Consider the following 142,117-nt stretch of genomic DNA (forward strand, 5'->3'; position numbering starts at 1 on the left):
ACCAACCCACCCTTTGTTTTCTTTTGCTTTTATTTCTTTATGATATCAATCGCTTTATTGGACATACCAACTGAAATCCGACGTTCACATTGGCTAGGTCATGGATGAATTTCGTTCCTCCTTTTTTTTCACCCAAAGGAAAACACCCAAACGCTCCTAATGCCGAGACAATAATCATAAATCTTTGAGTTCGCCCCATTAAACCGTTTTTCCCGCATCTGCCCTGCCAACGGCCCTGTTTCGTCTGTTTGTTTACAGACGAAGTGGTTTTGGGTACGTCGGGAATGTGGCGAGAAGCATACAAATTATTTGACCAAGTGTACAAAAGAATACCACTATCGGTGCGAGATTAGAGGTTACATCAAACTCAAGTTTGAGTTCCTGAACGAAGTGAATAAATCGTGCAACGGGGCTAAATATTGTAACTTTGCTTCCCGTTCGTTTATTTTTTTATTACGCGCCAAAACGTTCGGGAAAAACTTACCCAAAATTACACTTTATTGACTTTAGATTGCAAGTGGCGCGCGCTTTTTACCTAATCCCCCCACGGGGGTGGGGTAAAAATAAATCGGTAGAAACTTCGTTTTGAAATTTATTGCCAACCCGTTGGCCCTCGCCAGGTTATCGGGCGTGGGTAAATAACTTCGCTCCGAATGGAATGCCACTAGCCAACAGTAATGGCATTCAAGGATTAGTGCACGAAATCTACTCCCGGGAGTATCTTATCTGCTCGCCAGCCCGACGATCTCACTCGGGCTGACCGCATTCGAGCCGTCACAGGACAGTTCAAAAATATTTTTAATAGTAATGGCAATAGAAAGCAAGATATGTGTAGCTAAACCTGTCGCCCCGGACGTGCCGATTGCTCAAAATCGGATTCTCGACGGTTGGACAGATTTTCTTATGTGATTTTCGCGTTTTTCCTGCCGCCCCCCAAAACCACCGACGATGTGGCGCGACGGCTTTTTTCTTCCTCCCGAAAGCTTCCATATCATATTATATTCCGCGAAAAAAAACAAGCACACACACTAACAGATTGTCTGGCATGCTAAACGGTGCTTCCTCCTTTAGTGTCGTTAAAAGTGGATCTTGGTCTCGGTCTTTTCGTTTGCCATAAACCAAAACCTCAAAAAAAAAAAGATACCCATCACCAGGTGATCGGCTTGCCCGAGAGCACGTGGAGCTACGTTGAGGTCAAAACAATGTCCTAATAAACGTAAAAGAATTATTGCCCTTCGACTGCGCCTCCGGCCGGGCGTTGGAAATGGACGCCTCGGGATGCCGATTGACGTACGAATTTGCGGCGGTCAATGGCGCCATTTAATGGCTTCGAAAGATGTTGCGGGTCCACTTGGCAAAAACCCGCGGCCCTCCAAAAGCCAAAGTCCAATCTAATATTAACGCCGGTACGTACCGCCCCGCTCGGTGGAAGGAGGACCGTTTTAGAAGAAAGTGTTATCATAAATAACGCCCAGAAGAAATGATATGGTTCAGTTTTACGTGATTTTAAAATAAAAAAGAGAACCGCAACTACAAAAAAGCACGGTTGACAACATAACGATTTAGTTTACGACCTCGACGATAGCGCCGACACTTATGTAGTCATAATTCAACGATAGTTTTCTTTTTTACAACGATATACCTTAATGCTTTAGAACAGCGTTACATGATGAAATAATTTAAATTATTTTCGTACAGTTTGCATCACAAGAACAAAGGATGACATTCTATGATTAAGGATTTCTCGTTATTATTTTTACTATCGCCTCGATTAAATACCCTGTCATGACATCTTTCCTGGTTTTACACAATAACTGTTGTTTCTCAGTAACGACCCTTGCTTTACAAAGAAAATGGAATCTATGACTCAAAGATTAAACAACCTCCACTCCAGTTGCTTTACGGTGACGGACACAACAGCTAAATACTACACAGTTATTTATTACAACCAGAAAGAACAATTCATAAATGCAGTTCAGTGAAAAGAAAACGAAAAACGGCTTGGTCCCGCAACCACATGCAAGCCGCCGTTGCGATGCGTTGCCGAACCCGCGATCGACATTTAAACACACGCGAATGCGAACGCGGGATCGCGAGAGAAAATCAACACACAGACGATCGAAAACGTTGGTTGCTCTCGCGTCAGCCGCGAGTTCGGATGAAAAACGAAGTATCTTGAAATGCTACGAGAAGATACGTACGGGCTGCAGTGCTGGGTTTTCTTGGTGCGATGTTCCGATTCCTTTTCCTTTTTCCCGTCCACCAAATTTTCTCCTTTCCCCGTTTCACACCATTCGCCGGAAGTGTGACGGCATTAGTTTCGCGTTCATTCATTCAAGTTCATCATTAACAACAACAGAGCGCACAATGGTACAACATCTTGCACCAAAAGTACCAAATCTTTAATTTATAAACACATCTAGTGAAATGGTTGCAAAAATTCTCATAATTGAAAACAAAACAAGTAATCTTTTGCCCGAGTTGATGTGAATTAAAAACTAAGATAGTACATGATTGCAAAATTCATCGATTGGATATTATATTTATAGGTAATCTGGCAACCTAGATAATATGATAACCTAGGTAATATGAATATGGTAATTATAGTTACCATCGAATGATGGTTATTTAAGTTGCACTGAGCTTAAAGTTTCTTACCACTTTTCTGACTAATAGCACGCAAATTTCTTAAGAATAGCAACGTTCTCATCATCCTTAATTTAGCTTCAATTGAACTCACATACACTGTAAACATAATCTGATATGTCAAACTAATTTTAATAAAATGCAAAACAACAACAAAACAATTCATTGTTACGAGAATTAAAAATTTATTAAATCGCATGGATTTCTTTGTAGAATTGGCAAAAAGAAAAGTGGCAGAGCAACGATATAATTAACCAACTCTTCTGGATGTTAAACGCTAAGGAGAGTTGTGCTAATGGAACATTTCACGTTGCCATAGAAATGGTATTTGCAAGTGTTAAAAATATTATAAGAATAAAAATAATTTCACAACGTTATGGCAAGAGACCACTGTGTGCTGTGACAGGCGCGTAGTCCTGCTTCGCGTCCTCGTCAGTGTGTGCGTCCACGTAAGGTGGCCAAACGCCGCGGCTCAGCTGCTGCTGCACATTGCTCGCTCGGCCACGGCCAGTTTGTGTTCGTCCGTTCAACAGTGCGGTTGTGTTTTCCCTGCCTGGCATCAAACCCCAGCAGGTTTAACTTTGCGCTTCGGAAGCTGCGACTTTCGAACGAACAACCAATCGGGCAGATATCGTCCGAGCGTTTGACGGTACAATTTCAATTTTATTTTCTCGTTCGTTTTCCTTAAATATCCAATTTGTGTAACGGAAGCAGCAATTTGTGATTTTTGGTGTGGTGATACAAACAAAATAATTGTGGTGCGTGCGTTCGATAATTGGCCATTGATGAGCATCGGTGATAATGAGCATCGGCGATTGGATCAATTTTGTAGATGCTTGTGTGTGGAAAAAAACTGTTTAACGAAATTATTCCCTAGAATTAATTACAAGACGAGCAATTGAAAGTGTGAGCTAGGGAAACAAAATGAAGTGAAATTGATTGAAATTGCAAAACCTACAGCTTTGCTGAAAAAAAGGAATTCGAAACACAGCCATTAGGCCTCGAAACCAAATCCACATCTACCACGAAGGTTGCAGTGGTGCGTTGATTCATCCTCGTTTGTTCCGTTTGTCTTTCGACGTGTGCCTCGGGTATGTTATTATGTGACCCAGTTTGAGAAAACAATTCCCGAAAATCGTTATCACAGACAAGGATGTTTCTGTTGTACCCACAACTCGTTTCGTGCATCGAAAAAGTTCAAACACGCCATAAATTGTGCATTTCAGTGTAGTCGCGGGCGAGAACTTTCTCGCGCATTCCGTGAACCGGCCAAAAACATAAATTACGCACTAATCTGTGCATCGTTAAGTCGTGTTTAACTCTGCATCGTTATGCGGCCACAATGTGCACGCACCCAGCACAATTAGTGTCTCGTTTTTGCTACGTACTCTCCCGAACAGTTCAAAAGTGCGTCAATTTCTTTCATGATCTTATTTTCAATATCTTTCACGATCAGCGGCGGACGGCCGAGGACAGAAAATAAAAGAGGTTCTGTACGCACCAAAGGGAAGAGCAACTGTTGCTTGCTTGTTGCTGTTGGTAGTCGGTTCATCAGCAGTGTGTTCCGTTTATTTTCGCAACCATTGTGTACGCGCAGCCCACGTGTTTTGCAACGCATTTTGACAGTTGTTGTCCCGTTTCATGTTCGATACTGTGTCGAGTGGCAGGAAACAATCCTGGTACATTATTGTGGTTTTTTTCTTCCTTTTTACCTCTCCCTCTTCTCATCATTTCCTACACATTTCTTTTTATACCCCCCCGGGGGAGCCATCTTGGCGCAAAAAGCTTTTCGCAAGTGGTTTTTGCATAAAATATTGCTGCTTTTCTCCTAGCTGCTAATACAGCCATTAGGTCGTAAAGCGCGCCTATCAAAACCCGTCTGAAAATTGGCCCCAGCAATAAAAAAAAACGAAGAATTAAAAACACACACACTGCGCCAGCGTACAACTCATTTTGCGACAATCAATTTGGCAAAAGTTTGAGCGGATCTAATTTACAAAATAAAAGAAACTACCTACACGACGGTTAAAAGGTAAAGACTAAACGTTGAGTTTTGCTTTTGGCGTTACTTCCTACGCAACAACTTCGATACGATTTAAAAGGAATGAACGAATGACTGTGTAAAACAATACAATTTAAAACCATAAAAAAAACAAAAAGTACACAAAACTACCAAAGAGGATCTTGTAGGAAAAGAAAACATTTGGATTGGTGGCTTTGGAGCTTTTTTCTTCCTTTTTGCTACATTGCACAACATTTTGCATACATGCGTCTTGATATGGAAAGATTTAATTAATCTTAATGAAAGCAATATTTGCCTAATTTACCATTTAACATTCGTACCGGCGGGTCGTTTATTGCACAACCAAGATCGGCTCACGCAGTAAAGGTTATCTTTACCACCTTCTGCTGGACTGTACTGCAAAGGGGGGACCTATAAATAATCTGATCGAACATTCGATAGCCCAGTACCCCCGAAAACCGCGCGCATGGTAACGAAGTAGCCGCTCATCTGCCTTCGAAAATCCATAGATAAACTACCCCCTCCGCCCCTCGCCCCAAGCGCCAAACAGGGAGTCGAAATGTGGAAAACATATTAGCAACTCAAAACAAACAGCAAAATGAATCCATATGCCTTCCCGAACGGTTTCTCGGTGGATCTTTACTGTCAATCTTAGGCCGCGTCGAGGGCCAACCTTCCGGATCGGCCAAGGGGGGGTGGCCAAGCCAATTGCTCGCTATCTTACCTCCGCAACGGGCGATAATCTATTACCGACCGGGGCAGGCCGGCGCAAAACTAGTTTGTTGGAATATTTTCCCAAAACCCGAACACATTCCAACATACCGCGCGAGAATCTGCCGGCTATTAACGGCTCTCGGTGGTGTGTATTATTGTTTTTGTTTCTCCGTTCCGTTCTTTTTGTTTTAGTATTTTATGCTGACAGCCTTCGGGGCCGCCGAGGATGCGGCGAATAAAACTTTTCTCATTTGCGTTAAAAGCCTCCAAAAACTAAATCACAACCAAAAGGAAAGAACACGACGCGAAATACGTTCTCTCGCGATGGGTGCCAGGTTTAGTGACAGGGTTAGTCGTCAAATTAACATATTGGATTCGTTTATTTTCTTCTTTTTTTTTATTTCTTCACCGGACTGCAGTCCACGGGTCGAAGCGGTTTAGCGCTTGGTTTTATTTTTCCTCCTTTTGCTCCTCCAACTAAAATCAAGAATCACTCGCTCAAGCTCAACCTCCACAAGGAGGTTGTTTGTAACATGAGCCCCACCAGGCCGAATGCAATTCCTGTTTTCGCGTGAGCTACGTGCAAAAATGTCGCAACTGACCCTCTCAAGGTTGTGTGGTGGGGAAAAAAAATCTAAAAAAAATCAACCTGTGGGTGTATGAATGCAAAACGCATGCCATTTTTCGTTCAAACGAATTTGCTTGAAGCCGGATCGATGCTGATACTTTGATCGCTCATTAGCTCCGAGTTCGGGTTAAGGCAGTGGATTCCCACCTACGGTCAGGTCAGCACCCGCCAGCTCTAGGGTTGTTAAATGTCCTTTTTTACGATCGTTCACTAAAGATATGACCCATCAGCATTGATTCTTGCAAATGGATAGATGATAAGCAATACGGCTTTTATGCTTCTTCCTTGTGCGTGAATATGTTTGTTCAGGTTTCACTCAACACGTTCCCTCCGTTGTAACCCTTTTTTAAAGGGCTCTTAAGCTGTTTAAATATTTACTTTTGATAGAGAATGTTTTGCACACACATAAACCGCCGCAAACTTACAGCACCTGAAAGTCGTAAAATTTTACAATTTTACATTTTATCACCCAAAATATTAATTCGCCCGTCCGTCAGTCGCAGATGTTCTCCACCGATTCCGTGACTTCCGTAGTCGTACGAGGGGCGGCACGTTATTTGCCAAGATTGTAATCCAAAGTATCGCTTTATGGTTCCTTTTGTTTATTCTCGCCTCCTTCCAACCAACCACCAAGGAATCAGCTGGTCAGCCCAGGTCTAGCAAATCCGATTAGAGGCGGACGCTTCATTCCATAAGCTTCGGTAAAAATCAAGACAAATCACTCATTTCTCTCGCTGGTCACCGACCGCCACCACGCCGTAAAGATCGGATTAATGCCGAAACGAATGTGAATAAAATATTTGGCGCACATATGGACCCAAATAAAAATCGCTTTAAGCAGGAAATCGGGCGTCGTAACACACATTTTTCGACCAACGAAAGCCAGCTGATGGATTAATTTTGGCCCGTTCGAGCGTTCGCCATATTTGTCGGTTTTTGGTAAAAATTTTCATAATTCGTGTTCTTTGTTGTAAACTTTTATTCGATCGTGCTCGATCGGTGGGGTGGCATTTGGAGGGATCGATCCTTTTTTATTTACGATTTTGCGGATTTCGTTTGGGACGCACGTATGAGGAATGAGAAATCGCACATTCCTCCCGTGCGTGTGTGTGTTTTTTTCGGTCGTATTTCAAGTTTATGGCCGTACTCCATAAAAATGTCCCCTCGAAATTCCAACTGACCGCTGCAACGGAGCACGATGCGCCCGGGAAACTGCCATCGGAAGGTGGCGATTATTATTATTTTCAATCCACAAACCCCTCCCGCGGGGACGATCTTTTTCCGTTCGATTGTTCCGCGTCGTGTTCTGCTGCCTTTCGGATGGAATTTAAAGTAATTTGGCACAAGACGAATTGAATTTTATCTGTAAATTATGCAATCAATTTGCCTCGTTCCGTTATTTATGCATGTTTCGTTTGAATGTGTTTTGTTTCTTTTGTTTTTTTGGGGTGAAATCATGTGAACCATTTGCCAATTAAAATGTCAAAGCTGTCGTAACATTAATTCTGGAAGACCAACTCCAACACCGTGTTGGTCTTGCATTGTCTTTGGCAGTTAGTTCTTTGAGTTTTTTGTGAACTATCCGAAAGAGTATCCATCAAGACGCTTCCTCCGACTACAAGGAAGTGGTTGCCCTAGTGCCTTGAACTCTCTCACCTTCGTTAAACCGTTTTATGGCAGGCAAATTAATTAAAGATCCATAAAAGCGCGCCCACCGATGACCGCATCTCAGCTGTCCTAGTCCCATCGGGCACAGTTTGACATCGCTTCTACCAGGCTCGAAGTGCTCGAAGTAGAATGAAATAAAACCATCCCAACAAATGGGCGAACTACCAACTTTTATTGCTCCCAAACAAAACGACACCCAAACGATCACGCCCTTCCCCGTGAGTGCATTGGGAATGGGACGAGAGGGGACCAAAGTTTTGGGAGGATACAAATCCTGTCCGAGGTAGCCCCAGCCTGGTTGGGGTCATAAATCGCAAATCGCGATTGGTATTTTTAAGCGCGCACGAATTTCGCCAGGCAATCGTGTGGCGCCAGCAGAAATGATTCGTTCGGAACGCCACGGATGACGTGAGACCTTCTAAATAAATCCTTATGTTTTCCACCTAGCATAAGCGAGACGCCTTCCATTATAATGCGAATGAATGGAGCTTCTTTTTGGCACAATTGAATTCCCGGCCGTCCGTCCACTCAAATGTGTTCCATTTCTTCACGCCACCCGAATCGTTAATCCGAAAGGGATCGATCCTGGGCGATCGATTAAAATATCGTAAACTCCATCGATTGTTCCAACGTCCAAACATCCGGATATGGCGATGAATACAAATAGGTACCTGATTTTGGACATTTTGGTTAAATTCCAATTTTATTTTTCTTAAATGTCATTCTTCTTCACTTGCACATTGACATCTGTCGAGCAGGCATTTTCCTTCGCTTTAATTACTGCGAAAACCAAGCAAATTGCCTTCGGACAGGTTCGGAATGGTCGATCGACGCCGGACGTGATCTGATAAGATAAACGCTTTTGGGTTTTTGTAATCTTCTTAATGGAGATTTTGGGGTCTTGTTCCCATGTGCTAATGCAGCCCATGTTTGGCAAACATTTGGTAGTTTCACATTAAGCGCCCGGTGGGAAGCGCCCTGGTGCGAGCTTGGAGAGCCTAATTGGAATATTCTTTTATTCGCAAACCACCCGCCGGGAAATCACTCCTACCGATCCCAAGACGGAACGCACGAGATCCAAGACGCCATTCATCTTGGACGCTCCCACCTCTCTATCTCTCTGTTCGATGGTGAAACTAATTGCACACGTCGTCAAAACGGAAAATGCGTAGGGGCATGATCGAATTTCGCCCATATTGTGTGACATCCATATCGCACCTTCGCTGAGGAAGCTGAGGAGTCGATAAAACAAGCGAAATGGGGGCAAGTCCAACTTGTTTTGGAAAGGGAAGGGGGCGTTGAAGCGAACCCACAAACAAGTTCACCGGAGGTGCGTAGATGGCGTGACAAATGGTCGGCCACATTCCGGGCAACCGATACCCGGATCCCTTCCCTCCTTCCTCGCCGCAACAGGGTCAGGTGATTAGATTATTTTGCTATTTGTCATCCGGCCCGAAAGACAACGGCCTTTTCGCGGTGGGGTCACAAAGACCGGTGGAGATCTTCTTTAACACATTCTTCGGCGAGTTAGTGTCTTTCGCTATCAGACCTTTTCGACCACGTCCCTGAGATTTTGGAGTGCTTGGCTCGGTGACCAACGCGTTATAATTAGGTAGGAAGGGAAGGATCCAAAATGGGGGGGAGAAGCAACCGAAACATGTACGCTTTCTGCCAACGAGCCAAAATAAAGGAAAGAAATCCCATGCTGCACATGTAAGACTAAGCGACCGACCGATCATCGATCGCAATTTACATACAGTGGGTGAGCGAGCGACGCTTGTAAACATTATTTATCACCGAATGCGTGCCCGATGATTTGCATACTCGATGACTCCACACCAATCCCACTCCCCTTCAACCCCTTTCCTCAGCCCAGTTAATGGTCCGCACAAGGGCTTACTGTCGGCGTCCCATCATCGGTCATTAGCTGCGGCTGCCGTTGACGTGTTATGGTGGCGGCGTCGGTGTATTCCTTTATTTTACTTCCACCAAAAAAATCCTCTCTTTCCCTAAGGAACCCCAAGTACCCCACACACCCTCGATCCTCGACGTTTGCGAAAAGATCTAAATGAAAAACGCGTTCATTGATTTGTTTTTTGGAAGGCGTTGTTTTCTTTGTTTAATCCGCTGGTACTTTGGTGAGATCCATGTTTGAAAAACAAGTCCCCCATCAGTTTAAAGGGTGGGTGAAAGTAGACCTCAAAATCCGTAGACGACGACATCGGACCACCTTCAGCACCCCCCACGACCAACAAGGAACCGGCAAACTATCTCCAACCGAACATAAATTATAGCGGATGACAATTAACAAAACCACTACCAGCCATCTTTCCAACGGAAGAAAGGGTAGCAACTAAGAACTCGACGTTCCCCTCCAAGGTGCCTAGCAATTTGACAAACGATACACCAGCTCGTTGTGGAAGACAAAACGGAACAAGCTACTCATGTCGGCACGGAGCCGGCCGGAAAGACGAGCAAATGTGAAACGCTGCGCTTGTGAAAGATGGTGCAAATTAGAACCAGACATTTAGATTTGCTTGTTTCCCGTGTTGAAGAGGGAGGGAAAAGTTCTTCCCTCGAAAACAAATAACGCTGTCCTCATCCGTAAACTCCCTGGTAACGGATATATTTCTCTTCCCGTTCCCGGAGCTCGATAGAGGACAACCCATTGGAAGGAAGCACGCACTCGACGTGTGTTTGTGATCAAGAGTGTGTGAAAGTGTTAATCGGGAAGTGAGTGAAAATTTGGAAAGCAGGAAAAGCATCCGCTAAGAGGAAAAAAACTCGCGTGTCGCAATTCGGATCCGGGTCGCTCTGGACATGAACGTCGACACCCGAGGAACGGCGGCCTCTCGCCGCCATTTGTCAAACAAGCCGCGAACGATAATGGCCGCCAGCGTTATGCTGCTGCTGGTGGCGTTGTCCCTGCTGACAGGTAAGTCACAACAGCGAAAACAACATCCTAACAACAAATAAAAACCCCCTCTCCCCACAACAAGTGAAAAGAACTATCAACACGGATGGAGGTAAAAAGACCCGCCGAGACGGAAGACAAATATTGGGATATGTAATGATACGGTCGGATGTTTAGGTAGCGCAGGAACTGATCCGATCTGTCGGCGGGTCCCGAGAACCCCATTTGCAAACCGGGGTCGAGTCAGTTGGTGGCGGAAGAAATACAAGTAGCATGTTTTATGGGATCATTCCACTGACGGCTCCGATGTCTTACGTTACGACTCCTTATTTATTTTCCACTCATCTAATGGCCGGGAGCGAGGGTCGCGAGCCTCTCGTAGGCGTTCTAATGGAAGTAATCGGTTTTTAAGACAGTCGTAAATTAGTATAATTTGATCCGGTCTGCGCACGTGACTGGCGCAAATCGACGCCTTCGGCCTAACAGAAGACACGTTAGGCTTAACCGCTGCCTCCGATGGAAGGTGCTAGCGAAATGGATAGCTTCACTCGGTTCCTCTTTTACAAACATCTTTAGCCAGCACCTGGAGGACGCCGAATGGGCTGACAAATGGCTAACCATTACTCAGTCTGGTTTCCCTAGCGGAACATGCACGGGCCGCCCCAAATACGGGAGAGGTCCAGCTCGCGAAAGTTAAGGTGAAATTGAAATTTAATTGCCTTCTACGCGATCTATGGAACGGGGAGTTACTTGGGAACATACCGACTCGGGGAAGCATTTCTATACGTTGCTACAGAGTTCGGAGTCTCGTGTCAGTTGCATTTCCATCCACGGGACGTGTGCAGATGTAGATCACCCTAACCCCCGAGGACACGGACCATGGATTGGCGCAGGGAGCAGAGTTGGTAATGTGTCCGCACTGATGAACATATTGTTTTGCCGATGACCGCAAATCACTGTCGATCGTCTGGAACTCAGAGGCATTCCGTGGTTCCGTGGGCAGAAACATCCCTTCGAGAGGGTCGAAATGTCCACATCACGAGCTCCATACCCATTTCAAGCTTGATTTACGATCGAGTAATTAACGGAAAATCCACCGTTTCGTTTAACCCAAAGGGTTCCCTAACTAAAAACATAGAAATTCAATAGCTCTTCAGAGGTACTTCATTACATAGTTCAACAGTGTTTAATCTTATAATCGGCGGGCTGTTTGGCTGTCCCTCTTCTCCCTGCAGGCCATTAGAAGGGCCACCTTTTCCACCACTAAAAGCCCACTCGAGAAAGCGCCGGTATTTGTCAACGGAATAATCTATTCATCTCCACTCCTCAACACCTTCTCACTCGGTTGGGTATCGCTGCTAATTGCTCATGCTAATACTTGGCCACTCGGCCAACGGAAGAACGCATTTTAACGAGCCATCGAGCGGTTAGTTCTCCAGCATGCAACCAACGTACCTAACGTTCCGATTCGTTAGCTTAACGGTTTCGATATTTTCCAAATATTTGAACAATTAAAATCGTACGTGTCCAGCGGGTGGTTTTTGTTTTCAAAACCTATGGGAACCCGAAGGGAGGGGCACACACGTGCCGATGGTAATAACTTACATAAATAATGTAACTCCCATTAGGTAGAATCATTTATAATAATTACAGTCGACGCGGGGCGGAAATTAGATTATCATTTCAATGGACCTTTTTCTTCGGTTTTGTTGTTGAATTAAATCGTAATTTTATGCAAACGTTAACTAACGCGCCGGATGGGTTTTATCCCTCTTCTCGGTTCCGATCCGAAAAACAAAACTACAACGCAGCGAAAAGCGGTAACCAGTTCGTTACTTCGTTTGCGGACCGTCCGAGCTCCGAAACGACCTCCGCGACGAGCATTTCGGATTAGATTAAGGTTTTACTATTTCTTCTGCTTCTTCTGCGCCTCCCTCACGCAGGCTAAAGGTAGAAAATTTGAACATCTAGCCGGTGCGTTATCGATTGGAAACCGATGATGATCCTCCCATTTTTTATTGAACCGCACTAGACACCCGCATTTAAATTAGCTGTCAATAGCGGGCCCGGGTCCCATTAGGGGCCGTGTCCGGCCTGATTTCGCACCGTATACACGTAATCCGATCTCCGACCATCAGGACTGGCGCTATATCTCACAAACAGCCATAAATGTTGCCCGGGCGGGCGGCACCGTCTTTGGACCCCCACAAAACCCCCGAAACGACACGTGCACTCGACCGAGGGAACTCGAGTTCCCAAGGTCTTTCGATGACAAGAAACGCCCGATAAACTTGACATAAACTGATTCGGGGATCTCTAAATTCTGTCCCCACAGCCCAGTTCCCAGAAGACAAACAAATTGGGTTAAATAACCACAACGCTTGCACATTTACAACATCAAGCGAATCATCTCAACGCTACCGAACGACCGAACGGAAGACGCAAATAGTTACTCATTGCTTATTTTGGCATTACCAGAGAAACAGAAAGGCTATTTTTAAAATATGTTCCCACTTGAAAATATTTTGCATTCCCAACGCGACGGAAACATTCGCGTATTTTGCTACGGGAAGCACAAAGGTGGGGAAACCCGCAAAAGCCAAATAAACCGGAGTGATTTTACCTTTCAATCACGAGAAAAAGATCATTGATCTTCGCTTGTCAAGCGCGCTGCAGTTTACAGATGTTTTTGCCCGTTAAAGGATTGGTTTGTTTACACGAAATTTTTCTGCTTATTTATTACGTTGAAAAGGGGAAATTAATTGCAGGTTGAAAAATGCACTTGTGCAGATAAATTATTATCGATCAGTCGATCGCTGAAATCTCTATTTGATCATTGAATTACGCGAATTTTTCTGCTGAGCGAAACAAACCGGAGCGATTTTACTTTTCAATCACGAAAAAGATCGTAGATCTTCGCGCTTGCAGATATTTTGTTCCCTTTGAAAAGGGAAATTAATTGCCGGTTAAAAAATGCACTTGCAGAGATAAATTATTATCGATCAGTCGATCTCTATTTGATCATAGAATTGATGAAGTTGGTTGTTTACGCGAATTTTTCTGCTAAATTATCGCAATAAGTACACTTGGTCAAAGTCAGCAGTAAACAAATACACTTGCCAAATGTATCTTCACACCGTGCCATCGATCAGCTTGAATATCAACTTCTTGATCTAGAGCTGTTGGTGTTGCGAGATGTCTCCCATCAGAAATGCCGTAGAAATCGGTCTCCTTGAACGTCACGTCACCCAGTCTGGCGTCGAGGATGCGCTCGCCGTCGACGAAATCCAACCCGCCGTGATGAGGGTGGACAGTTTGGAACATGTCAGCAGGAAAATCATACTCCATTAACCCGGCTGACCCGTTGCGGACCAAACGAACCGGAGACCGGTCGTCTGCGCATCGGTCCTGCAGAGGACGCACACTTTTCCCAACGCCGACGATCATCGGTTTGTCGTCGCTCACATTCAATAAATCACGGGCCCGTTTGGTCTTGCGTTTCGATTCTCAGAGTCGCCCGAAGTAGTGGACCCGGATGCAGTCCGGGGAGACGTCTCATTTTTGTGGAGCCACAAACTGGATCCGATAACGACGGAAGATTGCAGGGAGACTCCCCATCGCGTTAGTTAAAACGGTCCGACGCCTTCGACTAGTTAGTCCCAGGGTGCCCCTCCAAGATGGTTATCTTCCGCTCCGTGTCGGTCAATTAAAATTCAACGTTTGCAACGATTTTATTTATGCCCATGATTGAATCATAATTTCCTCCGTCATTATCGTACCGTACCCTCCCGTTTCCCCCCCGTCCCAGGAGGCCAAATTGAAGCAAACCCGAATGGAATTGGAGATGAGAAAAACGGGCGCGACGGGACTAGAAAACGCAGAGAAGTGCGCGGTTGTTTGTACAATGTTTTGCAAGTGGCGCTTCGATTCGCTCCGAAGACGGCGCGCACGCGACATACGCCGTGAAACACACACACACGTACACGTACACAAAACAAGCTGACCAAGAAACGGGCCGCAGCGCGCGCGTGAAGATATTGCACCGTAATTTAGTAACAAGTGACAGAATGCGGCTTGTTTATGTACCATTGGCTTTGGTTGAGCGATTTTCATCCGGGCTTTGCGGCACCAAGAACCGCCCGGGAGGAATTTTAAGTGGTCGCCAACGGAGACCAAAAGATTATTTGGCTTTCCTCGGGCGAGGAAGGGGGAAGTGATGAGTCACCAAACTCGATAGTGTTGTCATATTACTGGCAATTAAAGCAAAGCCACACGACATAAAACAATCAGCAACGGGCTTTCGTGGGCTTCTTATCTGGAGTACTTTGTAAAGAGAGAACAAGGAATCGAAATAAATGAAAATATTAATAAACATAAAGTTTCATTTACGATTTCATGGGCTTCTTATCTAGAGTACTTTGTAAAGAGAGAACAAGAAATCGAAATGAATTAAAAGTTTAATAAGCCCACAGTTCATTTGTGATTTTTAAAAACCAATTCAAGTGTTCGCCATTTCTTTGATGAAGTTAATCCAACCATAAACATTCATTTTACGTTTTTTACATAGCGAAGATTTTATTACCGTCCGTTCCTACTAAAACAATCTAACTTAAGCTACAATTATTAGAACTGTCAAATGTTTTCTGCTTCATTTGCTTACGACTTAGAAAAATCTCAAACATGATCCTTAGAATACGTAGAAAGATATGAAAATCGCAAAAATGAAATGGTACAACTGGAAGTTGAGAATAATATCAATATCATAAAACACAAAAAACAAACAAAATACATCGAAAAACACAAAACAAATCCATAGTTTTGAAAGACACTACGGTACCAAGAATGCTCTATCATACCACTTAGTATAATTTTAATAAAAACACCCACCTGGTCCATTATTATATCATTTGGTAAGTAGTAGTAGTAGTAGTAGAAACCGTATATTTGGTTGTAATTCAGTATGGTACATAATACAATTTTAGACAGTTTTTTTTTAACGGGTTCGATCACATCTTTCCTCGTTATTTGTAATAACATTTGAGCTAGTCAGTTGGAAATGGTATGCAGCCTGACGGCGTATTGATGAAATTCAGTGGGAAAATTGGTTAGTTTAAAAACCCACATGACGAGCAAAAGAAAAAAAAAAAAATAGTTATTTACTTCAATCTATATCCTAAAACCTTATACTAGTATTTGATTGGATCTTGATCGTGATCTGCCTTAAGTGTATACTTTTGTTTGAGGGAAATTCATAACGGTAATGGATGGATTGGGAGGGGGTGTATAGGATGAGGGAGATATATGAGGAGGGGAGGTATGGTATGGGGTATTGATTTTAACCAGTTGAGTGGTTTGAGTTTATGAGATTTCTGTTACTATAGTTGGATGATAATTTATTAATTTGTTGTTTGATAGTATTTATGTTGCAGTAACTGTGAACTTGAAGAGTTGGGTACCACGGTGGGACATCTAATATTGCCTTTAGATACTTGTTTTGTACGGTTTGAAGTTTTTTCTGGTGCGTTTTGGCACATGTTATCCAGACTTGGGAGGCGTATGTTATAATTGGTCTGATCAAGGAAGTGTAGAGCAGCAATTTGTTTTTAAAATTTAGTTTTGATTTCCTGTTTAGGAAACAGTACAGTACACGAAATAGTTTTTCGCATTTGATAACCGTATTATCTATATGGTATCGAAAAGTCAGCCTTTTGTCCAGAGTCAATCCTAAATATTTGATATTTTCCTTCCATGGGATATATGTATTGTTGATTTGTACCTGGGTGTTTGGAACTTTGTTTGATTTTCTGAAGCGTGTAAAAAATATTGCTTCCGATTTTTCTCCATTTATTTTAATTTTCCACTTTTTGCAATATTTGGAGTATATCTGAAGTGCCGCATTCAATGACTTTATAATGGTTTTGGATTGTTTGCCATTCGAACTGATTGCCACATCATCCGCATATAAATATTGATTACAATTTTTCATTTTTGGTATGTCAGAAATAAAAATGTTGAACAAAATGGGAGATAGTACGCTACCCTGCGGTACACCTGCCAGAGGAGTATAAGTGTCCGAGGTGCTATTAGATATATGAACTATATTTTTCCTGTCTGTTATAAAACTATGTATGATGTGAACTAAATAATTTGGGAATTGTAATTTAATTAATTTGTATATTAAAGCTTTATGCCATATGGTATCAAACGCTTTTTCTGAGTCTAATAATACAAGACCTGTGGATTTTTTAATGCTTCTGTTGGTAATAATGTCTTTTTTAAGTCTATCTAATTGATGCGTTGTTGATAGACCAGGTTGAAATCCAAATTGCGAATTGGGAATGATGTTATTCCTTTGCGTATGGTTTCTTAGCTTCTGTGATATCAGTTTTTCAAAAATTTTTCCGAGGCAGCTTAGCAAGCTAATAGGTCTGTAATTTTGTGTTAAGCTACTATCTTTTCCGGGTTTTGGGATAGCAACAACTTTAGATATTTTCCAGTCACTTGGAAAATATCCTATTTTAAGGCAACTGTTGAATATTATATTTAAATATACCACTACATTTCTCGGGAGCTTTTTGATCGATCTATTGTTTACTTTGTCTAAACCAGTTGATTTTTTTGATTTGAGATTTTTTATTATATTGATGATATCTTTTGGCTTTATCAGTTCTTCGGGGCCAAAGCCTTGGATGGTATTATTTCTAAGAAAATTATTGACAGTGTGATTTACTTTATTATCTTGTGTACTGGAATTATTAACGGTAGCATTGTGTGCGGATAAGAAGTGAGATTTTAAGGATTCGCATTTTTCTCTAGGGGTTAGCAGTATTTTACCGTTTTCCTTTAAAGTCTGAATAATTTTTGGTTGGTTTTTGATAATTTTTACAAATTTCCATACTTTGTTTGGGTTGTTTGGATTGTTCATTGATGTCAGATTTTTCGACCACTCTGCATTTCGAACCAGGTTTAGTTGCGTATTGATAACATTTGTAAGCTGCGTATGAATGGATTTTAAGGTTGCATTGTGTCTTTGCCGTTGTATTTTTTTCCTATACATGTTTCTAATTTTAATAAGGCTAAGGATTGAATCCGGAATAATTATGTTGTATTTTCCCGGTATTATTTTGGGTATGGCAATATCGTGTGCTCTGTTTATTTCTTCTGTTATTTTTCCAAGCATGCTGTCTATTTGTGCTTTGCTATGTATGTTACTGACATTTACATTTTGAATTTGAATTGTATTTCTAAGATAACCTTGGAAAACATTCCAATTTGCATTTGAATAGTCGAATATTTCCATTTCGGGTTTGGAATTGAGGGACAGATTCTCGACGTTAAATCTCACTGGTAGATGGTCTGAGGTAAAGTCAATTGATGTTTGCGGGTCTGATATACTGTGTTTGTTATTTGTAATTATTATATCGATAGTGGAAGGGTTATTAGTTGAATTCACTGGAAAATAAGTAGGTGTGGCTGGATGGAAAACGGAAAATTGTCCTTTTTGCAATTCATCAAAAAGAATTTTTCCTGCACGGTTTGTTGACAAACAATTCCACAATCTATGGCGCGCATTCAAATCGCCGCAGATAAAATAACTCTTTTTTATATTTGTAAGTGCAAGAATATCACTCTTAAACTTTACCATATCCGTATTGGCTCCTGGATGATAGGCTCCGATTATTGTTATAGGGCTGTTGTTTTGGGTTATTTCAACTGCTATGGCCTCAATTATTTTTAAGTTGAAGGCAGGGAGTAGTTTGTGCTCTACACTATTTTTGACCAGTACCATTATACCGCCTTTTGCACCGTGTAATCTATCTATTCTGTAAGAATAGTAATTGGCAATATTAAACGTCTGACCGGGTTTGAGAAAGGTTTCACAAATAGTCATAATATCTATGTTGTTTTTGTGAAGATATTTTATAAGTTCTAGTTTTTTGTTTGAAATGCTATTGGCATTCCAGTACGAAATTTTTAAATCATTTGAAGTCGCCATCACGGGAAACAGAATTTTTGAACGATTTTGAAAACCACCATAATTTGGTCTTCTTTGTTTTTACAGTTTCTCATGCTTGAGAAAGTTTCTTTTACTATTTCAATTAGTTCGTCAGGATTAAATAACTCGTTTGTATTATTTGCTACAACCTTGGCAAATGGGTTAAAATTAGTACGCTGCGTGAAAATGGTGGGGTTTTCGTAAGGAAGGTTTTGTAGGGATGTTTGTTTTGGAGGGAGATGAGGGAAATTACCGTTTGAATGTACATACTGCTTGGATGTTGTTTGCTTCGGTTTTTCCTTTTCGGTAGTTATTTTGTTCACGCGAACTGGGCATCCGAAGTAATTCGCCGTATGGTTCCCGCCGCAGTTTGCACATTTTAGTTTGTGCGTTGGAAGAATTCCGTCCGTAGAGGCTTTTGCCGCCGGACAGTTTGATGACCCGTTTGCCTCGGCGCACTTTATACACACCGGAGGTCGATAGCAGTTTGCAGCTCCGTGGCCGAAACGTTGGCAATTCTTACATTGCATTATCGAACTACTGTTCGAAAAGTAACGCCATTTCACTACATGATGTTCGAGTGCCGTGATGGACCGCAGCAATTTCATGTCAACGGTGCCTTTTTTAAAGTGCAGGAGGTACACGGCTTGATCGTCGTACCGCTTTTGTTTTATCACCAGTTTTTTAACGTTCACTGGTGTGATGTTCTCATCGTTTAAAATACGCGTTATCTCTTCAACGGGCTTGTCCGTCAGTCCTAACAATACCACCTTTGTGGTTTTTTCTTCGTCCAGCTGGTAGGTGTGGAAGTTTGTGTTTGTAGATTTAAGATGTTTTACAATCGCTCGAAAATCACTGCTTGTGGTAGTGCGTACCAGGGTACCGTTATTCGTTACGAGTGTAGTGTATTTAACTACACCGGCAGCAATTATTTTTTTATGTACATCTCCTACGTTGACACTCGCTACCACTATTGGTGGTGGTAATTTGGCTGAAGATCTGGTGGCAGGTGTGACGGTGATCTCTTGGTCATCTATCGTTTGAAGAATTTCAAACGGATTTGTATTCAACTGGCCTTGCCTGCTTGTTTTCGGCGGATTTCCGATATCCACCGAATTTTGAAAAGTACTTAAAGGCATTGAAGCTCGCCTCTTGCCATTTGTACTCTTCCTACGACCCATTTCTGGGCTAGGTACTTTGAAAAATTCACTGTGTAGTTTGCTTGTTTCGATTGTGTGCGTCGTGGTTTGGTACTCCCGAAATACGTCCGATCGCTATCGAGTATAGATCAGTACTGAATCATTTGGTAAAAATCAATCAAAACCCATAAAATGTTGGTGAAAATTAGAGGGATGGGTCTTTTTATAAAAGTTCTAGGTCAACGCTATCAACATTTTATTGATAGAGATACAAAGACGTTGCCACAAAAAGATATGCCTGGATGAAACTTTTGTGACAAGATTGAAATTTGAGAAATGCAAAATTCCACAAAGCTATCTACAGAAACGACAGTTGGTTATCTTTATTGGAACACGTTGTCCTGTCTTCGCCCAAACATGTTTGAAATAAATGTCGGCCTTGTCATCGAACAGACGTTTAACAGAATGTAACACAATGCTGTGCCGCGACAACAAGGTTTCAGTTAAACATATCTATTACTTAGAGTTTCATTCAAACAAATCGCCAGATCGTTAGTGTCACCGTTCGCCAATCGACCCGCGGACGGAACGAGAAATGGAATGCATTTAGCGCTTGTCAACCGTGCACATTCGTACGAACCGATCCGTCAACGGACGGATGAATGATAGGATGTCGTGCAAACCATAGATCACGGCCGTAGACACCGGTAGCGGGAAGAACAATATCAACCGGACGCAAAATGATTTTCCCACTGAAAAACAAACAGGACCTGCTTTAATTATGACGTGGCCGTGCGGAACCGGGTGTGCGGGTCGGGGAAATTAGATTCACTTAAGTGACCGCAATCAATCAACATCAGAAGGGTCGCCGGGAGCTGCACCGTTCCAATGACAATCGGCCGGAGGTCGAATCGGGCTGGTGAACGTCTCTATCGTAGACAGAGACATAACCTATGCAACGGAACGGACAAACGGAATTGAACGCATCGATGCAACGTTCAAACGGAAGACGTCTGGTGGAGAAATTGGAAAACTGAGATAGATGACTTTTTAATGCACCGTCATTAGATCTGGACAGTGTCTCAACCGACTGGTGGCGGAAGATTTGTTTCTAGATCTTACCCGATACCCCGATACGCATGCACTCGAACTCCCAAGTCCCACGCGGCGACGTCGAACGAACCGGCATGTCGTGTCTCGGATCGCTTGTTATTCAATCTTCCACAGCGGCAGCTCCAGCATCCACAGAACCCGGTGTAACCAAATCGGCAAGAAGAAAATGCCAAGCTATCACCAAACCATGATTTCCATTCGATTCTCCCGCATCGTTTGCGTCAATCGTCCCAACAACCGATGTATAGCGTTTAACAGATCATTTGGCCTACGCACGGGGGGAAAGCAAAAGAAAAACACGCTGCATGCAAAACCTCTCCCGGGATGGGAAGAGGAAAAAGACAAACATACTTCATCTAAACCTCCCGGCGGCTCAAGTTAACCAAATAAACTATTCACTTTTCCACCCAACCACCCGCCGAGGGAGGCGGCACGCCAATCAAATTTTCCCTCCCAAACACCGGCGATCTCGTTTGGTTTCGGGGCGCCTTTTTCTGGCTCGCGGCTTCTCTAAACACAAACAAAACCGACGGTTGTTCGTCGTCCTCTGGTCCCGGTGATGTTTATTTAGCGAAATTCTGTCCGGAATTTCTTGAAACACGGGAAAAAAAGATAAAAAGAAAAAGGAAGGAACAAGAGCGCTCCAGCTGCTCGATGATTTGTGCATCCACTTATCCACTTGACGATGGATCACTTAACTTAACACAGTGTTACCATACTGACTGTTTGACTATACTTCGGGTGCTGGTGAAAATGTAATGTAGAATTCGCAACTCACGTGAGCTTCCTATTGAAATGATCGTTTATTTTTGCTCGCGATTTGTGATGATGGAAAAATTACGTGAATCTACTTTTTTATTTCAATTCATCGTACAAATTCTCTAAAATGAATAGTACTGATTTTCATACTATTCCTGCACCTATTTGATTATGATTTATAGACTTCAGTATGCCTTTAAATCTTTTTTTGTTTATTATTAAATTTAGTCATCGTGTGTTAGGTTTTGATTTTAGTTTTTAAATGTTTTATGATTCTTAAGGATTAGATGTATAGATCAATCTTTTTGTTACACTATCGTACTGCTGTTATACGTTGTTGTCTGCTCAAATGGAAGGTTTCCAAGGGTTCTGCGAAAAGAAAGTATGTTAAATTGTTGTACTGCAATTTGTGTCACTGCAGGATGAAGCGGAACGCTTCTGATGAGTAATAGTATCCGGTGACACTATGGTGTCGAATTTATTAAACTCCGATCGGCTCGATCCGCTCGAGTGATCGATCAAACAATTCGACTCGACGCTTCCCCGGCCACAATTCCCAACCGCAACGACGATGAGTTCGGACTGTTTGCATCTGCAGCGGTGACGAACCATTCTGGTGCTGCTATCTGTCAGTTTTGTGGCTTTGGCATGTGGACCGCAATGTGGAGCATTCCAAGGCCGAGCTAAATAAAATCGGCCAAGCGCGTGTTGCAAACTCTTGCAGCGAAATTAATCAAGCGTAGGAGGATCGAAAAATATTAAATAATTTATTGCCACAGAATAAAAACGCTGGGTTACATAAAGAAAAAGTAAACTAAATATTGCACCAATGGCGTTTAATTACCTTTCACTCGTCGATTAAGTAGGATTATTTTTATGCACAAAAATAGCTACCGAAAAACAACTGTATCGCTATTTTCAGATGCGAACCTAAAAATAACTTGGCACAAAAGTTTATTGTCGTTGCGGGCAATGACTCCCCCCATCAGGCACCTCATTCAACCTTTTAAGAAATACGAAGCAACAATTATGACAGACCTATCATGAAAACCCACATTTATCAAACGTCTACACTGAACGGAAAACAATCCTGGCATGGCAGGGACAGAAATTCCGCTGTAAGTTGTCATATTCATCATCCGGACTGTTCGTGGCACGACCACCGAGGTGTAAATAATAGGAGTTTGTTGCAATCGCTCTCCAATGGTAGGTCCTTCCCGGTGGGTTTTTGCAATTTATGAATGATGCTCGACAGTAATAAACCCGAACGTAGCAAAAGGGGAACCGAAAAACGCCCAGGTTAGAGTGATTTACACGTTGAACAACGCATTCAAGGGGGTGGCGAGGGTGTGTGAATGTTTGAATCTGAAAAATTGCAACATTGTCTTCTAGTGGGCCCCTCCCCACAAACGGAAGCCATTACTCGCACTAAGTGGGTACTAATTTAACCTTGAACCTTCCCATAATATTTACGACTTTGCTACCGAAAACCTAGAAAACAGCGATTTTTGCAAAATCGTTTTTTTAACGGTCTAATTTATCATCGTGTCGTGCTTCAGAACGATGTCAAAGCTATCAGACCTACTTCCGTAATGGCTTCCCAGTAAACAGGCAGTAGATTTTCGCATAAAACTTACTCATTTTGCAGTCGACGCGCGTTCGTTCGATATCGCGACATCTTTCTTTCTCACGCCGCCGGACGCCGCCATACGCAAAATGGCGCCACCGTTCGAGGAGCAGGCTAGTGGTGGTGGTGGTGATGTATCCCTACGCCATGCAGAAATGGATTAATCCGTTGCCAGAATTAATGCCAACCGTGTGCAATCCGCGAGCGTTGCGTTGGTTCGCGATTATGTTTTCTTTTTTCAACCTTTTCGGTGGGTTTCGATGGTATCGCTTTTTTCGCCACCGTTCCTAATGACGGACCCGGGACAGGTGGAAAAGGCGCGGTGTGGAGAACGGTCTGTCCGTCGAGGACGGAATAAAAGATTACCGTTTAGCTGATAGCCAAAACAGCCCATCTGTCATGTTTTTAAGTACGGTGGGCGCCATGGTTACCGATGACCGCCTGCATGATTAAGACTTTAAAATAGCGAGAGAGAGATGGACCTTTGTGACAGTTCGGTGTTTCCTTTTAACCTCCTTTCATCACACATTTTGGCCACACAAATTTCCACTTTGCTGACCACCGAATGCGAAACCCCACAAAAGACGAGAGAAGACCACACATCACATTTGGAAGCACCAATTCGTTCCCTTTTACTACCGAAAACTAAAAATACTAATCGGTAATGGACTGGCGAAAGATTAATTTACGAAACGATCATTTCAGATCGCCCACACCCACGGTGGTCGTCATCCGGCAATGGATCCTTTCATGTCCCGGACAGTCCATCAAACAGTTTGGAAGTGGTCCTTTTGAACTCGACCGATACGCATAAACAATCGTAAATTCGCACGTCACCCGAGAGCGCCACACACACACACGATTTGCTTTCCCCCAATTTGTTCTGGTAGGCATAAAAGATACCACGAGCCATGATGACTCGTACTCGGGGGCTTTTAGTTTTCCTGCTTCCAAACGAAAACACCCTCATAAAAGTACGAATTGATCTGAAGATTACAAAACAAATTAAAAACCGCTTTTTTAATGTGCTATAAGAGGTGCGCTGTTGGGAAAAGGTGCCATAAATCTTGCGCCGTGGGGTCGTAAATAAAGACATTTCGGGCTGTGTAGCCAAGCTGTTGGACAAAAGGTATAACAACGATGCAAAAAACCAAAGATTAAAATACCATTTTTAATAAATCGCTCCCAGAAAAGCAAGAAAAATTGGTTTTTAATCCATGGCGAATTTTCTGCACGTTTTGGAGCCAGTGTTTTGATTGCCAATATTAGAGCCCAGGAGATTTATGGGCGGGTTCATAGAAAGAGGACGAATAGTAAGGATTTCTCTTAAATGGCGTCCCATTGCGGTCCGGTATCGAATCTTTGGGCAAGGCAAATAAAGCTAAAGAAACAAAAAACCTATAATCAATGCGGGGCGTCAAAGAGGATTGTTTAAAGATTAACACCGATGGCGCTGTGGTCGTTCGCGAAAAACTAATTCACCTCCCGCTGTGGGACGTTGTTTGTCGAAACGTCGAAACCGTTTTCTGCGCCTGGTAGCGCACCCGGATCGGGTACTGGGACCGCAAAACAAACGTTATGCACAGCAAACGGATAACCACACGAGAGAAACAGCGCATAAATCATCGCAGGCAGTCTTGTTCTTTAAGGAAACTTGTGGATATCGGTGAGAACGAAGGAATAAAGATCAATATTATGACCGGGTGAGCCCAACTCTGACCAAAACCGCCAGGTAATAAAGCATGGCTCAGTAAATTACACACGCGACGGTGTTTGCATCCGACCGACCTGTCAACGGATAGTCATTATCCTAGGCGTCCTGTTTTAATGGGGTGGGAAAGCGCACTTAAACGTACTTCGAGTGCTGACTTGCCTCTTAGTCTCACTTCAGACCTGGCGTGGACATGATCTAGATCTCCTGGCGTGGACATGATCTAGAGTGGCTAACACTGAATGTCGCCGTCCCCAGACGAGTGGTTAGTTCGAGCACGAACTCTCAACCAGTTCAAGTGGCACTTCACCATTCCAACATCTTTCCAACGAACCCTCTCTTACTTGGGATGTGCAGTTGTGAATGGCGGTAACAACTGTCAAGCGACCGCTGTAAAGCCGACCCAATCAGTCCAGGTCACGTACGGTTCAGAACCTCTTCGATTGAACCCGAACACAGCTCAGCCTGCAGTCGGAGCCCACACACGCAACCCAAACAGGGATCCAAGCTGCAGTGTCATTGGCCAGACGTTAATCAGCACCTCTCGCTGCAAATGGCATACGCACAATCATTTTGCCGGACCGAGATTGCAGAATTAACCTAACAAAGGATCCCAATTACCCTCCGATGGGACTCGATCGACCGCGGTCGATCGTTGTAACACGTCGTAACCACTACCATGGGGAGTGCTTGGGATTTGACGAACTGCCAGCGGATGACACGGCAAAATGTTGCACATTTGCGCGCCATCGTTCGAACGCAACACTCTCTGGCCAGCGAGGCGACACACATTAACAACGATATTGTTGGGATGCAGATGCACTATGACGTCTAATGAACGGCTTGGCCGGGTGCCAAAAACAGTTTGACGCTCTAATTGACCGGTAGTTCCCGGGCCTGAAGTCACCACCGCACCTTCTGGCCACTCATTTGGCGTGCTGTCGAAATCTGACGACCGGCTCCGAGCCAGCGTCGCTTCAATCCCTTGACAGCTGGCCCGAGACTAAAACGAGACGGCGTCGTCAGCTACTTGCGCTGAACTTTTGCCGCAACACTAATCAACGGATTCGTCACCAATTAGAGTCTACTAGCACAAGATTATAGAGCGGATCGGTACACACCAAAAAAGCGTTAAGCTAAAGATCGCAAGATCATCTTCTGAAGTGCATCGTTTCGCTTTCACGTCGCAAAACTCACCCAACCTCGCGAATGAGCGAAATCGAAATGAATCGTTACCGTTTGGGAAGGAATTAATTAGTGACGACAGTGAGCAATTTGTTTGGCAAGGGTGTGAACACACAGTTTGCAGCATGCAATCCCTCAAAGTGATAGTGAAATTAAATCATTCCCCCGAGGTTGTTTAATTGGACGAATTGAAGCAATGTCGTCACGTCGTAATGCATGTAACGGTTCAGGAAAGGACATCAAGCACGCCCTAGATTTGCGAATAAAGTTATCTAAGTATAGATTGCAATAAAATCGTCAGCTTGACGAAAGGTTCTATCAATTTATGTAGACGGCGAATGTTTGCTTCCATACGGCTAAAATAAATCACCATTTCCCTAACGCTATCACCATCTAACAGCGTTAGACTAAACATACGCGCGAACTGTACACTTCCAACCGTTCCAACTGTCGAATAGCTTACATTCCGTTTGCCAATAAATATTCCATCCCTTGAAGCTGGAACGGTTTCTGCCTTCTGCTTTGATGGCAAGCAAACTATCGAAACTTGACGTCACAAAGGATCCCATTTGTGCGCCTTGGATGAATGGCGTTAGTCCAGGCGTTTACAATTGGAACATTACAATCAATCGGCCTGTGCTGATTTGTGTAAACACTTTTTGTGTACATCGTAATAAAAGCGATTAATTTTACCCTTTTTGAGCTTTATGTGCGCGAGGCCGCCACCCTTTGGTTTGGCACGAATTTTTGCTGTTTATCCGCATCAGCTATTTTTACGACGGAATTAAAATGTGCCATTCATGTGTGAGGTGTTGCGCACACGCTATATTTATGTGTTTTTATTTGGATTTTCAACAAGTTCCGACGCCAACGAACCATTTTTGTGATGAATAAAAAGCAACTCAAGCCAAAAACAAATCACGAATCTTTCGCGATTCCACAGCCATGGATTAGAAGTGTTTCCTGTATGTTGTTTACTCTTTTCCTTCCCGTTCCAAGCGACAAATCAACAAAACGAGAACTGCAAACGCAATCGCCCACCATCGTGGTTAAAACTCTTTTGAAACCTTTTAAAAGCTCAATTCACATTATCACCTTTCTGCTAAATGGGATATAAAAGATTTTAATGATGGTGAACGAGCCTTTTACGAAACAGAAGCAACGAGGCTTTTATTCTGATGCTCGATTCTCTCTTCTCGATCGAACAGACTAAAATCAATTCGGCTTAATTAAGCCCAGAACCGCGAAATGCATCTGAACACGCGTCACGGTGCATCCGTCCAACGTGGGCTCTACCACGCTTCGAGTCGTTTGGGGTCACCAGCCTGCGTGAAGAACTGTATCTTTACCTTTGCCCGTTAAGGAAAACTCCCCAACTCAAGCCGCGTTAGTTACGGTATGACGGCTCCATTTCGTGCATACATAATTTTTGCGATCGTCACGGGTCGATAATAGTGGTGGTGGTGGTTGGTCCTTTGATTTATCGAGGCGCCTAAGGGAGACGAGAAGAGGGTGGGCATGATTAATGTTGCCAGTAATTATTCAATTTGCTGACAGCTTGCCTAGCCTGATCGCTACCTTATCTGCAAGAAGAATCAAACCATAAAGCCCTCCGGCACTTTATGGTGGTGATATTTACAAGTGTCACCTTTTTCCATTACCACCCGATTACATCAGTCTATTTTAATAAACTCTTTCGAGAGAAGGAAAGACATTATTTATGACCGTGGCGCGTATTAACGGTTATTAAACATTGTAATGTCACACACCCTTGGGTTTTATATTACACAAGAATAAAGAACTAATTGCTAAACCACATTTCACTTATCTCACAAAGGGGGCGCTTAGCATAAATCAAACAAGAATCATCATAAATCGCAATTCCAAAGGTCTTGCGCCCTCCAACAAGCGCCGCTGGTCCGGTTCATAATTTGGCATTACACAAAATTAAGGAAATCCAACACAAACCCCACGAAATGGCAAAGGGAACTAAGAACCCAATTATAAACGACCACCAATGAATCGTGTTTACGATCACACCATGTGCATACCGATTGTGCCACATAACTCACGATTTGTGTCCACTTACAAATGGGCCCGCGAGAGGTCGCAATTATCCACTCAAAAAAAAAACCCCAGACAGAGAAAATTAGCCATCCGGGAGATCATAATTTTGGCGTCTTATTTATCACCAGAACAAGTCCGCAGAACGGATTGACGAGCTTCACCGGGGATCGTAAATAATTAACCAAGTTAAACCGATTGTGCAAAGTTTCACACCACCGTAAGGGGGATTAAGCTGAACTAATGTTCCAGCCCTCTTAGCTCCCCGGATGCAGCTGCGCGAATTGTGTTCGTTAGTTTTTTTTCCTTACTACATTGTTTTTTTTTGTTACATTTCGATACCATTTTAACGTGTCTCTCCGTGTCTTTCTCACCCTTACAGTTGCACCCCTAGCGGCGGGCCACCCGAGAGCATCGAACGGCAATCCGGGCATCAACGACACGGGAGCACCGTTGCCATCTCCTGAATCCGATGGACCAGCGAACAGGTTTGGCTTCCGCGAATAACACCCCTTTCTCTGCTGCCCTCTCCTTCTGCAGCGGAGGGGCTTTTCTGTGTAGCAAAAGAGAAGCAAGGCATGCATGCATGCTCTTATCAAACGCTTTTAATCGAATGTTCGTGATTGCTTTTTGGAGGATGTACTAAACCTAGAAGTCGTTGGGTGAAGACCCTAATGAGAGCGAGAACCATCACGGAAGGAATGCTGCGTCCAAAATATTGCGGTTTTTCTTGTCACGAATGAAGTGCATCTCGTCCTCGGAAATCGAAACGAGCAGAATTCTTATGATTTACGATCGCCTTGTCGCGATCCTCAGGCATGAGATCACGGTGGATGCTAAAGATATCTGAAGCAGGATATTTTTTTACGATGCATTTAGATCCAGTTTCAGCCGGCGAAATAGGGGTGCGCTTCTTGGGTTATCTTCTGCAAATTTTAATGATGTGTCCTGACCATCGGTTTTAGGTGGTAGCAACCGCAAGGTAAAGCACGCTCGCTAATAGACCCCCAAGCAACACGCGGGGCCGGCCGATCGGACGGCCAGTATCAATATGGCACCACATAGCCGCGGGAGGTCCAGGAATGCCTCCGCCACCAGCGAATCAGATAATCATAACTTGAGTGGTTTTTTTTAAAAGGTCGCAAAAAACAAGGTTTCCTATAGGGGACCACACGCTGGATCGGTTGGCGAACCGCTTTAAAGTTCGACTTTGCTCTTTTTTCTTTTTTAATGAACGGCACACAAAAAACCTAACCCCGAAATTGGATTATCTTTCGAAGCCGAGGATTACGAGGTTTCGCATTTTCTGTGCGAATTTTCGCGCGCTATCTCGCCACCGTCCGCGACGTTCGATGGTTGAGTCCTAGAAGGAGGCGAAGCGTACACGGACCAGATTTCTTAATTAGCAAACAAAGCCGATGATAATTCGCCCCATGGTGCAGAAATTGGCAGGACATAAAACACAAGACGCAGAGATGCACAAAAAAAAGGCAGCGAAGCAAACTTCATATTGGTGATGGTGACCTGCTGGGCGCAACAGGACTCGCACGTCGTCACGGAGTGTCAAACCTACTACCACGCGTCATAGCTCCCCATCCAATCGTCTATTCGCATAATAGTGTTGCAATGAAGTAGAAACAAACTACCGCCTAGCGTTGTCGTCTGTTCGCCTTTTGCTAATGATGTTGCTTTAAATGCATTTAGTTACGCTTGCTTCACCCGTGGCCTCTGGTGAGATACCGAACACGATAACCTCCCGGTGGCTCGTGCTCTACTAGATCTTCCAGCTGCCGAAACGGCGGTTCGGTCGAAGAAGAATCAATCGAGCCGGAGACACCGGAGTGAATGATGTCGCATGCCCTATTATTCCATTCGCTACAGGTATCCTGCTTCTAGGCCGAAGTCGATCGCTCCGAAGATGCCCCTAAAACACAACACACATGAATATTAAACGAGCGTGTTAACATGCGGATGCGAAATTCCGCAACTCCCGCGAACTCCGGTGTTAACGGAGTGTGTGAGGAAAACATAAATTAATGGTCGACAGGTTTTTTTTTATATCGTCCAATATGCTGAGAATATTTAAAAGACAATATCTGTCCCCCCGTGCAGCTGGAGAGGCATTAATGGTGTGTGGTTGTAAAAAATACCTTTTATTAGAGCAGAGCTTCGTGAGCCATAAATCCCGCACTAATAGATGGCGATATTTTTTACCGTTTCGTTTTTTTTGCACCGATTAACGTTGTTGGTTTTATGCCGACCAATCTGTCCGCCGGTATGATGCTGGCCATTTCTCATCATCGTTAGAAAGCACGGTCGAATCGTCGTTTATCACAGCGGGGGTGCGTAGTTTACGGGTAGATTATTATCATTGCTATATGAAGTCGTTCTCGCAGTTGAGTATCCTCGGGTGAGCATGGGTTTATCGGGGAGTAATTAAAAGTTGGTACTTTATAGACTGGACCTCCGGATACCGGAGTACACATCGACCCCGAGCAAGTAGCTACAGTCAATTACATTTACTATTGCTCGTTGCTTGGTGCGGCGATAATGGGTGGTAGTAAAAACTAATCAACCCCGACAAACATCCTTCCAACTCGGCGGAAACCCAGCGCACGTCGGGTGGTTGCAGTCCACCAGTCGCTTCTTGCAATCCTCACGGTGGTTTCACTCCCCCTCCCCGTTCGTCCTACGTTAATCTGTTCGAACAGATCAATCTCAAACGATGCCGGAGAAGGCGGGCTTTCAAACATCCTAGAGCCGGGCGCGCAAGTGCATCGAGTATGTAAATTTTCGATTCACTTAACCGAAGCCTCGAAGTGTGTGTGTCTGTAGGCCTACCCATGGTGGCGGGCAAGTCATTTTATCGCCGTTGTTGTGCCGACGTCTCGACGGGTGCTAGCACTTGACTACTAGCAGCCAGACCTGGTTGGATGGAGATAAAAAAATTAATTAATTGACATTACTATTGACCACCGGATTTATCTGGCGTTTATGCAGTACCATTTGTAACTGCCTCTCCGGCTGGGCAAGGCAGGTTTCAGAAAGCAGAGCTTGAGGCGTTTTGCTACCCATTCGCCAGAGCAGCCATCTAACTTCACCACCTTCGGGAAAAGGCTTCGAGGTATAGGAGAAACGAAAGAAAACGACTCAACAAACCACCTTTAGCCTTCCCGCGCGTGGTTCTGGAATGCGTACAGTGAATTATTGGTTCAATCAGTGTACTAATTCGGTACGGAGTTTGTTTTCCAGCTTGTTGTCCCATGCATCACACTTGAGACCCCTTCGCAATGTGTGGTAATACTGCCACGGAATGAAAACGGGAGGCCGACCAGAGGCCATAAACTATGGCATTACTTGACTAGCGAATAAACAAGGCTATAGCCATTTTACGCCCGGGAACATACAATCAAGTAAAACATCTTTATCCGCAACCTATCAGGATTAAAAGCACCCCTTCTTTTTTGCGCTTAAATGGAACCAGTAGCTCAGCAGATACGTTCACATGTTTTTCCCATGAAAATAGTTGCACACAACTGCTCGTAATACACGCGGCATCCTCACGGCATTGACAGACTTATGGAGTTGCCGCAATTGCCCGCAAGATAAATGTATTTTTTAAATTTATTCATCCAGCGAGTGCTAGATCTTTGACGGCGCCAAATGGGGGGATGCCGTCGCGAACACAGGAAACAGCCCGATTAGATTAGTCCCCGATGATATGTCAATTAGCGTATCGACAACTGGCGCTCAAATATGCACCGGAGGAACATCCACCAGTGGGGGCTTTCGGTTTTCGGTTTCTCTATCCTCCCGAAAACAAGTTTCTGGTTAAAATCAGCACCATAACCGATCCATCAAGGTGTCTGCCTTCAGAGGAATGCAACTGCCTTATTAGGGGAGCAACATAACACCTCCTTACGGTGAATCGGAGCAGGGTACAATTTTTCTGCCCATTTTCGCTCCGATAATGCTGACATTTCCCTTTGCGTACTTAACAAATCCATTACAAACAAATCGTCGCCAGCCGATTGCATACCTCAAGACCCCGGGAGCGCAATGCCACGCTGAGCACTAGCGGCTTAGGGTACATTTGCATAGTCATCAGTCATGAGGAATTGATCTCTAAATAAACCAATCTATCCGGACGATGACAAATAATCCACCCACGAGATCTCCGAAGTGGTTACGCGTGGAGGACTCCGTTTCACACAGGTCTCTTTATGATCATATGAAGTTCAAGTAGGCATTACACGTTGATTCCCTTTGCGCCGAACTGCCTTCCTCGCTGGAGCCCAACCCTCCGCCTGCGTCGCAGGTATATACTTTGTGCATGGCGTGCTAATTTCTTCTGTAAACAAACATTTAGTCGTCGCCGAACGCCAATCCGACTGTCAGCTTGCGTACGCAGAATGATTGATGAAGAATTCGTTGGCCAGCCGGCGCAGAATTGGTTCAGCGGGCATGTTTGTTCCAGCTCTCGCCGCCAATTCCCCACACACTTACAGACGGTGTGTATCGGTATCCGAGAGCCAGTTGCATCCGTTGCCTCGCGTACCGAAAGGAGGCCATTTAATTATGGTCCAATTCACGGCAACACTATTACGCGCCGTACTCGATCTCGATGATCCGGCGTTACCGGTCTCTATCTTTGCATGTTGGGACCACCAACGACGACGCATCTAGCACCTTACAGACCACAGGGCTTACGGGTGGCCCCCCTTTTCCCCCCACGTCTCGCCGCGATCCTCGGAGAAAATTCCGCCGGTACTTAGTGACGTTTTATTGCGAATTATTATACGATCAGCTGCACCACCGTAGAAACCCCAACGGCGTGCGCAATTATATTCGGCTTTCGGTTGGTTTTTTTTATTTTTCCGTTCCGCACGGTTTAGTTCTGCCGTTTGCTTCGGACAAGCTTCCGATTCCGCAGTCCGCCCAGTCTCATTCAAACAACGCGAAATCGTGTGTGCGTCTCTGGTGTATAATTACTATCATTTGAAATAAATTATTAGTTCATCCTTCTTACCTGCCTCTCAGAACGCGCAACCGGTCTCTGCCTTTTTCGCCGGGATCGTTTGCCGGTGGCGCCTGCGCTCGATGTAGCAGATAAAGGTTGCTAATCTCATAATTGAAGCCAATCAAGACTGATATTAGTGTCAGTGTGATCATCTTCACGGGAAACGCCGTACGCCTAATAGCCGACGATCGGTATATTATTGTTTCTGTGCTTTGAATCTTGTTTGCGTCTGGTTTGGGTAGCATTCCGTTCTTTGGCGAAGATTTTACGATGTTCGATGCCAATCGGGTTGCTTTCCTTCCATCGTGAGGCCAGCAGCAAACACGCACACTTGGGAGCAATTACCGGCGAGTTCCTGTGGAGCGAATGAAGCAAAAAGATTTTAATTGACGGAGATACTCAGCAAGACTTGCTTGCTTTTTTGTCAATAAAATGTAAATCACCGGTAGCCAATGGTCCATCTGCAGAGATTCAATTAAAAATCTACCATCCGTTTAATTAGGAAACCTGAATGTGTACTCGAAGTCTGGGTGATATTTAACACAATTAATTTTGCAAATTTACCTTTTTACGTAAATTCTTAAAGGCCAATAATGTGACCATGAAACAAGAAAATACACATGAGAAAAGCTTAAGGAATTCGTTTTTGTTTTGATAAATAAATTGATTTATTGATTTTATTTTATTCTCCTTTTTACCTATTTTTATTCAGTAACTCTAAAGAGAAACAACTATAATCATATAAAAATAGTTGAAGCAACATGATTGGACCTGTTTCGGTTATTTTTAAAATAAGGTCAAAACATCAAGAACAGGTCTTTATAATTCGCAAACGTTAACGAGAAAGATAAAATTGCGAAGTGGATTTTTTTGATTATACGGGTTGTCGTATTAAAAGGAAATGACATAAATTCGCATCATTTAGAAAAGGCAATCAACGTCCGCGAGTTAGCCATTAAAAAAAACACCAACTCCCCGCAAGGACATTTAATGACAAGATTTATCGACATTCGATTTAGATAAAATGAGGCAGATAGACAAAAGGTGCCTATTGCCTGTAGCAAATCGCCTTCCGACATGCATCGAATTGTTACTTTCAATACGCGACCCCAGCGGCATAATAATCATCCTCATCGACGCGGCTAGTTAAATGCAGTTAATTTAACTACCGACCGACACCTTCTTAAATTACCTCCCTCGCTATCGACGATCAGGTAGCATGCGATCCGCCTTCTTCTCCCGCCGGTTATGCCAGCGAAGCAGCCGACAATTTAAACCGGGACGGTCCGCGTTCCTCCGAGCGGGGTGGACGAAGAAAACGAACGGTTTCTTCATGCGCCAATCGGTTGAATTATGAACCGCATGAGGCGGACATGATCGACCGATACATAAATACCCGCATAGGCACGAGATTAGATAAGTGAACGCGCGGGACGGACACGGTGGTAACTGGAAACTCATTACTCGGCCAGCAGCTTACGCTCGAAGGGGGAAGCCATAGTGCGGCGCTGGGAGGGAATTTATTTAATTCTATTTTTATGCGACAACCGTTTTACACACTTTCATACGCTGAACTTGCCTTCGGTCAAAACCACAGGGCACGGAGGTTTCGCTACCCTCACTAACGTTGCATCGCGACTCACCACGATAAATTTCCATGCGCTCCCATGACGGTGTCACATCTAGATAGGATGTGTTGACAAGCCTACTTGACTACTTGACCCAACGCGCTCGAATCGAACGATCGAGTGAAACCTTCGCGACCCTAACATCCAGCCTCCGGACGGTAGTCGACAACATTCAACCCTCGCGCTCGCACGAAGCGAGCCAAGACAACTACAACGACAACAAAATTAGAGACCAACATTGCACACTTTGTACAAATATCTTGCTCAATTCCGCTTCCCACCTTCCCAATAGAACTGCCGGTCCTGTGAGTCGCACGATCGCACCGCAAACAAACCTCCGGCCCAGAAAGTTGCCCGTCCAGCGGATCAACGGCAATATGTCACAGATAGTGCCGGGCAACGCGGCGGGGCATCGTCGAAAAATACATCCAGTGCGTGTACACCATCACGGAATCAGGCCCGTTCGTGCCGGGCGCAACACCGTCGGCGATCTCGACGACCGGTCAGCGTACGCTAGAAATTCGCAAAGACACCATACCAAAGCGATCCTTCGGTAAGAAAATGTTCCTGCTGCCCACACACACACAGACAAACACTTCCTTCGAACGTCCTCCCGGATATACATATGATCACAGGTTCGGCGCACATTACCACCGTTTAAATGTAGATCCCAATTTCGATCGATGCACGCAACAGCAGCATCGTGTGTCATTTGAAGTCCCGTTTGAGTACCGACGATCGTTATCGATGTATCGATTTGCATCGGGGTACAAACGAATGCTTATCACGCAATCGCGTCGCGTCCACCAGGCCAACTTCGATCGTCTCCGCACCACCGCTAACTCCCTTTTAATCTGCCTGCCTGTACGTAGTATCCGTGGCTGTTTCAATGTTGTCTAGACTTGCGAATCAGGTGCAGTTTGTTGTATCGCTTACTAATGTTCTGCCTACGATTTGCGGGGGCCTTCTTGTTCTCCTTGGTTCTCTCTGTCTCGCCCATAGAAGTCCATCGGTTAACCCGCAGCAGCAGCAGAATCAGCGTGTGTACGAGAATGTGCAGCGAGGCTCGATCACTCTACCGGCCGGCAGTGATGTGTTTCTGGAGCCTAACGATAATAGAACACTTGCCTTCAGCTCCCAGTCGGATCCGACGGTACGGAACGCGACCTTTGAAACGCGTGGACAAAAGACGGACCTGTTTTCCGTAATGATCTACTTTCAATTCACCAATCGCTTGTGTTGTTGTTTTTTCTTAAAGATTTATCGTCCTCGGACGGTCGGCCAACCTAGAAGAAAGAATGGACAACACCAACAGGGTCACGGCCACCGGGCAAAGGGTGTGATGACTAGCGCGGGTAGGCGCCGTGGTCTCGCCATGCAGCAAAAGTTTACCGTCATCGATGGCCTCTGCATCAGCTGCCCACCGGAGAAGACGGCCGTCGCCCGTGAGGGACTCGATGGAGTACTGATCGAGCCGCCCGTGCTGGCCACCTGCACCGGCCGGCCCATCTCGAAAGATCTGTACGAGCTGGAGACACTGTTCGGACCGAAGTTTAACTTTGTGCTGCCGCACTCGAACGGCGCACCGTACAGCTTTCTGGCGAAGGTCGTTAGCAAGCTGACCGGCAACACGGTGCTGACGTGCGATCTGCGCTACCGGGTGGTCGTGAAGCAGTGCCGCCGGTACAAGCCAAAGAACCGCGACCTGAAGGTTAGCTGCAGCCTGAACAGCATCTGGGGATCGCGCTGTACGTTCCACTGCCGCAGCGGCGGTTACCTGAGCCGACCGAACGCCTTCGTCAAGTGCGGTGCGAACGAAATCTGGGAGGGCGAGGAACCGTACTGCACGTTTAACGGTAAGAAACACACTCTCGTTTGCGGTGGCCCCTCCGGGTAACTCATCTCTTCCTAACTTTTGCAGATGTGTCGGACGACTACGCGGCCGATAGTGCCGACCCGAGCAATGCGTCCACCACCGATTGCCAGCTGGACATTCCGCCCGCATACGGGAGGTTCGCATGTGATCTCAAGGATACCGAGAGTGCCTCAAACGAACTGGCCATCCCGAACGGGACGGCGTGCCAGGTGATGTGCAACGAGGGCCACTACATCCCCACCCATCTGCAGCCCGCTGCCTACTTCGGGTGCATTGACGGTCAGTGGAACAACACGATGCGCCACTTCTGTTACAAAACCACACAGATCGCCAACGGCAACAGCCAACGGCACCGTGGCTACGGCTAACTCTTTCCGTACATCCCTCGCAGTAGGCGATGTAGAAACAAATAGCTCCAAGTAGCCTATTAGATAGACGATTTCGGTTCGTGGCGGGAGCAGAAGCTAGAAGCAAGAAGAAAATTATCCATTAGTACACCCTAACGAAGACGAAGTCCTTCCTCGCGAAAGGATCGTCACACAACCGAACAATAAAGGACGCCTTGGTCGAAGAAGTTGCCATTTTAACCGCGGAGACCCTACTACATCGCTTGCTCTGATCGCATTCGCATCGAATATGTGCTTTGTTGTCGCTGCGCACCCTTCTCCCTGTGCCCCGAAGGAGGCGAGCAAAATGTTTGTCAGTATTTGTAGCCGGATCGTTGCCGATCCTGCTCGTTTTCTCGTGGCACGGAGGGGGCACGTTATTTAACTATTAAAGAAAAGGAACGCCGGAAGCTGGAGGGGTAAAGGGAAAATGAATGAATTAACTGTAAACGTGTAAAAACACGCACACTTAGTTATACCAAAACTAATTGAAAACTTTACCTTGTTCCTTATTAAATTTGCGTTTAATGTCTTATGATTATGTTTGCCTGGCGAATCTAACAATAATTAAAAGATACAATTTAAGACTTTTAAACGGAAGGAAACCGTTTAGCTTAGAAATCTGTACGATGTCGACGCCGACATCGATAGTGTACGCATGATACATATTTTTTAAGGAAAAAAATTAGAGCCCCCCGAACTATTAATCGGTTTTCTTCCTTTTGCATTTCAACCAAAATGTAAATGTTTTCAAGATAATGGAATGAAAATAATGTTTGGCGCTGAAAATTACTTAAGCCGCGTGCGATGCTAAAAAGATTAGGTTTCTACCATTTCTAACCACAAATATCAATGTCGGGCAAAACTCCTTATGATAAATGATTGTTTATCTCGGGCTCAAAAATAACAAAAAAAGTAATAAACTTTGAAAACAACTATCCGTACCGCGAAGCCTCTTTGAAAGAACCTATGAATACACCAAGTGCGCACCCTGGTAAGAACGTAAAAACATTTCCCCGGAAATTTCTGAAACGAAAAAAAAGTAAGACAATGGGTAAACATGTTTACATGGAAAAAGTAGTGCGTTGTTACTATGTTTTTTTTTCTTTCCTAGTTTCAAACATCCATGTCAACAAGTTTTTATTCATTAGTGTACTACTGTTTATTTTTCATTTATTGTGTTTAAATGGTGTAGTATGGTTTTTTGCTTTGTTTTTACTAACAACTAGAGTAAACATCATAAAACTGCCATAGTATATTTTACCCTAACCATTACATAATTGCCGACAATATTATTTCAGGTTCTTATATAGATGCATTGTCCTGTTGTTTGTTTGGTTGTTTGTTTTACGTTTCTTGTTCCTTTTTCTTTTTTTTTTTTTTTGTTTTGGCAATTTGTAAGTGGAGTGATCTACCATTTATGGATGATGTACGAATAACAGTGGATAGTTTGCTTCCTAATACGAAGTAGAATTCTTATAAAAGTGTAAACTTCACCGCTAAGTAGAGCTTACGGTTGGAATTGAGGATTATAAAAAAAAATAAAATAAAGTATAAAAAGCATTGCGCACTCAGGGTAGAAAAATAGGGCCCCTCTTTATCCATTCTGTGGGCACCTTGGCAGACAACTAGCAGGCAGCAAGAGTGGTGGTGGTGGTGGGTGCAATGCGACATTTCCTTTTCTTTTGAGGAAAAAAGCAGGACGGGCTTCCAAAAACTAATATGCTGCATAAGCTTTGCTGCGACGGACTAGTACATCACGAGACGTGCTGACCGTGGAAAGTAACTAATCTTAACTTCTACTTCATTTCCACCAAAGGAGATAAATCGATGCACCAACGCCAAGGTGCATGTGGTTTGCCGCTATTTTGGGGTCGAAGAAGAGACTTCGGAAGGATCTTATGTTGCGGATTTCCTAGAGCACACTCTTCGACGCATCCGTCGATCGATTATCCGGATCTAGACTTCAAACGACTTGTAATTGCTAACCAGTGACGTGACGAAAAACACATCTATTTGAGGCGTTTTCAGAGACAGCGTGAGTGAAGAGAAGTAGTGTTGAAAAAGATTAGACTGATCGTTCCTTTTATTCGATCCGTTTCCAACGATGCTTTCAAAATATCCATTAACAGAATTAGTCACAAACTCACCAGAGCAAACAAACAGAAACAAATGGCCACCACATCGTTCGGGATAACAGCAAAAAACTCGTTGAGTGAGAGCGGGGTTAAAGAATGTAAATACATGTCAATCATGCAATAGGAAGCATTAAAGGATATTACCGCAAATGGGAGTAGAATGCTTGCGTGTTAGAAACAAAACGTGTTACTGACGTGTCTAATCGGTTCCTAACGATCACTCATCAACGTTCGTTTTATAAAGGTTCCTTTTTCTCATAGTGAAAACTTTTTCCACTTGCACATCATGGAATGTTGAGTTTAACTTAATATTTTGCCTGACGGTAAAAGACAGAAAGTAGTGTCTAGTGGGATCTTTCGTTTTGGATATGATTCATTCTATTGCTAAATCCTTTTCAGACGTTCAATTGCCAACTGCGTAGAACGCCATCCCTTTTTTTAATTGATAGTTTTAAAGAAAAAACAAATACAAATACCGAGCTATTTCACTTGGAATGTCACTGAAGGACCATTGGTGGCAGTTTTTGCCATCCGATCCATTTCTATCTTCCTAACATTGGCATCTCTTGTTGCGTCGATAACGAACGTATCCGTTGGCCTATTCTTTGAGATAGTACGGCGTGCAAAAATGCCTTTAACTAGTGTTAATATAATAGTTATCAAAAATAATAACTGATTTTTTAAATAAGCCAATTGAACTAGCCCATTTTAAGCTACAATAGATTGTAGTTGATTCTGTTGTACTTTTGAGTGAAGGATATCATATTGTAAACGACTGTGCCTTGGCTAAGGTGTAGATAGAGAGTTAGAGAGAAAAATCGGTAACGATAGCAAATTTCGTTTTGCTGGTCAGGAGTGTAAATAGTTGCACGGGTCCTATATCACCGATCGTCACCGTTATGTCGGAGGTTTGTATGCGATTAACAAATGGTACGTGGGAGATAGAGTTTACAAAATATTCTCCATTCGATACCCGATCTCCCAAAACAAAAGGAGAATCGAGAAGGTCGATTCGGTTATCATTCCATTGAGTTCTGATTAAGTTAGGAGCGCGGAGGAAAACTTGCAGGGGTCGGATAACGATAACGTTCAACTTCACTCGTCACACACACGATTCAAACTAACATTGATACCTTGGCTCTGCTGCGTCTCCAGCTCGCGAACGATGAAATCCCGCAAGTTTTCGTACGCCTGTTTGAGATTGTTGTTTTGTACCACCACGTCAAAGTTTCCGGCGGTTGTACCTGAAATAACAAGTAGCATAGGACAGTTAACACCGGGTAATGGTTAGGACGAATGCGACCGCTCAACACATACCGTATTCAATTTCAATGCGAGCCGTATTGAGACGCTTCTGCAAGCTTTCCTCGGTTTCCGTTTTACGACCACGCAACCGACGCTCGAGCTCTTCGATGGACGGTGGGTTTACAAACACGAGCAGTGGATTTAATCGGTCCGAGACGCGAATCTGCTTAACACCCTCGATCTCAATGTCCAGCACGCACACCTTGCCTTGGCGCTGAACGTTCTCAACCGCCTTTTTGCTGTCAAAATGCATTTGAACGTTTAAAAGAAGCACGCAACGACATCACATTGGCTCCGAAAAGAATTATTACCTGGTACCGTACATATTGCCACTGAACACGGCCGTTTCGATGAACTCCCCATTCTCGATGGCGGCCTGCATCTCCTCCACGGAAACGAAGTGATAGTGAATGCCGTTTTCCTCCCCGGGTCGAGGCTTACGGGTCGTGTGCGAGACACTAACGGTGAAAGTAATAATTGGATTAATATGAAACGCTTATCGGCAGAGCGCATCGCCTACTCTTACCTGAAACCGAAGGTATCGGGAAATTCTTTAAAGAGCTTCTTCAGCAGCGTACTCTTACCCGAGCCCGATGGGCCACAGATAACGAGTGGGCGGGGGCCTTGCTTAACCATGTTGCTGTTGAGGCTTGAAAATGCTGTGCGAAGAGTAACGTCGTAAAGAATTAGTTCACCCACGGGGTACCGGAAGTGTGATGTAGTACTACCGAAACGTCTGCTCTTTTAACGTACGATGGCGGGCCTCTAATGGGGACGTTCTACTTCAAGCAACACCAAGTACAGAATGACCGGTGAATTCGGATGGCGTATCGGTTACACGAAGGTAGGATCAATAAAGCAAACAGGCAGACATGCACTACACTTAGCGACTAAAGCTAATGATAAATAATGTCTTCTCCACCGGGAACAGAAGGAGTGGCCAGTCGCGCACACTCACATAGACACACAGAGACGTTGAGAATTTTTTTTTTCCAACACGCAATATTCTACACGGTCAAATGCGACCACGACCTAATTTGCCGTCTACTGTCCTGCCCTGAACCCTCGGCCTAGCTTCGCAACAGGATCCTTGTCCGTGCAAAAGAAAGCAAAATGACGAGGATGAGTCACACAATTATTCCAATCCAATCTCACTTCACTAGAATACAGGTCTTCAGTTCTTATTTTTCCTTCTGTACACGTCACCGTGAAAAATATTCTGCACGAATCGGACCCAGAACCCCGGTCAACAACCAAATAAAAAAAATAAAACTGCAGTTTCTTTGCACCAACGGGATTTAATTTCACAATGCACTAGATTTACCCGAGAGTTGAGAAGTAAGGTCGTGCCCGCGATGACCGCGTGTACAGTGTTGCAAATGGCGCAGTTTGTACGGGTTCCGGCTCTCCCGTGATCTTGATCCAGCAGCGTATGGATATGGACTAAGCCCGGATCGGGTCGCGTAAGTGAATATCATCCTCGTCGTTGTTCAGGCGTATCCTGTCATGCGCAAAACGATTCGCCACCGTTCGTGGCGATGCGCGCGCAATCCGAAATCGAGGGGATCGTGCTTTCGTGCGTTTCGGAGCAGAAGATCTACCGTTTCCGTTTTCGGTTGCTATGGCCGGATTGGTGGCCAACACGTTTACACGGATTGTCAATCTATTTTATCTAGCTAAAGAAGGAATGTGAGAGTCAGTTTGAGGTTAGGTTTTCCAATCCGCTACGGAACATTATTAATCACGTGGTTGTGAAATGGCCAACTAGGTCCCACTGTGGCTCGCTGTGACAAGTGTACGGGAAAATATGTTCTTAACATTTTGTTTTAGCATCAATCCACTCCGACGAGTGCTTTGATTGAGTATTTCCAGCAAAAAATTACAGGCCAAAACGTTTGTAGCCTTGTATTACGTTAATGGGCCGCTCGGCCCTGACGCAAACCAATTACAGCATCCTTAAATTTTCGTCACGACTGACTAAAGAGTGCCGTGCAGTGTACAGATTTATTTTCTATCCTTCGTCAGATGGTCAATTAAATCTGTCTGATGCGCTTCTACAAATAACAGCTAACCCATGCTCTTTGGCGCTATTTCTAGTGCAGCGAAACCGGATCGATCCTTGCTGTTTCGCAAACCATTATTATTCCATAGCCTCGCCCGCTTTGATTTGGAATTTGATAAGCATCATTATTCCGCCGATCTGGGGTAGGGTGAATTAAGCGTATCTGTAACGCATGCCACGCGCCTACGGTGCAAAGGTGGGATGAGGCCGCGCGATTGGCAGCGAACGTGTACGCATCTATTAATAGTACGCACAAATGCAGGTTTATTAGCAGCCGATCGTAAGGAAAATAAATACATAAATCCCTTACTCATATTCGCATGTTACCATGGGGCGCAATGATGCCAGCGCATGAAATATGGTTTCATGAAAGGACTAAAGCTATTCCAACCGCTCTCCTACTCTACCCTGCCTTCTTTGTATCTTCGGCATTTCAAGGATTTCGCATTTCGAGACTGATGCGTTTTCTCAGCAGACGATACGAATAAACCGGCTCATTGTGTCTGATGATGCTGTGCTGGGGGGTACTGCTCGTTTGTGACGTTGCAAATGCATTGTTCGCTCAGCGTCATGCAATATTCGTGCCAACTCATATGTACAAAACTAAAGGATGTGTATTGTGTTCCACCGGGTGTTTCGATATGCACAGTGTACTTCTAGTATATTCTACTTCAACCTACTTGGATGGCGCGTAATCTGTAAGAAGCAACAAACGATAAGTTACAAGCGACACTGCGGTGGATACAAGTAAAAGGAATTGGCACTACCAATCTACTGTAAAGCGGTTCTACTTTTCATTGGAAAGGCATGTGCAAGGATTTGTTTTACTCACCCCTCGCAACCAGAACGGTTAGTGTGAGCATAGTGAATGGTTTATATGGTGTGAAATGCCGGCTGGGAAATGTATGTTAGTCACACAATGCTTGCAGCTGAGATTTAGGCAATGTTAATTTGGAAATGAATGCTTTTGTTTGCACAGCCCGATGCAGGTGACTTAAGCGAACACGATGAGTCGTTGATAGGGGGTTGTTTTAGAGTAATTCAGTTAGGATTCGTAGCTGGAAACCGTAGAAAGGCTGTTGCTGTGAGGTAGAACTGTTTGTGAAATATCCTTATGATGCTTTTTTTGGCACAGTTTTCGTCTCGCACGAGAATGTTGTGCAGCGGATGCTGTAACTCGCCGGTTTTGCTTTTTCTTACGGTTTTCCTTCTTCACTGGCAGTATTTCGTGGCCTAATTACCTTTGGCTAGATACCGATGATTAGTGCCCTGCTGGTGCAGATTCCGGGGGAGTGCAGTAAAAGCTTTATTTTGGCAGATTAGTTTCCCACACGAGCCTAATTGTTGCGCTGCAATCCGGCACAGAACGTTGTTGAGTAACATCAGTGGAATTTTCCACGACAGAGAAACCGCACTCCGGAGCCTACCGGTATCGTTGATGTTTTTGCACTAACCGAACGCGAGCCAATTTGCCCGATCGGAGCTGAGAAAAGTCACCAACACACTCGCGAAATACGGTGAAAAGCACGAATTTTTCACAGCGTACGGATTTTCCACTTTCGTTCGCGATCGGGAAATTTATTCTACAAACACGTTTCGCCGAAATGTGATGTTTTGTTCTGAGCTAGTGTCAACATGGAATGACAACTCGGCAGGATGATTTCTTTTGTCATGCCATCAATCCATTTCGTCAATCCACTGTGACACTAGCTTTGAAAAATGCCCTTTAATAATCGTTACGAAAAATTTACGATTTTTCGCTAAAAGTTTATTCCTGTACCGAGTTTCTAAAGAAAAATTCTGCTGTCTATTCACTCTTCACTTAATTAGATGGTATACTGTAGGTAAAATGTTATTTGAACGTTTCTAAACAAAGTAAAGAAGACGAATTGTGTATAGGATTAAGCGTCGCCCGAATCAAAGTAATCTTTGTAGTCACAACGTAGCGTTTGCCGTGACGAAGATGTCGAAATTACTAACACTCCGCCGTCCTACGACAATATCAAAATTAATTCAAGAATTACCAGAACAGGCCGAATCTCGAACACTCGAAAACATTCCACAATGGAGCGATACGCCACCGTTTGGAAAACTTCCCGATCGCCAATGTCCCGTGCACTCAACGAACCTTTCCAGGGGCACTCTCGGACAACCAATTGGACGATTTGCTGGAAGCCACGGATTCGATAGGCAAGATCCCATGCTTCAGATCGCTCGCGTTGATTATCATCTTCTGCACGATAAGCATTTACTGAAATTTTTCACACCTGCTAGGAAGAAGGTACTACAAAGGATATTTTGAAAGGCTGGCGATATTGATATGAAATGTGTTTCCCTCTATTTCTAGAACTTAAAATTTCACGGCCTGATCGGTGATGAAGGAAAAGTAAATTGTTCCATGAAGTTGTTGAACGACCATCGGAAGATTCTTTATTTGCAAATAAGGGACAATTTACAGAAACAGCTCCGGCGGATGGTATGTCTTGATTTGTTAAAATTAGCCTACTCACAGAATTGTGTAAGCATTTCTTTAATTTTCCAGGACAATGAAAGAAAAGATGTGCATCATTGGCATAGAGTCGAAAATTATCTAAATGAAAACGAGGACTACAACGAAAAGTTAATGGTCAGAATTGAACGATCCAAAAACATATTTTTAGATAAACTTAATCGGTAAATTCATTACATTAAAAATAAATACAAGAAGATGATCGCAACATTTCTTCATAGGTGGAAAGATGCTCTGGAAAAATATCATCAACGGACAAAAATTATTACAACTGAACGAAATTGCGAAAAACAACAGCGAATATCTGAAGGGCATCGACGAGATCTGCTGAACAATATACGGCTTCAGGAGTTGTTAGCCAATCGCAGAAGGTATGTGGCTTTGGTTTTAGCGGAGCGTGGCCAAATTAAGTGATCCTTTCCAATTGATTTAGACATCAGCTGATACTAAAGAGGCGGCTCCGTGAACGAGATGATTTGTTGAAACAACGTATCATCACAAACAAACGGCGCAACGCAGAGTTAAGATTAACGAGGGTAAATACATCGAAAAACAGATATTATAGTTCGACTAGACATGATTTACAAGATTGACATGCTTCCAGCGTCAGGAACATTTTCGTGTACATTACATGGCATACATACGTGAACGCAACGAAGCCAGGGAGATGTTAGAACATTGGCTCACCGAAACGGAGATGAAAATTCTTGAACGCAAAGAAATGTATAGACGTCAACATACGAAACTTGAAGAGGAAATGGTTCGTAGAAAGACTGGGAACCTTACTAGAAGATATCAAAGGCGCAGTAAGAAAGCTCTTATGCAAGCTCTCTTGCATGAATACAAGAAGCCAACCTCTGATAGTACAGCTTCCGAGGCGAAACAAACTATCGAACGGGCGATCAATGCAGCATACACCATCCACGCAACCCTAAGCCATACCACCAGCAGCATGATGATCATTGACACAGCAAGGCAATTCATTGCCGATCTACAGGACAATCCTATTGAACCTTTACCACTGGACAAACAAACCGTAAGATATGTAGTCGATCGGCTACATGAGCAGATGGAACTTATACTGCAGGAAACGGTAAAGCAGGCGTTGAAACTGATCGAGCAAGTGGTGAGCAGAAAGTTAGAGCGCATCGACGGGTTGTACCACTTTCGATCTTCACTATCGTACAAATCGTGTGATGAGCAGGAAACCACGTGTTCCAGACGCTTAAGAAAGATTCTCTCGAGAGTGTCACTAGGTCCCGTTTCAATTCTGGAGGAGTATGAAACGGACAGCTTTTCATTCAAGAAATGTAAAAACCGACCTCCAACACCTGTGACATCCGTAACATCCATGGTCAAGTGTACCATGCTTCAGACGGAACAAGAACGATCAAGTACAACCAGACTAGAAATGTCGCCCGAGTCGGCGATTAGCCAGCGCATCCATTCCGAAGATTATCCACTGATTCACATCATGTACAGCCAGCGCCGCTATTTGGAAAACAATTTGCTAAAATACCGCATGATTGTACAACTATTTATAGAGCAGCGCATTTTGACCTGCGTGCCGGATCTAGCGCGGTTTGCGGTTGCTAAGAAAGTACCACCCGGATTCGATAAGGATAAATTGCTGCATCGGACCGCAACCGCGATATTAAAGTTCCCGGAAAGTGCTCAAGATTATGCCAGTGCGCTACTTGCTTCAGTGGAGCATCTTTCAATTGTGGCAATGCAAGAAATATACAAAATTTTGAATGAAACATAAACCAGGCCTCCTCACTGAAAGTAAAATAAACATATGGGTAAATTCAATAAACTGTGTTCAATAAATTTCAAACAGTTTTCCAATAACAAATCGATAATTTATTCAAAAAACGATTTAAAACAGAAAAGTAAAGAAACAATAAAATGCTTTTACACTTTACGTTAGGAAGCTGAGGAGAGAGCAGCTTAAGCGATCATTTTCGCTAACCGACCATCGTCGAACATTTTTTTGATGTCCGTGCCACCACCGACAAAGTTGCCATTTATGAACACACGGGGAACCTAATAGGAAAGATGTTGATAAGCGAATTGCCTTAAAGCGCACAATAAACAACTACTTACGGTCTTGGCTCCGGTCAACTCTCCTAGAACGGATTGAATTTCATCACCATCGTTGCGCTTATCAAGTTCGTAGCATGCGTACTCTTGATTCAGTTTCTTGAAGGGCTGGAATGAGTGTATGTAGGAAGAATTTCACTATGAGTCAACAACACAAAATTAATACTTTGTCAGCCCGCAGACACGTCACATTAGTCATCAATAAAACTATAATACGGTCAACTTGATGAATCTTATCCGTTGTTTGGATCAAACACACTTGCTCTTACCTCCTTTGCCATGGTACAGTAGGGGCAGTAGGTCTTCGAGAAGATTACCACCTTATCCTTGGCGATGGCGCTCTTAACAAATTCTGCTACTGGTCCACTCATGTTTGCTGGTATACTGCGGCCTATTCCCATTCGATGATGCTGCTGCGCCTATCGAGTCTTAACTTTTCTTCTTACACCTTCTGGCGTAATGTGCCTCCCTTTGCTTTCTTCCGGCAAAGGGCGGAAAGATGTGGGAGGAATGTGCGACATTTTTTTCTTCTTCTTGTTGTTTACCCAATATAGGACAATTGACAGCTGTCATCGATTGTTTGGTTGACAACTGTTATTTGTTTCTAATTTAACTTAGCCGAAATTACATTAGATTTTACATTTAATTTCGTAGTAAAACTGAAGGAGGTAACATTAATCGATGCATATACAATAAAGCATATCTTCATGCCCTCAACGTTTCCAATTTCGTTTGAAAAATATCCCTTTATCTGTCAATGTCAGTTTTGACAATTCACCTGCCAATTCACCAATGCCTGCAATTGGATCGTGATGTGCAGTGTGGTGCATGTGAAGCCGCTAAATAATTTGCTAAATTCAAGTGTAAAAAAGGTTTGAAATCGTGCATTGAACTACGTTTTCGATAGACAAAGGTAAGTATCACAAAAATGAAGTAAATGTAGAGGCCCATGATGTGTGAAACGTGTTTAAACTACATGTGAAAGTAATCCATCCCGGTCGACCATCGTCAGCTACAAAAAATCGGCCATTTTTGTTACACCGTCACGGATATGGCGACGTACCGTGACGTACGCGTTCTTATATTTCTTTTTTCTTCCGTCTTGTCCTTTTGCGGGAAGACTCGAAGAAGAAAGTTCTTTTTCGAGCTGTGATACGGCAATCTAAATTAAACATTTCTCTGTTAGTGTTGCCGGATGGTTTCCTTTGTACCCGAAAAACAGTTGTCCCTGAATGCTTTCTTCTTCGAAGGTAATCTCTAGGCCGGGTAACCGACGGACAATATATTTCAGTTCCATTTCCCTCTAGCCGCTATTGCCTTTGCTATGTCAAATGTTATAAATCGTTCATGTATTCGCTTCGTTTTATTATTATGTTACTGTTCTTAAAGACTTCCGGGTTCTCGCCAACCGTCGCCGGGTAATTCGCTGCCGAAACCGTCGCCGCCGTCGTCGTAGTCGTCGCTACGCCCACTGCCCCGTCCGCAGTTGTCGTTTTATAACGTGGTCCGGTTTTGAGGAAAATTTTATTGCGACACGGAGTACACGGGATATACTCGCCAGCTCGCGTAAAGGTATTCACTCACTGTCGTTTTCCAGTGTCCCCACCGTAGTAGGGACCGACAAGACACACGCGATCCATTCGACCTCCCTCGCGCCCTAACCGTCGACCTTTGGGTGGCCTGCGAGCCCCAAGATCCGTTCGTGACTCCCCGGTACAAGAAACACCGTCAAAATAGATCAATCAAGCGATAGCGGCCGCGAACTGCCGGCCGGAACGTTCAAGCTGTTCATCGGCAATGTAGACGAGAAGACGCAGCCGTCCGAGCTGCGACCACTGTTCGAAAAGTACGGCACGGTGGTCGAGTGCGACGTGGTCAAGAATTTTGGCTTCGTGCACATGGAAAATGAAGATCACGGCCGGGAAGCGATCCAGCACCTGAACGGGTACGTGATCAACGGGCAACCGATCAAGGTGGAGGCGGCCAGGAGCCGCCGGGCACCGAACGCCAACACGACGAAGATCTTCGTCGGCAACCTGACGGACAAGACGCGCGCCCCGCAAGTTCGCGAGCTGTTTCAGAAGTTCGGTACCGTCATCGAGTGCGATATCGTGCGCAACTACGGCTTCGTCCACCTGGACCCGACCGGGGACGTGAACGACGCGATCCGGGAACTGAACGGCATGATGGTGGACGGCCAGCCGATGAAGGTGCAGGTGTCCACCAGCCGCGTGCGCCCGAAGCCCGGCATGGGCGATCCGGAGCAGTGCTATCGGTGCGGTCGGGCCGGCCACTGGTCGAAGGAGTGCCCGCGACTGATCTGGGCCGAACGGGGCTTCCGCGAACGCAGCATGTACGCCCGGGATCCGTATCCGCCGCCGCCACCGCCACCCTTCCTTCGCGATCGTATTATGGACGGATTTAGGGTAAAATCGAAACTTTTCACTCACACCTCCTACACCACTCTCTTTCTATCGCGCTTTCTCCATCCTTACGTCCTCAATTTTCCTATCTTTTGTTGTATGCGAAATCGTGCTACCAAATATATGGCACTTTTATTAACAATTTCAAACAATGTGGCAATTGCTTTAATAAAACTATTTTATGTAGATCAAATTATAGTCCGGGCCATACATATCAAAATCAATAGTATTATATTCCAGATAATGAAGTCAACTGAATCAATCAACTGTAAAAGGATCATCTGCGACAGACCTTTGGCAATTAGTGCCCGGACTATAAACAATTTGTGTAATTATCAGTTCACTGTTTATCACTCAAAATTACCGTATTCTTCTACTTGTTTGTGTTTGCTACTACTTGCGAAAAATCGATTTGAAGAACCTTCGGTTTCATTTTCAAGAACTTCCAGTCTTTGACCTTGGCTTTTTTCTTGTTCAAAATGAACACACATAAACTAAGCAGCCTAATTTGTTTTTATTTTCACTCGCGTCTTGATTTCACAGGATACCTTCGACTACTATGATCGGTATGAGGATCCGCGTGATCTGTTCGAGCGTCGTTACGCCATCCGTGGACGTGACTTTCCCCCCATGAGACGCGAACCGATGCCACCGATTCCACCGCTGATGCGACGCAGTGTGGCCGAAAGCAGTCGCAGTAGCAGCAGCTACGAAACGATGTTTAGCCGACGAACGCCACCACCCAGTAGCCGCAACGGTAGCAGCAGCATCAGCCGGTTCGGTGTGTACGAGGACTTTAGCCGCGACTCGTTCGATGACCGACGTGGACTGCGCGGTCCCTCACCGACCCATCGCTACGCACCCTACTGAGACGGGCTGAACTAGGGAGGGGGCGTCTATCTGGGAGAAAGAATCAATGGAAATCACCGAAAAGACTAAATCCGGGCCGCCGCTACCGGCCGATCGATCAAATCAAACTCCCAGTTGTACAGCAAAACTTCCGATAGTAAGACGTAACCTTCCCGAGGCAAGGGTGCTGAGATCACGGAACTGAACTGGATTGCTAGACACCGGAAGAATTGATTCACTAGGGCCCTGAATTATCGCAGGTGCATGGCAGGCATTTGATTTGACAGTGTTTAGACAAAACAAAGGAGGCACAACAACAACCATCACCTTATTTACTCTCATAAGCACACGAGGTTGTTACGGTCGATACTGGCAGTATAGGAGAAGGACGGACGGAGAAACGGTATCCTGCAAGGCATACTAGATCTATCGATACCTGCTCCAATCTTGCATTAGGCTTGCGTGTGCATGTTGAAGGATATGCTCAAGAAGGAGGATCAATACTGATGACGTACTCTGTAAGATAGCTTGCATCTCTATTTCAAGCACGGATGTCGTGCCGGTTCAATGTGTTTTCGGGGTTTTAAGTTAGAAAGTGTACACATACTAAGTAATGTAAACCCGTCATAACGTAAATGTCTTAAGTTCGTATCGTACATATTCAACGATATCATTAAGCTACCGATAGTTTTAACTGTTCATGCGTCAGTAATTTTTATTGCCCTTTACTTCTCTGTATTTCCTCTTGTAAGGAATTGAGACGAACTGAAACTTTATTTTATCCCAGAAAAAGAGTTAATTTTCGAAGTTTTTTTATTATTTTGTCTTTCAATAACACGAAAATGAATTAATCGATGAATAGAAAAAGGACGATAAAAAGAAATGTTTGTCGCTCGTAAAAGGGCTTAAATGAGAACTGGAAAATAGTTGATATAATTGATAAACTTAACTCATAAATAAAAGAGTATTTTAAAAGTCTAAATATGACCATGTTAAAACCATTTGCTTCACTTGGAAAGAATCGTCTTTGTCGACGACTGCACATATTATAATAATTTGCCATGTTAAAAGTGTCTGTAATCCGTATCCTGTGGCCTTTTGGAAGGACTATCATCTGTGTATTCTTAAATAATACTCAAACACTCCTTTAACTACGAATATTCTTTTATTCCGCAAGGTTGGTAACCAATGCGAGGCCGCAAAGCGTCGCTAATCTAATCACAGTGTTGTACAGACTCGAATTTTCTCCCTACTCTCTTCAGCTGCCTGCATGAGACCCAGCCAATCTACAGGTCCTTCCAGCCGTACTTGTTTTTGTCCTTCCCCTTGTCTTTGTCCCTGCTGTAGTCCTTCGGACCCTTGTTGTCGGTGTACTTTGCGTCCGGTTTACCTTCCGGCTTTTCCGGTGGACAATAGCAACACCGTGCTTGCGAGTCCAGGTACGATTTGCAGCCTAGTGTGATTGTCCCGGTGAAGAGCATTTTTGCTGCTGCTTTGCATCCTACGAATGAAGAAGATTTAACGACTCTGTAAGAACCCGTTTTATAGCCGTAAGTAATTCTTTACCTTTAACAACGATATCACCAACGACGTTCTTTTCGTACTCGTCGCAGTATTTGTAGAGGCATCGCTTGAAATCCAAGTCGCAGAGTTCCTTATCGCTGTTGCACGTGTCGTAGCAGATATCGTGGGAATTGCAGCACTGTTCCATCTCAACCGCGGGCAAATATTCGGTACTGATTTTCATCCCCAGCGATCCACAACCGTCCGACTGGGGCACATAGAATTTATTCTTCGTCGGTGTTATATCTGTGGACATGGAAAAAAAAAATGTCAATGCCGCATACCATTCAAGTACCCAAAGCGATTCACATTTTCCTACCTCCAGGACATTTGTACACACAATTTTCTTCTACGGCCGCGTCAAACACTTCGTGGACGACTTTGAACTTCTTCGCCACATGCATCACATTTTTCATCACGTCACCGAAGACGGCTTCGGCAGCGATGATGGCATCACGCAGGTTAGCAATCATGTTCGATCCGTAGCCGGTGTAGGCGTACGTTAGGAATGTGAGCGAATAAATCGCCACCTTCATGTATGGGATTTGCATTGTGTTTCAGATCTAGCTCGTCGTTGTTGCTGGCGGAAAATTCAGTCCAAAAACATACACTCCTTTGTGTAACGTTTGATATCCTTTCACTCAAATGGTAAAACTTATCCACTGCTTGTTTCGTTCGTTTTTTTCACCCTCTATTTAAATGACGTCCAACGTTCTGCGCCCAGGTGTTCCGAAATCAACCCAGGGATGGCTGACGTGGTCGACAGTCCTTCTTTAGCGCTTACCGGATGGTAACGCTCAAGCGGAAACATCAAGCACTTCTGCAAAATTTTGGGTTTATTTTTAGCTGTAATTTTGTCATAAATTAACTAAGGACAATTACGCGCAGCGGCAGCCGCCGGATAGAGCTTGTTTGTTTTGATAGAAAGCGTTTATAAATAAACCGCAGCGGCTGATGCACCAGCTGTGTCAAACTAACGTTTACTATGATCGGTTGATTGCTTCACAAGCCGTCGGAGGATATGAACCGGTTGAACGTATAACGTTTCTGATTCATTTGCAATTTAACTTCAAAGGCTAGAACCTCCTCCATGTAGGAAATTGAAAGTATTGTAATGTTAAAAATATGTCTTAGTGAATATGAGTTCTATTCAATGATAAAAAACAATAAAAAATTTAAAACAAAAATTGAATTCCCCAAACAAAACCGGTACCGCAAAGCGCTCGTAAATAATTGTTTTGACAGCTGCCCTTGAAGCGTATTTACTTGTGTGTTTGCATGGTTTGCAGTTGATTGTGCGTTCTTTTCCTCAACTCCAAGCGTTCTTGGGCCGTGGAAAACAGTTTTTCCCAACTCCAAACCGGATCGTTTTGTGCTTCCTCGTGCCAGGTGCAAAGATGCACACGCGTAGACTATGTATGGTGGTGGTGTAAATCGGCCGTCGTCAAGCGTTCGGCATACAAAGGTGAAACTAGGTTCCGCGTCGACGGCATCATCGGGCGGTTCCGTGGACGATTATGTCCTGCCACCGAATGTGAACGGCCGTTCCCGGGGCACGCTAACCGTCGGATTCGGTGACTTTTCCTCGGACGACACAAACGCACCCACGACGGTGGACACCGGTCTGCGGTGGAACAGCACGAAAGTTTACGTTAGCGTCGACCTGCAGTTGGTTTGGTGGGGACAGCAGAGTACTGCCGCCGCGACTCCGATCGCCAGCCTCCACTGGGAGCAGAGCAGTGGCAAACGAAAGCAAACCGAAACTGACCAGATCCGGTACGAGGTACGCACGAGTGCGGAACTATTCCGGCGGTATCTGAAAAGCTGCGAACCTATCCGTGTGCGGCTCATCTCGAAGCGCACCCAGAGCCTCATCGGGACGGCCAAGGTGCAGATACCGGGGCAGATAATAAATTTCCGTGACACGGTCGAACAAACAACGGCCCAGGCCTGCGGGGAAGTGCTTAGTGTACGCGGGTTCCGGCTGGGAGAACTGTCCCTCGAATTTACCCTAAGCCTTAACGCAAAGGACCGCGTCGCGACAGGCGTGCCGAGCAGTTCGAAGCCTTTGCAACCAAACGACGGAAAAGAAAACAACAAAATGTTGCGTGTCGAACAACGTCCACTTTCTGGTGTTGGTTCTTTCGGTTCTTTTCCAGTGCAGCCGAACGTCTTAAGTGTCGAAGGAAAACCCGCTCCACTTCACGAGACGTCCCAGCGACCCCTAACCGGTGGAACGAATTCCCGCAAAAAATTCAACACTCTCGACGGGGAATCGAAAAAGAAAATTCTCGACTATCTCATCGGCAAACCGCTCGACAACGATGGCCGCTCGGAGCTGTCCGCGCTCAGCGACATCCGGTCGATTTCACCGGCGGAAAGCATGCTCGAGGCGCTCGCCCGCTACGACGTCGCTCCAAAGCCCCAGAAGCAAACCTACCTCCAGGTGGTCGATTGCGTTCGCGTTCTGGTGGAGAATCTCAGACTTACCCGTGCCGGTCAGAAGGAAATCCAGCATCGATCGGGCCGCGAACTGGCCCTGCCTGCGTTCGCGGTGAAAATGAAACTTTCCCGTAATGCCACCACGACGAAGCTCAAGTTTATCTCCAACTCAATCTCGTCCGACGGCGCGGACGTTTCGTTCGAAGCGCACCCTCAAACGGCGCGCCTTTCACTTGTCGGAATGAACGACGCGGACGACGGCGAGGTGGGGTTACACTTTGAGTTCGGGATCCACCTTATGGTGGGATCGTTCCACAAGACACGGTCGTTCTTCCTTGGGTCGGCCATGGTAAGCGTACGGGAGCTGTTGGATGGTCACTTCGCTTGCCACAAGCGTTGTCCGGTTCGGTTGGCATCGGATGATATCCTGCTCGGGTCGCTTACCGTACGGATGGAGCTGGGAAGCCGTGGGCTGCACTTCGGTCCGGAACTGATCGATGCCGTGCTGGTTGACAAGGGAAACGTTACGCTGGAGAGTTCGAGCGATAGTGACAGCTCTTCGGCCACGGTCACACCGCATATCAATTTCTCGACCTATAGGAACCCGGGTTGTACCACGCAGAGACCCCTTTGCAGTGGGTCTCACAGCGAACCGATAGGTTGCCATTATCCCGGGACATTCTTACACGGATTGCGACAATGTATGTCGCACACTGGATGCCACGGGGACAACCGGAGTCCCTCAGCAGCGACGAAGGGAGACGCAAAGGAGGGTGAAGGGAAATCATCGTCCAACCAACAAACGTCCTCCTCGGCCACGAGCGGTGGAACTTCGGGAACGAACGGTGCGGGACAAGAATCAACGAACGGTGGCGACAAACCGAAAGCGATGGAAACGGATCAAACGCCTCCAGATGCGCCGGAACATCCGAAGCTACTCCACGGTTTACTCCACCTCGGGCAGTTACGCTCGAATCACATGGAGATCAGGCCAGGCGAACACTTCCTGGTGTGCCACTCGTTCTGGACGGACGACCCGTCCACGCTTACCTCGGAGCTGTGTCCCGAGGGAGGTGATTTCAACTATCTACGCTCGTTCGCTGTCCTCCCGACCAGGAGTTTCATCGAGCGTGTCCGCAACCAGCACATGCAGGTGGAACTGTGGCAGAAGCCGACGGAGGGAGGCGAAAAGCTGATCGGCGTAACGCGCCTTCCCCTGCACCAGTTCTACATCGCGTTCCGGGACGCGCAGTTGAGCGAGCATTTGTCGCACGCGAAACTTCCCGTCATCTCGATCGACGGCTGGAGCGGTGTCGGTTCCCCACTGGCCTCCGAACCGTGCGGGCAGCTACATGCCGTGCTTGCCATCGGTACCGAGAGTCAGATCGAACACTTCAAACTGTCCCGCAACCTACGGCACACATCCGGTGATGCACCACGTTCGCGGGCGGGGAACGTTCCATCGATGCCGAGTTCTCCGACGAGACGGATCTACCCACGACCCGAACACAAATCGATCCAAACAATGAGCAACTCCAATGGTGGCGGTGGTGGTGGTGGGGGTGTTTGTGGCGGAGTTGGTGGTTGTGCGAAGCCAACGCCAACCCTCGAGGTGGCCAACATGCTGTCGGCGTTTATCGAAAACCTTGCCCAACGGCTGCCAATCTCCTCGGAACGTAGTACGGCTCCGGCGAGCTACGATAATAACAACACCATAGTAGGCCATTCCGCCAACAACCATGGCGGCAGTTCTGATGGCCCGATGGACCCATCGTCCGGTTTCCTACAAGGATCACCACACTCGCAAGCGAATCGACCGCAGCTGCGCAAAACGGCCGATCTGCTTGATAACCTACAAAAGGCACTCGCCCAACGACCTTCCGCGTCCGCCTTCGATGGCATGGGTTTCGGTGGATGTGCCGCTTCACTACTCGGCGTCGCAAGCACTCCGGCCGATCAAACTCCACCGGCGGCGGCCGGTGCTGGTGGGGGCCAATCGCACGACGCTCCTACCCAGGAAGGTGCCCCACTGGCGTCTGCGAGTCAGACACAATCCACCGCACCACCACCCGTTACGATCGCGCCCGTGAAACTTTCCGAATCTACTTCCAGTGGTAAAGAATCGTCACCGGTGGCCACCGAACCGCCGGATGAGTGTAAGGTGTTTCGTGTAGCGATCGAGATCGAGCAGGCGGTCAACCTGCCGAAGCTGACCATCAGCAAGAAGTACGCCAAACGGCACAAGAACCGTAACGTGCCCGACACGCTCGAACTCGAGCCGAGTGCGTACGCCACGTTCGAGGGCTACAACCTGAAGCCGGGCCTTCCGAACACGGTAAAGTCGCACGAGGGTATCGTCTACACGACGCACGTGCTCGAGCGGAACTGTGCCCCCGCCTGGCAGAAGCGTTTCGAGGTGGTGCTGCCCGTCGATCTCATGCTGAACGTAAGTATAATTTTGAGTTGAGGAAGAACTAGAGTTGTGTAATTCAGATTCAAATTCATGAATCTGAATGATTTTTTTATGTTTTAGAGATTCATGAATCTTTAAATGAAAGGTTCATAAATGAAAATTAGCCAAAAATGGGTTGAGGGGCCCCTTTTTTTGGTCGCATGGTCCACGCCATTGAAAGAAACATGGAGATTCGAGAAAGCTCCATGAAAGATTCATGAAGATTCATTAAGGTTTCGAAAGATTCATAAACGTTTGAAGATTCGAATCCCAAAAGATTCATAAATCCATCTGACTGAATCTTAGGTGAAAGATTCATATGAATGAATCTCGCCGAAAGATTCATAAAGCACAACACTATAGAAAGAGCACAATGTAAAGAATCAATTCCATAAAGTATTTTATTAGAAAACTTTTAAAATTATGTAGTTGTAGCTTTTGGTTTTTGATTCCATAAAAATATTATTTACATCCGTTTTCGAAATATTATAAAAGACAATTGAAGCGCTGTTAAATTGACCGCTCTGTGTAGTGTTGAATGAACTTAGGAAAAAATAACTCCAAAAGTAAATCTGTTCATTCTTCTTTTACAATAACTAAAAACATTTACCAATCGCGTGTCTCGTGCAGGACGAAAAGCGGTTCATCCTAAAGGTGTGGCGTAAGGCGGCCCTCAGCGATGCACCAAAGTGTCGGTTGCTACCGGCTCCGATGGAAGACGCCGTCATCGGTTTCTGCGCCATCGATTTGAGCGTGCTACTCTCCGGTATGCCGTACATTCTCGGTTGGTACGCAATCATGGATTTTTCCGGCCGATGCAATGGGCAGATAAAGGTGAGGTCGTGCTTACTGGCGCGAATTGGTGTGGACGTTTTTTTTTTCGTGATGATTTTACTTTCCCCCGTTCACCGTAGGTTAACATCCATCCCCTGGAGGACGTGCAGGTGTACAAGACGCTGGATGAGCAGCTTAACTTCCAGATCCCACTCTCGATCGACGTCGAGTGTGGCGGTTCGGGTGGGCTGGCGGATGCGTCCAATACGTCCCTCAGCCGAGCGCTGAAGCGTAAGTTTACCGAGCTGGAGGAAATCACCGAGCGGCTAAAGGCCCGCCTGTTCGACGTGACCGGCGACGAGTGTCTCGATCTGGACGATCAGTTCGAGCGCGATCTGAACACCGAAGCGGACGAGGCGGAAGACGACGCGGAGTGGCCCGATCCGCACGGCGACATGTCGAACCAGAAGCGCAACAGCCAGTACCCGAACGGGGCCCTCACGCTGACCACCAACACGTCTTCGTACTCGATGTGTGCGTCCGCCGAGCGCCGCTCGACCCAGGAGCGGAGCCTCACCGGGTGCTCTAACCGGGCACAGACGACCAATTCCGGGTCGGGCAGTCGCAGTCAGATGTCCTCGCAGCTACAGCTGGCGGAACTGCTGCAAACGCACGACATAGACACGCTAATTAATCCGGCACTTTTGAAAAACTTACTCAATGCTTCCACCTCCGACTCGACGCCACCGTTGGGTGAGGATGGTGGGGAGGTCGTTGACGATCATGCCACCGACGCCGATATGAGCGAAGAATCGTCACTTTCCTGCAAATCATCGCTACCGGTAGATTCGGCCAATGGAAAGCCAAGGGAAGTGGGCGCAACCGTGGCTTCCGGTGATAGAGTGAAACAGATTGCGAGCGCCCTTCAGCGGACGACTCTTTCCGAATCGAACACCGGAACCGGTCGCCAGGCACCGGAAGGCGAACCGATGGCGGATAGCAACAAATAAGGAGGCGGCACTCGAGAACCGCCGCCCAGAAGCGATTTTAATTGTACAAGAAGCTATGCATTTTCATTTTAAACGTTTACTTAGTAAGTTTTTCGAAGCTAACAAATAATGCGGTTACTTAACAACCTTTTGCATAAACAAATCATAACGCTACAGAACGGCACTGCCGTACCGCAAGAATCTTTATGCAAGCATTCATTCTATTTATCTATTATCAACAACGATTTGTGTCGAGTTTGAATAAATCTTTAGCTATTATACTGTGTCTTAAAAAAAACAACGATTTTTTTTGTCTGTTAATTTAATTCAATCGAGATAAATTTATTTCCCAAACAACGAATGAAATTTTGTTTTCAAACACTAGTTTTACACAGAGAAAATGATTATGGTTTTTACATACCAGTCTCGACACAACCCCATTTTCGGGCCGTGCCAGATAACGATTTAGCAATTAATCCTGATCCATAATTTACAACGAAGGTCCCTCGCGCTTATTCGAACATCGACAGGTAGTTTTCCAGGCGGAATTTTCGCTTCAACTGCTTGTTGCTGATAAACTGTATCGCCGCGTTCGTCTTATCGTGCCGGTGATAGTACGCGCAGTGTCGAACACGCTGCCGGGTGGAAGATATTTAAAACAGATGGTCAATTTCATCGGCTATTTAATGCAAAGGATAGTTTTACCCGTCTAGGGTAAATAGTGGTTCGTAAAATACGATGTTTTCGTATTCTTAATTATTTGTATTTCGGTTCTGTAAATACGACACATTGAAATCAAATGAAATTTCTTTAGTGTCACACGCTAATTTAGTGACTTCATTATGAACTGTGTAGAGAAATAAATTTTTAATCAAAAGGATCATAAAATATATGTATCTCAAAAGAGTTTGGACATTCTGAACACCCAAACCGGATGATTAATTTGTGTTTAAAAAAAATCACTTTACTATGAACTAGGCAATTTTGTGATTTTTGATGAACATTTTTAATAACTATTAGTTTGTTGATTATTTGAAACATGTTGCGATTTACCGCTGATTTTACTTAGACGATATGTTTTAGAATTTCGTCTATGGAACTAGTAAATTAAATTTTATGATCAATGGCAATTTGTTTAACCGTTGTAATGATGAGTAATTTTTTAAAGTTAAAGAAATACTGAAATATCAAACTATTAATATTATTAAAAATTAAGCCCTTAATCCACATAAAAAAAAGTAAAACGCCAATAAAACTTACTTTAAACTCCTTCAGCGCTTCCAGCTGCTTCCGCTGGTCGGATTTATTCTTCGAGCAGCACCGCGCCTCCTCCAGCTCCCGCGCCATGCACCGCCGACAGAGGCACCGTTCGGTACGCAGGTTTTTCCAGTAGTCCACGTCCGGCCGCTCGTCGCACCGTTGGCAGCGGTCAAAGTTTTCTGTTCGGCAGATCGTTCGGGCGGCGGGCGTAATCCGAATCGTGCCACCGAACGAATGGCTTCGAATGTCTTTGCGCGTCTTAAACCGGTACGTTCCAACGCTTCAGAATGCAAGGAAGATGAAAACATTAATTTTATTCTAATACTTTTTCGTTTTCTTCCCCAACAGTTGAGCAGAAACTCACCCAGGATTCGGCAGCGAGTGGTCCTTCCGTCGCTCGTCCGTTCCGCTACCGAACGGTTTGGCGGTCTGCTTCGGTGGACGTTCCTTCCGGAGCTCGTAATCTCCCACGCCCGGACTATTGCTCACTTCCTCGAAGTTAAACCGCACGCTGGTGGCGGCCAACGGGCCATAGCCTCGCTTGCTGATCCGCTTCCGCAGCGCCGGATGTTCATCCGGTTTCGAGCCGTCGTAACCGGTTGGGTATTTTCCCGGATCGGGCTCGTTGTCGAGCAGCTTCGGTTGCCTGCGGCGCATTAGGGAGCTCATGGCCGGTCCCCGAAGTGGTACCGTTTCCCGCTCGATGCCGGAACCGAAGCAGATCCGTGCTTGCGGTGGCCTTTGGATGACATACTCGAACCCTGAGGACGAAACTGCGGTGAATGAGCGTACGGAAGGGAAGGGGAAAAAATCCTTATCAGTGGTACTTCGTTGAGGAAAAAAAATAACATAAAAAACACCGCTTCAAATTTCACACCGAAATCGTTACAGCGTCCCAGGATGAGTTGGTACTCCTTCCGAGCTTCCCGAAGGAGCAACCGGGCAAACTCGTTGACTTCAATCATCCTCACACACACAAAGGTCCGCACCGGCTGTTGCCTCGTCGAGCGACTAAATCAAACTGATACCCAACGCCGTGGAGTGCGGGTTTTTCCCCCGGGAAAACTCTATTATCCTTGCGCCGGCAAACGGGAAGAGCTTTCTTTTCAAACTCCAATCGAATACGACGCGTGCCTCCGTTTGCGGTTGGACCGGGTGGGGTGGGGAAGGGGTTAGGCAAACACATTTTCCACAAAACTTTTCCGACCCCCTAACAGTGGGGACGACACACGGAAACCCGCCCCACGTGGATTGGTTTTATGGATGTGATTTATTTCCAAACCTTAACTCGATCATACCGGAATCCTTTTTCGCTTTACAATGATATCGTTCTTCGGTGGCGTCCGGGCGGTGGAAATATGATATAGCAAGGGAGGGCAAAACCGTCACCGGGAAACCCGAAAGGACCGGGGACGAACGAAGGGCCTTAAACTTGTCGAAACCGAAGCGAACGCGATTGACAAAAATCGAACTCGACGGGACGGCTTCGATTGGCTCGTAAATTGTTCCCGTTTGTGGCGGTAGGACAAATGAATGTTGACAGATTTTCCGACCAGTTATCCCGAAGGCAAGTGGGGCTGTTGGGTGAAACCTCCCGGTCCTTCGAGTATCGAATCGAAAGGGTCAATCAAGCGACATCGATTGATACCCCTTCGATTGATTAATGGGATGCCGTTAACCGTTTAAGTCAACAAAAGGTTAGTGATATTTTCGGTTTGGAGCCGTACTTCTGAACTCTCTTGTTGTTCTTGGTATTTAAAAAAAACTGTTGAATTGATTTTTTGTATGTTTAGGCATTGCTTTTATGTTTTCTAGGACTCATACTTTAGTTTAAAATTTCTTTATAACATTGCCAAAGAATTTTAAAAATTTTCTTCATCGAACCTTCCTTTAGCTTGGTTACGAATCGCTCACTTTGATTAGTAAAAAAAACGTGTCTATTACTACATTTCTTGATGGGATTTAATATCCCATCAATTTGGCAATAAATCAATTTGAAAGTCACACTTTTTCCCAAAAGTACCACGTCACGTTTCTCGTGTTTATTTCTTCATCTAATCCACAATGTTTGATCATCGACACCCTACCGTTTTCCTCGACTCATAAACCGAATTCCAATACATATCGGTTTGGGAGGAAACAAAAGGGTAAAATAAACCATAATCACCAAACATTAGAAGCCCCGTTTATTGTAGTTTTTAACGAACTGCTTATCCAAAAAAAAAGGGAACTCTACGATAGAACGCAGGAATGTTGGTAGGCACGCGGTAGGAACAAGATATGGCTTACACTCCCTTGGAATCGTGACACCCAAAATTTATGGCTTCATAAGAAAATGTGGAGCTGGAGATTGCAACGTGGTGGAATGCTGCCGTTCAATAGCCCGGGAGGGAAGGCGAATCCTTCAATCGGTTTCGTCCAAACCGTTGCGTGACAATCGGAAACATTTCGCTCGTGGAAAACACCCCTTTGGGGCGAGGGAAATCTTCGAGGAAGATTAACGAAAAGTGGAAGGGAAAATACTTTCTACTTCTTTCCTACTTTCACGCACATGGCCGCTGGAAGGGCCAAGAGGACTTTATTTTTCATCCCCTTTCCCTTCTAACCGCTCGCTTTGGTTATCATGTTTATTGTTAAACTTGTTTTCTTATCCTTTCTTTGCCTAACGAACCCGTTTCAACAACATACAATGCACACTAGATAGAGTTTGGTGAATTTCAAAAGTGCTATGAAAGTCAAATTGGTCCTCCTTTGTAACTTATCCTTTTCGGTTACCAAAGGACGAGTGGTTAGCGGTACATTATGCTAATCAGAACTCGTCCAATTAGCTGCACATTTACCCGTAAACCTCGACGATAGTAATTTAGAACTTTATGGCACCACGGTTAAGTTGTTGATTTATGCTGTAAAACTTAGAGGATCTGCTTTCTCCACACAAAAGCACTGATTTGGCTCTACGCTTTCCAACAAATTGAAGGTTGGCTCTTGGTATGTTCGTTACCTTCCATCATTTTGATGATTAACGACACTGTATTGAGTTTTGAGATTGTTTTTACAAACTCATTCGTTCCGTATTCAAACAAATCACTTTCACTAACTAGCACCAGGCGCAAAAAAAGGACAATTTCTGCATGACTTGGCACCAGCAAGCGAACGGATAGTGTCAATCCGGTCAACTGAAAACCAAAACTAGCTCTGCCCCTTTCGACACGCCACTTGCAGCTCGGTTGAGCAACAGATTTTTCTTTGTTGCTTCGATGCGGAAAACTGGAGGAGTCATGAAAAAAGTTGACAATACTCGTAAAAGAGGCTTAGAATCGCGTAGGCTTTGAGGCGCGAGAGTGAATAAAAAAGTTCTATCGTCTGCAGCATAAAAAGGACGAAATTCTCATGGTGGGGAAGAAAAGTGGAGGAGGCCATGTGAAAAGTAAACATTGTTGCATACAAACTTACAACAAACTGTATGTGGTGCCTGTTTGTTTTGTCTATTTGTCCGCGAACGGGGAAAGTGTGGGGGAAAAGAAATCAACAAACGGTGAATGAAGTATCCCCTCGGCAGGAATGTGTCCTTTAATGTCCTTCGCCTACTTTTTGCGCACGGTGGTTCCGAAGTTTGGGCTTGCGGTGGGTCGCTTCGGTGGTTTGCGAACGCGGTTTGGAAAGGACCTCTCGTGAAACAGATGATTTTCGTTTATGAATGAATCGATAAATGGGTCCCATTGTAGACCAGTATCTGGGATAGTAATTGTGCTTGTGCTGTTTTTTTTAGATGGAGAAAACACGGTATTTTCAAGAGAACTGCAGAATAGGTTTATTTTAAGTAATATTTTTTTCATTCTACACATTTCTCCCATCTTTCAGGCAAACTGTGATTTTTCCCAAGGAAATGGTTCGGATCCGATAAAACCCATTGATCGGCATCTCTACAAAGCACACCTATGCAAATGCCCCATTGATGCAAAGAGCTAGTGATACGATGCACTCGAGTGCATCCGATTTCGGAAGCACGGCTGATATTGGAAAATTTACAAATGAAGAATACTTATACGCAGGTTCTAGTATAACTGTGCCATGCTTTAACCGTGGTTTCTATTAACACACTATTTAGCGATAGGTAGATTGTATTATATCCTGAAAAAAAATTGTATTATATTTTGATTGTATTATATTGAATAAAAACATTTTTTGTAACGGTTTTTGACGCATTATTTGAAAAGTCGAGAAACTTCGCCGAGCTGTCATAAATGACACAAATGACACTCGGTCGCCTTTGTGTATGTATTAATGTGTATCCGATACATGTCCGTACAAGGAATGGGATGTGTTGGTGCACGGCATACGAAGGTGTTCGTGACCCAGTTGATTCTGTCAAACCCCTCGGTCCTCGCAAGAGCCGTCAGTTCTAAATTTACCATTTTGAAGACAGTGTGCGGTGTGATTATGTGTTGCGGCTATAAAATGAAAATGGTCTCTCGGAATAAAATTGCACATGGCGGCCGTAAAACATCATGGAATAGGCGCTCCGTAGGAAAGCGACAGAAAACAGGTAAAAACCGGGTGGCATCGGGCTGGTTTTTACTGCTAAATGCATCGGAACGGCAGGCGAGCGAGCAGCCGCTGGAGTTGAGTGCAATTTCGTCCGGAATTATGGTGAAAATACAGTTGGAAAATTTTTCATTACGGCCACCGACCGCGTGTCGGCCATCGACGCTCGCTCGTCGCCTTCGGTAGGCGACTGACTGCGCGTTGTGTGTACACGTCTGTGCGAAGTGCTACCGTGTGGAATTTCGTTGTATGCGTTTTAAGTGTTTGTTCAGAAGGCATATTTTATGAAAGACTTTTTTTTCGACGAAGTAAATCACATTTTTAGTGGTAATTCGTAAATCGAACGAACTATGTTATGTGCATTTTCGCACCGAATGTGGCAGGCATTTCCATGAATGTTCTCCTAATGCATGTCGGAAGATCGTTTGTACATTTCTGGAAAGAATTTATGAAATTTCCAATGAACCGCATATCTATGCAAAACTAAAGTGAAGGCGATGTCGATTATCAAAGCTGGCATCTTTTCCAAGCACAATGGTGTGTGGAACCGAAGGCTATTGTGATTGCATTATGTGTAACATTAACTAGATCATCTTTATATCCCGACCGTTCATTAAATTGAAGTGGGATGAAATAGGTTATCAATGCTCGACTAGTAATGATATGTCTAGTGCATAGATTTTTACAAAAAATATTTAATTAGTTCATTCGTCGCGCATGATGAAATATGACTAATCTGAGTGAAATATCCTATCGCTTGGCTTTCGGCAAATAGGTAACGGCAGTTGCAAGGTTTCCCGGCAAGCAAGATGGCACATGATTAACTAAGAATTAATGCTCCGATATACGACGTTTCTAATTTTTGTGATCATGACTCACACATCCGCGGAGCAGCGTTCGCGCATTAGCACGTTCATAAGATTAATAGTGCGATTTGGGGCACATCTATACTTTTTTTATCACATTTTGGAGAATGAAGGACTTTTTAGAAGCCACTTTTCCATATCCAGTTGATCATTAGTTGGATTTTGAAAATGTATAAGAAAAAGAAATATTCCTAAATCCTTCCGCTTCGCTATGAAAAGTAATTAATTCTGCCAGATATATCTCCTGGGCAGATTTTTACCTCCCGGCCATCGTGTGCCACTTCGTTTTCTCGTTCATCATGACGCGGGACGCGAATTCTATATTTTCATGATGCGAAAAAAAGGGAAGCAAACGCCAGTCAAATCATTGACCTCTCCTGCGTCGAGTTACGCCGCGTTGCTGCAGTCTGCGACTCACTTTCTACGTTCGGATTTTCAACACTTTCCTTGTCAGACGTGTGTAAAAGGCCGGGCATATTTCACAGGCTGAAAATGATACCGATGGTACGAAACAATATCAATTTAGTGAATTCATAATTTTATGAATATTCAAATGAAAACTATTCATAATAAATGTAAGAAATACGTCAAACTATTACTTGGAGATCGAGATGGTTCTTCACAATAGTAAAAAGTGCTAAGATTTCGATAGTCGAACTAACAATGGATATTTCGTTTCTGTTTTCCAGATATTTTTCATCAGTTTCATCCTCCTTAGAAGGAGGTTGTGACAAACGGCCTGCTTGGATGCTAAGCGAATTGAGTCTGTACCAAGTACATCAGCTTATCGTCAGTTCGGTCGAAGCCGAAATACCTGCAAAAGCCTTACGACTGGCCTTAGAAATCAGTGTGGCTCGTCTGCGAGACATACGAAAATCAACCAACAGTCAATTGTTCTTGCCGTTTGCGCTGCTACATTCACTCTTTAACAAGGGTCACACATTGGCACGTTTTCTAACGAAGGAAAAGGAAATTTCCTTGAAGCGTGAATACGCAACTGCTGCAACCACGGCGAGTATTTTGATTCAGCTAGAGATTTAGTCCACTGGACACACACCCTCCTGGTCAGGATGACCACCACACGCGAGGATGTGTTACTGCAAATGGGCGAGGTGCGGTTCAAGAAGGGCGATGGTACGTTGTACGTCATGAATGAGCGGATTGCTTGGATCGCCGAACATCGCGACACAGTGGCTGTGTCGCATCGCTTTCAGGACATAAAGAGTATGTATAGAATTTATTTACCCTACGTTTGTAGCATATCCCTTATGAAAATCTTCATTTTTAGTGCAAAAAATTTCACCCGAGGGCAAACCGAAAGTGCAACTGCAGGTCGTACTGCACGATGGCAACAGTTCCACGTTCCACTTTGTCAATCGCCTAGGCCCACCGGCACAAATGGCCGACAGGGATAAGGTGAAGGAACTGCTACAACAGCTACTGCCCAATTTTCGTCGCAAGATCGATAAAGAGCTCGAAGAGAAGAACAGAATTTTGACGGAAAATCCGTCTTTGCTGCAGCTCTACAAAGACTTGGTTATCACGCAGGTGCTTACGAGCGAAGAGTTCTGGGCACGGCATGCCAAGGATTACCTAAACAAAGAGCAAACGGTCAAGCAGGACATCGGTGTATCCGGTGCGTTTCTGGCCGACATCAAACCCCAGACGGACGGCTGCAATGGCCTTCGCTACAATCTCACAGCCGACATCATCGAGTGCATCTTCAAGACGTACCCGGCGGTGAAGCGGAAACATACCGAGCACGTCCCGGCCAAGATGACCGAGGCCGAGTTCTGGACGAAGTTTTTTCAATCGCACTACTTCCACCGCGATCGGTTGGTCGTCGGCACCAAAGATATCTTCACCGAGTGCGGCAAGATCGATGACCAGCAGCTGCGGGTGGCGGTACAGGAGAATCTCGGCGATCCGCTGCTGGACATTCGGGCGTTCGAGGACAGTACGCTCGAGGAGGGCTTTTGCAGTTCGTCCACCGCCAAGCAGCAGACAGTTAACAGTGGCAACATCGTGCACCAGAGCATGATCAAGCGGTTCAATCAACACTCGTTTTCGGTGCTAAAAACGTGCACCGACGTGAAGACGCTGAACCTTGGCATAGGGTCGATTCTTTCGGCCACCCCGGGGGCAAATGACACGGCCAACGGTGGCAGTACCGCCAATGGGAAGGATAAGCTACTCAACAACAACAGTCTCACGGACAGTGGCAGCAACAATAACAACAATGTGATGAATGGGTTAAACAAGAAGGACAAAACGGCGTCCAACCATCACCTCGCGAACGGTGGTACCGCCGACCACGGTAGAAGCAATGGAACGACCGCTTCGAACGGCGGTGCCGCGTCCGGTGGAGTTTTTGTCGAACCAACGATTAAACGGGCTCGCATTCAGGCGAAAATTACCTACGACGATCTGGAGGGCGATGACGACGAACAGCAACGGGTTAAGCAGCTTAATCTCACGAAAATCGAACGCTACCTTCACGGTCCGGTTCCGGCCGCGGGCGGTGGCGGTGGTGCCTTGGGTCATGATTCGATGCAGTCGGGAAAGGAATCAGGAGTAGGACTGCATGATTTCGATACGACCAATTCGATGATACTGGAGGCGGCAAACGGTTCGTGGGCCAATCGAACGCCGCACAAGCTGTTGGTCAGCCCGGCAGCGGCCGTCAGTGCACTCGGCGATCTCAGCCCGGGTGGTGCACTCATGCGTGGTTTCCAGGAACAAAGTCTTGCCCGTAAGTTAAACTGTAATTTGTCCCTTTTATTTTTCTGTTTAGTCTTTATATTGTTAAATCCTTGTTCCAATGTGTTCAATTGCAACTATGCTTTCTGGTTGCGGTTGGTCAACGACAAGGTACAGCATACTTCAATTTCCACGCGAACCGGATTCAAGTTCCAATAAGTTGGAACCATGCCGGCAATTCGTACTTTAAACAGACAAATCACAAACTGAAGACATTTATACTAAGAGCGAAAATTGTGTGCAATCGTCACCACAAGAGGGCTTGTGCATAGGCCAATTAATTTTCCATCCACTGCAATGTGCTTATATTAACTGTTTCTTCCTGCTTCCCATAGAACTTGTGCCTCCGGATATCGAAAAAGAAGTGCGCAATCTCTACCTGTCGCTGCTCGAGCTGCTGAAGGAGTTCTGGAAGTGTTTCCCACCGACGACACCGCAGCTCGAGTCCGAGGCGACCCGCATGCATGATATACTGCAACGCTTCGCGATGGTGAAGCTGAAGCCTTTCGAGGTACGTATACGCGTCAACATATTCTGTCAAACGTTATTTATAACAACCGTTTTTTTACCGTGTTATCTTGTCCAGGATCGTGCCATGAGAGAACTGTTGCCGTTGGGTTCCTCGCTAACGCAGCATTTAAATCAGCTCCTCCAGTCGGCCGACCGGAAGTACGCGATCTGGCAGGAGCGGCAACGTCGTGCGCACAGGTAGCATTCATTTCCATCGTCCTCCTCAACCTGCTCCGCCTTTTCCCGGTAGTGTAACCCCCCCTGCGTCGGTTATCGTCAGTGCCGTTGCCGTTATTTCATCATCCTATTTGTGAACCAACAAAACCCGCGTGTCATCCCGCAGTATTGCAATTCGGTTCTCATGACACACCCCAAACCAACCGCCAATATCCATCTATTGTTCTCGGCCACATTATTATGTGCTTCCCTAAAGAATTAACACAAAAAAAAACACACAATTCCATACTCTCTGTAGCGCGAGAACGTTTGATGGAGAGTATCTTGAACCGTATGTAACTCTGCTGTATTCCACGGCTTCATGAAGGGTTTTTGGTTCCGAAAGGAAAGCGATGAAGTGAGCAGGCTAATTCATTCCCAATGTCGAGTAGACTAAACTGAATGTTAGAATACAAAATTATGTTTTAAATTGTCAACTTTTTTCATAGTTTTGTTCAATTTGTCTTTGGATTATTTCTTTTTTGTATCGGCTGTTATTGACATTGTTTGTAATATGATTCTGTTGGTCGTGTTGGGGGGAAAAACAGTGTAAGGAGATGCGCGAGTACGAAAATCCATCGAGATCTTTTTTTTTCTACTGGTTTCTACCAGCGCATGTTGGAAAAGATCGATCAGTTAGATTAAAGTGTGGGGTATTGAGATAGTATTATCATTACACATGCGAAGCTACCAACGAAAGTAGAGTGTCGGGAATGATGTGTTAAGGTTAATGTTTATTTTGCTAAAAACAAAAAATCAACAGAATCAGAAAGCAGAGGAAGGTTAGCGAGCATCACACAACTTGGCGAATCCTTATCATCTCGAAAACAGATTCATATCATCGTTCAATTGATCTGATCATTTTCATCACCATTTACACGCGAGAAGTGTTCGTAGGATGATGCCATGGGGTGGTACGCAGCACGCCCTGAAACATGAATATGACTGAACTGCCTAAGGAATACATTTCAAAATACATAGTACCCCCCCCCAAAAATGTGCTTGGTGACAATTTGAAGAACTGTACCGATCACGCAATGGATTCAATCCTGATCGAAGTGTGCGTAGCAAGTTTAAATAAAAAGAAAAATCTAAATGTAGAAATAAAACTCGCTTTGTTTGTTCAAGTTATTAGCCTCGTAGCTGCGATAAGAGCGAATACTGGAAGGCAGCCCTCTGTAAGAGATGTGGTGCGAACTATGAATGCAACTGGTTGAGCAAAAAGGCAATCCGTAAAAAGCCAAAACTCCAAAAGTGTAACGAATTAGCATATGCTGTGGCTAGTGTTACTGAAAAAATGCAGATAAAAATCAAACGATAATGATAGGCTATCCATAAACACAGAGAAGAAGCAAAACTTGGAATTCCGTGAGGCTTTTGATAGATATCATCAGACCCACCAATTAGAGAGAGAGAGCAAAACGTGTCGCAGAAGAAGACTCCAAGAAGTGATTGTGAAGCATGTAGAATTCATGGATAGAATGGAGTGAGCACAAATCAAGAATATAGAAACCAAGTTCGACATCAAACAATAGTAATAAACCAGACGGGAAATTAACATGGCGATCAGCAAAAGGACAACGAAAGTGTTCCAAAGCTGACGATTGGAGTAAACGGTGCATGGTGGAGTTTTGATAGATGTTAGGATTGGAACATTCAGAAGACAATACGTTTGTCTCATGTGGAAGAGTTGTGAGATGGAAATAAAGTATAATTCGTAAATTTAAACACAAAGTTTTTATAATATTTAATGCAATAAGCATCCGAAAATCTTGAAATTATTTTGTCGAAAAAGAAACATATTTACATTGTCGTAAACGATCGTTTCGAAACCAAGTAACCGAGGTTACTGGGACGAAGTAATGCTTGTAATTAAGTTTAGCTTTGTCTAGGGACCCTGGGCACTATATTGCACCAAAAATTGGTTAAAAACATTGGAGCGCTCTATCGCTCTAATCGAACGATAATATAAACTCATCAACTACAACCAAATAGATGATCCCACTTGGATATTACCTTAACGAACTAAACAAAACGCTCGCCAAGCTATATGTGATTGTAATTCATGGTTAAGTACAATGAAAGTGCTCCATACGAATTAAAAACTTGTTGTAAGACCAATTCTCACTGGTGAGCCAAATTAATAACAATGTTAAGAGACAACTTCACTCGCGTACCTGCAACAACTAGCAATTTCAACAGCGGTAACCGTCAATTTGTGTACTAGTCAAAACCAAGATAAAGATACATAAAAAGAAACGGTGTATTCTGCCCTTCTGAAGCAAGAGCCGCTTTGATGCAGACACCCTGAAACCAAGAAGCGAAAACGGTCGATCTAGTCCGGTTGAACGTCTACGTATGTAGGTTTGGTTGAACGGATGACGGTTAAATCAACTTAGTTATGGTACTAATTCAACTCAAATCATTGTGAGTCGATTCAAACAGTTGAAGATCCAGTTAAAATCGAATCAAATCGAGTCCTAAACCAATCAAATCTGATTCGAATCCTAATCGAAACAAATCTTTAGAATCTGTCAGCTGGGATTCGAATCTTTGGAATCCGTCTAGGGATCGAATCTTCGAATCTTCCGAATCCCGATTCTGCCAACACTATTTTGTCAAAATACCAGTCTTTTGTGTACACTCGAGCTGATTGGTCGTTTTAACGGCGTCTTCGACGGAAGCGCGAAACGGAACGGTGGAGTGAAAAGGCAGAATTTAGCAGCAAGGAAAAACGGTACGTATCTGTGGAGTGCAATTGTGATCCGGGTAACAATAGACGAATTGTTTCCTGGGCGGAACAACTGCTCGGTTGCTACTGCTGCGAAGTCGAATCTGAGGTTTCCCGTGCTTGGTTTGTGACCGACGAAACCGTGTGTGTGGTGGCTGCTTGGAACCTTTCTTCGAAGAAGCTTTTTGCAGCCCATCGCGGGGCATCATCTCGCCCTTTTCTAAAGGGACCGCTTGATCGCTCGGCGACAACTGTTGGCAGGCTAATATGGAACGCTCTTCCATACTACCGCCAGCACTCGGTGGTGCCAATCTGTCCACACCTAGCGCAATTACCGGGCGGCCGTTATGAAAAACGTAGAGCGGTTCGCAGTGAAAACGGAAGCGAAGGAACCCCATCAAATTCCTCCCGGATCGGGATGTGAAAAAGAATATCATCGGAGCAATAATCGGCGAGTGAGCGCGGTGCGTGTGTGCTATATGGGAAGAAGAGAACGCACGCGAAAGAATGCTGCGCGTGCACGCGAGTAAGCGTGTGCGATGTTGACACGAAAAAGCGAGAGTGAAAATCGGAACATATTTTTGGTGTTGCTGCTGCCGCTGCTGCTGCTGCTGCTACTTCTGCCGTGTTTTTCGGGCTAAATATAAGGCACGGATCTCGCGTGTGACCACCGTTTTCCGACTCGCTGTGGCTAGGCCGACGTGTAGAAGAAAAGCAAGAAAAGAGGTGATTGTGTTCCCGGCTCAGCGCTTCGGCTGGTGGTGCCAGCTACAGCTTTGATGGGGAGAAGTTTTCGACCAGCGAAGGGAAAAGTGCGTTGAATCACATTACAGCGCGAGTATTGTGTGCGGGGGGTGGTGGTGGTCTGCCTTCTCCCGCTTCGATATGTGTGGAATCTTGTTCCCTTTTTTTTCTACCGTCCGAAATTCGTGGGATGTTGGAAAATTCCATCGGCGTATGTGAAATGTGCAGTAAAGTATGTGCCAGCAGAGTTCGGCGGTTACTTGGATGAGAATGTAAATTTCCACCATACACAACTGTGCTGAACCGCCCTAGCAATGGGCGAGTCGATCGCATTGAGAAAGTCTTTCTCGGGCCATTTGTGTGCCATATTTTACGATATTTTCATTTGTTTTCCGTCACGACCAAAGTGTCTGATTCAGTATGCCTGTCTCTTGCTCTCCGACTCTCTTTCTCCGCGCTTTTCCAACGGTGACTCCACCTCTCTGCGTGTGTCGCCGTTTTAATTAAACAAACTCAATCATTTTTCCATCTCTCGGTAATGATCTCAGTGTGGAAAATTTGGTCCAGGGCAGGGTCGTTGGTGCAGAGTGATATCAAGTGAAGGACAACTACTCGCTGGAGCTGGAAGCTGGCTGACAATTAGGCAAAGGTTCCTTCTTCCGGAACACTAAAGGCTGGAGACTTTTGCTTTCTGGTTTGCTAAGGATGGATGAAAGTAGCAAACCACTTCAATATCCAACGTAACTGAGGATTCTTCTGTCTGTTCTTCAGGCCCCTGGATGGCATCGACATGAAACTCTCCCACGCATCCTGTAGGTCCTGGTTTCTTATCATCCTGGTAGTAGGGAATTATGAGCATTTTGGACGGAGATTCGATAGCTCCAAGAAAACAAAAACAAATTTAGAAACGCACATCTAAACCTTTCGGTGTCAGGGGCTAGAGGAAAATCAACTGATGCTTTGATGATTAGATTTTCCTTAGTGCTTTGCATTCATTCTTCCATTTGGGAACCTGTTTGTCTAATTCTTTCCGTCGCAAACGATATCATCTTCATGTCGCGGCTTATGATTTTTTTATTTTGCTCCGAATGTTGGAACCGCAAACACCGGGAATGAGAATACGGTAGACCCCTGAAGTGAGAATGTAATCGTGGAAAAGCGCTCACCATCCACGCGGGGAGAGAAAGCATTCCGGAAAAGCGAGCGCGAGAAAGTGCTTGAGATATTTCAGCAGCGGGTATGATGTGTGTTGGTGTGTATATGTGTGTGCGTATAAAGCTGACGGTCCATCCTCCGGGTGAAAAATGATCTGTTGAAGAAAAATTGGCCAAAATAAAAAAAAAAGAATGAAAAAGGTGGAACAGTGCGAACAGTGTAAACTTATGCCGGAAGGTGGTAGCAAAGTAGAGATGCTAACGAAAAAATTACCTGTGCATTGTGATGCTGTGATCTGAAGGATGCAGTTTGCTCGTCCAGATCGAAAAAGTGTTTTCATGTGCCATTTTCATTGTCCGCTGATTTGAGTTTTTCCATAGAGTGCTTTGAAAATCTAGGTGAATGGAATAAGACGAGGATTCACCGTATCTGTCCCGGTCAAAGAAGGCTCTGACACCGTTTTTTTCCTCTATCGTGCTTTACCTTAATTCACCTTTTTTGTTGTTGTTTTTCCACAGACACAGCCGACCGGAGACATCCGACCTGCTGTGAGGCTTGAAAGGAGATTACCGGGCCATAGAAAAAAAGCTAGCAACCTCCGACGAAAGGAAAACCGCGACGAGCAGCTGGCACAAAGTGGGTTGAACCGAACGATATCGACACAACAAGGGCAGCAGAAGCCACCGAGGTGTGCATCATCCTGCCGCCAACGATATCACACGGTTATCGGAGATCGTGGACAAATGTATGCGACGTCTTGAAGAAAACGCCGTCGCTTCGGAAAAGACTTTCGCTACTGCAGCCTCCGGGCACCTTCTCCGACCAATACCAGCTGCTGGACACTGCACGGATTGATTGTTTTCCGGAACGTCCTCCCTCGAAGCTAGAATTACGAGCAAATCAGAGAGCCGGTTCGTTTTTTTTTAACGAAGAGCAGGGGAAGAAAAGTGGAAAGTAGCGCATCGGTCAGTGAAACGGAAAATGGAACGAAAGGTTGCTTGTTTTCTTTCACCCCGCAGCTGCAGCAGCATCCCGCCAGCGGTGGTGGTTGTGGTTTTGGTGGCGAAAGCGAAAAGCCACGAGTGAGCAGTGAGCCACAGATCGACGCCGGCATCCGTCATTTACGACGTGTGGCCTTTTTTCCGCGGGGAAGAAGTGTGAAAGGTTCGATTATCTCCGTGTGCCAGGGACAATCCCGGGAAAACCAATACGACGATAGTGATAACACGACAAACTTCTCAAAAAGCATTTGCGATTGAATCTCGTCCGGTGAAGGTGTGCGGAATAGGTGGGAAAAGTGCAAAGAAACGCGTCGTTTGTCCATCCTAGAGAGGGCAAACAGGTGTGCCAAGTGTGTGCGTTTTCTAGTGTGGGTTGATTCGTGTTCGAGTGCGTTCGTGACCACTTTCCGCTCAACAACCCACGCCCCCAAAATGTCCAGCTGGGCGCAACGGATGCACCGGCGGGCGGCAACCTTCGGCAGCGTGGTGACGTCCTGCGGGCACCCCGGTACCCCCTACCCGCACCGGCTCGAGAAGGTCAAGTTCGGGGTGCCGCTGGAGGAGGTGTGCAAGAATGACATTCCCGGCCCGCTGCTGGTGCTGATACTGAAGCTGAACAAGGAGGCCCCGTTCCGGAAGGACGTGTTCCGGGCGCCGGGCAACCAGGGCGCCATGAAGAAGCTGATCCACTTCCTCCAGCAGGGCCGGCTGGTCAACGTGGACAACTACTCGGTCTATACCATCGCGAGCGTACTGAAGAAGTTCCTCCGCAAGATCCCGGGCGGCGTGTTTGGGCGCGATGGCGAGGCGGAACTGTTCCAGATCGTTGATCTGGTGGACGAGGTGCAGCAGCAGGAGAAAATCCACAAGTGAGTGCCAGCAAACGGCGATCCAAACGATATGATTTTTTCCAATCTCCACATATTTGTTAAATTTGGATGTCTTCATCTTATGACAAAGATCAAAGGTGGAATGCGCTACATTATGAAGTACAGACAAATTCTTTCCTAATGGAAATGGATTAGCCGTTAAATGGATGTTTTCGACCATCAGATAAATATTCAACGGACTCTGAAAGTTATAACGGAAAACTGCCACAACTCAAATAATTGGAATGCGTCAAATAATAGGATGGTTTCGAATCTTTTTATCATTTCGTTCGGAATAATTTGTACAACCTTCTTTCATGCTCAGAGTGATTATTAAATTGCATAAAGTATTCGTTGTTATTCGAACATTTTACTTCTTAGTGCTTATTCAATAAGGAACACCTAACGGAGTCTTGAGCATATTATCACCGTTGGTGGTTATTTATAACTTGGTAAATAGTTTTCCTGAAGCTAGCTACAACTTCTATCTGAGGATTCTTCCTCTTATCGGTCAATCAATCAAAACCAAATTTTTATCTCGCTTTATGACCGTTACTTCGTCGCGTGTCGACGCTGAGCACAGAATTCAAACTATCCAAGGTTAAATATTCCGACCGATTGACATTCCTTCCGACGCACTTCCGATACGGTCAAACCAGCGTCAGTTCATGAGTCCGATTACTCGCTTCTGCCTTGCGGTGACGATATTTCAATCATGGTTTCCGATGTGATGCGCGTTTCTCCGCGTCCCGGACGCTTTTGCCCGCCGGAGACGGGGACCGCCATGTACGAAGCAGATAACCGGACGAAGTGACCATCCCCCCGCACTCTTCGCGCCCGTGCAAGCCTCCCCGTCGCAGTATTGGGAAGTGATAAACAGGATGTCACGGTGTGATAAACAAGCTAGTTATGTGTCATGTCGGTCGGTCGGTCGTTCTGGAGGTGTCGGGTACGACCGCAACACCTAAATAATCGGCGGTAGTGTGTAACTCATCCAGTTTTTTTTTCGTGAGTGCATTTTTCGACTTTTTTTTTATAATTCTCTTCCTCTAATTTCTTCCGGTGAATCATCTTTCGGTGAGCCAGGAATATCTTTGGGTTAACCATTGGCTTCTGATTAACTGGAGCATGTATACAGCAAATGTCAATTTGAATTATGTTCGTTTCGTTTTATTTTTTTTTAAATGTTGGTTTGTTGATGGGAAGCTGATAACAGACTTATTTGGAAAATGATAATGAAGCAGTTGATTAATTGTTTGATTAATATTTAATTGTGTTTTGGAGAAAGATTGGCAAACTAATAGTGAATCATTTTTCTTACAGCATTACAACATTCGTGACGCCTGAAAAGGAATTTTATTCGTTTGATGCAATTGAATCATTGGCCGCTGGGAACCTTCCGCGGTGGCTGGCATTCGGGCATGGCGCCAAGGCTGACGCATTGTAGCGTCGAAAGACTGCAGAAACGTTGGTCCATGTCGGCTGGGCTGAGTTGGTCTAGTTAGCCGTGGAACCATTTTTCGACTCAAACGCGCAATTGCAACAGCAATATAACAGCCAGTTTTCTGCCGCTACTCTTGAGAAGGTGGATTCCTCCAACCGAGATTTCCCAACCCTCGGCATCCAACCGGCTGCAGCAAACCCTTGAATTGTATTTCGATTATTTGTGGCCATTTGGTTCAATTCGCTGCTACGAAAAGCGACGGCCGCCGTCGCTGGTGTGCAAGTGTGGTTGCATCGACGGAGCGTTGCAGTCGTTGCCTTCTCGATTACCGCATAACTGCAGCGGGGGCTTGCATTGTGGCAGCAGCGTACATATTGCGCCTGCCGCAGTCATCCAACAACTCCATCGAGACGCCTGCCTGGTTCACGAAGCGCGACGTATCGCCCATCGTGTTGACGCCCTCTTTATCGAATTTTCGGTGCGGTAAAGTTGAACGACCCAACGGAGCTGCTTCTTGTGGGCTGGGAGAGGAAGAAAGGGAAAGCGGGAAAGTTCGTGCAATCAACGACATGGAACGCGATAGGCGAGCTAACACTGGGGGTTCTATCCCGGTTAAAATAGTTGAGGAAAAATTATGAAACCGCAAACAAGCAATAGAAGTTAAAAGAGACCTCATTCTTGCGTTCATAAGTTTGGAATGTTTCAAAAGTACTCGATAAAACTTTGAAAATAGTATATTTTTGCAGTTGCAATTGTTTTTAATTAAATGAAACCCAATTTGCATTCAAATTGCTTAATGATAGCTTAATTTGATAAAAATGCGTAACGCGAACTGCAACAAACAGAGTCACACGATAAAGTTATAAACTCGTTTTTTTCGGATGTAATATATCTGGAAAATGCAGGTCAACTTTATGCCCCAGCTGGCATTTTTTTTTTCTCAACAAGACACCTGTTGTTAACCTCTTCGGTTCCACTTGTGCTCACACACTCCACTAACCCGCTGCCCGGGAGGTTCGTAAACAAATGAGGTTAATAAAAGAGTGGTTCATTTTATTATCCACTCGGCTTTTAGCCTCCGCATGTTTCCCTTCTCGGGAGGGGATTGTTGCATTCTAGCTAGCGGACCCCGCCGTCAGCTGGAGATGCTGAGATGAGAGGTGGACAGACCGCAAGAATGTGTAATGCTACTTAACGTAAGCCCACTCGGTACGGCGGGCGCACGCCCAGTCGAGCTGTGTTTTACGCCCATTTAGTTGCCTCCATTTTGGTTGGCCCGTCTTGGCAAGCATAATTCAATTGAGAATGCATCATCCAATCAACCCAACCAGGGGGGGAAAGAACAGCGTTGATTTTATTCTCCCTCTCAACTAGTTAAATATGTGCTCGGTGTACCGATCCCTGCAAGCATCGTGCAAGTGTAGCATCGTTACCCTGTTTTGTTCTTGTGTTTGGATGTTTGTCTTTAAAAACTGATAAATATTCGCTTGATGCGGTATGCCTTCTTTACCCATGATGTTCTAACAGATTGTGGAGTTGGAAGAGCCCCTATCAGCTCCTATGCAACGCAGTTCTGGAATGACACAACTACTCGGCAGCTTATAACCCAACAGTTTGAACTAAGTAGGTCTAATTCAATTTGGATCTCGCTTGCTAGCCTTATCAGTGACCACAGGGTGACGCCATCGTTCGCATTTGATAGGCACATAGAAGCATTATGATATTTACCCTTTTTCTGCTTTATACCACCATCCCTCATAAGACATAGTTCCATCGTTCAAAAACGTTTTGATAGTTAATTGAAGCTTGGAATTATTTCAACACCCCCTTTTTAACGACCTTTTGATTGGATTACGACGTGGGAATCTGGACGGAGGAGCAAAGTGGGCGTTTTGCGACCCGATTCCTCTTCTATTCTATTCTCAGTCCTACCACATGGCCTGGTGTCATGCGTGACCGGATCAGCTTTTAGTATAGTAAGTTGGGCTTTTCAAATACATCCACTCTTCGATTGGTAATTTCTTGGGTAGATACTAAGGTTTTACTAGACTTCTGACGTTTAAATTGCACATGTGCGTGCTCTTCGAGGGAAGTTTACTAGAACTCGTAGAGTTCCGACATCGCCCGCTAAACGATAACAGATGTGTTTGTTGTCGATGGTTTGAACAAAATTGCCCCCAGCGTTGCGCCCCGTATCCGTAACAACACGTCAGACGCAATGCACCCTCGGTTAACGAAACATTGTGACGTTTCTTACATTGGATACTGACCCACTTGCACCAGCAGAACTCTCGGTGCATAGGCGTCAGTGTGCTGTCGGTGGGTTTTTAGCACACTTGCCTCTGGGACGTTCGGTCTCGGTCGGTAAACGGCTTAAACAGCACAACTGCGGTGGTGGGCGTAGCTTTATGACTGCCATTTTAGAAGAGGATCCTAAACCGAGGGGAACGGTTTTGGGTGAAATCACAAATGCCGCCGACTATTGCCCCAAACCAAAGGGGGGAAACAACGTGCATTGTTGTGTACCGCCGGATTAGCAACACCGAGCAGCTCACGTATGTCCCGAACTCGACGAGGCGGGTGGATTTTCTAAATGAATTATTTGATGGGAAAAGTGCATCCGTCCCCGGATGTGGTTAAATTTTTACGACTCTTAATGAATTACAATGGACTGCATTGTATGGTCCCGTGCACAACAATGGTTCCTTTTTGAAGGGTGTGCATCTCTGCGCCTCAGCAGTTATGGTTTTGTTTTGGTGCTTTGAAGTGGTTATGCCGTTGCATCGGAGTTGGAGATTTGGAATTTCAATTTGATTTAAATGTATATGACCTACTGTTTGCAGAAGAGGCTTCTTCCATTGGACCAAGATGGACTGAACAAAGAATTCATCCACCGACTACGCTGGCCATACTCTCCTAATACTCCGATTAGGTCACGAGGTCAAACCTCAATTGGTATCTTTCGTCCAAGGTTGGCCGGGTCACGATTGCGTCCGCCGAAAAGTGGCTGAAAGTTGTGGCCACACTATTGTGCTGTCACTGATTTGTTGATTATCGGTTGTTTAGTGAGTGGCGGTGGTGTGCCGCGTCCCATTCCTCCCAGGGTGCCGATGTTCCCGCCAAGAAAATGCGCCATGCGTCTTTGTTATAAATGTTTAATGCGATGGCTTTTTGGTGTGGGATGGCTCGATCACGAGTAGCTGAGCTTGAACGACCCTGGGTTGGTGTTCCATGCGCATTCGATGCTCTTGTTGGAGGAGAGGCTCTAATGGCAGAACGAACCAGTTGCGACAGAGCACGAATTTTAAGTACGAAGCGAATGGGAAGAACCTGTTGAGATCTGCTGAGTGAGTGTAAAGAAAATAAAAGATCTCACGAACCGCCGCAGCCGTCCCTGTGTGATTGTGCAATAATTTCAACTTTTCTACTGCATTTGACACTCCATTCACATTCGCCTGCTATACTTTACATATGCGGCAAGGTTAGGTTCTTGTTAGTTGTGGCTCTAAGTTCTCGGCAAGGCTGCTGTCTATGGAGTGTTGTTGGATGGATGGCTGTCAGCTTGCTAATGAGAGTGTAGGAAGCAGTGCATAGTAAGTCCGTGAAAGTCAACTAACCGTGGGAGCGATGGTGCAAGCTCTAGAAGGTCGTCGCCTAGTGGATGTGCCTTCCTTTGAAGAGGACTCCTCTCGCCGATCGTCGATCACAGATTTGTGCCGCGTGATCTATGACACTAGTAGATTCTGAAAGGTTCCTCTTCCTTCTTCTACTAAGAACCTCAACCGGCGCTAGATCGCGGCGTGATATTTGAGCGATCCCAATATGTCACACCCTACCGAGCCGGGGGGATGATATTACGAACACGGCAAAGATATGCCGTCGGTCAACAACAGGACAACCGAACGTGAACACACAAACACGCCCCATGACGCCGACGACGACGCCACAAGTCAAAGGAATGCCTACTCTGTCACTTTATATGGGATCGGTATATACAATCCGATCGGTCGCTCGAGGCGCGTTACGCCTTGCATGATTAATTATTGATGATTAATTATTGACAATTTTTCTAACCGCAGGCCCTCAACGCCACCAAACAAATAAATGTGAAGTCGGCAGACCTCGGTTACCTCGACGCTGCCGGGGGGGAGTTTGGAGTAGGGCTGTGAGGAATCGTAGATCTATATTTGGTTAAGCGACGCGCGCGCCACGGTGGCCCGGCGTCGCGAGTCCAAAGGCGGCGGCATTTACAATCGGAAATAGCATTGTCCCAATTTCTTCGGAACGTTTTTACCGCGTGGTTGCGCGTTTCCGGGAACGGGAAAGGGTTTCGAACGCGAGCAACATAAGCAGGGGGCGGCTGATTTCTAAGAACTGGGCGTTGTCACCCTTGAGCCCTACGTCAAACGATGTATTATGTCCAAAAATGTGGCATTTTATGTAAATTTACTCAACGTTACGTTTGAACTGCGCTGTTGGAATGGAAGAGGAGATCGTTATCAATATCCTATTTGGGCCTTGAGTTGTTATTGGCGATTCCGATTTCTTTTCATTGTATGCAACAAATCTTTTCATTGTATTCTTCTCAACTCTTTATTTCTAATTGACTCATCCATTATTTTATACGTATCTCCGCAGATCCTTTTTCAACAATTTGCTCTTCCGCTGTTTTGTTTAATTTTGTTTTATGTTATGCTAAGAACTAAATACGTCTTAATTTCCAGGACATATGCACCGTCGTTGGTGCACTAAAACAAACGGCACTAGTGTTGTGCCTTATGAATCTTAAGACGAGATTCATTCATATGAATCTTTCAGCTAAAATTAATCCAGATTGATTCATCAATCTTTTGCGATTCGAGTCTTAAAACATTGATGAATCTTTCGAAATCCTAATAAATTTTCATGAATCTTTCATTATTTTTTATGAATCTTGATTCTTTTCTTGGCGTGAATCAAGCGACAAAAAAATAACTCTATCCTTTTTTTGGGCTTTACTGTTCTGTTTACTAACATTAATGAATCTTTGGGATTCATTAATCTGCCATTAAAAGATGCATGAATCTCGTAAACGAAGCAAAGAGTCATTCAGAGTCATGAATCTGAATCGGAATTACACAACTCTAAACAGCACTATTTCATTATTTTGATCATAACTTTATTCTAATATTGAATACTTGACTTGGACATAACCAGCGGAGGTAGTATCAAAACAGTACAAGATCGACCTGGCATACAAATCTCTGAACTAGATGACTGATATCCAAGAGTTGTCGAAGGGAATCAAATTCTACGGGAGAGCACAGGTACAGGTCGCACCGTCGTCCATGTTTGGCCTGTGGTTTTCGGTGTGCGGTGCGCGAATGTAAATTGTTGAAATAGTTTTCCCCCCTCCCCAACACCCTCATCCGCGTCTTGGTCGACCGCAAGATTTTTACATGCCTTACTTGCGGCTCACAGCTGACACACGAGCGACGTGTTTGTTGCGCGCGCGAACTATTCGCTACGGTCTTCTCGGTCCTAATGCAACCCGGGCAGCAGAACCGCTGAGAACTACATGTGTTTACGTGGCGGCAAGAAGGGCTTCGATTCTCTGCCAACCAGCAGATGTGTGTGCCTAAACCGCATGCCTCTACCGCAAGCACACGGTATGGTTCTTTTTTTCTTTATATTTGCGGGCCACATCACGCATGGCACAGTTTGCGCCTTTTTTGCGAGGGACACCCGGTTTTGGTCCGGGAGCAAGTGACTGACGTCGTCATCTTCGTCGTCGTCGTCGTCGTCTGCTTCGGGATGGTGCCGGTGGTTGTTGGGTGAAGATATTTTTATTGCACTTGCATTGCCCTGCAACACCACCAGCCCGTCGCACATCCGCGTTTACGGTGAGATGCGATGCCGGTACGAAATCAGCAATCAGCAAAGAGGGGAATCTGGTGTCTCAGCATCATCACACCCGCGTGTCTTCTGCACATATGGACACGAATCGCGTCAGTAGTCGCGAGTGCGGGAGAGCGAGAGGAGGTCGCGATCTGTCTGTCGGTGTGTCCATTAGTGGAGACACTGCATCGATTTGTCAAGCAAGTGTGATAAGTGGTGTGCCAACATGCGCTTGTCAGTCAGAGCCGGGTTGGTGGTACATGCCCATCCCTGGCGGCTCGGCCGGTGCTGATGTCCAACCCCCGGGGCGCCAAAATGCGATCGTTTTTACAAATTGGTTGACTGTTCGACATTTCATAACCGTTCGCGCCGTTACGGTTTTGGGTTGTCTAGGCCCTCGGAGCCGGTACTTTTGCCGGTCTGCGTGGTTAGAAATGCTAATCTTTGCGCCGAAAAAGGACGAGGCTGCTTTGGTAAAGGTTACCGCTTCCAAAACATGACCGGTAGATCACTCTTGTGTTCCGTAGACTGTTGCCGTATGCAGGTTTAGATGACTTATTTTCCTGTTACTCGTATAGTTTCCCTATTGAAGAAAACTTATGCACCTGCTTAATTCGGTGCTCGCGAGTTGTTACGACTACCAACATTCTAGTTCGATGGAGCCCCTTCGAAACTGGATGCATTATAACTCAATCACATCACCGCATAGGCTTCTCAGAGTCGTCCGGTTTTCGTAAATGGTTCAAAACCAAAACCTACCGCAAGAGTTCCAATCTGGTTGTTTTTTTTTTCCTCTTGTGCTTCTGTAGGGTGCGTGACAAACACTAATTTTCTGCAAACGTGCTCTAAAAGCGGTACCAAATTGAACGCCAAAAAATAACAGCAAACAACCCAAGCGCCAGGGATTCTCAATGCTTTTGTTTTCAACGTTTTATATTTTTGATCAGCGCTGCGACACACTCGCAATTGACTGATAAAAGACATAAATAATAGAAGTGTTTTTAAGTTTTAAATTTAATGAATAAAAGTTATTAAACAATGTTGCTGAGGCATGTAAATAGGATGTATGAGAATTTAACAATTTAACTATTTTATTTAATAATTTAACTTTTAGAATATTACACTATTACTAAGAAGTTTTAAATATTTCTCTTTTTATAAATGTATGCAAATCTGGTAAAAATATTCTTCGTTAACCTCTGGTCAGGGCTTTACGCATGCATGCGTATGCGTTTTTGCCCATGGGACAGATAGAGGCTGTCACCGATGCCAGCATACCTTCCGTTGTCTGTAGAGTTGTGTAAATCTGAATGAATCTCTGCCTTATAAGGAATACATGAATCTTTCGTCGAGAGATTCATGAATCCTAAAGACACGCCCACGGATGAAACGTCACCAGCCAAAAATGGGTTAAGGGAAACTTTTTTTTTTGCGCATTGTCCACGTCTATGGAAGAATCGGCTAGATTTGTGACAGATCCATAAAAGATTTATGAAGATTCATTAAGTTTTCGAAAGACTCATTAAGCATTGAAAATTCGAATCCGCAAAGATTCATGAATCCATCTGAATGAATCTTAGGTGAAAGATTCATATGAATGAATCTCGTCAAAAGATTCATTAACACGTTAAGCGCTATGCCCAAATTGCACTGCTTTCCGTTTTGCCAGCGATTCGTAGAAACGCCGGCCTACCCAACGGGCTCTGTCGGTCCGAGCAGACCGACGTCGGCTCAGGGGAAAGAACACTGTCGGCCCCACGGGGCCGACGTAGCGCTTAACGTGTTAAGCACAACACTAGTTTTCTGTATTAAAAATCAAACGATTTTGATTCTTGCCGTAGACTCTTGCGTTATTATATGTCAACATATTGGTGCTAGTAGATTTTAATGAGATTGTGTAGACATGTAATGAGAATTTTCAAAAGCAAAATAACCCTTTAATTATTTGGGACAGAAAAACTTAAAAAGCTCTGGCCAGGGCATTAGGGATCAAATAAGAAACCTTTGGCACTTACGTTCAATTGAGACTTATGTCAACAATCAATGTTTTTATTCCAATTTATTTAGTTGACACCTCTTTTTCCAAACGTACCAAACACTCATGTATGGATAGGGCAAGTTGATATTCAGGAAAAATAAAAAAAAAAAGAAATAATTAAAACTCTCGCTTGAGAACCACTGCTCCCGACCATTCGATTAACCTCAGCGGGAACTCCACTGCCGCTATGCCAGCTATCGTACACCGACGTGTGTCTGGAGCGTCAACGTCGTCATAGGCCGGTCCACCACGGTGTGGAAGCATTCGGCAATAGACTAGGTGTACTCCACGCTGTTGGGATGATGGATGAGAGAGTTGATGATGTCAAATACCGTCGACCAGCTTCCTCCATTTACGCGGGACGTGGGGAACGAGTGAGCCGAAACAGCTCCGAGCTCCGCGTCCTGTGCAAACATGGGTAGTAAAATTGAACTTAATTAAGAGGTTAAGTTTTCCGACGTTTATAGCGCCTTATTTTCGGCGGTGCGGTAAGGGTGTGTAGGTCGGTAGTGTAGAGGATATATACTACCGCCACCCAACCCATACATCATGTTGGGGGGCCTACTTTTTTAGTTGCTTCCAGATGGATGGAATATGTGTAGACATTGTCGTAGGGTAGCGCCCAAAGGGTGTAACGTAATAAATTTTAGTAATTGCGGTACACGGGAAGTGCTAGAGTTACGGCGTTTTCTCTAATTTCGGCGGAGTAAGGCGGAGGGCTGCCGGCATGTGTTGATTTCCCAGCTTAGTAACGATGTCTGACAGTAATTTGGGCCCTTGGGAGGGTGCTTGGGACTTGGGTAAACGAAAAACAAACTAGACTAGGCAGATGATGTCCCTAGTAGAGATCTGCACCTCAAATGTTCTTGAGGGAGTGCTCCCTAATTACTGCTTAAGGTGGATCTGATGTCGTCGAAAACGGTGATGAGTGGGGATGCATGCTTTTTACCGTCTTCCAGCATCCATCATTCCATGCAGCGACTCCCCGTTCGGCTCCATTTGTGATCATTTTAAACTCACCCGTGCCATTATTAGTTCCACGTCGTGCCGTGTCAAGGTGCGACAAGCTATCGATTTCCTCGCCGAGTATCAGGTGTGTGTGTGTGTCCCTTATCCTCGCGCGTTTGAGAGCACCTGTAACGCTTTCCACATCTCGGCGTTATTTCGAGAGTTGGAAAAAGACATTTCTTCTCTTTCAAAAAACACGAACACTGTCGGATGAAAATCCGTGAATTTCGAGAGCTGATTTTCCATCCCAATGATCCTCCTTCTCGTCGCTCCCCAACCGCCGTTCCGTGTCGTTTGGCAGCGAGAAATCGTGCACACCCGGGGGCGCGCGACCCAGGTGACGAAGATGGACGGATGTTGACATTTTCGCGTCGTCATGTTGAGAGATCAACTGGTGGCAGCCGCTGTGTCTCTGATGTAGCGGCGGCGTGGCCAATTTTGTGCTAGATTTCCTTATTTTTCATTCGCCGCTGCTTTTGACTTGACGGGCGTGGAAGTATCGAGGTTTTTTTCCTTGGGAAAATCAATTAAATGTATCGATTGCAGCAGAGAAAGATCGTTCCGTATACAGAGAAATTCCCACACAATGTAACCAAATTTGCAACAGTGTATCAATCAGTACAAGGGAATAATTTTACGGCGTATTTTTTGTTATACCGCTTTGTCCTTTTTTTCTTCTAAAATAGCACAACATCCCTACTGACGAGGAATAGCACAACATCCCTTATTGACGGTATATTATAGATCAGTTGTTGGCTGATCGTCTGCGCTTTAGAGATTCGAACCCACGACCTCCAGTGTGGTGTGATTCCACGGTACCGCTACGCCATGCGCATCATCTTTTTGTCCATGTTCTAATCGTTACAAGGTGATACTTGAAAACAAATCATGAGATGTTTGAATAACGTCGTTTATATCAATTTATCTACAATTGAAATTAAAATAAAATTATGCTGGAATGCCATTCAAAAACAGCCCAGCCACCGAATGTCGCCGGGTTGTCTAGGAACCGCGTAGAAATGGTACCTCTAGACAGGACGGTTCACTATTTCCGTGATCGTCTGTCGAGGATCTCATTTTTTTGGAGTGGGATCAATTTCTCTCGGCACAGAAATGCTGACGGAGTTCTGGTGTCTCTACCCTCCAGCGAAAGTGACTTTTATTTTCAGTCGCGATCCCACGAAGAACGATGAAATCATCCTCCTCCTCCTCGGCGGGGTGGACTTCACTCGGCGCTTCTACACTCCCACACACAGGCTTATCTACAGACATCTGCTGCGTAGGCGATTTTAATATGTTTAATTGGCTCGCAACGATTGCGGGTCGCTCGAGACGCCGCAGGAAACAGCGCCGGGGAAGCGCGCCAAAGAGAAAGTAAATTTCGGCGTTCTCCGGAGAAAAATATGCGGTAATAATATGGACGTCAAATTTGCCGTCAAATTTGACCGATTCCGGCTTTTGGCTTGGGTTCCTGTGCATCCAGGCGCGAAGAAGACGCGTGCGTCTCATCCACCGTCCGTGTCCAACAAGAGGGGCCATAATTTATCTTTAATGGTTGGTGGCGTGCGTGTGGTTGAGCTGAATGGTTTGAAGCCGGGTTGAGTTGATCTTAAGATGGGGAGGTTGTTTTTTTTTAACTCTTCCGCCATCGCGGTCTCGATGTTTCCTTCTTTTCTTTGTGGTTTTGACACATCGAACGGACAACGAACGAAGGGTGTCCCGGGTTCGATGCGTAGCGGAGCAATATTTCGTCGGAAGAGTCACTCACACCGTACCCCGATGACATGTAATATGATATTTTTTCACCTTTTTTGGGAAGATGATTACCATGGGAAGCGTTGCGGAAGCCTTTCACCCAGGCCAACCACAAAGTGTGTAAAGTCATGGCCAAAGATTGTGCAAAGATTCGGGTTTAAACTGTCCGAATTCAAAAGCACGGACATTATGCGAGTTTTCTCTACAAATTGGAGATACTTTTTAACGATTTTTGTCTCCATCGTCTGGCGATGTAAAAGAGTGATGTGTTGTTGATCGGGCGACTGAACACGGGACTTAATTATTCGCCTTCGTTTCCTCCGCGAAGTGTGTAACATTTTTCCACAACCCGCGCTAGTAGATTTCGTATCTAGTTGAAACTACTACGAAACATGCTTTCGGTGACGGCAAAGGAGAAGACTTGAATGAGATGTAGCAGAGGTAATAACAATAGTAGCAAACACAAAAAAAAACCGCACCCACTCGAGAGGAACACACGATTGCATGGTGTGGGCCCACTCTATCTAATCTTATCTTGCGAAAACCATTTTTGATAGTAAATTGCAACGAACAACAAGGGCTGTCAAGACGGTGTCGAGTGAACGGCGACGATTGTTGCGTTGTTGTGTACTACAATTTACTACCACCACTCTGTGATTGCTATTCGCTCAGCCGAAAAAGATGCTCGGGTTTGGTGGCAAGGTTGTCGTTGGTGGCCAAAGGCAAACGTAACCGAAGGTTACAAGGTTTTGTTTGGTTGGTGCCTGTTCCCACATGTGGGTCGTGTGCCGACGCCGCCGCGATTGCGTTGTTGCGTGTACGCCGTGTAGGAGCATTAAAGGTTGTACCGTTTAAGTCTTTATGGGCTTATCGGTGGATGATGATTACCGTGTGCTCCCCCCAGCCACACGGCATTGTATTGTGTCGGGCGTGTCGCAGACCGGAAGGGTTGCCATTTTATCCCTCCATGACATTTCTTCACCTCCACCACCTCTGAAGATTGCGTTGTGATTAACGTCTTGCGAGAACACAATGCATACGCCGGTGAAGATGGATGGATCGTGGACTGCCCTTGAAAGGTGCAGTGTTATTACGCCGACGGTCAGCAGTGCAATGAACCATTGGGAAGGTGTTACATCCGACATCTTTAGAAGTCTGATTCTTGGAAATGTTTTGTATGATTTTAATCGCCTTAGAAAGTGTCATTGGAAAGCAAATGAGTTTTTAATACTTTCAGTCCAAGTAATACTTCAATTCAACTTGAACCATGAATCACGAATTATACAATCATCAAGCATGGCTTTGCCGAATGACTCATTTACGAGACACCCTTTTACAATCAAGATGAATGTATGTATCTCTAAAAATTTTATTGAAAGATAGGAAACAAGAGGAATATCATGGAAAAAAATGGGCTTTAAACATCGAAGTGCGTTTTTAAAAGTGCTATTCGAATCTTTTTTAAACACTTTGATGCGCAATCGAAGCATTTAAGACGTAATCATAGTCTAATTTAATTTCATTTAAGACGTAATCATTTCTACCGTTTAACTTGTTGGGAAACAAACATTGTGGGCAAGTCTTGGACGTTCTCTGCAATTTAAGGCAACGAAACTAAAAAAATGGAAAGCGGTTGAGTTTAAAAGAGTAGACTTTTAAATGTAGTTTACTGAAAATTGACATACTATATAATAATTGAAAGCTGATAACAATCCTGAGAGAGAAAAAAAAACAGTAGAGGATTAAAAACTTTGTTTGCAACAGTAAACAAGATTGTCACCCATCTGTGGGTGACGAGCATACTAAATTGAAATGGATAAAGATTGCTCTTAGATCCTTCTTTTTTTTGAAAGATCGCTTTTATTCGAGTATTTCTCTTTTTCGTTAACTCTTTTAGAAAGTCTTAGACTTTTTTTCTATTTAGTAAGCTAGTTCTATCTGCACATAACCGAGTGTTAAACGGCAGATCTCGTGGATTGGAAAACGCTGAACTTAATTGAACTCTCTGAAGCGATCGAACCAACCGGTCAAGGTTTCCGACTGCCGGAAACGCCTACGCCGGGGGAATTTTTGGGTAAGGTAAACGTTCTTGGTGTACACGTTCCGTTCGGTGCTGGCATCGCGTTTCACCTACCCTCTACCCCGCCGACCGGGTCCGAAAACACCTCACGATCCGTATCGAAATGTGACTTAATCGGATCACTCTCCGTCACACCCGCGCACTCATTTCGAGATTGTATCGTGCCGCGGAGTTGCAAGCTAGACTTGGTGACTATGTTTACGTGGCCCGACACAGCAAGACCTCCCCGTTGGAAATCGTGGGCCGCGTGGCCGGAATAGCCAGACCGATTGACGATTTTTTTGCTAGCCTTTTTTCTAGTTTCTTCCAGTCCACAGTCAGATGCCGCCCGGAAGGGTTTGGGCGTGAACCGGCATTAGAGCGGCATTGTTGTTTATTTGTGTTTTGTGTTTGGTATTATGGAAGCAGATGATTGCTGATTTACATAATTTACATTTACGTGGGGTTATATGAACTCTACATGTGAGTTGTATTTTCATAAGTGGTGTTTATTGTTTCGAAAGGGGTTCAATACAACTTAGTTTTCTTAATTTATTTCTTGGTTAGAAGTGTGATTAATTTGCTTTACATGTTCAAGACGACCGTTTTCCTTTTTTCCGAATAAATATTCAAGTAAACAACTGCACAAGAAACGAGAAAAAACTACTATTTCCCAACTTCCCGATTCGAAATCTGAACCGGAAGAGTTTCAATCTTTTCTCGGTGCTTTCCTTTTCTCCTTTCACTGTCTACTCCTCTCAACATTTCAACAGTCTACCCGAGCTTTACGTTCAGTGTTCTTAATACGTTTACTCTGTTTCCTCCCTTTCCCCACAGGCTACTTATGTCACTGCCAGGCCACACGCAGCGCTTGCTGGTGCTGCTGTTCGGAACGTTTCGCGTGATAGCCAGCAACTCCGAGCGCGCCGAAACGGGCATGACGAGCGAAGCGCTCGGAGTCTCGGTGGCGCCCAGCTTCTTTCAGTCCTGCGTCAGCGACGGCAAGACGGCCCGCATGAAGGATGTCCTACGGTATAAGGTGAGTGGCTGGCGGGTGTGCCGCTTTTGGGACCACCGAGTTTTTGCTCTAGCAGGAAAACATATGAGAAGTTTTTTTTTTTATTTCTCCCCTCCGTGTCCCCGAGTGGGTTCCGATGATTAACCCCTTTACGACCCTTACACACTTTGTATCTCACTAGACTGCTGCCGGGTGGCGGAAGGTTTTTGTTTTGTACATTTCTCGCAAAAACTTCTCTACCGCAAGATTTGAAAATTGTTCACTGTTTATCTGAACTAGTAGTAAAAAATCGTTTGACATGTCGCGAAATTTTTAAAACACAAAACAATCCGTGTCTTGTGCCTTCGGAACAACACGTTTTCCAACAAAACCATCGATTCGTGCTTTATCCCAAGTGGGCTTGGTGGACAAATAATAAACAAAATAGTGGTTATTTTACTGCCGGCGAAGGGACAGTTAAGAGATTGCCCAACCATAATGAACCGTAGATTATTAAACGAATGGCAAGGTAGAGCAAGTATGTGGTGTAGATGAATCCAAACGTGGTAGAGGAAGGCACAGTTTAACGATGTTTTAAAAATCACTTTCTCGGAAAATATTTCGTTCCACCTGAGTGCCATCTTTAAAGTATTTTAATCGAATGAAGATCATTTATTTACCACCTTTACTTTATTGGTGATAAGCACACCTAATGGATTCATCAGCTGATAGTAAATAGTGTTTCTACTACCGAGATTAACATGTTAATTAAATACATCGTTTGCGATGTTGTTGTGTTGTCATCGAAGCGTGTCATCTTCTTGCGTGATAAATTATTTCATTTGATTGGCTTACATTTTCAGGCCATTTAAAATAAAAATGATACAAACCGGCGACGGTCTTTCCTAACCCATGTTACATGGTGTGATGTATGATGGTTACACGTTCCAAGTTTTCACCACTCCCCCCGACCCCTAACCATCTCATGCTTCGATGCAGTTTCCTCTTTCCAAGCTCTCATTTTGAGCGTCGTAAAAAATCTGTGACCAAATGTGGGCGCCTTTCGGTTGTTCGTTATGCAACGAGATTCGATCGTGGTCCAATCGCAGGCGGAGGGTGATCTCCCTTGTGGGTTGAGCGAACGCCAAGGAAAAGCCTTCGAATGCGCGCACACAAAGCGGTTCAACAAATGCTAAAGAAAAACACCCGCGCAACATAACGGGAGGGCCCAGCACACACACACTTTCGGTCCCCTCTTTGATTCGTGGGGCTGTTGGGAGTTCATTTTTCAAAACATTTGCTGACCATCGTCACACCCCACACCACCCCCTTCACGGCACGATTTTGCCTCGCCCAAATCATGCAAAATAAAAAATATAAATAAAATCGACAACGGGAAAATATCATGCAACATGCACCCCCATTGGCGAGATCCGATGGCGATGCGATAATCCCTCCGGGGCGAGTGAGTTTGTGTGGCCGAAATGGTGGTGTTGTTGATCGTGTTGTTGGTGGGAATGGAAGTGGGGAAAAAAAAGATCTCGGAGGCAGCAGTCAGCATCCAAATTATTATCGAACCACGATCGGGCCGGGAGAATTAGTCTCCGATTTGTGCCCACTTTCACCGCGATCGGTTTGGCTCCGTTGGGTTCCACTTTTCCTTCGTGCCTACCCACTTTTTGGTTGGTTGTTGTTTTGTCTGCCGTCGTACGGAACCTCGAAGCGCGCGTGGTTCGTGATCGAAATATCACTTGCGTGTGTGTAGAGAGGGTGGGGAGAGTGGCTGCGGGGAACCGTGAAGGGGTTGGGTGGGCAGCAAAAACCGGCGATCACGTGCCGTCCCCCGGCGGATGGAATTGGGACCGACTTTTAATCGTTTCTGGTTTTTACCGCACTCGCCTCCGATTTTAAGGGCAACAAAACAAATGTTCGGTGGAAGGAAAAGTTATAAAATGCTCATCAAATTTGGTACAGGCCGAGGGAAAACCCGAACGTGAGTGGGAGAGAGAGGGGTTAGGATGGAGGAAAACAGAAGATCGTGTACGAGCAAGATGCAAACAATCGAATCCGAAGCCGATGAAAGATTGGGATCGTGAGTTTTTGAATTTGGGTTGTGTTTTGGTTTTTTTCTTACGCTGGGAAAAGGGAAGGCTGGGGTGGTGTTATGTTGGAAAATTGATACATTTTCTTCGCTGAACGACGGCGTAATGGTTCCTATAACGACGCGTTGTGTTGCTTGTTGTTTGGTATGGGTGTGTGTGTGTGCGTTGCTCTTAAGATAATTGCGAACGACCGGAGGAGAATAATGATGATGCTGAATGGATTTGTTTTATTGGAAAGGATGCAATGTTGCACCGAACAGAATGTATGTCCCGCTTTGTGCTGAAAACTCGCGGTAAACGGGGGGCACCCTCGTTCCGATAATTACTATTACAACATCGCTTAAACGATGTGTAAAAAGTAATCGTCGCGGGGTGAAGGAAAAAAAACCGAACCATTTCATCGAAGATGCACCAACGTGTTAAAGGACGGTGAGATTGTGCCACGGGAAAATGCAATTTTGCGCCCATTTACGATAATTGAGTGGAAAATGGAAGCGTGCGGATGGGCAAATTAGTTTCGCACCGCGCGTATCGATTCGCGAGCCGCCTGGTGGTAAAAGCTGACCGCATCATTGCCCATTAGAAGGCTCTTTCCATCCGCTCTTTGCTTTACATTTTCTTTTCGTTTCCCTTCGCCATCGGATTCATCCGTTGCATAAAGCCTACCCTCATTTATGTTACGTCAAAAAGCTTGCACCATATGGGTTGGGTTTGGTCAAATTTTGTCAACGATTTTGATCCCGTTTGCAAGGGCTTAACGGGCATCTTAAATTCAAGCAGAATCATTTACAAATATATCAGTTAATACACTTAAGGTTTTTTAAATATTAAAAAATGCCATGATTCAATTTACAAAAAAACTCATGAGCAATAAGCAAAGTTAGAAACCTTTCCACTTTTTTACCATTCTTTCATTTTTTTTCCTGTGACGTTTGTAATCGCGCAAGCTTTTACCAAAACGCAAAAAATGCACTGATATGCGGCGAAATATTCTTTTTTTAAATATTTCTATGATTCCTTACCTCCGTTTATATACTCCAACTTAATTTTATTAAGAGGAGTAAATGTTCGGTTGTAATAATAAATTTTATTAATTTGTATATTAAACACATGGTTTTTCTTTTTTATTTGGATCATTCTGAAGACTTTCACACTAATCAACGCTAAATGAAAGTTTTCATGTTGTTTGGTGTTAATATTATAGTTTTAATTGCATACTCTTGTTTATCGTTTGTTTATGTTTATCTTATTTGTTCATAATCATTATTAAAACTTGAAGTTGACACATTTTGAAATAATTTTTGCTAATTTTCAGATCAATTAACATTAATTCCTTAATAGGGCAGTAATTTGTTTTGTTAACGCTCTTAAATTTTCTTTGGAAAATTCGCACTGATATTATTCGCTTCGGTCGTGTGATTATATCCAATATCATACTGCAATTTGACGCCAGCTTCTGCTCCCGTGCATATACCAGTATGTTACATTCGTTTGCGAATCAAAGTGTTTTGTCTACACTGTACCGTGTCGTTGGAACAGTGTAAAATCGATTGTAAAATGCCCGTGACCCGCTCCGTCTGGATAGTCTACTTTTCCACGACTTTCTTCCGCGCGGTTAGTGTTTTCCGAAGGTCCATCTCACACGCCATCCGGATGAATGGAAACTCTTGCTGGCCGGAGAAAACCTTTCTTTCATTTCACATGGTCACATTCTCTGCAGTTTCCCCATTCTTGCTGATCTGATTATCCTCGGCGTATGGATAGAAAACGGTCGGAACCGGCCACATCCATCCATCTGTGGCACACCACCACTACCACCACCATCAGCTCGCATCCGTTCTGGCACTTGATGAAGCTCTTAAATCAAATTTTCCAAGATGGTCATTGGGAGCCTGGGCCTGGGTTCGCGCACGCTGGTCTGGTCCTCCCGGCCGATATGGCCATTTTGCCCGCCCGTTTGTCTTTCGCCATTCGCCAGCGCAATTTTCCACTCATCCGGGGCGGGTCGGAGTTTTTATTTTTACCACAATCGATCGGTCATCTTCAATAAATAATGGAGCAAAAAAAGGCAACAAAGCAACGCGAACCGGGAGGAGTGAAAAAGAAAGCCAGCACTCGCCCAACACTCCGCCGCCGAGCTGTTGCCATCTGTTTGTTTTCACGTTTTCTCGTGTGTTTCGGGTTTGATTTCGCGTCCCTCCATCGTCGACGGGCGTTCGGTTGGGTTGAGTCCTCTCGTCACGTCGCCAATTTTTCCAGCCGGCGCGTGCGATGTGTGGTGAAAAATTGAGTCAAGTATGATGTGCGTGTGTGCTGTGGTCGGCCCGCTGTGGTGTGTTGGAGCGATTCTCTTCAGTTGATTGTTGGTCTAGGGTTTGGTTCCCCAAAAGCCAAGCGGTTCCTTGCACTCCAGAGCCAAACCTAGACCTAGACCGTTGATTCTTTGACGTATAATTTATTGGGTACTTCAACAGTTTCATTTTACATCTTTTTCGTGAACTGAACAGAACCTTTTTTAAAAAATCAGTAAAAATATACTGATTTTGGGAATGTTTTGATTCGTTCATATCGAATTCGATTCTTTCTTACTTAATCATAATTGTATCTGTTTTTTTCATTTTCATTCTTATACCCTCATTAGACGAGGACTTTAACTGTCATATTTTCCCAGAAGTTTTCTACCTCGACTGGAATTTTTATGTCAAAGTGGCGATTGGTTTACTTATTACTCTGTTGTTTTCAACAGATTACTTTACTGCAACAGATTCATTACTTTACGATGAACAATACGCTAAATTCAAACATGAAAATGATCAAATAATTGCAAACCCCGTTTTGTGGAACTTTGCGTTATTACACGAGCGGACATCATTTTTATGTCAAACGCCCTGCCAGAGCCTACTTTGACAGGAAAAGTCTGGGTAAAGATGACAGATGAAATCCTCGTCTAATAAGCGCATTATGTTTTCGTGAATTTTCAATTACTCGCCTTCTCAAAATCTTAGTTCTAAAAAATAATTGGGGTTGATGTTTAAAAATCAATTATCCAGGGAGTGTGAGAAACTAAGTAAGATCATTTTTAAGGTTCTTTAAGTTCTTACAAAAAAGAAAAGAACCTCGATCCTTACGTTATGATTCAACAAATAGAAAGTTCTTATCCAATTTTTACTTGAAGCAAACTCATATCACAGTGCAAAAATGTGCTGCTAAGTATTGCACGGAGCGACGCACAGCGTTTCACGTTGAAGCGTCCATCTTTCCACTTTGCGTATTTATTTGTTCATCTACCATCGACATTCCACACAGTGGTCCGCATCTTCCCGCGGCAACCTGTTAACAATGATTTATGAAGGTGCAATTTTTTCTCAACAACCCTTGCATGCACAAATACGATACCCAACGCGTAGAGGGCCCGTCGAAATACTAGATGATATCTCGAGGAGGAGGTATAGGAGGTTGCTCTTGGTGTATTCGTAAACTGTATGATACTTTTTTCGTCTCACGATGAGCTCTGAGGGGATCGTTAAAATGAATTGGAGAGGGAGAGGGAGCTAAACGTTGCACAATTTGTTTGACTTCTAGTTGTGATCGATGTTAGACTTCGAAGGGCCCGTAGATTTTTGCGTACTTTGGCGAAGGTTCGATCTGGTGAGCGTCGACTCCTCCGGAGATATAGCTCTCGGGGAGTCTCTCGGGGGAGCTCTAGAACTACCGACATATCTGGCTGTGGCTATTCTAGAGTACTAAAATACAATTCCCCCGCGGGGTTTTTGCGAAGTGTCGCTGGTGTCCTCCCTCGTTCGGCTATATATAGCGACACCGGTAAACCAGAACGCCGGTTATGCTTTGGGGCGTGCCAACACAGCCGGCAATCACCTCAATCGCACGAGATGCAACCGAGCGAGATTAGCCATGTGCACACACCGGTGGTGGATGCGGTAGATGATGGGATTCCGAAGTGACAAAGTGTGTCCCTCGCGCCACTCGGAGGAAAGCCGTCTGTGAGGGCTCAGCAACGGCGAGTGTCGTCATGCTCAGACTGCTTGCTTTGCATATACTCTAGCAAGCAAGTACGCTGATGTGAACTACATTGGTTGCACTATTAGTACCAGCCCGCTCCACACCCACTCCTCTCCCATGGTCTCGGTGATTCCTGATGAAGCCGGAGTCTCGTGAATGCCGAACATCGCTAGACGCGAACCGGTCTGACGTCAAACCACGGTGGCAATGAGTAAGTTGGCGCCTCGATTTGTTGAACCATTTGTGTGTTTGTTTATTTTTTTGTCGCCCAGTGTGAGCGTAGGGAAGCCCCCTCCCTCCCGTGTGTGTAAGCATGTCTGAATGACGTTGACGGGTGACTGGGACTGCGGAGGGTTGGTTTCGCCGGAAGACTGAAGGGCTTAACGTGAAACCGCAGACGTGCGGTGTTTTTGGGAGCAGCAGCCTGGCTTGGAGGTCGAACGATTGAGTCAAAATTAAATCAAGGTGTGAGAAGCAAATGGGTTGCATAGGGGAAGGACAGCAGCGTCGTCGTCGAGCATGGTTGTTGGCAACGTTGTAAGAGAAATGGTACTGCATTTTTGAGATCCAGAAACATCTGTAATCTGATACGGTTTAGTATCTCTCTATCTTTTACCTCATTAGTCCGACATACCTATCTTGTTAAGATCTGTACTATATATGAGAGGTCTAAGATATATCATAACTAGGAAATGGTTTCATTAACCGTTATAAAACTGTTGCAATAAAGTTAGAGGTGTGTCCATCGGTTGCATCGGTTGCACTTTTCCCGTGTGCGCACATGGAAGACGAGGGCATTCCCCGAAAAGTACTGGAACCGGATGGACCGCCGATCGGAAGTGAAAGTGCGGTATGATTTACAGCTCAATACCGTTTCGCATATTACGTCCTTCCAACCGGCTAATCGAAGCGCGCGCACGAGCTCGCTCAATCTCCACCCAGGCGTAGTCTTTTTCACTTTCATTTAGCAAGCGTTTAATAGCTTTAGCTGGACCGAACTCTGATGTTGGCTAAGAGGGAGACCCAGCCCGCTGCTATACGGCGTTTGTAATCGATTGTTCCGCCGGGCGGAACGACGGAATCGAGGTGAGCATAATGATGGTGATGGACTAATCTGTGGGGGCGTCGTTCGACGTTGACTTTGGACTTTTGGGCGTTGGAACCCCGCTGTAATAACTACGATTTTCCATTTATGGGTCATGCTGAAGTCGGTGTCCGATCTGGTGGTGAGGTTGGAGCACGTCCCGCTGCCCACATAATAACGCCATTTTGACAGCAGAGAGTGGAGGTGCTACTGCCGGTTAAACGGTTTCCGAGTCCGCTCATAAATCCGTTCATTCATCATTCGCCCGTGCCTTTGCTAAACTTTCCCTTCGCACTCTGGAACAGCTAGAGGAAGGTAGGTGCATACACTATGGAGGCCTCCCTCGATGCACGCGCCTACCGGAACGGCCAAATGTTACGCCAAGCCGGCGGCGGCGTCGTCGTCCGTTCCGATGGCACAAAACCTATTGTTTTGCAAAACGCCACTGTTGGGAGTCGGGGGCGGGGGTGGGGACAGTGTGTAAAGTGGCCCGGCGAACGGTCGCTTCTTGCTGCAAGCGCGAGTGCGCGCGCACACACACAATCGGCCCGTTTTTGTCCGTTCTCCGGTGGGCGCAGCGCAGCTTTCCACATTCGAATGGTGAGCTGGAAAAATCTGCCACCCCCCCAGGTGTCCGTCGTTCGGGTGGCGATTATTTCCACGGTTCGGGGCAGAACGGTTATGCGGGTAGCAATTGCTCATTTTTTGCACCGAGTGAAGGTATGACTATTTCACTCTTTCGACTTTAATTTTCATATTTATTTGAAATGTCTTTTGATTGCAAGATTTCTGTCGAGAGGCTTCTTTTTCGAAGTGGCTTTGTGTGTAACGTGCTGCAAGCATTCTTTTATTTTTTTTCAACCTACGATGTGCAAGCCAACTATCCCTTATATCTTTTTGCTCTCCGTTTCTTTGTGTCGATATCTTGATATATTTATATTCATCAAATTGTCTTATTAAACGAACCAATTATCTCTTCTTTGTACTCAATTGAACGATCCAAACGTTTTTAAACAATTGTTTTGCAAAAACGATTATAACTTGCTAGCTCGATACTTGTTGAAGTGAAGTGATTCTTTTTACATTTTTAAATCTTTCAAATATGTATTTGTAACAATTTTTATACAGTTGTTCACGAGATACGAAATTAAAATTTCCAATCAATAATAATAATTCGAATAATTAAAATTTCAGCGAAGAAGTGCAAAACTATTCGAATTAGGAATGTTCCAAGAAACTCGTGAAACTAGAATTTTAACTGAACATTTTCTCTATGCTTTGCCGAAATTAGCCCGTTAAAGGAAATAGTTATCTTAAAGAAGTATCAAACATGTCTGGCGACGTCTTTTTTGCTTTGTTTTTTTTAATGACGAGTGATTCATACCTCTATCCTTTTTTGTTCTACCAATCATTCAAAATTAGTTAAATCAATAGTTTTTTGAATCGTAGGGAAAAATTGTTAGAACTATTCAAGGGTTTTGTATTGGAAATGTCTTGTTTGTCACCCTAATTTCAAATTAAAGAAGAAAATAGAGCAATTTTCAATAGTAGATTTGTTATATAAAAACTTGTTCCATGTTTTGTCCAAAACAAAAATTATTAAAATCTACTTGAGGTGACGCTTGGTGGTGCTCAAACGAAGTGTTAAACACGTGAGGCGTTCAGTGAGTAACACCTCTTATCGTTTTCTGCTCTACCAAACAACCAAATAAAATTAAACCATTTTTAAACTCGTATTTTAGACAGACCCCACTGGCTTTTGGGTCCATTTTTGTTATGAAACTTAATATATGTAGAAATGAAATTGAAACCCTTTTCCGAGCCACCACTTTACGTTGGTACGCGCCGTCGCATAGCCATCGCTTTATGGTGCAAACGATTGGCAATGTTGCATACCGAAGCAAACCGTTTACGCGTCGACCGCGATTTCAGTTTTTGGCATTTGATAAGCCCGCCCACGTGTACACATACACACACTCATACTCATCAGAGAGTTCGTTTCACTTGGGATGTTTTAATTTATATTGCGCATACCCCGAGCTCGCTTTTCCATTTTCGGGCCAGTTTTCCAAAGTGACCCCACCTATACAAGGTGGTCGCGGTGCTGGCGCCTGATGGAGTGCTTTGATACGCTCTCTGTGGTCTTCGCTGGCCTGGCCAGGAGGCTAGATTGCTGTGTGTGTCCGCCGGGCCGTCACGGAACGGTGGCTAAAGGTTACGCGGTGAAAGTAGAAACTCCGATGTGGTGGATGAGTCCGGAACGGTAGTCCGTCCGTGTGTTGCATTGCGCATTGATAATGTTGCAATTTCTTCTATTTGTTGTTGACTGACTTCGTTTTCGGTTTCACCATCGTTGAACTCGTGTCTGTGGTGTTTATGTTCTTTCTGCATAGATTCTTCCAAAAACATGCCTCTTACCAAATCCAAAGTCGTTTATTATTTTTATGAAAGCCGCCCTCTTTATTTAGCGTATCTCAGCTTGGAAAATGTATATTTTGTATAAAGTCACAAAGCATTCATTTAACCTTTTTTCATTCAATGCATTTTGTGAGGAAAATCTATATCCCTTGACTGAATGAAGCGCTTCCCTTCTCTAAAGCATACTGTTCGTTTCATTTTCTTTCTTCTAACAACAACGCACTCCTCACAACTCGACTTCAAAAATAATTATATCGAAAAACAAAAACGATTGACTCGCGCCACTCAATCAAACACGCATACTACTACTACTTACCCTGGTGTCTAACTCGCAAACGATCATCGACCATCGAATATTTCGCCATCGGGAACTATGTTTCGAACACACTTGAAAAACTTGCTTACATGAAAATGAAAAATAAATTAACTGGAAACAAAAAAACATCATTTTCGCTGCGACTGCAACTACTAAACACCAAATTCAAACGAATCATATGTTTGTGCGCCTCCACACCATCGACTCGCCACGACCGAATCATCATCTTCCCATGAATCGATCGACCAAAATGCGTACATCTGAAATTCTGCGCGTAATGAACAAAACAAACAAAAAAAATCGAACAAACTACAAACCCAATAACACCGCACGCAACCGAAATGAAACTGAACCGGTATTCGGTCCTTCAAAATTGATTGCAACTGGCCAAAAAAATCAAACCGAAACGATCAAAACCAACACACCAAAAACGCAAAAAAAAATACATTATCCAAAACTAGGCGGAAGTTCACGTAAGTTGGTGCCAAAAAACAGCATTAAAGCAAAAAAAAATAAAAAATACCGCACACACTCATACATCTCATGACTTAACAGTAGTAATGTTCTTCTCATGATTGATTAAATGGCCACTAGGTTTATTTATGTTTATGGTTTCCACGTTCAATGTGTGTTGAATTGGTACGAGTTTTGCGATCGTCATACGAGTTCCATTTTTTTTTCTCCGTTCCTTGATCATGATTTATTTGTATTTGCTACAATTTCTTTCGGACCATTCGAAACCTTATTGCTTCCCACCCCACCTCTTAGTCACCTTCACCACCGCCCATTATCCAAATATAAACACACACACATTACATGTTTGGACAGCCATGCCCTCTTATCCTACGCCATCACGTTTTCCAATCATTAGTGGATCGCATCGACTAACTTATCAATCATTAGTGATGATCAACTAGGGTTGCTCGTCGAATTATTATTGTGTTTCGTTTTGTTTAACGAGCATAATTTTTGTTGAGCATAATTTTTTGAACACGCTAGAGAGGGGGGAGATCTTAAAGATCACTGACTTACGAACTGTTGGGGGTGCTTGAAATTGTACTACTTAAGTTGATCGTTTAATAATCTTTAATTATAGTTATACCCTTTACCAATCTGTCAACTCAAGATGGCGTGGTGAAGTACACCGTGTTTATTAACACCCTTCAAAATACCATTTCTCATCTGCGTAGTTTTCTTCTCGATGTAACTTCTAGTCTTTATCTGTATTCTTTAGTCTTTATCCTGTCGGTTTCTTCCATGAGATCAATTTTACAATGCATCTTGCCAATGTTTCGTCTTACAGCATCCGTTCACGAAGGCCACAGCTAGTGTTATCTAATCGTATGTTAATGTTTAGCAGAAATGGTTCCCGGTGGTGCTGCGACGCAAAGAGTTACTAAAACACTTCTCTTGCGAACCACTGCTCTTTAGATAATCTTGTTAAGCTCCTTATGTTGCCGTTATTGTTGTTGTTGTTGTTGTTCACCTGTCCTTCCGTACCGTCGTACGTTAGTAGAAGCTGATCTTGTTCGTTTCTCCGTAGCTTTCTCTTCACCCTCACACTCTGTTTTCCGCTTTCTATCTTTCACGTTCTATGAAACTGCAACCCTGGTGGCCTCCTCTTTTCCTCTGTTATCTTCTACTCTGTCTCGTTCTCTTATCTGTCTTGTTTAGAGTTGTTCGTTTGCCTATCCGTGCTCCAAGCGCTCGTTTCGCTCGTCCTTTGAGACTAGCAGTATGATTTACCAAAAACACTTTCAGTACCGCTACTCACTCTATAAACACACACACATTCACACATACACAATTGAGTAATGTTAGTAGATTCATACGTTTGGCTAAGTATCTGCCACATGTGCCCAAACAAAACCTAATAGTAGCTCTGTTTTGTTTTATTTTCCCCCTCCTTCCTTCGCGAACGCGCGATGATTTTCTTCACAGGTGGCGACGAAAATCATGAAGCAAATGATCGAACAGTTCGCTGCCTGCGATCTGTTCGGGCGCGTGAACTACGAGTACTATGCGCGCGTCACCGGCCGCGTCCTGAGGGTGCAGGACGAATGGATCTGCTCGTTCCGCTATCCACCGCCGCCACGCGGAAAAACGGCCCAACAGCACTACGCATGTAAGTATGGCTCCGGGCCGACAGAGCCCGTTCGTTTCTTTCTAACCGCAAAATGCACGTCCGATTGGTCTCGTCGGACTTGGCCGGTGCACTTTCCACCAAACGTGTGCGTCTGTGTGCGCGAGTGTTTTGTTGTGTACTTGTGTTTTGTTTTGTTTTCGTTCATCATATCTGTTGGGTCTGGAGTTTTGTTTAAGGTATGGTTTTGAATTTTCGTAAACATAAGTAAGATATTAGCACTTTTACTGGTTTTCGAAGTATATTTAACGACTAGTGATTTACTTTTACATTTTGATACGTTTCTCTCTCGATTAACTTTTTTTTTAATATTAAAACTGTGACAATATTGTTAAAGTAAAATTACAACCCCGCAAAAAAAAAACACTCGCCACACAAAGTTCCTACTACTTCAACGAGACACGGCAGCGACGAGACGTGCATTTTGGTTTTACAGTTTGGCTCGTTTACTAATGGCGATTTGTTTTGTTTTATTTTTTTCTCTTCCATTTTCTCTCTCCAATTTTTCTCTCTTCTATTGTATATTTTGGCTTCGTTTGTAAAAATCGTTGGTAATGTTTCGTCAAATTTCCCAATTACTTTTACCCGTTGAAATGTTTTCTATTTCTCTTTTTTTATTCGTTTGGTTTGCATTTACCAACGGTATTGCATTTAAAAAAAATGTAAATGTTGCTAACATCCTTGCTGCAACTAACTTTTCGGCGCTGGTGTGTTTTGGTGTGGCAATGGTGTGTGTGTGTGTGCGCTTGGGTGTACATTTGGCAAATTGCGATCCATATGGTGCTACAACGCTTCATCCGGAATGTCCGGAAACCTTCATCGATCAAACCAAATTTGGAACAAAACGTACAACTACGGCTGCGTACTCGAAAACTACTCTACACGACAACAAACAACCATTCTGCAGTGCAATTGGCATTAGAGACGGAGAAAACCTGGCTGCAATGCGAATGCGTTAGATGGGGGCTAAGTATGTTTCATTTCTCAATTAGTACTGTTACTAGTTTTAAGGCTTTTTAATTATCCTAAGCAAATTTTGTCAACGTTGTTTTTGGAGAGGAGGTTGATGGATCATGGAGAGTCGGATAAATCAGGTCAAGAGTGTTTATAAATTCACTTTAAAGATCATGTTTTGCGATCTGTTTGTGCCTTATTTGTGAAGAAGTGCTTACAGTTTGTCCCTTTTGCTAACGCTGATAATCTTTTCTTTCTTCTCCTTCTCCAACCGAAACTGCGAATGGCCCTTCAACCCCATCCGGCGGATCCTGTCATCATCGAACCACTTCCTGGTGGTCCTGGTTGTGCTCACCACTCCCCCCCCCGCCGCCTCCCTTGCGTCCAGCAGTCGCCCAGGAGGAGTCACACTCGACGCCGGCCCTACTGACGACGGGCGGTCCGAACGTAGGTAACTCGGCTGTATCTCTCGGCATCATTCCAGAGCACTCACTGCTTGAATCATGCGCTCGGCTTTCTGTGTCGCTTGAGGGCCCCGGCATTTTCAATGTGCCCAAGGGCAGCTGCTCCTCATCGTCCCACTCGTCGTCGTCCACCACGCGGTCCGGTTCGCAGCATCACATGACGCTGGACGAACTGCGGGCTGTCAATCGGTACGCGGAAAGTACCAAGAGCCTTTCCTACCTACCTCAGGTGAGGGACGAACTCCTTATCATGTAGATGTGTGTGCGTGCGTGTTTGTGTGCGGCGCGGTGTGTGTTTGTGTGCGCGCGCCTGTTGTTTGGTGTGGTGTGCGAATGTTGTTTGCTTACGTACCGCGTTAAGACTGCGCCTAGTGTTTCTCATATCCTTGTATTGCTGTCCTCATCGCCGCCGTCACCACCGTCGCCGCGAACCCCTCCTGCTACACACAATTCACCACCTGCACAAATGCATACTGTGTGTGTGGGTGGCCACACTACACATTCGTATAGATATATAGAAAACTCTCAAAGCACACCCAAAGACAAACACCGGAAACGAAACACGGTGCGAATACCTCATCCAGCAGTATCCTTAACAACACTTTCTTCTCTCTATCCCGTTTGGCACACAATACACGAAAGCTTTTATTTATCGTCTTAGTATTTCTGGTCACATGATCTGCACCGTACTAGTAACAACAAGTATGATATATGACCTACTTGTCTTTTTAATTTTATCTGTTTCACGTTTATAACCTTTAATACTATGCCTATAAAATCCATTCAGAGGTACGAGGGTGAATTAAAATTAACAAAAGCTAAGCTAGCTCTTCCAATCACAAGGGCAAGGAGTGTCCTTTCGATGTGGTGGAAAAATGAACCTTCATACATGCTTTCGTTTTGACACTTTCTATCTTCCTGTTCATGGAACTCTCATGTAAATAGTAAGCACAAAAGGCTCATAGGTTGAGGTGCTACGGTGAGCGTTTACGTAGGCTTTTCCGTAAAAGATTTCATCGCGATGTTTAAAGGTTTTTTTTGTGGATTTCATTCTGGTGCGCACGGACCAACCTCCACCTCCGCATCAGACGGTGGCGTTGATTTCTAGCTAAATGCTCTCTCTCCAGTACACGTCACGACGTGTACAAATTTGTCGAAGCTGCACAAACCCTTACGTGCATTCGTGCGTTCGAAAATTGCACTGACTGTGTGACTTGCTCACGCGCCTGCTTGCCGGTGGCAAACGGTATCGAGTTGCGATAATCTAGAATGTAGGTTACGATTGCGAATACGAACTATAAACGATCGAATAGGAAGCAGCGGCCGGAGGGTTAGGAAAGCGGAAAGGCGTAGTTTTATTACTTAAATGTAACGAATCTAGTATTCTTAATAGTAGCGTATTAAAAGAAAACAGGGTAAAGTGGAGGTAATTGTAGCTGATAAGTTGAATTGAATAGATCCCTGGAATTTCAGTAAACGTAAGAATTGCTTCATCATTTTTTTCCTTCTCCTGCGTTATTTTATATTAGACACGACACGCGTGCACCTTAGCGCCGACAGTATGTATCCAACCATTTAACACACCCAGTAGCAAGAGAGGTACCGTAGGATGTAACGTAGTTTTGGAACCGCATTGGAATGGAAATAAAAACCTGTAAAAACAATATTGTATTCATCGGGGGGAACTAATCGAAAATCGTCCGAAAAGGACACGGTTTAGGACGAAAAATGGTGCCGGACGAAAGCCAAAACTACTGACAGAGGATTATAATTATTATCATTTGCTATTTGTGGTCCAAACCGACATCTGCCAAAACTTCTCTTACGCTGTCGAACTAAACCTATCATAACCTGCAAAAACTTGCATTGTCCATGTTTTGTTATAATTGCTTCTTCATTATTAAACCATTTATTAAAAACAGAAATAAAACCGTACTTTACACGTGGGACACATCTTAACTTTTTTTTTTTTTGAATACATATGAAACATTTGTGGTGTCGTACACGAAAACACGGAACCTCGCTATTTCTCCAACGCTCTCTTCTCAAATAGTAGTGGATCTTCGCATAATTTCTATTTAGTTGTCTTTGCATTAAATTTATTTTAGCTACTGACCTTTACAGTAATCTTAGGAAAACCAACTGATGGTAACCTCTTCAATAGAACTATTCATAATTGAACGCTTTGCCGTCGCAGCAATATTGGAAAATTATATTTTCTTCTCTACAACATTCTACCATCCATTGAGACAAATCTTTTCGACTATCATTTGATAAAAAACATGTTTCATTTCGCTCTGTTCGTCTATTTGGTTGAAACATTAAGTCATTTGGACCAGCGGCCATAATAAATCATCCGCTAAAGCATATCAGACGCCACCCGAAATGGGAAGCTTGTCAACATTTGTCAATGTGCTCACCCTTCAAATCCGCAACATTTTTTTCTGTCGATATTTTTACCCCACTTGCTGCAGCTGATTGGTTTGATTCGTTTGTTTATTCCTTTTTTTTCAACATTATGTATAGTTCAACTAATCTCAACACTCCTCCCCCAACTGCAACCACCCCCTACTGAAAGACACAGACCCACACACTTTTGGCTGGCTTTTCTAGTTTAGTGGACAAGCAGCGGAATGCAAGCCTCACGATATTCCACATTAATATTCCTGTCCCATTTAGTTGTGCAGTAGCGTAGCGTTTTGTTCTCATTGCTGTTATGGCCCGTCCTTAGTGTAATAGGCCTAATCTAACCTGTCCAGTCCCTGTGTGAGAAACTGGGCTAGTAACTAATTTGATTATTAGTGTCACTAATTTAGTAAACAAATCAACGTTAAAACAAATCACATACAAATTTAGCAATAGGAAACCATCACGTGGTTATTTTCAACTTTGACTCCAATTTTCTTCTCTCTCTCTTTCTATCTTTTGAATCCTTCCTCTATGCGACCTATTGCGGTTCTGTGATTTGCTGATGTCTGATGATATAAACTGTACTGATTCTTTTACACGACGCGTACCTCTTTGACCGCCTATATCCTAACTGTTTGCGATGAATGAAATACAAAAAATGCGATTGAAACAACGAAACAAACTCAATGCGTGACCAAATGACCACTCAACGAACCCTGTCCGGGACCCACCCACCCCTCCGCATGGATCCCTTCCCTCGGAACGCCACACCGGTGTACTACTCAACCGGGGACGGGTAGGTACACGAACGGCAGGCAGCAAGGATGCGCACCCGGTCCGAGTGGTTCCTGGGCGCACGGGGAAGCTCGCTGGAGCTGTGCCACGACGGTACCGGCTCGCTGATCCATCCGCAGATCGTCACCTCGACACCGATCCCGGGCGCCGTCGGCCACCATCACCATCCGCACGGAATAATCGGTACCTATGCTAGTATAGATAATCTGAACGATATCGTTGTCGTTGTCGATGTTAACCAAGACCAACCACCGAACCAGTACCACCACAACCAGAACAACCACCGCCACGATCACAGACAATACAGTCATTCGCACAAACAACACCATCATCCACATGCGTCACCAACTTCGCCGGAACTGGCGCATCCTTCATGTTCCCATAATTCGCCTCCTAGCAATAACGTACCCTTTAATAGTTTGGCGCCCCGAGCCACCACTAATAAGAGCGTCGAGAACGTCGCCACCGGCGAGGATCGACGTCGTCGCTCGCATCCTTACGAGCGTCGTGATCACCCTCCCACTCACGGTTTCGTTTCCCATTCTTCCGCCGTCGAGCGGAGGCAGAAAGCCCGGAGCAGAGCAGCGTCGGGAAAGCCCTCCTCCGGGGTGGATGCGATCGAGTACTGGCCGCATAAGGACGACCACAACGACGACGACGACGCCGATATGTTGGCCGGCCAGGACGAACTCGATGGTGACGAGAATGACTTTGCCATCTCGCAGAGCCACCATTTCGATATGCGCGCCGAAAATCGGCGTCGTCGTCGACGTCGGGCCCTTCTAGGGCGTGGGTCGTACGATCAGTTAGTATCTTCTGGTGCTTTCCCGTCGGGTTCGAATGATTGCTGTCCTGCTAATGCTCCCGTCACGGAGAACGTAGCCAGTGGTAGTCGCACAGGTGATGGCGGCTCTTCAGAACGTCCTAGCTCTGCTCCAGCGGCTGCCTTCGCAAAGTCGGCGAAGAAAGGAAAACTCTCCTCGAAAATTAAGCCGTCCTCCTCTCGACCTCCAACCCTCGGTGCCTCCGGGCACACCGCTTATCCCACACCGGATGAAAGCAATCGCTTATCGACTGATAATTCTAACACTCCTGGCACAACGGTCCCTTCTGCTACCACTTCCGGCGCACCCAGTGGTAGCGGTGTTTCTAATACATCCCATCCCTATTCGCCACCTCAGGCGAAGGGGGAAGAAGTGACCAACGCTGTCGTTAACCGCCACAAGCGTAACAGTACCACCGGCAGCACTCACCACTCGATCACGCTGGGCGGAAACGGAAGCACGAGCATGCTTCCGTCGTCGCGCCAAAGCAATCTCTCGATGATTGTGTTTTCGGTGTTGGATTTCCTGTTCTGAGCGGAAGATTCCGCTTGTTTGATTGCGTGTGCGTTTGCGTGCGTGTGTGTGTTTGAGTAAAATTAGAGCACAACTAGAGAAACATTTTTTTCGCGAATGTGGTTGCTTGTGTTTTCTCTAATCCGTGTTTTTTTATTCTAATCTATTTTTATTGGAACGATAGAAGAGGGAAAATAAGTTAGTTGTTTTACATTTTAACTAAGCGCTATTTAAATTTCTCTGTTTATATATGAAGGTCAAACGTAAAATGAGCATTTTATGACAGTAACGTTAATTTATGTACAGCTCTGACTATTGAAAGGACATGCGTTTCGTTTAGGTACAACACATACGAACTGGATTTTAAAGTGTTTAGGTTTTAGGAGTGTTATTTATTGGAACCTTCGTAAATAAGGGAAAAATTTCAGTTGCTCTTACTCACAACAACGATCATGATCGTTGAACACACCTAGTTTCAAACATTTGCGCTATAGGAGTTACCACTGTCTAGCAAGAGACCGATCTTGGAAAACTGCCTACCGTTTAATGAATCTAAATTGAACTGGTGTTTGCAACAAAATAGTTTGTTTTAAATTTAGTGCAAATATTTCTATCCTCTGCTACATGATTTACCACATGTATGCGTTGTTTGTTGAGGATGTTTCTGATCTTTTAATGTTTTGGCAATGTGTTTCATTGAACTGCATTCAACGAATTTATCAGTAAAAGCAGCAGATCTCTTAAACTTATTTTCGTTTTTCCCTATCCCAATACCTAGAAACGAGTAGCACTTTGGCTAGAAAAGCTCTTCAGTAGAGCTTTGAAACGTTGTATAGTAACATTATGTTCACAGGGTAAACGCTGCTAGTGCTAAAGATTACCAATGCATTGGCTGATAATGATTTGGTACACTATCGTCGTGTTACCAACTTCCAGCAATCGCTAAGAAAAGAAAAAAACAAACGATAGTAATAAACGAATTAAGTTCCTGATTTTTTTTGCAAAATAGTTTATGTTCTTTTAATTTCTGTTTTGTTTTTAACATTAATATGTTTGTCTTATTGTTTTCGATTTATTAGCAGATGTTGTTTTCGGGGGGTTTGTTGACTATTTGTATGCGTCGTTTCGTTTTCGCTGATCCAGTGCTACGTCTATCTTCTTGTTTGCTTACTCTTACGCTTTTGTATATTCCAACAAATAAACTGCACAGACACACTGCCCCTGTTGAAACAATAGCAATTTCCTTCAAAATTGATTCTATTAACAAACGTTTAAAATTACTAATAAAGCGTGTGAGTCATATTCCCATGCTCAAAACGCAGTCCTTACCAATTTACTTCCATGTTGCCTAACTCCTTTACATAAAACTATACACATGATGTTGCTAAGTGTAAGAAACATCTAACCTTCCGGTTTAATAATCTACCACACGAAAAACATGAGCCATTGGGGCACATTTTTAGTACACTCTGCATCATGTTCACAAGGACTTTTCTGGACGAACTTTCGCCTCCCACAAAGGGATTGCTATTAACGGGCGTGTGTTTACTTTTTCTTTTCTCTTCTTTTCTTCTCTTCTTTTCTTCTCTGTTTGAAAATATTTACATACTCGTTTCATCGCGCACAACCGGTGATGTGATTTACCCTACTGTATTTGTGGTTTTTTTTCGTCTTAAAAATGTAACGAATGCCTTACGTACATCAACGTTCCGTTGGTCCGGGGGGAAGTATTGAGCATCGTGGTGCTGCTGCTCGTTGTGCTGGCTCTGCACATCGTGGCACCGTACTGTCTCGTGCGAATAATCATACAAGTATTAAGATAGCGCTACTGTTGCCACTGTGTTTTCGTGTGTGTTCGTGTTTCTTTTGCAATATCCTGTGCGATACGAGTTTGTTTTGATTTTGTCTATACTTTCCCATAGTTTTAATGGTTTTCGAATTTGTTTCTTTATGTTAAGTTTTTTGTTTTGTTTTTACTACGAGCCCTCAAAATTTTGTTTATCGTTTGTTTGAGATGCTTTAAGATATGGAAAAACAAGTTGCACAATTTATTTTTTATTCAAACCTCCTTTACCTAATTTTTAAGCAGCACGCTTTTGTTTTTTTAATTTTTTTTATCAATTTTCTATGGTTTGGTTTTGGCGCACGATGCTTCGTGAGATGTGCATTATCTATTTTTAAATTGAAGTTTATTCTTTCGATACCAGTTGTCTAATTTGTCGTGTTCTAACTCACCGAATGATGTTGGGTTGAGATAAGTGAAGGATTGATGAGCGGAATGATTTTTACCATTATGCAAGTTATCTTTTTACAACTTGCTTCTCTCCTTTATGTTGTGTGTGTGTGTGTTTTTTGTGTTTGTTTTTTTCTTTGTATCAATCATGTCGAAATCAACAATCAATCTGTCGAAATCAACAATCATTTTTCACATTTTTTACCACATACATAGATCCATTGATCCGTTCTTGGAACACAAGAAAAAAAAAACTCATATAATTCCGGTTTGTGGTGTATATGGAATCGATGGGGAAAAACGTATCCCTTACGACGCAACCTGAAGCAGCATTCTAAAACCAAAATTTTCTCTTTTTCTATCTTTCTATCATGCTGCTTTTCCGGCCTTTTTCTTCTTGTTCTTCTCTTTCTCGCTGCGTTATGTATGGTTCTCTCTCGCTCTTTTTTGGAAAAACAATCTCCAAAACAATCTCCAATTTCGTACAATACTGGCGTTTATGTGAAATTATGTTTCACCATTCAATTCCTTGTGTGGTTAAAAACGGCGATCGTATTTCGTTCGCAACTATCGTTTCCAATGTGTGTTCGCGGCTAGTTGGAAACGTCGGTTTGAGTGCGTCGGCTGAATCGGTCCATCAATCGTCGTCGGCAAAGCGACCGAGCCGACGGGGCGGATCCCGGCACGGTCACCTGCATCGGTCATCGTCGCGGCGCAACAAGGAAAACGGTTCCTCACGATCGAACAGCTTCCGCAACAAAACGAACAATGGTGGTGGCGCTCCAGGCGGTGGCAAGGCAGCAGCCAATTCGAACACCCAGCCATCGGGCGCGGCTGTCATCGGCAGCAGCCCGGTCGGCAATGATGGTCGCGGTTCAAGTGCCAACAACGTCACCGGAGGGGCACCAGGAGCAGCGGGCATCGGTGGCCCGGTAGCAGCTGCATCCGTAGCCGGTACTGGGCGCGTGCGAAAGCAGCGGGCGGTTTCGTTCGAGCAGACGTCCACAACGACTGCCGGTACGATGACCACATCGAGCTCGCTGTCGGGCACAACCGGTACGACAGCGAGCGTCGGTGGCTCGGTCCTTCCCGGGGTGGTCCCCATTTCCAGCTGCAATGTAATGCGTCATTCTATCGGCGGAGCAGCAGCGGCCAGCCCGAGGGGCCCGGGTGGGGTTGTGTGGCACGAGTACGCCTCGAAATCGCTGGACGAGAAAAAGCTGCTCAGCAAGCAAAACAACGTGGGCGTCGGGATCGGAGGACCAGGCCCGGCGGTGGTGGACGGTGTCGTCGATGCTCCCGCACAGGGAAGGCGAACCATAGTGTCGGTCTGCGTGAACGATCGCCAGCTGCCCGATAGCGACGACGATTGGCCGATGGTGGACCAAAGTCGACCTACTCCTCATCACCCACTGCATCACTTCAAACCACCAAGGATATGATTCTAAACACCTACAGACCGTGACAGTGGATCTCCTCCACTTCTTCTCCGGATAGAATAATCCTCCTATGAGTCGATCGTGACCTTCCAGCGTATTGTGACGGATAACTATTATTCGTTAATATACATGTATTCATAAAGTCAGTGCGAGCGCAACGTTAGTCGACCATCAATTCGATACCGACCCTGCACGAATGGGGTTTTTTATTATACTTTTTTCTTTGTTTTAGTTAGAAGACTACGTAAATTGTTGTTGTGAATATAGTCCTATGTGGAATACCAAATTTAGTGTAGGTAAATGTATGGAAACAATTCCATGTGTAAGCCAGAGGAAAGCAGAAGACACATTCGTAAAAACAAGAACAAAAGCGGTTCTTTCTTCTGCCGATGTAAATGTTGAGAAGAAGCTGCCAATGAAAAGTTGAGAAGACAGAAAAGATAACTCCTTTCCCTGTATTTGCGGAAAAAAGCTGAGTTATGTATCAAAAGATGTGGCAAATACTACATCAGTTGAGCGCATCAGTAAGCAATGGACAAGAAAATTTATCGACAAATTCAATGTACTATGGGAGGCATATGTAAGCAGACATATGGGGTAGATGGCAGGATTATTTTCACTGTACATTGGCGTCTCATGACAAACTAAGTATCGAGCCATGCAGTAAATCCCGTTGCACATCTGAACCGTGGAGAAAAACAAAGAAGCAATGCTAAACAAAATAGAAATGCTTTGCGTTGAAGCCAGCGGCTACTTTGATGAGGAACCAAATTGTACGTGTTCGGTAAACGCATGTTGCGTACAAAGAGCTCCGGAAGAAAGGCAGGGAGAAAGTTGACCATCGAGGAGAAAACAATTTTCAAAAGACTTACCGAAAAAAAACATCAACCAATGAAGATAATGCAAAATTAGTTCCCCAGAAGAAAGTCCCTACTAGTGTCGCAATCCAACGTATCGAATTGAAAATAATCTGCCAAATGATAACGACTTCACAGCAACACGATGGTGTGAGAAGGCGAGGAAAATCAGACTGCTGTAGGCAAACAAAGCGTGGTGGGAGCTGCGTATTTTCGTGGTAAAGTATTATTTTGTAGTAGCGGAAATAAAATGCGTACAGCATTAGTCTACGGATAGGAGCAGAACATTAGAAACGTACGAGTAAGGAATCCAACGACTGCGCGAAAAACCAATATTACCATCGGTGCGAAACCGAAAAACGCGATGGCCTGGAAGGGAAGCACACAAAAAAGTACCCAGTGGGCATCCGGAGAAAAACATTAATCTCATTATGCATTATTGAAACATGAAATAATCAATGTTTTACCGTAACCCTTTTGAAGCAAATACCCATTTAAGGTTAAACCGCTGCTTGTCTACTAAACAGTGTAGTAGTATCTGATAACGGTAAATTTTTATCGTCTGGAGTTACACGATAAAGGATGCTTTTTTTTCCACGCATCCGCTACAATCTCTGTATTTTCTCTGTCTGTAGGTTTAATGCGAACGACGAGTAAAAAGTAGTATATAAACGCAGTCGTTGAACCGTGTATTTTAACGTGCTGCTCGCGTAGGGCGTAAGGTGGTAAATCTATATATTTTTTTCTGTTCGAATATTTGTTATTTGTTTTCCCGTTCTGTGTAAGATTATTTTTAAAAGAAATAATGTATTCGTTAGTAATCGATTAAAATGTAGCTATATGTGGAACATTCCTGAAGTAGACGAGCGCCAACGAGCAAAACACACAAGTCACGAACAAGTGCAGCTGGCCAAAAGAAGAATGCTCGTGTTCGTGCTAGCAACTATTTATTGTTTAGTTGAGTCGGTTTACTAATTTGAGGGTTTTTGTCGAGCTGTAAACGATATAGTGGAGAACACTTTGCTCAAAACATCTCCATGCATGCGGCGGAAACACGGAATCGATGAATCTTCTCGCACAAATTAAGCAGTTAAATATGAACCAAACGAAACGTTGTAGGAGAGTAAGCGAGAAATGAGGTGATTCCCACCGTACGGATATTCGATGATCAAGCCGATTAGTAGAAAAACGAATAAGTTACGTGTTTTAGTACCTTCCTTTCGAAATCAGTTGTGCTCGGAGTCGATGAAATAAGCAAATAGCGAAGACACATTTGCATTACCCACGGTACAGACACAAAAGATAAACCACTCAAGATACCCAATGCCAAGATGTATGCTGTTCAAGATACTTAACATCCAGATGTGTACTGTTAACCATTCAGTTTCTACGTTGAAGCGATTCTTTTTATTTAACTCGTTTTTAAATAAAATCGAATTCTCTGCTAGAACCGTTCGACATGTCAGGATTTTAAAGAAGCACACAGAAAAAGACAAAAGTTCCCCCCCATATCCTTGTTTCTCCGTTTCCACACGTCCTATAGAAGCGATCCTAAATGTTAGTTCATTAGATCGACAATGTGTATGATACGAGAAAGCAGTTCAAAGCTTGTAAGTTCGTGGAAAACATGTGCATGAACCGAACGCGTTAGGTGACATAAATGAGAAGTGAAAAGTTCACAAACTATTCAACTGTTTGTGGGAGTGAGCGATCCGAACACTTACAATGCATATATTTGGAATATTTTTAATTTTGTACGAATAACGATGCTACTTTCTTATGAGAACGTTATATAAGTCGCACGATGGAGAGGAGGAGGGGAAAGAAACCTCAAGCACATACTATGGGCGCACAACACAATCGACGCGAAACTACCAATCTTACAATCTACAAAACACAATGAAATGATACCGCAAAAGTATCAGACTGAACCGATTGTTTCCGGAAGGGGATATAAACCGAAATTAAAAATCAATATGAAAAGTATTTTTGCTGTTTTTTGTTTGTAGATTAGCGGTCATTTGGAATCGGAATTTAGTTTTGCAGTGTGAGTTTGCTTTCTTCTTTTTTAGGACCATGTCGAAAAAATATCTTTTGTACTGTTTATCTTTTAAATGGGCCAAAATAAACAATCCGTCTATTTTTATAATCTTTGGGATTTATTTTTTCCATTTATGAAAGGGTTTTTCCTTCCTTCGTAGATATGCGATATGGTGCACTTTTTGAAATATGTTTTCTTCTCTTGTAAGAGACGATAAAATTATACTTCTTTTTGCATACGCTCTTTGGTGCCAGACTGAAAATTGTATGCTTATGAAGAAAATCAGCTATTCCGTACTCATCCTTTAGAGTTTTTCCACTTTTTTCTACGCAAAGTAGAATAGGCTTCATGAGTACGGCATATGAATGACGTATTTTGATCGCAAAATGTATCCGGTCTATACGAGCAAGAGATTAGAGGCCAAAGCAAATCATTAATTAAGCATTTATGCAGGATATGAACTATTCGTTAGGAACCTGGAAAATAGAGGCGATTATCGAGTATAAACGATCGAGGATAATTGTAACTGTCAACCGAATGATTCATGTTTGATTCTTTGGTAAAAAATCAAACACAAAATCGACCTGGTGATTCTGTACCCCAAAATTTTCAGTAAACATTTTTTAAATCTCGAGATGATATTGTTGAAATCTTACAAAATTTAAACATGTGTTCAATTCACTGTGTAGCGAATAGACGGATGTAAGACGGTGTGCGCTAAGTGAAGCTGTACATGAAAAATTACTTCAAGTTCTTATGTTTGAGCAAGGCTCGGGGCAACGAGACGACGGAATAAACGAGAAATTATTCCATAAAATTATGGTCTTTGAAACTCAAACGGCACGAAAAGAAGCACAATTGAATGAGTAAAGCAAACACATAAAGAAAATTTAAACCCAAATGGTATGTGAAATGGCGCGGAAGCAAACTTTATCACCTTGGAAGGGAAGAGTGCTGTATGTCTTTAAAAAATAGGCCACGAAGACGATAGTGGGTGGAGTTGAGCAAAGAAAAGCGAAAGAATACAAACTAAAATACATTTTAAACCTTTTACGATCGTCAAGAATAAAAGAAAAGTGTATCGAAACCAGTTTATTATTCTAAGACTGAGAAAAAAAAGCTAACTTTCGATTAATATTTATACTTTCCATGATGACATATTCGATTGTGAATTGAAACCGTCAGTGTATATCACGTAGCAGATATTGCATTAAACGCGTCGAGTTGTATTGCATGTGGCCAATTCAATCTGAGCCTCACTTAAGTCGGACCAATTCAGCCGGTATGTCGTGACTCGCCGGTAGGAAAATGCTGATGTCAGTTCAATTACGGTACCGAGTCCTCACTCGTGTGTACGTCACGTCCACGGTCTCGGGCGTTTCAATAAAAAAAATGTTAGCTCTCATGTGCCCCTAATAAAATCAAAAGCAAACACGTGAATTTTATCTCTCAATCCGCCCCGCATTGTTGTCGCATTGTTTTTGGCCGCCCTTTCCCGGATCGAAATAAAATGGAATGGATTCATTCATGCTCACAGTGGCCGGATTCGGTGGTTGCTCTATTGTCATTAAAAAAGGACTCGCCTTGGGACCTGCGAAATGCTGAACAATGTACTACGAGCGGCGTGAGCGGATCGTGCGTCGCATTTTCATTCCATAAATTTTCCCTTCGGGAGGTCAGCGGGTTTTTGGGGATTTCGGACCGGGCGCGTGTCCGCCTTGGTGTGTTTGGGTTTGGCAGAAATGAAACCCGGTAGAAAATCTGCTGCGCTGTCTGTTTGTCCACTCCGACGGACGGTCCTCAATAAATGACAGGGGGGCACTAAGACTAAAAAAAGGGGATCCATCCTTCGAACCAAACCACATTCACGACCGCGAACCCAACAGGGAAAAGAAAAAGGAGACACACATAAAAAAGTGCTTAGTTCGGATGGATTGTGGTGAAGCTGAAAGCTGAGCCGGTGTCCGTAAATGTGGGATTTCGGTTGGTGCGAATGGAAGGGAGCTGTCTGGAAGTCGTCGGTAGGGGTTGACCTGCTGCGAACCGTTGGGGAAATTCCCAGCGGGTATGTTTTCTTCCATGTACGACCCCATTCCGTTTGTGGTGCCGGGATCGGCACTGTCCTTACATTCAGAATGTTCTGTCTTGTTAATACCTGCGAATGTGTGTGAGTGAAAGGATAATCTGGACAACGCATAACGGAGGATCTTGGATAAAAACGCACCAGATTCCACGGTTGGTCCTTCGCTCAACCACAACAATGGACGAAAGTCTAACACACCTTGTACTGCTCTATGGAAGGGAAGTTAATAGTGGACATGTAAGTTCGCTATTGACTTCTCGAAAGTGCCACACCAAAGTTGGATAAGAGCTTCTGGTTGCTTTTTATGTTTCTGCCGTGTGGAAGGTTTCAAACAGACACTGGCAGAATAATAATGCGTCCTGCTGCGCGGCTACAAGGATAAAGTTATTGTGTTAAGACGCTACTCGTCGCTTGACGCAAGCAACATTCTGCATGATGGATTTAAACCGACAACATGTTCAAAAGGAGTTGTAGCTAGAATTTTGTTTATTTTATAGTATTTTTTAACGGTTATTGGACACGGATTGAATGAAAAAGTAACATGAAGTGTTCATTTGCTAAAACTAGTTGCAACTCAAATTTCCATAAAAGTAAACACAGCAATCAATGTTAAAGATAAAAATCTACAGTAAAGATACTCGACGACTCTCTTTCTCAAATCATTTTTAACTTTTTGTGAAAAATTGGGAGATTTGGGAGACCATGTTGAAAACAGAATTTAAGAATACAGATGTTGGTATTGCTATTGCCATGTGATTCCAAAAACTGTTCATCACATTCTTTACTGCAAACCAAAAATTGAACGCTGACAAATTAAAACAAGATATCAAGGTCTGTGAAAAAACTCTTTGGTAAATCATTCAACGTAATTGACTGCTGATTTCTGATCAACATAAATTTGCTCGACAACGATTTCACCTATGAACTCAGATGCACAGAACCAAACAAACAACATAACAATTCCCGGGCGAATTTCAATACTATCGCTAATATCCCATTTCGTTCGCGTCACTCCAACTGACAGCCTGTCAGCTTGTGATCAATTTCAGGCGCGTTGCAATCGTTTACCGAAACAAAGCAACACACAATTACTGGCTGTAGTGGTGGAATGTTTCTATGTGTCCATGTGTGTGTGTGTGAGTTTTTTTTGTACCACATCCTTTCGGGTGGATATTGCTTTTTTTGATCTTCCTAGAATCCTATTTACGATTAGTGGGTCCAACCGTCAGTACAATGTAGATTGGTGCCGAGAATTTATACTGATCGATTTGACACGAAGGATGAGAAAATGTGCTTTTTCGACGTTTTCCTCTGGGTGCCCGATTAAAGGGGTAAATTTATTTAACACATTAAACTTGTAGTAAATTTATTACACGCTTTTTCTTTTCTCCTCACTTGCCGTAATATGTTGGCCTACTTGTTTACCAAAGAAAGCACACTGCTGACGCTGAAGGTTTTCCTGCAATGATGGAGCAAAACTGGAGGTGAAAGGATGAACCAATTTTTCATTTATTCCCCTGAGTGGGTGACAACTTTTGGGGAAGCCGATAGGAGCTAACGATCGTCTATGTTCGTTAACCTTTTCCACTAGATTGCTGTTATTCCCAGGGCGGAAGGTTGGTGGAACGAAAAACGGGAAAAATGGAAGGTGAAAAATATGTTCGGGAGGTAAAAACTATTATCCGACACCTCCCGTCGTTGGCGGACAAATTCACCGAACGCCACACGGTAAGTGGTTTACCTAATCGAAAGTTTACAGTGACGAGCTTTCTTTCCTTTTTTGCCACCGTCCATGCGAGGCTATGTACTTTCACCGACGTTACAGCGTACGTTGAGATAGGTTTTCCTTTTTTCGTCACCTCGCTTTGCTTTTGGTAAACATAGGTTTTCAGTCACCTAACAATTTGAATTTTGGCACCCGAAAAGTTGTATCATTTTATGCGCGTACCTTGTTTTTCCGTACCCATCCGATCGATACGTGGTCAATCGGGGGTAAGCTTTTTATTTAATTTGAGGCATAGGTAGTTCGCTACCATTTTCCTGGGTTGTGTTGTGTAAAGTTCCGGACACTTTTCTTTCCCGTTATCAGTATGAAACGGTACTTGCTCGGTAACGAAAAAAGTCCTGTATTATTTATTATAAAACTTCTTCGGTTCTTTGAAAAACATTTGCTTGCAGCTTCAAATTAGGTCACCAAGTGACTTATCTTCGTATTTGCAAAGTAAGCATCTGCCATTGAAAGTGGCAAATCTTGAAGATCATTTCTTTTTTCAGTACTTTCATGGAGTTCTGTTAATTTTGTTATGCTGAAAGAGCTAATTTATTGCGCAAGTTGAACCACAATGATTAGCATAAAGACTGGGCTTCCGGTTGAAAAAGTGTAATTTCTCAACAAAATACTGAAGAGATACTTTTATTAACAGCTGTTTTCTTAATTTTGAGCATTTTGGTAATTTCGGTGCCATTAGGTTTATAAAGGAAATTGGAAATGAAGACTATTACAATTATGAACTGGGATAATAAAATGGCAGAAATGTTTTTGATATTTATTAAATGTGTTTGAGTGTTTCAACAAGCTTCGTATAATTTGAATTGAAATTAATAATTGTTTCACTGTTGTTCTTCATTTTTATACCATACCCATACCCCCTCTTATAAATTTTTGTGTTATTTTCTTGAAAATAAATCTCATAAATCAACGAGCGGACGGGCGAATCTCGCGGGTACATGAAACAATAACCCAATCCAAAAGTGAAACCATTCTCAAATTTACCACAAGGTGCTTGGAAGATTAGATTCCTTGGCTTCGGTTGCCCGCTTGCTTGGTGTCTCCAGGACGACATAATCCTCCGAATGTCCGGTCAAACCGTTGCGTGGGATTTTTTTTAGTGAACTTGCCACGCGGCTGCCCGGTTTTTGTTGTTCACTTCCCACCGATGTCCAACGTACCTGCTTCTGCGAGCAGCATTAATCACGTGGTCTAATTGAAAAACTTTTATAGTTTCTTCCTTTTCAGCTCACTGTGGGTCTCCCCGAAGCTGCGGGGTTTACCGGTGCGTTCGGTCCTACTTCGCTTTCGTTTATGTATTCCTCAATGCGTTCCAAGGCGAAGGATGAAGGAAATAAAAATAAAATAAAATAAGGATAAAGATTGCGCCTTTTGCTGTCTAAGAAAAAAATCAACTAAACTTATTGAAGACGATGAGTTGGGAAAAAGAATTTGTTTGTAAATGGTCCGCTCCTCTTTACGAGCGGCTGGTTGATTAGTGTTCCGATGGTTAAAGGCCACGCCACAGCTTTTTACCGTTGAGGTGTTCATGGTTTCAAGCAAAACATTTTAAAGGGGACTTACTTTTAAGGGGAGGGTATGTACTTTTTTTTGGGTTTGTATCTGTTTTTGAAACATAATTAAACGTCTTGTTTTTTAGGTTAGAACAATAAAAAGAAATTGTACACTTTTCAATTTGAATGTATCCATTTCAAAAACGGATTTGTCCACCAATGTTCGGCACTACACTGTTTCCCACTCGTCAAGCACAGAACAAGGCACATATTTGCATAAATGGGAATCCACATAACCAAACCGTTCGAATTCGATCGAACGTTTCGAATCGCTTCGCATTAGACGGTTTCCCATCCGCGGCGAACCCTTAATACCATTCGTATCGGTGTCCAAAATTAATGGAATGCAATGGCATCATTATAGGACGGTAGCAAAGTGTGTATACTGGGCCCGGCTAAATGGCTAAATTAATGGGCCAAGGTATTTATCGAAATCCTCTAAGCCCAAATCTCAGCCCGCTGCTATTAAAGATGTCCTTTGATTTTCGTGGACCAGCTCGCTTTGGAAAAGAGCTGTGAAAATTTATGCGGAAAAATAGAAACCGGTGACTTTCCACGTTGGTGGTTCAAAGTCGCGTGGCTCGGTAACCCCTTGCAGCTGTTACCCGCTCGGTTAATGAAATACCATCTGCTAATCCGTTGGGGAATGTGTTGCACCTTTACCTTTATTTCGTGTCGTTTGAGTATTTCCCCAGGAAAAGCATTTTTGTGTGACGTTTCCGACCTGCTCTATAATTTATGCACTTCATTCCGTCGCCTGCCACAGAGCGCGCCATTTCCATCCACCATTGTGTGGGGGTGGTGGGTGGGTCCTATTCAGTCGTGCGTGCTTGTATGCAATTTCCTCTGAGGTTTTCCCTTCGCGAGTGAATTGTGGTGATGAGTGTATTATAGAGTTGCATTTTTGTCTAATTCTACAAGAATGCGACCCTCAACAAATCTAGCTACGGACAATTTAATATAATATTTTACATATTTTCTTTAAAAAGACTTACCCAAGGATTTTTACGAAACCAGACTGGAAGTATTTTTTATTTCAATTTACAAGTGACAGTTTCCTACCGGGAAAAGACCCACCGTACGGTGCGCAAGGAAGCGTTAGGCAAGAAAGAATGCTGATTAATAATTTACCCGCAAACTCATTCCCGCATCCGGCACGTACCTTCGATTGACTGTGCGCTTCCTTTCCGTCGATGGGCATCGATTTTTATGAATAAACCAAAACGTTGCGCGAGCTTACGAGATCGGTGCCGGGTTTTTTTTTCGCCGGCGAGGGAATTATGTGGGATTTTGGCACCATTCCCACGGTGCTTGGGACCGGGGACGGGGACGGGGAAGGGTTATCAGGGTGGAATGGTGGGATAAATATGTAAAATAACCGATCATCCCATCCCCCGTAGGGAGGACAAGGGGCGCTAACGAGCGGGGCCTGATGGAGCCGAATGGGAGTATTTCCCTTTTTTTTTCTTGCGTTCCTTCCCTTTTCTGAATAGTTAATGCGTGCGATGATAATCTGCGACACGGAAGGGACATTCCGCCGGATGGGAAAATGACAGCGAATTGCAGTATCATTTAATAAGCCAGTGTTGTAAATTGCTTAAGAATCGGTGTATCGGTATCGATTTAAACGCCACACTCATTTGAATACGGAAGGATTTCGCAGGCCATAACGGCAGCAGTGTGTGTGTGCAATCACCTAAACCCATTAGGGACAACACGGGGACACATCGCTGGGAACTACAGGTGTACTCTCGTTTTACGTGAAGCATATAAACAATAAATATTTATTGAACTGGCAGTTTACTAAATAAATAAAATAAAGTTAAAAGAGGCATGACACTCGATCACGTTGAGGAAATATTTCCAAGAATATGCTGATCCCAGCTCAAACACACAGAGTAATGGACTATACCTTTGTTAACACGTTCTGTAGCGAAAATAATACTATCAACGGATGAGTTTTGCACCTTTTTTTACAAACAAAGAGGGGCGTTAAATAGGAAGTAGAAAAAAACAACCAATAATTCAGTTGAAGCAGTGAACATTTCAAAATTAACCATATTTTACGCAGAAAAAAAGTTTTGGAGCATAAAAAAATCTTTGTTAAACACGAATAATAGCCCATACATGGTTGATTCGAAATGTGTTGAAAAGATAAAAAATATATGTTTCAATGAGAAAGAATATTCACTTGTTAATATATCCATTTTTCCAATATCTCCAAAATACTGGCTTTAATGTTTGCTTATTGGTTGTTGATTATTCGTTAAAGTTGTAAGGGTGTTTTTATATTGGCCTATTAGTGTATCAAAATAGTATGTTGAGTAGATGTTCGAGGCCCAAAGATAAATGAGTATTTTTTAAATATTTTATGCAAACCCAAACATTTTTGCTTAGAAAATCAATTGAAAAACACAAAGCAATAGAAGAAAAACTAACGCAATGGATAGTAAGATTCCTGGTTGAAAAAAACAATCATATTTAAATTTAATTTCCATTTAAGATTCAACGATTCTTTTTAACGTATCGTGCGAAGCAAAAAAGGAAACAGTATCATCAAAAAGTATCCTTTCAGTTCAAGGCCGCTCGGAAAGAGCGAACGTTCCGAGTAAAAGTGCCAGATGAAATTATACGCTCAAATGAAACGAAAAGAAAAGGAACCGTCTTTTATCCAATTTTGCGAAACAAAAGCTTAAATAAACTGACGAAGGATGGCAGAGTGCATATGGCAACCTTCGCCCGTTTTCATCCTATTGCACGCCAGGTTGCACGCCCGAGGCACAAGATACAATCCCCCCTCGGGGAGGGGCGAACAACTTTCCCAGGAAGTGCAAATGCATTTACAAAAGTGCAACGTCATCCAGCAATCAAAACTATCGCTCGAAGGCGAGCGGGAAAATGGTGTGCAACCCGGCAGTCCAGGGGCAGTTCCATCCGCAAGCGGCCAGTAACAACTTTCCTTCCGTCTGGGGAGGGCGTTTGCTTCCGATCTGCTCCATCGGGCCACTCGGGTGTCGCTCGGGGATAAAAGTTCCAATCGAATCATACACGCTTCAATGTGCGCGCGGCGTTGTTTGTTGCTCGGCCCCTCGTGCTGCTGTTGTTTTATTTAAACACATTTTCATTCGCTGTTTGTTACGACAGCTTTTCCAGAGACAAGAAACACATTGTTTCTGGGTTTCCGGGAAAAACGGGTACGGTTGGCGAACGAGTTGTGCCGCACGTTGCAACGTTGAAGAAAGGAAAAAGGGGATAACATAAACCAACCGACAGGTGGGGTGGCTCGGTGGGTGGGTCGGGGCGGTAGGTGGTGCTGTTGTTTTTGCTGTCACGAAAGCTTTCAGCTCCTGTATAAGACCCGAGACGTTTACCTTTTCGGTGATAGCAGTTGGCGCCCCTAAGCTTTCCCAGAAGGATGCGTCCATGTGTGTAGATATGTTTTCATGTGATTTTTTTTCTGCCACAAGTTATATTTCACCCTTCGAAGTCCAACCCCTCCGTCTTCTAACGGGTCGTCAATGGGTTTTTGTTTTGGGGTTCGCCATTTTCTGGCACGCCGAACGTTACGTGAGGAGGTTCAATTTTTCACACCTTCCCGCTCGCCCCCCGTTCCGATCCATCATCTACCTGGGCCTTCAACCCGGGGGGCCGCACCTTATGACGGTGTCTTTCTGTTTGATTTTCCTGCTTCGCTTCCTGTATTTTCCGAACGGAGAATACGCTCCCCGGGACGCTCCATTGTTATTGTTTTTATTTTCCCGGGGTATTTGCGACTGGATGAATAGATTTGGGTTGGGCTCGGGGAACAAAGCAGAGAACATTGAAGAAAACACATGGCCACAGTGCTTTTGTGTGCTGTGACTTTACATGTGCATAAAGTATAAAAGGACTGGAAATGTGCAGATCCTGGTCAAAGAAACCATTCACGTTGGTTTCCTGTCGTGGGTCCTTCTGGAACCCCTTTAGCTGGATGACAAGAAACAGCACCCATTAACCATAATGCGCAATAAATCCCCGTAATGCTGCGACTCACTCCAGGTGCGCCATGTCATGGTGTTAAATGAGTTTGATTGGAAACAAGACCATCGGTAATGAAACGCTCCCACGAGTTTGCACACCGTACAATTTACTCAACGGCCTGAATGCAACGGATTAGTGGACCGGTTCCTTCGGATGTTGTGTTAGTGTATCCTCCTAGTTCTTTCGCCCGCCGGATTTTGACACAATGAATTTACAAGACGAACTCAAATCCCCAACTGAGGAGCGGTAATCCATGATGTTGATTATACAAATAATAAACGAAGATAGAAACGACGATGTTCATGGTGTAATTGTTGAATACATTTTCCACCTTCAAGCCGCTGGGAATTACCTTGGGCCGTGTGCTTACTATAGGAACTCAAATTCATAGGATTTACTGATGTTTTATGCTGCAAATCCTTAGAGACAAGTGCAAGTGAATGAACGTAGCTCGGCGGACGATTCCGCCCTTCGCCTCTCTCTGAGTGAGTGTTATATTTAGTCTACCCGTGAAGACAATGGATCCAATCAGTTTGCAGGTAAATCCTTGAAAGAATTTGTGATGAATGTTTACAATGGTATATTTTTGTTCACTCCTCAATATGCTTCTCGAGGTTTCACCTTTTGTAGAAAACGCCTCACAATCGCTGATTTTCCCAGAAATTATCCCTCGAACGCCGAGTACGGTGATATTTATCTAGTTCTATTTACACACTACCGAAACCGAGGCCGCAACGAAAGTGAGCCCTGTGGAGTGTAAACACCGTCAGTCCATTAAGTTATTAAAGGTGAGCTTTTCCACCACGGTGAGGGGGGCGGCTGGGGTTAGGTAAGGCATTTAACTTGAATGTTTAAAATGTAGCAAGGGTTTCTCTGTGCAAAGGACCTGTCCCTCCTTCGATAGATAGTCGTTACTTTATTCTGTGGGTTTCTTAATAACCTTGTGTACGGCCAGCGTTTGGAAATATGCAATCAAAAGGAATTTTTTATTGTTTCAAGCATGTGTTACTCTCTGATTTTGTGCAAAAAGTAATCTTTTCGTGCGATAATGCAATCTTTAACACATATATTGCCCTACACTTCATGTTAACAAGTTGATGAAATGTTTGAAAATAATAGTACATTAACTTTTACATGTGACCCAACTTTAAAAGCACTCTAAAAATCGGAAAATGTGTACATAAATTTTTTATTCATCATAAACGATTGCATGAAGTACTCTAACTTAACAACATCTAGGTAAGTGTAGTTTCATTTCTTTTCCTGAAACCTTTTTGACTATAATAAATAAGCTATTGAAATTGGAAAATCTGTTGCAAAAGGCCATACTAAATTTGATTCCTTTCTAAGAATAAAGTAACTAACTTCCTTTTTTTTCTAGTGATTTATAAATCTACAAAAAAACGGAAAATGGTATTTAAATGCATCTAATGAACCAGGTATAACTTCCCGCGTGACACAATTTCCAGCATTTGTCCATTCGTGTGTGGCCGTCGTTACCGATACGGGACGGGAAGGAAAAGAGTGGTTAACACAGGCTGAACACGACGACCGTATGATTTAAGCCCGTGCCTTCTTGGTGCTCTACTTTGCAGTGGGATCGAGCGAATCCGGCTGGAAGCGGAAAGATAAGCAGCCGTGCCTATTCCGACAGTTTTCCTCCCGTTCCCGATTTTCCCGGACGTAACAGACACACACACACACACACACGCGGGACAACCCACGTCGTCCACCAAGGGCTGTGTGTAATCCAATTGACATTCGAAAGAAGCGCACCGGTCTGGTGCCGGGAGCTAAATCGGGAAACAGAAAACCGACCTCAAGTAAAACGGTCAAAGGAAACCACTGAATGGAAGGACTAGAAAATTGACAACGACGTTGGCGCACGATAGATTACGGGAAGGGAAACCAGGATTTCGTACAAGAGAAAGGGAAGAAAGAGAAGAGTAGTAACTTGCTTCAAACCTGGAGGTGGGTGGAAAATACAGCCCGGCTAGACTGTGCTAGACGTAAAACAGCGGTAAAAAACAAAAGGAAGACGTAAGCATATGTCACCGTGGTTAGATATTGGAAAAAATCGATTAATTTTTAGTTCCATTTACATGGAACAGTGACATTGTAGCTCGAATTGCACGATTGTGTTTTTAGTTTTTCAAGTACAGTTTAAAATTAGTTTACTAAATGCTTATTGCAGTTTGATACACTTTTAATGATCTCACCATCATAGTCATGAACTTTTTTTGAAATGAGGAAAACGAAAACCTATCCGTTTATGGATCCGCCTCCATTAGTCACTGACCTTAGTTCATCGACCCGAGGAAGTCGAAACACATTGTTTCCAACTTTTTCTCTCTTCCCGCTGCTTTCGATTGGCAATTTTTTATCGGTTTTCAAACAATAGGCAAAATTAGGCCTGATAAACTTTCATTGCACTTCTAAATGAGTGGTTGTGACTATTGTTAAGATATCTCGTTTCAACTGAGCATTTCCGAATTTCATTCAAGTCCTTTGGTAACTGCTTTTTTAAAATTAGTTTGTCAGTCTGATGAACGTTTTTGAGATGCTTAAATTTGTTTGTTTTTGAATGAATCTTCATTTTTTAATGTAAAGAACGCTTAAAATATTGTCGTATAATGAAGAACACAAGGTTTCTTGTCTGTTCAAGATGCTTTCTTTGTTTTAAAAGTATTTTGCTAATTTTTGTAGAGTTGATTGAATTACATTATATCTAATTACTTAATGCAAATTCTTGTTAATCGCTTAAAATCCGTGCTTTCTAAACGGTAATTTCGTATGTTTTTATGCTAATCTTCTAGTTAAACTAAGCTAATTTTCATTAGATGTTTTCAACCAAAAATCAACCAAAGTATAGCACAGTACTGATGATTCAAGGAAATATTAAATAAGATTTTCGCATAAGTAAAATTTTATATAAGCTGCGAATCCAGTCCATCCAGTAAGTAAGAAAAAAAGTAACTTCTTTAAATATTAAAAACTTTTTAAATTGTAAACATTGAATGCTATCCGTCGACCAGTGAAAGTTGATAATGAACATTTGTTTACTTCAAATTTTGCGCTTTGCAGCGTTCTCTCAGCAGAAGAAATGCTTTAGATGTTATGTGTGGTTGTCTGAGGTAAACAGAGGCATCTATAATTGTTGAATAATTAACAATCCCAGGAATTATCGCTGCTGTAAAAAGATAAGCCACTCATTTCCGGAACCTAGAAAAGTTGTAAAATAATAGAAATAAAATATGAATCATCTATAAATTTCGGTTAAAAGTTTACTCCAACCAAAATATATTATTCACCGCACTTCAACAATTCAAGTTAAAACTTCAATAGTTGCATTCCAGTCGACGTAAGTGTTAAATTGAATTATAAATAAACCATCGATGTGTTTTTAAAAGTTTGAAGTAATTCTGTTGGCAAGAAATAACATTGGCTTCTTATCACCGTCGGTGCGTATTTGCTTATGCAAATAGCAATATGTTGAGTGTTTCCGTTATCAGCGATCGTGCTCTATCTCTGGCTTACGAATGAACTTCCTCCCGCTCAAATCGATCCCGCACCGTTGTCCGTCACCTGGAAGCAGTGGTGGCCTATTTTATGCGCTGGTTCTATGAAACGACAACGTCCACGCTCAGCTGGTCGCATCAATGGAATCGTTTCATTCCCGAATCAGCTGCTGTCGGGCGCCCCAAAATCCATGCTGCGGTTTATTGGCGCAATTTACCATCGATGCAACAACCGGTCGGTTCCCGCAATGTGGACGCATGGTCTTTCACGACTGGACCGCATCGTGCGGCATACGTAAGGATGCCGAGAACGAGAGAGAGAGAGAGGGAAGGATAGGGAGTTTTTCCCACCGTGCACCGTGGCACTCACGCTCTCGAAACAGAACCGGGAACGGTTTGAAACGTGCCGTGCGAATGTTTACCGCCGGACGACATGTGGCATACGGTTGTGCGCCAGTGTCGGGGCCGTCGGAGATAGTTGGCCGCCATTTCGACTTGTTGCCCAGCACGGGATGGACTTTCTTCCGCCTGCTGCAAGCGCGTGGCACAATGGCGGAACGCTCGCAGCTGTTTACTTTCTCCCGAACGGTTCGTGCCATTCACACAATGCTGACGCTTCCTGGAAGAGCGTGAGAGGTGGCAGGCAACAAACTCTCCCGACACAAGTGCGAGATTCGGCACAATGCAAGCGCCATCGGGTTCGTGGACTGCCGCTTGGGCCACGGTTTCACTCGTCAGTTTCGCAACGAACTCGTCCGATGCTGGATGTGTTGTATCCGTGAACGGACTGGGGTCTGTGTGGACGGCGCGCTTCTTGCCGTGAGTAAGCACACACCACGAAGGTGTAGGAGGCAGCTTGTGGCGGACAGTCCGCGTGTAGGCTGACACGATGGTGATGTAGAACTCCGTTTTTTCCTGTCCACCACCACACCGCCAGATCAGCTTACATGTGCCGTCCAGGAGCGGTGCAACGGCCTGACACGCGCCCCAACAACGCGGCGTTTTGCGTGTGCAGACGGTTTCGTGCGCGAGTGCGTGTGTTTGATGGTACAATTTCGCGGGCAATAAATTGGTTCCGTGTGCGTCCCGTCTCGCCCGGTATGAGCCGATGAAGCAGAACCGTCTCAATTTTGCCGGTTCCGCGAGGTGCAGTGATGGCGTGGCAAAACCTATCGATCGATCGATCGATCGTTCGATTCCTTTGGTGCTTGTTACGTGCTAAACCTATTCTGCCAGTGTGTGTCCTCAAACAAATGGGTTCTAGGATTAGATGGTTGACCTCTTATACCTGGAAAGAAGATATAAAATATTGTACTGTATTAGAATATAATAATCAAGAAACGAAGGATTAACTTAAGATAACGTAGCAAAAGTCAGAACATAGTGAATATTCAATTCAAAGTTATCAATAAAGGCAGTGTTTCACTTGGCACATGACGAGTCTGAGACGGGCGATCTAGTGTCGACCATGTCCGATGTGATGGAAAACATATGGTGTTCCTTTAACCCTGGTTTTCCCATTTCCTAGTTCCGCGTTATTTTTCCCCTTTGCGAACATGCCAAAGATCGCCCATGACACTAACGAACTGACGCTTCCAATTACAATAGTCCATCGGATGCCCGATGTCGGTCTGCTGTCTGCTTCGTCATTCCTGCCTGCTGGTACGGCGTTTGCCACGATTCCATTTCGGTTGTGCTGTTGTGCCTTCACCCGTTCACTGCTCCCTTAGTAATACAACGCTAGTTTGGCCGAACACTAACGAGTGCACGGAGGCGTAAGAAAACACTGACAAATGCAGACTGTTGTTCTTCCGCTTGACGTGCCGCTTGTTTGTTCGCCGCTTACGATTTGCGGTCATTAATGTGTGTGAGTTTGTGTGTGCGCGTGTACATGTGTGTGCAAACCATCCGGAATGCAGTGCGAGGAAAAAAAAGAAAGTAATTAAAATGGAAATAGTAACAGTGTGAATGCGCGGGAAGCGAAATTTGACAGATCGATCTCGATCGCGCGGTGTTTAGGTGTGATTCGCGCCAGACGAGATTCGTGTTTTGTATGATGACGTGCGGTCTGGGAATGTGAGGCATCCGGATTCGCTTCCCGGCAACGCAGGGAAACTTTACTTCGACCGTAAACGTGCCAGAGCCGTTCTTTCCTTTGCACTTTTATCTCGGGGCCCTTTTTTGGAGTGGTTTAGATTTTTGGTTTTGTTTTTCGCTTCCGGTTTTCTCCTTGCTACCAAGTGGATCGCAGAGTGTTTTCGCTGACGAGATTGGACGGAAATTGTAGCACAGCAAGCCATCAAGCGCGTGAAAACCCGTTGAATGGCGGTAAGTTGTTCCGTCTTTGTGCTAGGACACCGGACGTCCAACAGGCGACGGGACAGTAAAGTTAAAAATAAAAGAGAGTAGTGCAAAACATAAAAAACCGGGACAGTAAAGTTGGAGAAGACTGAAACAAGATTGAAATTTTTCAGTATTCTTCGTTCTCGTATTCGTATATATTTTTTGTAAGGAAAAACGTTGTTTGATCCAACACCGTGGAGACTTTAATTTGTTCTTCTTTTGCATTCTTTACCACCCGAGGAAAAAACCTCTTGTCTGCGCATGATGAAAAGTATGATTGAGAGGAAAAGCATGGGAACTTTTTTCGGAAACATCCAAAATGTTAAGCTCTTATGTGACATTTTCCTCGTGTGCTCTGAAAATGTCATCACTGGCTAAAGAAAAGAAAAACGCACAACGTTTCATAATCATGTTAGTAGTGGTAAAAAATCGAATAACCATTTAGAAATTTGATGAGGTGTATCGCAAGCTGCAACCGGAACAGAAAGAAAGGGAAAAACGGTAAAAAATGGCGAAACTCTCGGAAAAGGTTGAAGTAAAACGGAAAGAAACAGATATAAATGTCAAGCAAAATTACGCCACACCATTTTTGCACGTCACCGAATTACTTTTTGTCGTTTCGCTTTCGTAAAGGTGGTAGCTTTTTCGACGGAAAGGTTGTCTAAGTGGTTCGAGCTAATTGAACGTGTTCTCGTTGGAATTTATCATCTCCTGGGAAACGGTCTACCTGCAAAGGACGCCTAATGCCTCCGGGCGGTGCAAGTAGTTCTGTGAAAATGGGGAATATTTTCTATTTCATTTGGTGAATTCTTGAATACCACGTACTAATTACCCATACCTGAGTAAAAAACAAGCAATATGTTTGTAAACAAGTGTATAGAACAAAATGGCAATTCCAGGATTCGGTTTTGAATAACAAGTGATTAAAATGTCCGAATTTGTTTCCAGGGAAGTGTGCTTAATTCATTCAAAAAGGAATTTCCTCAAACGGATTTCAACGGATCAAAAGTGATGCGCGCGGTGCGAAGTGCTGTTTATTGGCTCACATACTGAGTGCGAAGTGTATTTCCGGTACCGGGTTCGATCGTTTGGTTGTGTTGAAAGGGGTGTCCGTGATGGATGGAGCATCGTGCGAAACGATGGAAACCGTCGACGCGCCGGATACGATAAGTATCAAGCGGTAGTGACAGGACGATCCATCGAACTGTCAAAAGCAAATCAAACCATCAACGAGTTAAAGTGTGGTTTCAATCGCAGCAATTTGTGCCGGCCGATAGGCAGGTCGGGTTTTCTGGGTGAAAAAAATAAAGAAAATCCTACGTCCAGTCAGTCAGGAAGCAGATAATCCCGATGGTGGCATTGTGTGTTCATCAGTGTCTCGAAATGTGAGTCAGCAGAAGATAATACGGATGTCAAAACCAAGTGAGCCTGGGAAGCGAAATATTTCCTAATCTGCCATGTGCGTTGAGTGTGTTTGTCAACTGTCAAAGTGTGCTTAGAAAAGGCCTTAAAATAAACCAGCAAGCAGTATTCTCACATAGTTGGCTACGAGTGGCTGACGCTTTCCAAACCGAGTGATTTAGAACAAGAAGATTGTTAGTGATTAAAGTGTATCTCAGCCGTGTGTGAGTTCTTAGAGAAAAAAAAGTTCACCCTCTACCAGCGACCCGTCGGTCAACAATGTTGCTGTTCTCCGCCGGGGAAAGTTGGGCGCTATATTTCCGTGTCGGATTAGCTTCCAGGATTAGTGGCGTTAACCCACCGGCCAATTGAATTGACAGCTCCGTAATCGATTGCAAGGAGAACCGCATCCGGCCGACCGGATGTTGTGGAACCGGACGGTGCAAACATCTTACACCTAATAGCGGCAAACCCGTACTGTCGAAGCCAGCTGTCTCGGTGAGGGAAATTTATGGTCCTTCGCTAGTATTGACCGTGGCTTGGCGGTGGAGGAGGTCAAGGTCTAGGGGGAGAAGTCTCGTTCAACGTGGAAAGCGATCGACGGTACAGGTGAGTTAAGTCTTGAACTTCACAGCCCTGTCCAGCGTGACCCTGGTGGAAGGACTCTCGGGGAAAACCCTCCCAGTTGGCAGAGTGTAAAGGCAAAACAGTTTTAATTAAAACTTAAACAATCGACAAACAACGTGAAAGGGGTTGGATGTTCCTAGTTTAGCAGCGCATTTTATTTTTTACTCCAACTTTTCGAATTCTCGTTACAAAGTTAGCCATACACCCTGCTGGGTGACATTCTGCCCAGTCCCGAGCGTGGGTAGAACAGTTGATGGTGCACACCTGCACCAACGCTCCGTGCAAGAAAGTGCCAAGGTGCTTGATAACCTGATTGCTATTATTGATTTATCGGACATTGCTATTCTCTCTCACGACGGGGTTGTCCTGGCAAAAATCGTTAGCCCTCACTTGATTACCCTTTCTTATTCTTTCCATGTTTTCCGATTAACCACGGCCAAGATATCGGCTGTCCCTGGAGGCACTGGAAGCATTTCCGGTTCAATCGTGTGGAAATGCCACCCCCTAAGGGGGTTGGTTCTCCATTCTCAACGTTTTATTTTCCCCTTCTCTGCCATTCATGCTTTTGTGCAATGCAAGAAACAACAGAACGGCACTGGCCAATCGCACCGGCGGGTAATCTTTTAATTTCGATTCGTTGTTAAATATAGATAGACGAACGAGGTTCGCGCACGATTGAGTTTCCGATCGCGTTCGCCTTCACGTCCAGGCGGCACTGGGAAAGCGATGAAATAATAAAACAAGAGTACGGTACGTTTCCGGACGGAAAACCAGTGAGGTACGGAATAAACAAAACGACCGGAAGGAAGGTAAAAAACGCTGGCTTTTTCCGATTGGTAGCACGCGAAACAAAGAACGATTGGAGTTGATTGAATTAGGAAGGATGCAAACAATACTAATCACTTGCGGGAGTTTCAATTGTTTTTGTGAAATAACTCGAGTTTTCCGATATCTACATCGATACCTTTTGTTCATTGCCGATTTAGATTTCGTCCATTGTGTGTTGAAATTCAATTGGAACTAGGTTTATTTAAAATTATTGCTTTCGTTGGTTGATCAACATCTGAATCTCAAGGCTTAATCTAAACCTTATTTCTTTTTCTACTGGCAACGGGAGGATTAGTTTTCAAAAGCTTCTTTTTATATTTTTCACAAACCGGAGATACGATCTAATTTTCTCTCTTGTTGCTGTATGTTGTACAGAATCATAGCATTTGTCTTCGGGGTAAGAAAACAGTTGTGTGCTAAAGAGGCAATTTTCTCAGCTTTGTCTTGCACTTGAACGCTGAACCCTGGGTTTTCTTTCCCATTTCGTTCAATATGCTTTTAGTTTTTCCCATTCCCCGTGGGAGCTTAAAAAATACTATTCTACCCGTTCTTTTCCAAAGCCTGCAGAATATTTTCCCAATGGTTTTCGCTCTACAGAGCAGCACGATTCCTGCTAACGTGACCGTGATTCGCAGTAGGAGCCACATCAAGGAATGGAATGGTAAAACTCACCTTTCCCCAAAAGCATTTTGCCCTCGGTTTCAGTAGGTGTATCGCAACGGAAATTGGTATCCCTTTTGTGAGTGGACTGTCGGGAAGAGAGAGACTGTTGAAACGAACCGGTTGCAGTTTTGCACCTCCAACTAGATTTGACCTCGGGCGATGAAACGCGAAGCAATCCCAGGGAGCCCAATTTGTGTTCCCAATGTTGTGCGGGGGCCGAGAAAAAGAAGGAAACATTTTCCATCGCCCGCGGGGGAGATGTTTTCAGTTTAGTTGAAAATGTTCCCGCAGCGCTCTTTGATATCATTTTTTTTTTAATTAAGCAAATTGGATTTTCTTAAATAAAAGGTATATTGAAATCCCGAAAGAGTATTTTAACTCTAGTTTTGTTCCATGGAAAATATAAAGTTTGTGAAAAAAGCACACTGCATTGTTGGGTGTTCCAATGTTACTGACCGCGTTCAGATCAAGCAACGCCTTTTTGAACATTTCTCCGAGAATAATCCTACTCGGGAAAACATTCGTAGGCAACAAAAAACGAAACAAGAGCCTTCGGTGGCAGATTATCGTGATTCAATTGTGTGTTGTTTTGTTTTTCTCCAACCATCAAGATAACAATTGCACGTTCGGTGTTGCAGATACGTTTAAAAGCTTCTCTAAAAATAGCCCAACCCAAGCACGACACAACTGGACAGTGTTGAGGCTGTGAATTTTTGGCGATGTTTAATGTAAATTTTATCACCTCCCTTGAAACCCGGAAGGCGGAAGTGGCAATCGTGTTTTCGGGCCCCCGAGAGGAGAGTGTGAAACGAATGGGGTGTAAAGTCGTAAAAAAGAAATAATCGTAAAATCAAACCTACTTAGAGACTAATTTTATGATAAAGAAGAAGAATGTAGGATAAATAGCGATCGTTTCCGGTCGGAGCGGCCACTTCACATTTTACGGTGGCCACAAATGCACACTTGTGAGTGGTATGGGGTGAAAAAAGGTGAGCATCACGATGCACATCAATAATGTACGGTTGAAAACAAGCGGGAAAAATCAATCACGAGGGAAGAATAATTTTACATGTCCTTAATGCATTTCTACATTAAGGCTGATTAATTTCTTTTCAAACCCAACTTTTAATTTGGCCTTTGGGTAGGATGTTGAAAAATTACGTTCGTACTGCAATTCATGGCAAGTCAGTTAATTTCCAGTTCAGTTTATTGTTACCACAGCACTTTGAAACGAAGGATTCACATAAAGAAATTGAACTTGCCGCTTAGGCAAACGCAATCATCGAAAAGCAGTTCACTTGGCCCTCATGGCAGAAGAGCGTCGGTACCCTAAATACCGTGGGAAGCGTATTTTCTTTACCGAGTGCGTGATTTTACGACCGGGCTGTTTCACTGGGTACTAAAATTCATGGGTTTCTCTACCAGCTCAAAGTTCCCCTTGCTGGCCCTGGCTACAGGAGGCAGGCAGACTGGAGGATGTTTGTGCGCAAATGGTAGCCAATCGATTCGCTTCGAACCGTGCCGAACAAAGGCATCCTTGAGGCGCGCTTTTGTGCCGCCGAGCGATATTGGGAAACCCGGTTCAGGAAGCCGGAAGAAGTAATCGGTTGCAACTGCCGGCGATGATTTAATCCGAAATAAGTTTCTTTTAATGATTAATGAAATACGCTGCCGATGCGATTCAGAGAATTAGACTCTGGCCGTACAGGGAAAGAAATAAATCGTTCGTTCATTTTCATGTTTTGATTATTTATTCTGATGCTTTTATAAATAGGTAGTTATTTCTTTTGTGTTTTTGTATGGTTGAATTTGATAAACTAATTTCATCATTTTCAAGTAAAGTCAATTCAAACCTAAAATATTGAGACTCATGAATTTCATAAATAAAGTTCAAAGATGTTTGTTCCAATGGATAGAAACTACTTCGTGGCTTAAAGGTGTGATGAACAAATTTAATTTTGAGTAAAGGAAAAATATTGCACTACACCTATTAGGATTGCATTGAAAATGAAAAAAATCAGTTATATATTATACATGAATAATCAATTTTATTTGATTTTAAACATTTCAGGCGAATGGCAACCATTTTTGTGTGATAATTCCAATCTTTAGCATTATCATAAAATAAGTTTGTTTGTACATTAAAGCTGAAGTTGAACTGCCTAGTTCTCGCCGCAAACGGCATCGAAATGATGTATGGTCCTAAGTGTACTTTCGTCCATTCCCACCCGTATCCGACCTTCCCCGGTGGAAGTGAATGGGTAAACCGATGGGATGCGAACTCCGTTGAGGCACTTCCCATTCGAGTGGTCACGACCCGTCGATGGTCAATCGTAAATTAATTGATTACGGTTATCGTTCTCAACGAGTGCCGCACGGAGTGTGGGAGGATAGCTTCAGTCGCTGCTGCTGCTGCTACTGCTGCTAATGTCTGGAGCAATTTTTCTCTCGGAAAAGGATGCGGTAACCGGGCGGGGAAAAGCCCTCGGAAATGTCCTCTGTTCGCGCCCTGAAGTGAAACTCAAATTGCACAGGACTGTCGAAGGGCTGTCATTCATTCTCATCATCTCCTGCACCTGCCGATCCGGGTAAATGTGCTGGTGGTGGTGTCGCCCATCCGCAAGGGTACTAATTTGTGTCCCATTAAGGGACGTCGCTGGCTGAGCTGAACGATTAATGGTTATTGCTCGACGCGAACGTTTTGGAATTTGAAAGGTTCCCTTTCTTGCTTTGCTGTTGCGCTTCCGATTGATGAGAGTGGCTGTTGGAAAAAAGGTCTATTTGTTTTTATATTCATGATACACCACTTCGGTTTTTGCTTCCTGACACTGTTGTTATTGCTTTGAAGAATCATCACAAAAACTTGTCAACGGTATGTTATTAGGGAAACATCAAACATTATCAATGATAGTAAAAGTGTAAACAGCGTCAATTTTAAAATGAAATATGATATATATAAAATTGTAAGTTTGGCAGAAAATCTTTAAATTTTCCATAGTCATTTACGGAATATTAAAATTCAAGTCCCGTTTTCGGTCGTAAATATTCCACAAAGAAACCACCATTTTTATTTAAATCGACAGGAAGAATACATTTGCTTACTCGGCTCTCAATACTATTCACTTGACATATTGTATCTCCATTACATCAAATGAAAATCAATCCACCTCGACGCACATTATCTCCCAATTAATTCGGATCGCTAACTGGCGCTCGTGGGGCTAAAAGATCCAGAATGTTTACTGCAGCCCGGCGGACTGGCTGTAGTTTTCGCGTTGTCGAATAATATTATCGTCATTAAGCATGCCGTACCGAGTGGGCTCGGAGGGTTTTGACGAATTTTAAGTTATGCTAAGCGAGTCGATAACGATGCGTCGTTGTCAGCTGCTGCTGCTGCTGCTGGACAGCTCGTTGACAGGGGACGAACAATCGGTATATCATTATCATATTTTGCGATTCTTGTGCACAGGAAATCAACCTGCAGATGGAGGGTACAGTGAAAAACAAAACGACCTCATTTCCTCGTACAGAGTAAAGCTGCCTGTAACAGCTTCGTGAAAACCGCAACAAAAAAGTCGAGTGAACCTGTTAAAGCACAATGCTCACAGGGCACGAATTGTTCCAGCTCGTAAATTCAGCTTTGGAGAGTTTATAATGACATTTTCATTATGCCTCCCGCTTTGTGTTTCCCAAAACAAAGACATTTTTTTCATCAAAAAGGCCATACTTAGGCTTTTAGTGGAAATTTATTTTTGGGGGACATGATTCTTAAGCTTGTTGTTTTCTTATCGTAAGACATGTTGATGTTTGTTTTAAAATTCTCAGAAATGTGCAAGGTATGATCTTAATCTTTCCTCAAATTGCGCGAAGAAAACATAAACATCACGGCATACCAGTATCCAACCCTAAGCGGAATTAATTAAAACATGTTAGACGTATGCTTGTTTCTCCATCGTGGAGTGATTTTTACTTGATTTGCAACATGTCTGTGGTAGAAAATGTGGTGCTTATCATTAATTTCGACCTTTGTTAGATAAACCATATTTGTTCAGTCTCACAACATATGTTCGGACGTGGCAAACGCACTGATAAGCTATCCGTAGCGTGTAACGTGTAAATAAACATAGTTTTCGGAGCTTCAATAGTGTGTTTCCTCGGTTGATACGGTTGCAGTCTTGAATGCTGTCTGCCTTCGTATAATTTTCTAGAGCATGGATTATTATGGAGCGTGACTTGGGATCTAGTTAATTGGGAGCTATTTTGGATGAGATTCGATTTGATAATATGATAAAGATTCTATTTACTATTCGAGTCTATTAAACAACGAAACATAATTTATCTTAACGATATAACTTTATGAATAATGTAATTTAATTAAACAACTGTTTTCGTGTGTAATCTCATTTAATAACTACGAGCACACGATTCACAGTGCCTTAGTCCTGAAAACTTTTTCCAAACTATGATCACCTGTGGAATAGTCATCCCACCCAACGGTTGCAAGTAACGATCGCACGTGCAGTTCATTGTCGAATAAATTGCACTGCGCTATTCCCGACTGAATTGTTCAATTAGCTAGAAGTGAGCGCTTCACTAATGAAACTTCGTCCCATCGGCAGTTTCCCGTGGAAAACTGGTGAACTCGATTGGACCTATATGTTGGCAGATATCGACAGCAAATGCACTCACTGCAGACACAGGTTGCTGCACAGGTGCTACGGTCGAGTTGTCACTGCCGGTGCCACCAGTTAGCTGTGGGCTTTCATCTCGATGCTTTTCCCACAGCAAACGTGACCGGCGTTCAGATGTGGATTGGGAAACACGAACGCCGTACGGTGATACGACAATCCCTTCTCGCACTCTGTTTCAATCACTTCTGCGCCAACGTTGGTAGAATGGGCTTTTAGCTCCGATAACGATGGGAACTCACTTTCCCAGCTTCGAGAGCATGAAGGTGTTGCAGAGCCGAGTCATTAGGTGATGGGTAAATATTGATCCTCGATTCGTTCGGATGCAGTTATGTAGCACAGATGGGACTGGACAGTGGGTTGCATAACTTGTCGAGTAATTGATTTACCATTTTGCCAGACTTTGACATCGCTGGTCTACGATGAGAAGAGTTAACAATTGAACCCGGTACGAATGCAACGTTTTCATTGACACGACGGATTACAATCAATGAGTTAGTTTGGGTTAAGGATCTAATAGCGGCAAATTCGTATGACATTTTCCAACAAATCAACATTAGTAATGCGTAAATTACAATCTGATATATACAACTATTATTTTATCTGGATTGTGTTTTTGATTTATTCTCAATTCGTTTGATTTGAAATGCAAAGTAACACAAAAACAAAAACCAACGTTAGACATCCTCAGATCCAGAAAAAAATTGTGATAAAATCCTGGCCGAATAACACTATTTGAACAACATTTTGAAAGGGTGTAAATGATTAAAATATCTTTTTGAAATGGAATAAAAAATAGCTTTTTCCCCAAAAAATTGATTGGCAGTTGTGGCAAGTATTGACGGGATCATCAATACATTATCGATTTCCCTGCTCGCCCACCGAACTACTCCCGTGGTCTTCATGTCTACTTGAGCAAGTCAAACAAATTACTACATAATAAAACCCGACGGCTATCATCACCACCCGATTGGGTGGAAGGGGAGGTTAATGAAAAGTGATGTCGAAAAAAAAAATACCAGGAAAAAAATAAACATTTCTGAATTCCGCTTTATAAATAAACCAACTCCCACCGTTTATTGTGACTATCGCGTTCGTGTTCTTCTCCACTGTGGTGTAAATTTAAGAGCATTCCTGTAGGGTGAGACATTGCCTTCGTTGAAAAAATATATAAATATGCAATCGATGTGTGCTTTGTTTATTTTTCAACGATTTTTGTCCGAGTCAGGGAACCCTTTGTGCTTTAACGGGCAGCACACAGTTTAACCAGCATAATGACGTACTTCCAGTTAATCAGTGCGTGCACCATGCATTGATTGCGAGTTATTGTATTGTAGATGGAATACAAAGAGCTGTGTCCAATCCAATTCTAGTTTAAATCGATTGGAGTTGATGAAAAGGAAGGAAGTGACCTCAATTTCAAATGGAAAATTGTGATCAATTTGTGACGAGAAACAATTAATTCATTCCCATTTTTTACGATGTTATCGTGAGTAGAATTATTATGATACAATTTATAACTTTTATTTGTTTTTGTCTTGTAGTTTTGCCATTGCACATATTGTGTTTTTAATGATATCATTTGCTATGCAGCGTAAAATGTACATGCATTGTAATTGCAATGAAAAAATCTATTTTCACGTTCGGTATGAAAAACGTTTTATTTAAAGAACAATCCTGAGAGCAGCTTAGTTTTTTAGTTCAGAATCTAAACTCTCCTCTTTCCTTTTGTATTTCCTTATTTTTCAAGTTCATAAAGATGAAACACCAGGGGCCTCCATCATGTAGAAATGGGCCATCAGGCGGCTCCATCATGTTGAGATGAGGTACCATGCGCCTCCATTATTGAAGTTTACTTGTATATGAATCTGATTTTGAACGTTTAGACATTATTGTGAAGCGTTGAAAAATTTTATTTATTACGAGTGTCAGGAAAAGGGGAATAGCAGCATATTCATTTTGTTTGTTTGTGCTTTTACCTACCGATTGGAAACGATTCAATTTCTAAGATGTATAACAGCATATCTGCGTTAAAGAAAAGTGGTATAAAGTTGAAAATATTCCAACTGGATTTCAATTCATGATGTGTACGACGAAACAGCATCTTTTACGCCAACTCAGAGTTGTTTGTTCATGCTTTGAAGCGCAATTTAAAACAGCAAATAAGGTGGTCAGGATGGATTTTCTCTTCATGCTTAACAAAATGGTAAAGTTTCTATGCTCGAAGATCCCGAGGCTTAGGAAATTCAAAAGTACGGCAAGTTACGACGTAGTTTAAGCGAGACACTTTCGTCGCAGGCAGATATCTTACAAATGGAAAAAACGGTGGTTCAGAAAGTTATTCCTCTTTGCTTGTAGTGCGAAGTATACGGGAAAGTAATCGCTGTGACAGGGCTTCCAGCTCCGGCGCTAGAGAAAGCCACCAGTTGCTTTTACGATACGTTTAGCAAACAAAGTTAGAGCGAGCGTTGCTACGCACTCGGAGCCTTTCCGAAAACCAAAACCATCGTGCAGGAATTAAGCCGAACCGTGCAGCCAAGTTGTGGTGCAAATTTAATTTACCTCGTTGCGTTTGGGGGGGGGGGGGGGCTGTAAGAGCATTAATAAAAGCGAGCGATGCGGGAGGCAAAAATTCCGGAAACGTTTGAACTTTTTCCGACACCTCGTGCCAATTTATCCGAGGAGCGTGGGCATCGTGTTCGAGCAGGTCAAGTTGAAAAAGAAAAAATGGGAAAAGTTGTGTAAATTCTTCGAAACACTCGGAAGATCGATATTGGTAAACATTATTTCACAGCATTTTTCACTCTTGAAAAATCAAATAAAAATATACAAAGTTTTGAGTTGAATTTTAATGCCCGAGAAGTTTTGCATCAATAGATTTCCAATGTTGAATGTACAAAAAGTTGAACATTTGAGTAGTGAGAGAGTTTTATTACGTACATCCTGTGTTTCCACAAGGTTATTAAACTTTATTTGTAACTCGTAGTGGTGCTTCCAACGTATATTCTGCATAAATTATCTCTCTGATTATTTAGCCCTCGTACTTTAGCAACATGCTTCACACACAACTCGTCCGTTTCTGTTGCACTTACTAACGAACGGTGAATTTTCTCCGGCTTGATTCTGTAAGCCCTGTTTGTTTTCAGACAAGATACCCTCATACAGTGGTAGAACAAACTTCTTCGACCTACATGCTCCGTAGCTGCTTGCTCCTGCGTTCTGACTTAATCGAACCAGCTGCAGCTGCGAGATTCCCAGTGAAATATTCTTCCATAATCGACCCAGGGGAAGAAAAGCGACACACAAACAAAAGGTGACTCCTTCATTCCGCTTTACGACGGTACACACTATTATTCATTGCCCGGACGGGTGTTTTATGCGATGAGGTCTTCCTCGCCGGGAACCGGAAAACAACGACATTTGGCGGCGCATCTGTTGCTGTTGGGAAACG

The 142,117-nt window shown here is 44.0% G+C and overlaps 10 protein-coding genes across 12 annotated transcripts; 6 read left to right on the forward strand and 4 right to left on the reverse strand.

Moving 5' to 3' along the window:
- Positions 1-34,881: 34,881 nt before the first annotated feature.
- LOC131258583 (uncharacterized) lies at positions 34,882-38,027 on the forward strand. Its single transcript, XM_058259932.1, has 4 exons — positions 34,882-35,388; positions 35,838-35,988; positions 36,094-36,691; positions 36,757-38,027. Exons 1-4 carry the CDS (start codon positions 35,213-35,215, stop codon positions 37,077-37,079), a joined length of 1,248 nt encoding a protein of 415 aa, XP_058115915.1. The 5' UTR covers positions 34,882-35,212; the 3' UTR covers positions 37,080-38,027.
- A 370-nt stretch (positions 38,028-38,397) lies between these two features.
- Positions 38,398-44,196, reverse strand: LOC131258585 (uncharacterized). 3 transcript variants are annotated; one of them, XR_009178096.1, is made up of 6 exons: positions 43,844-44,196; positions 41,067-41,199; positions 40,852-40,998; positions 40,553-40,779; positions 39,248-40,479; positions 38,398-39,109 (listed from the first exon to the last, which is right to left on the reverse strand). XR_009178096.1 is itself a non-coding variant. In XM_058259934.1 (5 exons), the coding sequence occupies exons 1-5, from the start codon at positions 43,983-43,985 to the stop codon at positions 40,331-40,333; spliced, it is 798 nt and encodes a 265-aa protein (XP_058115917.1). In that variant the 5' UTR covers positions 43,986-44,196; the 3' UTR covers positions 38,398-40,330. The 3 variants fall into 3 exon arrangements, 2 of the variants coding, with proteins under 2 accessions (XP_058115917.1, XP_058115918.1); XM_058259934.1 differs by having other exon boundaries at positions 38,398-40,479; XM_058259935.1 differs by lacking the exon at positions 43,844-44,196 and adding an exon at positions 43,435-43,819 and having other exon boundaries at positions 38,398-40,479.
- A 369-nt stretch (positions 44,197-44,565) lies between these two features.
- LOC131268868 (uncharacterized) lies at positions 44,566-46,878 on the forward strand. Its single transcript, XM_058271160.1, has 5 exons — positions 44,566-44,883; positions 45,145-45,275; positions 45,333-45,482; positions 45,545-45,647; positions 45,716-46,878. Exons 1-5 carry the CDS (start codon positions 44,566-44,568, stop codon positions 46,874-46,876), a joined length of 1,863 nt encoding a protein of 620 aa, XP_058127143.1. The 3' UTR covers positions 46,877-46,878.
- Positions 46,879-46,951: 73 nt separating this feature from the next.
- Positions 46,952-47,693, reverse strand: LOC131258589 (uncharacterized). The gene is made up of 3 exons (XM_058259939.1): positions 47,484-47,693; positions 47,218-47,322; positions 46,952-47,157 (listed from the first exon to the last, which is right to left on the reverse strand). The coding sequence occupies exons 1-3, from the start codon at positions 47,613-47,615 to the stop codon at positions 47,062-47,064; spliced, it is 333 nt and encodes a 110-aa protein (XP_058115922.1). The 5' UTR covers positions 47,616-47,693; the 3' UTR covers positions 46,952-47,061.
- A 320-nt stretch (positions 47,694-48,013) lies between these two features.
- LOC131258584 (RNA-binding protein lark) lies at positions 48,014-51,462 on the forward strand. Its single transcript, XM_058259933.1, has 3 exons — positions 48,014-48,127; positions 48,604-49,640; positions 50,181-51,462. Exons 2-3 carry the CDS (start codon positions 49,113-49,115, stop codon positions 50,505-50,507), a joined length of 855 nt encoding a protein of 284 aa, XP_058115916.1. The 5' UTR covers positions 48,014-48,127; positions 48,604-49,112; the 3' UTR covers positions 50,508-51,462.
- A 181-nt stretch (positions 51,463-51,643) lies between these two features.
- LOC131258588 (group XIIA secretory phospholipase A2) lies at positions 51,644-52,956 on the reverse strand. Its single transcript, XM_058259937.1, has 3 exons — positions 52,369-52,956; positions 52,053-52,295; positions 51,644-51,987 (listed from the first exon to the last, which is right to left on the reverse strand). Exons 1-3 carry the CDS (start codon positions 52,598-52,600, stop codon positions 51,773-51,775), a joined length of 690 nt encoding a protein of 229 aa, XP_058115920.1. The 5' UTR covers positions 52,601-52,956; the 3' UTR covers positions 51,644-51,772.
- Positions 52,957-53,392: 436 nt separating this feature from the next.
- LOC131258579 (uncharacterized) lies at positions 53,393-58,989 on the forward strand. Its single transcript, XM_058259928.1, has 3 exons — positions 53,393-56,937; positions 57,574-57,777; positions 57,858-58,989. Exons 1-3 carry the CDS (start codon positions 53,464-53,466, stop codon positions 58,725-58,727), a joined length of 4,548 nt encoding a protein of 1,515 aa, XP_058115911.1. The 5' UTR covers positions 53,393-53,463; the 3' UTR covers positions 58,728-58,989.
- A 174-nt stretch (positions 58,990-59,163) lies between these two features.
- LOC131268879 (uncharacterized) lies at positions 59,164-60,931 on the reverse strand. Its single transcript, XM_058271172.1, has 4 exons — positions 60,844-60,931; positions 60,331-60,727; positions 59,967-60,246; positions 59,164-59,341 (listed from the first exon to the last, which is right to left on the reverse strand). The coding sequence occupies exons 1-4, from the start codon at positions 60,929-60,931 to the stop codon at positions 59,219-59,221; spliced, it is 888 nt and encodes a 295-aa protein (XP_058127155.1). The 3' UTR covers positions 59,164-59,218.
- A 3,494-nt stretch (positions 60,932-64,425) lies between these two features.
- Positions 64,426-69,972, forward strand: LOC131258582 (general transcription factor IIH subunit 1). Its single transcript, XM_058259931.1, has 5 exons — positions 64,426-64,512; positions 66,067-66,601; positions 66,666-68,129; positions 68,473-68,648; positions 68,724-69,972. The coding sequence occupies exons 2-5, from the start codon at positions 66,448-66,450 to the stop codon at positions 68,847-68,849; spliced, it is 1,920 nt and encodes a 639-aa protein (XP_058115914.1). The 5' UTR covers positions 64,426-64,512; positions 66,067-66,447; the 3' UTR covers positions 68,850-69,972.
- A 1,528-nt stretch (positions 69,973-71,500) lies between these two features.
- LOC131258581 (uncharacterized) lies at positions 71,501-109,568 on the forward strand. Its single transcript, XM_058259930.1, has 7 exons — positions 71,501-71,600; positions 74,012-75,363; positions 90,382-90,583; positions 102,423-102,606; positions 103,532-103,594; positions 103,970-104,271; positions 107,252-109,568. The coding sequence occupies exons 2-7, from the start codon at positions 74,927-74,929 to the stop codon at positions 108,602-108,604; spliced, it is 2,541 nt and encodes an 846-aa protein (XP_058115913.1). The 5' UTR covers positions 71,501-71,600; positions 74,012-74,926; the 3' UTR covers positions 108,605-109,568.
- Positions 109,569-142,117: the final 32,549 nt, after the last annotated feature.

The sequence above is a fragment of the Anopheles coustani genome, chromosome 3 (genome assembly GCF_943734705.1).
Source record: "Anopheles coustani chromosome 3, idAnoCousDA_361_x.2, whole genome shotgun sequence".
Classification (NCBI taxonomy): domain Eukaryota; kingdom Metazoa; phylum Arthropoda; class Insecta; order Diptera; family Culicidae; genus Anopheles; species Anopheles coustani.

Bases quoted from the DNA above. Each gene is read 5' to 3' on its own strand.
- LOC131258584 (XM_058259933.1), top strand. From the start codon at position 49,113: ATGGAAAATGAAGATCACGGCCGGGAAGCGATCCAGCACCTGAACGGG. The intron at 49,641-50,180 runs GTAAAATCGAAA...TTGATTTCACAG, and splicing joins GTATTATGGACGGATTTAGG to GATACCTTCGACTACTATGA.
- LOC131258581 (XM_058259930.1), top strand. From the start codon at position 74,927: ATGTCCAGCTGGGCGCAACGGATGCACCGGCGGGCGGCAACCTTCGGC. The intron at 90,584-102,422 runs GTGAGTGGCTGG...TTTTCTTCACAG, and splicing joins AGGATGTCCTACGGTATAAG to GTGGCGACGAAAATCATGAA. The intron at 102,607-103,531 runs GTAAGTATGGCT...ACCATTCTGCAG, and splicing joins GGCCCAACAGCACTACGCAT to TGCAATTGGCATTAGAGACG.
- LOC131258582 (XM_058259931.1), top strand. From the start codon at position 66,448: ATGACCACCACACGCGAGGATGTGTTACTGCAAATGGGCGAGGTGCGG. The intron at 66,602-66,665 runs GTATGTATAGAA...CTTCATTTTTAG, and splicing joins TCGCTTTCAGGACATAAAGA to TGCAAAAAATTTCACCCGAG. The intron at 68,649-68,723 runs GTACGTATACGC...TATCTTGTCCAG, and splicing joins TGAAGCTGAAGCCTTTCGAG to GATCGTGCCATGAGAGAACT.
- LOC131268868 (XM_058271160.1), top strand. From the start codon at position 44,566: ATGTCGAAATTACTAACACTCCGCCGTCCTACGACAATATCAAAATTA. The intron at 44,884-45,144 runs GTACTACAAAGG...TTAATTTTCCAG, and splicing joins TCACACCTGCTAGGAAGAAG to GACAATGAAAGAAAAGATGT. The intron at 45,648-45,715 runs GTAAATACATCG...ACATGCTTCCAG, and splicing joins CAGAGTTAAGATTAACGAGG to CGTCAGGAACATTTTCGTGT.
- LOC131258583 (XM_058259932.1), top strand. From the start codon at position 35,213: ATGTCACAGATAGTGCCGGGCAACGCGGCGGGGCATCGTCGAAAAATA. The intron at 35,389-35,837 runs GTAAGAAAATGT...TCTCGCCCATAG, and splicing joins CATACCAAAGCGATCCTTCG to AAGTCCATCGGTTAACCCGC. The intron at 35,989-36,093 runs GTACGGAACGCG...TTTTTCTTAAAG, and splicing joins GCTCCCAGTCGGATCCGACG to ATTTATCGTCCTCGGACGGT.
- LOC131258579 (XM_058259928.1), top strand. From the start codon at position 53,464: ATGTATGGTGGTGGTGTAAATCGGCCGTCGTCAAGCGTTCGGCATACA. The intron at 56,938-57,573 runs GTAAGTATAATT...TGTCTCGTGCAG, and splicing joins CCGTCGATCTCATGCTGAAC to GACGAAAAGCGGTTCATCCT. The intron at 57,778-57,857 runs GTGAGGTCGTGC...CGTTCACCGTAG, and splicing joins GATGCAATGGGCAGATAAAG to GTTAACATCCATCCCCTGGA.
- LOC131258588 (XM_058259937.1), bottom strand. From the start codon at position 52,600: ATGCAAATCCCATACATGAAGGTGGCGATTTATTCGCTCACATTCCTA. The intron at 52,296-52,368 runs GTAGGAAAATGT...CCATGTCCACAG, and splicing joins TGTGTACAAATGTCCTGGAG to ATATAACACCGACGAAGAAT. The intron at 51,988-52,052 runs GTAAAGAATTAC...CTTCATTCGTAG, and splicing joins TGGTGATATCGTTGTTAAAG to GATGCAAAGCAGCAGCAAAA.
- LOC131258585 (XM_058259934.1), bottom strand. From the start codon at position 43,985: ATGTTACTCAACAACGTTCTGTGCCGGATTGCAGCGCAACAATTAGGC. The intron at 40,999-41,066 runs GTAAGAGTAGGC...TTTCACCGTTAG, and splicing joins CCCGATACCTTCGGTTTCAG to TGTCTCGCACACGACCCGTA. The intron at 40,480-40,552 runs GTATGTGTTGAG...TTGTTATTTCAG, and splicing joins TCGCATTGAAATTGAATACG to GTACAACCGCCGGAAACTTT.
- LOC131258589 (XM_058259939.1), bottom strand. From the start codon at position 47,615: ATGGGAATAGGCCGCAGTATACCAGCAAACATGAGTGGACCAGTAGCA. The intron at 47,323-47,483 runs GTAAGAGCAAGT...CACTCATTCCAG, and splicing joins ACTGTACCATGGCAAAGGAG to CCCTTCAAGAAACTGAATCA. The intron at 47,158-47,217 runs GTAAGTAGTTGT...CTTTCCTATTAG, and splicing joins AGTTGACCGGAGCCAAGACC to GTTCCCCGTGTGTTCATAAA.
- LOC131268879 (XM_058271172.1), bottom strand. From the start codon at position 60,931: ATGATTGAAGTCAACGAGTTTGCCCGGTTGCTCCTTCGGGAAGCTCGG. The intron at 60,247-60,330 runs GTGAGTTTCTGC...TGCATTCTGAAG, and splicing joins CACTCGCTGCCGAATCCTGG to CGTTGGAACGTACCGGTTTA. The intron at 59,342-59,966 runs GTAAGTTTTATT...TCCACCCGGCAG, and splicing joins AAGCGCTGAAGGAGTTTAAA to CGTGTTCGACACTGCGCGTA.